Source organism: Sorex araneus, chromosome 4 (genome assembly GCF_027595985.1).
Source record: "Sorex araneus isolate mSorAra2 chromosome 4, mSorAra2.pri, whole genome shotgun sequence".
Lineage (NCBI taxonomy): Eukaryota > Metazoa > Chordata > Mammalia > Eulipotyphla > Soricidae > Sorex > Sorex araneus.
In genome coordinates, this window is record NC_073305.1 from 36,608,811 (window position 1) to 36,750,608 (window position 141,798).

General features: G+C 46.9%; 3 protein-coding genes across 3 annotated transcripts; all 3 read left to right on the forward strand.

The window, feature by feature from the left end:
- The first annotated feature begins 2,306 nt into the window (after positions 1 to 2,306).
- Positions 2,307 to 85,342, forward strand: OXSR1 (oxidative stress responsive kinase 1). Its single transcript, XM_055135531.1, has 18 exons — positions 2,307 to 2,674; positions 21,149 to 21,261; positions 26,390 to 26,498; positions 35,128 to 35,269; positions 46,246 to 46,301; positions 56,348 to 56,457; positions 57,279 to 57,380; positions 63,339 to 63,472; positions 66,252 to 66,300; positions 66,874 to 66,939; positions 68,538 to 68,660; positions 73,023 to 73,058; positions 74,125 to 74,271; positions 76,013 to 76,077; positions 79,777 to 79,829; positions 80,842 to 80,910; positions 82,215 to 82,279; positions 82,684 to 85,342. The coding sequence occupies exons 1-18, from the start codon at positions 2,605 to 2,607 to the stop codon at positions 82,756 to 82,758; spliced, it is 1,584 nt and encodes a 527-aa protein (XP_054991506.1). The 5' UTR covers positions 2,307 to 2,604; the 3' UTR covers positions 82,759 to 85,342.
- An 8,106-nt stretch (positions 85,343 to 93,448) lies between these two features.
- Positions 93,449 to 103,199, forward strand: SLC22A13 (solute carrier family 22 member 13). Its single transcript, XM_004614622.2, has 10 exons — positions 93,449 to 93,887; positions 98,671 to 98,774; positions 99,209 to 99,363; positions 99,517 to 99,685; positions 99,826 to 99,946; positions 100,031 to 100,125; positions 100,266 to 100,480; positions 100,684 to 100,792; positions 101,130 to 101,345; positions 101,518 to 103,199. The coding sequence occupies exons 1-10, from the start codon at positions 93,510 to 93,512 to the stop codon at positions 101,594 to 101,596; spliced, it is 1,641 nt and encodes a 546-aa protein (XP_004614679.2). The 5' UTR covers positions 93,449 to 93,509; the 3' UTR covers positions 101,597 to 103,199.
- Positions 103,200 to 117,904: 14,705 nt separating this feature from the next.
- Positions 117,905 to 132,905, forward strand: SLC22A14 (solute carrier family 22 member 14). Its single transcript, XM_055135125.1, has 11 exons — positions 117,905 to 117,924; positions 121,590 to 122,025; positions 123,047 to 123,150; positions 123,358 to 123,512; positions 124,540 to 124,708; positions 127,617 to 127,737; positions 128,149 to 128,246; positions 129,040 to 129,254; positions 129,648 to 129,756; positions 130,896 to 131,102; positions 132,791 to 132,905. The coding sequence occupies exons 1-11, from the start codon at positions 117,905 to 117,907 to the stop codon at positions 132,903 to 132,905; spliced, it is 1,749 nt and encodes a 582-aa protein (XP_054991100.1).
- The last annotated feature ends 8,893 nt before the right edge of the window (positions 132,906 to 141,798 follow it).

A 141,798-nucleotide genomic window follows, 5' to 3' on the forward strand; every position in this document is an offset into this window, starting at 1 on the left:
TTTTAGAGATAGGGTCTAAATTAATTTTTATTTTTGCATGTGATGAACCAGTTTTCCCATCACCATTTGTTTAAGAGGTTCTACTGTTTCACTTCATACATCTAGCACCTCTGTCAAAAATTAGCTCTTTATACATTTGAGAATTTTTATATGGGCTCTCAATTCTATCCACTGATCTGAGAGTCTGTCTTTGTCCCAGCAGTATGCAGTTTTGGTTATTATAGTTTTGTAGTGGAGATTAAAATCTGAGAATCTAATGACCCTATCTTCTTTTCTCTCAAAACTGCTTTGATGAGTCAGTGTTACAGTTCCATCTGAATTCTGGAATCACTTGTTCTAAAGAACCATCATAAGAATTTTGGTGGCATCACATGTAGTGGTCACTTATTTTGTTTTATGTGGTCACCTTAATGAAAGTGATCCTTCAAATCCGTGAGGAAGTAATATATTTCATTTTTGGTGTTCTTTTATTCCTGTCTATACTATTTGGCATATAATTTTAAGAAAGAAAACAAAACTTTGCTGAAGTCTGTCCACAGTCCATCAGGTCAGTAATCCCAGGCTGAGAACCTCTGGTGTACCTGCTCTTTCTCTTGGTACGAACCTGAGAGCTCTACTTTTTACCAGACAGCGGGTTCCCTCCCCTTTCCTTTCCCAGATATCCATGCAGCTCATGGCGTGCTCTCTTGGAACCAGCCTTGAGCTCGTATATTTTCACTCTCAGACCTCGCTTCCCTCTCTTACCTGCAAGAAGAAAGATGGCATAGAAGCGAGGGCATCACTAGTGTGCTTAATACTTTGGAAGCCTGCACCTCTGCTGGGGAGGGGCCAGGGGACCTACTCTCTGCTCCCATTTATTATTATTATCTTTTTTGGTGGTGGTGGGGGCATCCGATGACGATCAGGACTTACTTCTGGCTTTGCTCTCAGAAATTACTGCTGTTGGCGCTTGGCAGTGGGGTTGGGGGAAACCAATGGGATGCGGAGGTTCAAATCTGGGTCGTCTGCATGCAAGGTAAACGCGCTACCTACTGCACAATCTCCGCTCCCACCTTCCGCCTGCTGAAATCACGCTACCTTCGCAGTATCCTGCACCCAGGCCATTTCCACTAGGCATCCTCCAATCCCATCCGCAGCTCCTCCAACTTCAGGGCCTTTAGGGCCGGTGGCTATTCCCAGCGGCGCTAGGGCACGGGGCCTCGCGTTGGCCGCAGCAGGGCCCCACTCCCCGCCCGAACGAGGGTCACGGAAGAGCAGCTGCCCTCAGTCCTAGCCAGGTGGACTTTCTTCTTTTTTTAACCCAGTGTCCGATTTTCCCGCATTACTTTCCAAATGAACCTAGGAGGTCACAGGAAAATGTGAGGTCCAGGCCAAAGCCCTCGAAGCGACCCCAAGCCACGAGGTTCTAGGTTAAACTCTGAAGACCCACGCCGCACCCTGGGGGCACCGGCCGCGGACACACGCGGAGGCCCGTTCGCGCTCCAGCTCCCACGCCCTTCCCGGCCCCGCACCGACACCCAAAGCGCCGGGATGCTCGCGGCGGACACGACTTCCGCCCTGCGGGGAGTGTCGCCGCGCGGCGGCCTTCCGGTCGCACCGCAGCCCGGAGCCCAAGGCCTTTCGCCCCACTTGGCAGTGGACACACCCCAAGCCCTACCCAGCCGCTCCCTCCGCTTCTCCACACCCTGTCGCGCCGTCTGCACGTCTCGGAGGGGGTGACGTGTGTGTGTGTGTGTGTGTGTGTGTGTGTTGCGGGAGGAGGGTGTCACGCAGTGACGTCACCGTGAAGAAAGGGGCAAAACTGAGCAGGGTCTTGGCAATGGGGAAAGGAGCGGCGCCCCCGCGCGAGCGCTCCGAGAGCCCGAGGGCGGGCCTTATTCGTGACTGACACGCGCCTCCACCTATAGTTCCTCTAATTCCTTCTCAAACAACCCAATGAATGCGACGACAGGGGACGGCAGCGTGCTCCAGCTGGCAGCGGTGGCTCCGCCTCCTCCGCGTGGCCGCCATACTAAGTGTGGCTCTCCCCGCTCGTGAGTCTTGGAAGGTCCTGCGTCTGACTTCCCGACGGCTCTGCTCCCACCTAAGAACTGCCTCACTCTCACCGTCTACTGGCTCTCCCTTCCCTCAGACTTCTTGTCGGCTCGCGCGTCCCGCTGACCCTCTGCAGATGGCGGCTGGGGGGCGGGGTGGGGGCGGGGCGTGCCCGGCGCGGTGACGTCAGCGCGCTGCGTGCCGGCAGGTGGAGGGAGAAGGGAAAGTTTGGCCCGTGCGTGGGGCGGCTGGGGTGGAGGGCGGGACGGAGGGGCTGGGCCCAGGCGAAGCTCCCGAAGCTGCCGCGGCGGAGGTCGAGACCGGGACCCGGAGCCGACCCGGGAGTTGCCCGACCCGGAGGAACCGGAGGCGAGGTTCTGTCCGGAGCGCCGAGCCCCCGCCGTTGTGCCGCGCGGTGACCCCGTGCCCAGGCGCCGTCCGAGCCGTGTCTGTTCCGGAGGCAGTTGGTGGGGGCGCGGCGGCGGCGGCGGCGTTGGGGGTGGGGAGAGGTGCGGCGCGGAGACGAGAGGTCAGCGAGTTTGAGCTCGGGCCGAGAGCCGTGCCGCGGTCATGTCCGAGGAGCCGAGCGCCCTGCCCTGGTCCATCAACCGGGACGACTACGAGCTGCAGGAGGTGATCGGTGAGAGCGGGCTCCCGCTGGGGGATGGTGGGGGGGGGTGGCGGGCGGTGCGCGCGGGGCGCCGGGGGACCCGGGCCGGGGTGGGGGGCTTTGTGGGGCGCGTGGGTGAGGCGGGGTGGGGCGGGGCGGGGTGGGGTTTCGGGGGCTCCCGAGGGAGCTTTGAGGAGAGACGCCCGTTGGAGCCCGAGCAGCCGCCGTGTCTGCGAGAAGGCGGTCCCGGCGCGCGGGGCGGGTGGGGTGGGGGGGCGCCACGGCCTCAGGCTTTGCAGATCTGGGGGGCGGGGGTCGGTCAGGCGGCTCGTCAGTTCATTCCGGGATCCACTCGGGCGCTCCAGAGTGCGGCAGGTGAGGCCCCGGGGGAGTGGGGACACAACTTCTCGCCTCCTGCAGCAGCCCACCACCCCCTCGCCGGGCGGGGGTGGGGGGGAGGGGGTGGGGGGATCCGGACTACGGGGCCCCGCAGAGTGACGGGCTTCGGCAAGTTCTTGCAGGGCTCTGGGCAAGATGTTGCGATAGAGGATGTTGCCCGCGGGCCGAGTGAGGGACGCGCTTTTCCTGCGACGCTGGCGTCCTCTGAGCTGGCCACTCGGAGGTTGGGGATAGGGTTTAAGAGCCACCGGGGACGAGGAAAGGCAGCAGAGGCCACGAGGAGCCCCGGACCTGTCGCAGGACCAGCCGGGATAGAGAGGTGTCTGCAGGGCCGGATCCCAGAGGTGGCAGCTGCGCGACGATTTGAGCACGTTTGAGTGTGGCAGGAGGGTTTCGAGCGCCATCTGCACCACCTAGTTCGATGGAGCAGGTTTGAAGGGGGCCCAGGAATACCAATTGTCAGGGTCCAAAGCCGCCCCAAACGCGGACTCTTTAATTTTCAGATACTCCGAGGGAGGATGGGGGGTTGACGTTCAGGGGCGTATTTGACAAGGACCCAGTGACCCAGAAGGATGGAACTAGCCCAGCCTGCACTCAGCTCAGCTGATGGGTCAGAGACCCTCTTAGAAGGAGGTTGTCTGCTGTACACAGTCAGTGTGCTCACTTAAAGTTAGTTTATAACAAAAGAGTAGCTAAAGAACGCCTCTGCTCTAACTTAGACTGGAAGTGTTGATTTCACTGCTTGGTCTGTTGGAGAGAAACTTTGTTTCTATTTTTTTCCTTTCCTTCTTTTTACTTCTGTTTTAAGACACAATTGATTAGATGTAATCTGAAAGGTTGAGCATTTCCCCTTAGGCCACTTCAAAGCCTAAATCCTTCTTACTTGCCACATCCCTGAGGTGTGTCATTGGAGAACCTTTTGTAGTCCCCCAGCTAAATCTGTCTTGATTGGTTGCTTCTGGTCCCTCAATCAGGCTTTCTTAAGGAGGAAAGGTATTCCATGGAAGATTCCAGTGTGAGGTCCTTGAGGTCCCAAGAGGTCTTTTTTTTTTCTTTTTCTTTTTTTTTTTGACTTTTGGGTCACATCCACTGATGCTCAGGGTTTGCTTCTGGCTCTGCACTCAGGAATTATTCCTGGTGGTGCTCGGGGTGACCATATGGGATGCCGGGGATCCAGCCAGGGTCAGCTGCATGCAGGGCAAATGCCCTACCTGCTGTACTATCGCTCCGGCCCCAGAGGTCTGAGAAGTCTTAAGGGGCTTCCCAGTAAGATTAGAAAAGGAATTTTGCATTTCTAAATTTGCTTTCCCTCTTGTAGGGTGTGCATCTTTCTAGGGAGAAGATGATTGGGGTCATTCATAATCTCTTTGCTGTTAATGTGGCAGAGACTTTCAGAGTGACAGGGGTTTAAAGATTTATAGATTTGGTATTCAGACTTAGAGGTTATCTGTGTGTGGTTAAGAGATGCCTTAGTCTTATGGGCAGCCTTGCTCTTCATTTCATTTCCAGAGTGGTTCATGGTTCATGAAAGGCTGAGGCTGGGGAAATAGCTGGACGGCTGCAGGGCATGCTCTGCCTGACCTCTATCCCAGGCACCACCGGAGACAGTCTAAAGACCACACACTTGGCCAAGGGATTTAAAACTATAAAATTTCCTACTTAAAATATAAAATTTAGAACTGCAGAAATGGCTCAAAAGGTGGACACTTAACTTGCCTACAAATGCAATCCCAGTTCACATCCTCAAGGCCATATATGATCACCCAAGCACTGCCGGAGATCACTCCTGAGCAGAACCAGAAGCAGGAAATTGTTATACACACATACACATACATACACACATACATGTATATGTATTTAATGACTTTTGGTGAATTTACTATTACTATGCACCAATGATCATAATCCAGTTTTAGAATATTTTCATTAGTCCAGTGACATTCTTGTGTGTTTTTTTTTTGTTGTTGTTGTTGTTTTGTTTTTTGTTCTTGGGACACTCCTGGCTGTGCTCAGGGGTAACACTGAGCTCAGGGATCACTCCTGGCAGGCTCGGTGGACCATATGGGATGCCAGGGATTGAACCTGGGTTGGCCATGTGCAAGGTCGGTGGCTTTCCCACTGTACTCTGGCTCTGGCCCCTGCCTTGTGTGTTTTTGGACTACTCACAGCAGTGCTTAAGGGCCTATCCTGGTCATATGCTCTAGGGATCCTGGAAAGGGTGCTTGGGGCTTGAAGCTGGTCTCTTGTATGCAAAGCATGTGCTCCAGCCTGTTGATTCTCCTCAAGCTTCCCTGTGCTTGCTCACAGTTAATTCCTGCTCCTGGCCTCAGGCTACTATAAATCTTTTTGTTGCTATAGATTTGCCTTTTTCTTTTTTTGGATGTTTAGTGTATATGGGATCCTTTAAAGTGTTCTTTTGTGTTTGGTATTTCTTAACTTGATAAAACTGAGGTATAACTTAACTATCATTCAGTCTATTACTTTAAGTGTACAATTCTAATTTTTTGTAAATTTTCAGAGTTGTTCAATCATCACCACAATCCAATTTTAGAACATTTCCATCATTCCAAAAAGATGCCTCATATCCATTTGCAGTCACTCCCAGTTCCCTCCCCCTGCCACAGGCAACCACAAACATACTTTCTGTTTCTATAGACTTGCCTTTTCTGGATATTTTACATAATACAATCATAGAATATATGGTCCTGTATTTGATATCTTTCACTGAGCATAATGATTTTTTTTTTTCTTTTTGGGTCACACCTGGCAATGTACAGGGGTTACTCCTGACTCTGCACTCAGGAAATATCCCTGGTGGTGTTCAGGGAACCATATGAGATGCTGGGAACTGAACCTGGGTCGGCCGTGTGCAAGGCAAACACCCTACCTGCTGTGCTATCGCTCCAGCCCCATGATTTTTTTTTTTTTTTCCTTTTTGGGTCACACCTGGCGAAGCACAGGGGTTACTCCTGGCTCTGCACTCGGGAATTACCTCTGGCGGTGCTCAGGAAACCATATGGGATGCTGGGAGTCTAACCCGAGTTGGCTGTGTGCAAGGCACACGCCCTACCCGCTGTGCTATTGCTCCAGCTCCGCATAATGATTTCTTGAGATTCATCCATGTTGTAATAGCCTGTATTAATACTTTTTATTTATTTTTCAATTGGATGCCAGTTGTTGGGTGGACTGTTGGCTCTTTGGATTCATGTCATATGAGTGTTCACATAAAATCTTGGTATTTTAAAAATTTTTTAATGAGGGGCCGGAGCGATAGCACAGCGGGTAGGGCATTTGCCTTGCATGCTGCCGACCCAGGTTCAGTCCCCGGCATCCCATATGGTTCCCCAAGCACCGCCAGGAGTAACCCCTGAGCATCGCTGGGTGTGACCCAAAAAGCAAAAAAAAAAAAAAATTTTTTTTAATGAAAGACCATGAGATACAATTGCAGACTTACACACTTTCATGTAAAATCTTGGTATTAACATGTTTTTTTCATGTGAGTCCACTTAGGAGTTGAAATGTTGGATCATATGTTATTTTGACATGTTTTTGGGCCACACCCAGCAGTGCTTGGTAGCTGCAACTCCTTGCTAATGTGTTGCTCCTCAGCAGTGCTCAGGGGATCATGTGACAACTTGAGGTTCCAGCATTTGGTCCAGCCCTTTGAACCATCTCCCTGTCTCCCTGGCCCCACTGTGTTTAATATTGAAAGAAACTTGCATGTTGATTTCAAAGTAACTGCCACTTTACATTCCTACTGGCAGTGTGTGAGGGTTCCTATTTCTCCTCATTCTTCCTGTCATACCTTTTCTGTCTTTATTATAGCCATCCTACTGGGCATGAAGTGGTACTCATTAGGGTGTTTTGTTTTGGGATAACATGGGCAGTACTCAAGGCTTAGTCCTGGCTCTGTACTCAGGGATCACTCCAGGCGAGGCTTGGGGGACCATATGGGATGCTGGGAATGGAACCCAAGTCAGTTGCATGCAAGTAAGTTCTCTACTTACTGTCCTGTTGCTCTGGTTCTACATTCGAATTTTAAAATTAATTTAAGGGTCTGGAGCTATAGTGCAGCGAATTGGGCATTTGCCACCAGAGCTACATCCATTGGTGCCTGGGCTACACTGGCAATATTTGCGGGATGAGTGGGGTGGGCTGGGGGGGCAGTGTGGAGGTACAATAGAAGTGTACTAGCTCTCAGCCCTGGTTTTGTTCTGCATTTCCCTGATGACTAATATAGTGATCCCCACCTCCCCCAAGTATTCACTTACTAACATTTCAGATATTGCCTTTAGTGAAATGTCTAATTCACTCTTTTACCTACTAGGTTGTTTTCTTGGTTGTAGGTGGAATTATATGTGTATTTATTCATTCTGTATATGAGTTCATCTGATGCCTGATCCCAAATTTTTTCTCAGTCTGTAACATCCTTTAGTGGGTGGTTTTAGGGATTGAACTCTTCATATTCCTTCTCTCTCTCTCTCTCAAATTCAAATTCAAATTCAGAGGAGGTTTAACTTAAGAGACTAGAAAGAAGGGGAAGGGCAGAAAGTCTCCCCTGGTGTTAGAGGACTTTCCTGAACTGGAGTCCCCCTTTCATATTTTTATTGATGCCTTTTAAAGCATAAAAGTTTTTTTTTTAATTTATATTTTGATTTTCCAAGCAGCATGGGGGACTGTATCAGTGTACTTTTGGTTATATCTTTTGGTTCTAGGGGGTCCCGTGTGGTCCTAATCAAAATCAGGGCCTCTGTATACAAAGAATGTTCTTCAGTTCTTTGGCCTATTTCTTTGACTCCCCCTTCCCATAAAAGTTTTGACTGATAAAGTTTATAATTTTTTGTTTGTTTTTGGGCCACACCTGGTGATGCTCAGGGCTCAGGGGTGACTCTTAAGGATGATGTGCTTAAGGATCACTCCTGGTGGGCTCAGGGGACCATATGGGATGTGTGGGATCGAACCCGTGTTGGCTTCATGCAAGGCAGCTGCTCTACCTGCTGTACTCTCACTCTGGCTCATGTTATATAACTTTTTTTTTTCATTGATTGAAGTGTGTATGGTGCTAAACCTAGGACATCTTTGTTTACTCAGCTGGTATCACACGTAGTTTATCCTTATGTTCTGTAATTACTACTATATGTCTTGTTTTGTGGATATCTTATTTGTTTTGAATTTGTGCTGACTCCTGGCTCTGTGCTCAGGGTTCACTCTTGGAGGGCATGGGGGACCAACCCTGTGGGTGCTGGCCAAGCAGAGTCAGCTGTGTGAAAGGCAAATGCCCTCCCCGTTTTACTATACTCTGGCCCCGCTTGTTTTGTGTTTTTGGTTTTGGATTTCCAATGCAGGTGTTCAGGGTCACTCCCATTGATACCCAGGGGGTGTGTGTTCAAAATGAAAATAAAAAGTGTCTTTTTTTTTTTTTCTGCTTTTTGGGTCACACCCGGCGATGCTCAGGGGTTACTCCTGTCTCATGCACTCAGGAATTACTCCTGGTGCTCAGGGGACCATATGGGATGCTGGGAATTGAACCCAGGGCTCAGGCCCCCTATTCATTTATTTTTGACTAGAATTTATATTCAGTGCACAGAATAAGCTATAGTCAGAAATGAGTTGTGATTTCTTCAGGTTACATTCAGCTTTTTTAGGAAATGAAGGAGTGGGGCTTGGGTTTTCAATTTTAAAAGAATCATATTTAGGGGCTGGAGCGGTAGCACAGCTGGTAGGATGTTTGCCTTGCATGCGGCTGACCCGGGTTCAACTTTCAGCATCCCATATGGTCCACTGAGCACTGCCCGGAGTAATTCCTGAGTGGAGAGCAAGGAGTAACCCCTGTGCATTGCCGGGTGTGACGCAAAAAGCAAAAAAAAGAAAAAAGAATCATATTTAAAGGAAGTGGTGAAATGGTGTCTCCTGATCAAAGCACATTTATTTGAATTGTAATTTTTTCCCCCTTACACATGCTACTTAGCACTATAGTGATTGTGGGTTAGTTGTTTCTCACATTCTGTCTTGTTCTCTTTCTGGCAAAATACTATACAAAAAATACTTCTTTGTATAGAGCATATGAAAAGCATCTGAATTGGGATTCAGAGGAATTTTTTTAAAATAACTGGGCAATCTTTTTCTAAAAGATAAAATGTTAATATATTTATGGCTATTTTCAAACACAAAATAAGAGCAGCCAGAATAAGGATCAGATATCTAATAAGTGCAGCATTTTATTTAATGCAAGTGGTAGGTAAGATCAGTTTTTGTCTTCACAAGAAAAACATCATAACAATGTATATGGATATTTTAGGCTGCTAAAATCTCAGGGCTGGGAGGAATGGAGACGTTACTGGTGCCCACTCAACTAAACTGACGAACAATGGTATGACAGTGATACAGTGATATATGGATATTAACTAGACTCATTGTGATAATCTTTGCATTATAAGCAAATGATGGATTTGTACTTTGTACCAGAGTACCCTCTGTACTCTGTTGCACATCCCAAAACCAACATGCTTTATGTCAACTGTATCTCAAAAACAACAAAAAAGATTAGTTCCTAGTAAAGCACGCTAGCTGTTTGTGATAGCCTAGGTGCAGAAATGCTTAAGTATCATAGCAAATTTCTATCTAAAATAAACCCCCAAACAGAATTTTATCACATATTCCTTAATGTGAAGAAAAAGGCTATTAATAACCAATGGGGAATAAAGGAGTAGTGCCATCTTAAGCAGACTTGAGGAGGATCTGAAGTTTTTAAAGTATGATTACTTAGTTTTATTATCACTATGGATTCTTTATCATTTCAGTGTTTTTGAGCTCCTTCCTAACCATATCCTTGTATTCACATCACTGTCCAGATGTTCTTCTGAACTGGACCATGTTGAAGCAGTTGCAGGTGTATGGGCTTTGGGTTAGACCTAAATTGAAACTTTACTTTTCTACTAATTAATGTCAAGTTTCTGTTTTCAAAATGGGAGTGGCAATACTTATGTCACTGGGGCCTTTGTGCAGATCCAGTGTAATTGTAGAAAATGTTTAGCTTCTATTAAATGTCTTACAAAGCCTGGCAAGCTACCCGTGGAGTATTAGATATGCCAGAAACAGTAACAACAAGTCTCATAATGGAGACATTACTGTTGCCCGCTGGAGCAAATCCATGAGCAATGGGATGACAGTGATATAGTGATACAAAGTGTTACTAGTGGAGGTTATTTTGGCCTTTCCCCCCTTTATTTCTTTTTTCTTTTGGCCATACAGGGCTTAATCCTGACTCTGTGCTCAGGACTTATTTTTGACAATGCCCAAAGGACCATATGGGATTCCGGGGATTGAACCTGGGTTGGCTGAAAGCAAGTGATCTACCCTCTGTACTCATGCTCTGGTCCCTATTTTGACCTTCTTTTTCCTTTTTTTTTTTTTTTTAAATCCTCGTTCTTACAGTTTTTATTATTTGGTATTGGCATGAAATACAAAATATCATATGATTGCAATTATTGTAATAAATACTTTATTCTGCTGTGTGTGTGTGTCTGTGTGTGTCTGTGTGTGTGCCTGTGCCATTCCCAGTAGTGATGTGAGGGTCACTTGGTGTTGAGCAGACCATCTGGTGTTGGGGATATAACATAGGGCTCCCCTTTATAAAATATATGTTCCAGCCTTGTAGCAAACATTTTTTTAGGGTTTTTTGGCCACATTTAGTGGTGCTCAGGAGCTGTTGGCTCTGTACTCAGGAGTGACCCCTGGCAGAGTTTAGGGGGCGATATATGTGCCAGGGACTAGAATTGGGGCTGGTGGTGTTTGGCCACATCTGGCTGTGCTCAGGGCTTACTCCTGGCTTTGAGCTCAGGGATCACTCTGGTGCAGCTTAAGAGACCTGGTGTCGTCCTGGGGTTTGGACCCAATCTCCCGCAGACAAAGCAAGCGCCCTACCTGCTCTTCTATTGCTCAACTCTCTTTCAGAATTGTTTTTACAATTCTCTGAAAGAGAATTTACAATTAAGGCATTGTTTCACCTAGCTTTGACACTTCAGTGAAGGTGCACTTTATTCTCTACTTCCCCCACCCTTATCTTCTCATTTTCATTTATTTTTCACTAGCTACACATTTGATGTCTAAAGTAGTGAAGTATTTGTCTCCAAATACAGATCTTATCTCTAGCCACAACATAAATGTGGAAGATGTTATCTTCTACCAGTGAAGTGATGCTTAGTATAGAGGTTTGTAGGCCACAGTTGGTGATGCTCAGGGCTTACTGAGTATTGCCAAGTGTGCCCAGCATGCCAGGGGATGCCAGAGATAGAACCTGGGTTGGCTGCATGCAAGGCAAATGCTATTTCCGCTGTACTATTGCTCCAGCCCAGTTTGTTTTTTTTTTTCTTTTTGGGTCACACCTGGCGATGCACAGGGTCACGCCTGGCTCATGCACTCAGGAATCACTCCTGGCGGTGCTCGGCGGACCATATAGGATGCTGGGAATCGAACCTGGGTCAGCCGTGTGCAAGGCAAACGCCCTACCCGCTGTACTATCACTCGAGCCCCTCCAGCTCAGTTTTTAGTGTAGTTTTCCTCTAATTGGAAACTTAGCTAGGGGATATTGTCAGTTAGGCCAGCATTTGCCAACAACCTCAAAGAGTGGTATCAAATGTGGGCTTTGATAGCACAGCGGGGAAAGCGTTTGCCTTGCACTCGGCTGACCCAGGTTCGATTCCCAGCATCCCATATGGTCCCCTGAAGCACCACCAGGGGTAATTCCTGAGCATTGCCAGGTGTGACCCAAAAAGCAAAATCAAATGTGGGCTGCAGAGATAGTATGCAGGCAACTTGGGTTGGATCCCCGGCACCATTGATGGTCCCCTGAGCACTGCCGGGAGTGACTCTTAAGTACAGGGTGTGATCCAAAAACCAAAAAGGAAGAAAGAAAAAGAGTGCTAGTGAATAACACATTTGGCTGCACATGATGGAATCCAATAGTGGCTTAATAAAATACTTCCTCTTAGATATCATGAAATCTGGAGTGGCAGCCTGACACCCAGTCACCTTATTATTCACTCCAGCACACTTAGCACGTAATTCTGAGTGTAAAAATTGTTTCTTGGACTCTTGATTGTGTTCCATAAAATGATATGGTACTTGGACAAAAGCACGTGGCAGCTGAATTGGCTTCCTTTCAAAGGGCTATCTTTCCTGGAAGCTTTACTCAGTGACTTCCAATTCTGATTTATTAGCTAGGACTATGTAATTTTGGCTATTTGCATGGAAGACTGAAATGAAGTTTTTAGCTGAGCCCATTTCATTTCAACAAAATAATAAGGCCAAAGTTTCTTACAGAGTCAGGGGTAATTGTATGTTGGTTCGGCAACTAAAAATCTTGGCCTTGGTTTCTTTTTTAAATTAGCATTGCAAGTAAATAATTTAACCTGACTGTAAGCTGTTAATAAAAAATAGCTTTAATCTAAAGAGTCATTGTCTACCAATGAATAGCATGGTGTTAAAACATCATTGCGTTTCTTGGCACTTCTCTGTCTCATTCACTAGTTTATGACCTAATCTTATCTTGCTTATATTGCTTTGTAAAATCATTAGTAGCTAAATGCATGGTATTATTGTGAAGATTAAGTTAAAAAAAAAAAAAAGAATTTCAGGGCTAGAACAATCTTACAGTGGGTAGGGTGTTTGCCTTGTATGTAGTTGACTCAGTTTCGATCCCTGGCATTTCGTATGGTCCTCTAAGTCCACCAGGAGTAATTTCTAAGCATAGAACCAGGAGTAAGCCCTGAGCACCGCCAACTATAGCCCCCCAAAACAAAACAAAAAACCCCCCAAAAATCACAAGAAAGTGCTCAGGATAGGATTTTTGGTACATGTGTTGTTATTGCTAAGGTAATGCTTGTAAAGATCAGGCTATTTTTGTGTTTTTCTGCTCCAGGAGAGGATTTTTTTGTGTGTTTAGGAAAGCATATAGCACTGCATAATTGATTAACCAAGTCAACAAATACTTATTGAACAGCAAGTATTTTAATTTATTATATGAGAGACACTATTTTGGTTGCAAGAGATATAACAGTGAACCAGATAAATTCCTGTTTTTATGGAATTAATGACCTTATGATGATGAGCAAAATAAAGCAAGGATTGGTGTTGGGTACTGCTAGGGATAGAAGTAGGTTTTAGGTTATTTGTTGAGGACCAGAGAGAGAGTAGAGTGGGTCGGGCTCTAGCCTTATGTGCACTGACCTGGGTTCAATCTCTGGAATCCCAGATGGTCTCCCAGCCCTCCAGGAGTGATTCTTGAGCAAGAAACAGGACTTAGGTGTGGCTCAGAAACAAGTAAAAACCAAAAAAATGAAAAGCGACACTCGAGGAAGGATCTGAAAAGTGAAGAAATTACTGTAGATGTGATTATCTCCAAAGTTTGTTCCCAGCAGAGGAGCAGCGAGAGTAAAGAACCTGAGGTGGACGCATGTTGGGGTTTTAAGGAGTGAGTGGGTGAGAGTGACAGGGCAGATTGAAGAGGGAAGGAAGTGTGGAAACACATGTGTGGGCCTGGTGGTCAGCTCCTGGGAGCCCGCCCGATGAGTGAGGCCTGCTGCGCTTTGGCTCTGCTTTGAGTGAGTTTGAGAACCCGTGCAGGGCGGGTTCTGAGTAGAAGATGAATAAAATCTCGTCATGTATTAAAAGATAACTTGGATAGTTCTGTGGAAAACAGTTTTTCAAGAGTAGGAAGGTTTTTCTGGTAAGGAGGTGGTAGGGAAAAAGGCCGTGAGAAGCAGTCAGGCACTGGATGTAATATTTAATTTTTATTTTTAAATTTTGTTTTGTTCTACTTGTGGACCATCCAGTGATATTCAGGGCATACTCTTGGCTCTGTACTCGGGGATCACCTCTGGTGGTGCTGGAATCCAGGATCGTATGGGTTGCTGGGAATCAACCTGTGTCAGCCACTTGCAAGGCAAGAGCCCAAGCAGCTATACTATCTATCCTTGGCCCACTGGATATAATATTTTACAGACGGAAATTTGCCTTTGAATTAGAGTAGATTCCAGTCTTTTGGTTTTACTTTCGGGCGGTGGGGGGCAGACTCCATGTGCTGTACTGTTGCTCCCACCCAATTCTAAGATTTTTGACTGGGCCATCTGGAAAGACACAGCTAGCAGCCTTTCAGCTGGGGAAGCACCAGACTGAGCAGGAAGAGAGGTTTCATCGCAGAACTACCAAGACACTTGAATAACTACTGAAAGCATATGGCAGTGTGTCTTTATTTTCCTCTTCCTATGGAGAGAATAGCATGGTTTTTATAATGATGACTATTCTTAGAGTTGCCTCACCAATCCTAGGAGCTTTACTTTTCAACAGGACTCTGGAAAGAGGTCTTATTTATAAATGGGTTTATGCAGTTTTAAATTCCTGTATTTTTCCTGGTGCTGGTGACAATGTATTAGTCATTGTTCAACATGAACAGTCTCTGGTGAACTGTTTAATGCAAAATCTTAGACTATATATCTGTTATAGTGTTGGATGGGGCTGGAGAGATAGTGCAATGGGTAAGGTGTTTGCCTTGCAAACCCTGGTGCCAACACTGGCACCATAAGGTCCTTTGAGTACCACTCCAGGAGAACACCTTGAGCACTGGTGGTTGGCCCCAAAACAAACACACACACACAAACAAAAATGTAGTGATGGATTGCTAGAATTTGGGGTAAAGTATCTTTAATTGACTTGGTTCATTAATTTTTCTTTTCTTCACAGAAAGTAAAAATGTTATGTTTTTTGCTTTTTGGGTCACACCCAGCGATGCACAGGGGTTACTCCTGGCTCTGCACTCAGGAATTACTCCTGGCGGTGCTCAGGGGACCATATGGATGCTGGGAATCAAACCTGGGTCAGCTGCATGCAAGGCAAACGCCCTACCCACTGTGCTATCACTCCAGCCCCCAAAATGCCATATTTTACTTTCTGAGTTTCTCAGTCTCAATTGGAGAGAGAAAGTTTGATTTCTTCCAAGTCCCGCCATACCTTTGGGCAGTTTTCTTCCCCCTTTGCCTCAAGAATTTGAATTATTTGAGGAGAAAGCTCTTTGCAGATGAATCCATTCTGGTATGCAATGTCCACTTACTGCAGCGGAAGAACTAAGTAGGTGAGGACAGAAGAATGTAAGAAATGTGAGCCCAGGGAGTCAAGGGTGCGTAGCAGTGCGATTGGTGGACGTCTACAACGGGCTGCTTACGTCTTCCAGAATGCTGTTGGATGAGGCCTTGCTTAGAGCAGTAGCTTTCACACTTTGACCAAACTATTCCTGGGAGATACTGCTTATACATTATTTATTTATACTGAATTAGAAGTCTTATAAAAGAGCATTTACTTTCACTATGTGTGATAAATAGTTGTGTTGCCTTTTTTTTTTTTTTTTAGCTCTAAGAACAGTTCTGGTGAAACAGTCAGTTGACTTGTACCTTGAAAAATTTTGTCTGAAGGAGCCTCGTTTAAAGTGGGTATATATGGAGCCGGAGCCATAGGATGGGGCGTTTGCCTTGCACACGACCAGCCTGGGTTCAATCCCCAGCATCCCATATGGTCCCCCAAGCATTACCAGGAGTAACCCCTGAGCATCTCTGTGTGTGACCCAAAGAGAGAAAAAAAAAGAAAGATTTAAAAAAGAGGGTATTTATTTGTGTTTTTTAGGGGTGTTAGGCTACACCCTGTGGTGCTCGGGGGCTACTTTTGGTTCTGTGCTCGGTGGGCCATGCAGTGCCAGAGATCTAACTGGGACCAGCTGTGTGCAAGGCGAGCTTCTTAAACCCTGTGCTGTTTCTGGCCCCAAGCAGTAGGTTAACTTGTAAGTTTGTATTTCTAATTCTTTACTTTAAAATTCTAATTTTTGGGGCTGGAGCGATAGCACAGCGGGTAGGGCGTTTGCCTTGCACGCGGCCAACCCGGGTTCAAATCCCAGCATCCCATATGGTCCCCTGAGCACCACCAGAAAGAATTCCTGAGTGCAGAGCCAGGAGTAACCCCTGAGCATCGCCGGGTGTGACCCAAAAAGAAAAAAAAATGCTAATTTTTACTAAATATTTCCCCCTACTTCTTTGCTTATTTTTATTGTTGTTGTTTTGGTTGGGGGCCTCCCCTGGCAGTGCTTAGGGGCTACTCATGCTCAGTGCTCCTTGCGGGACTCTGTGGTTACAGGGCTGGTTTCTGGGCCCCCTGCATGTGAAGCACACACTCGGGCCTACTGGCCCATCTGTGGCTCCTTACTCAGATTATTTAATGCTGAAGAGAAAGAATTTTGGGCCACATGTGGTGGTCTGGGGCTCCTTGTGGCAGCGTATTTGGAGGTCGCTCCTAGTCGTACTTGGGGCCATGTTGTTAGGGGTGGAACCTGGGGCTCCTGCAGAGGTTTAGTCCCTGCCCACTCTCACGCCCCAACATTTTCATGAATCTGGAAAGAAACTCCATAACTTTTTCACCCCGCATCTAGTTCTTGGTCCCTCTGCTCTACTCTCTTATGCTCTCTGCCTCTGTAGATATTTGTATTCTGGATATTTCATACAGATGGACTCATACTATAAGTGGCTTTTTGTGTCTAGCATATTAGGTTGCACAATTTCAAGAGTTGTAGTACCTACCAGTAAGCGGTTGTACCTCACTTGACAGGGCTACACTCTGCATGGTTAGGGTGTTTACTGGTCACGGGCATGAGGGAGGATTACAGCAGACTACTACCCTAGGTTTCTGGGTGGAGTCCATTGGGACTGCCTTTGTGTGTGTGGTCTGTCACTGACAGGTGTTGTGAAGTGACAGCATGACCATACCCTCTGGTTTGTTCTTCAGAGCTGTGTAGCCATACCAGGCAACAGTGCTCAGAGGCATCTAGAATGAGGAGGGTACTTGGGGCAACCATATGGTGCCAGGATTAGACCCTCTCACATGCAGAGCATGTGGCATACCATTTGAACCACATCCCTGACCCTGGACATTAGTCTTTCTCTCTGCCCAATGTTCCACTGTGTGAATATAGATCGAGCACCACCTTTCTCAGTCCTTTCATCAGTTAGTGGACATGTGGATGGTTTTCTCTGAATTTGAACCTGGGGAATTTTACAAGAACTTCCAAATTATGAATGGGATTTAATAGCTATAGGAGTAGGTGCCAGAGTGATAGAACAGCGGGTAGGTTGTTTGCCTTGCATGCAGCCAACCCGGGTTCAATCCCCAGCATCCTGTATGGTCCCCCAAGCACGGCCAGGAGTAATTCCTGAGTGCAGAGCCAGGAGTAACCCCTGAGTATCGCTGAGTGTGATTCAAAGCATAGCGGGTAGGGTGTTTGCCTTGCAAGCAGCCGACTCGGGTTCAATTTCTCCGTCCCTCTCGGAGAGCCCAGCAACCTACCAAGAGTATCCTGTCCGCACGGCAGACCGTGGGCAAGCTACCTGTAGCATATTCAATATGCCAAAAACAGTAACAAGTCTCACAATGGAGACATTACTGGTGCCCGCTTGAGCAAATCAATGAACAATGGGATGACAGTGCTACAGTGCTAATAATTTATATATGTAATATATATAGTTATAGGAGTATTGGTTAGTTACTATATCGTTGTGAAAATTCAGTGAATTTTTTCAAATAATTGGTCCTTTTTTCTCACTGATGAATTATAAGCAAAAATTGTTACAGTATTCTTTTTGTTAAACTTAACGAAAAAGTCTCATACAAAAAATTTAAAGAAGTTTGCTGGGCCAGGGATATAGCTCAGAGTTAGAGTGCTAGTCTTGCATGTATGGACCCTGGTTTTGCCGTAGCACAGGCAAAACAAAGGAAAGAGGGCGATTTTGTGTGCTTTTGGTATATCCACGATGTTTTGCAACTATCGCCTAATTCCAGAGTATTTTCATCACCCCAGAAACCATATGCCTGTAAAGCAGTACCTTCTCATTCTTCTCTTCTCCCAGCCTCTGGCAACCCACTCATCTATCATCTTCCAAACTACCACGTAGTATAGTCTTAATATTGGTTTATTTAATCTCGTACAATGTGACATTCATCAACACTGCTCTTTGGGGGCTGGAACAATAGTACAGTGGGTAGGGCATTTGCCTTGCATGAGGCCAACCTGGATTCGATCACTGGCACCACATAGGGCCCCCCCACCCCCACCAGGAGTAAGCCTTGAGCACTGCCATGTTGGCTAATGGCTCTCACGCTGACCTCTAATTTAGTTATTTTTGACTCTTTTTGACAACACCTTGTGCTCGGATTATCCCCAGCTCTGTGTTCCTGGTCCTCCTGGTGGTGCTTGGAGGCCAGGCAGTGCCAGGGATTGAATTCAGCTGCTTTGAGCGACCTTCCGGGGCCTGCACTGTCTTCTTTCTTGCCCTGTAACATTCACAGGCTTCAAGGATTAGGACAGGGACATAGTGGTGAGGGACAGTAGTGGCTGTTATTCTACCTTACCAGTGGTCATAGAACTTTTTTTAGTATCCCACTGCTTGCTGAGGTTCTGTCCCTTTTTTTTTTTTTTCTATCTCTGTCTCTTCTTAGATTAGGACTCCTTCAAGTTTTTTTCCTTTTACCCCAAAAAGTTTTATATGATATGTAGGTATATAAAATAGGTCTACAAATTAAACAATGATAATAAATTATAAAGAAATAAGTGACAGAAGTTAAGAGGCTGAGCAGATAAGAAGCTTGCCTTGCATAAAGCTGTCCCAGGTTCAATCCCCAGCAATCCTGTATGGTTCCCTGAGCACTGCCAGGAGTGATACCTGAGTTTAGAGCCAGGAGTAACCCTGAGCATCGCTGAGTGTGTCCCTCCCCTAAAATAAATTAAAAATATTTTTATATGGGTTCACAACCCTCAGTTTAAGGAGGTAAGATTTAGATTGAATAAACTCTTAATTATATTTGTGGTTTCACTTTTATCATTTGTCATCTCTACTGCTGTCCAGCAAGCTTTGTAAAATTGATTTTATGTTTTAACTCTAGTATTTCCACTTGATACCTTAAAAAAAAGCCTTTTTTACTCTGGAGAAGCCGTGCCAATGTCCTCTCTTGAACATACATACTCTCTTTTTCTCTCCCATCACGTTACTGTAAGTAAATTAAAAAAAAAATAAACCTTTTGCTCCCCTACCCCACCAAAATAAAAAGACACCCCCATTCTTTGTTTTTGGATCACACAAGGCTGTACTCAGGGATCACTGCTGGTAGGTCTCAGGAGACTCCGTGGCGTGCCTGAGTTGGACCGGGTCAGCCACATGCAAGGCAAGCGCCCTGCGGTTAGTGCTGTCTTTCCAGCTCTTCTGTTATGTTGGGCTCAAACCTAGGACTCCTGCATGGGAGCCGTCTGCCCACTGCACCAAGCTATATCCCTGGCCTTTATAACTTGTGTTTTGTTGAGATGTTCTTTTTATATGTTGGTTTTGGGCCCACACCCAGCAGTGTTCAGGGTGCCACACAGTTCTGGGGATTGAATTCGGGTCCCTGCATGCACAGCATGTACAGTAACTCAGCACCTCCTGTCTGTCTGCCTTCCTCTAAAAATGTTATTAAAGAAAATTCTTAAATATTTGTTGAAGCATTTTTGCGATAGGTGCTTTAACATTTATTTATTTATTTATTTATTGCCAAATAGTTTCAGCATGTGAGGGATTTTGGTGGTCATCAGTGTAGTTATCTTTTCTTTTTTTTTTTTTTTTTTGCTTTTTTTTTGGGTCACACCCAGCAATGCTCAGGGGTTACTCCTGGTTCTGCACTCAGGAATTACTCCTGGCAGTGCTCAGGGGACCATATGGGATGCCGGGGATTGAACCCGGGTCGGCCGCGTGCAAGGCAAACGCCCTACCCGCTGTGCTATCGCTCCGGCCCCATAGTTATCTTTTCTTACTCAAGCACATCTGTCCTGATTGTTCTTGTGGCATGACTTTATTATTTGTATACTGAGCATTTACTGTAAGGAAATCCTTGATCCTCTTCATGTCTTCCAGTGTATCTGGCAGATCTTCTTCTTGGGTTTAGTATCTAGTTCTCTGCTTCCTCACTTTGTGAGCTATAATTCCGATGGTAGTTGAGTTTGCAGAGCTTTTGCAGTGTTCTCTTTATCTTTGTTCTTCTGGCAGTGAGTGCTGAAGCTTCTTGTGATGTGTACAGGTGCTGCCAGGGCCAGCTTCTGGATGTGGACTCCCGGTTCCACTGCTGCTAAGGGCAGGTGGGCTGGACAGGGCTGCCGGTGTTGATTTGCCTCTGCGGGGAATCTGGCCTGCTGCCGTGAGTGGTGTGGGTGGAGACTCAGCTGCTGCCGCCACTGGCCACTGTGAATTGGACCCCCTCTGGATTGGGAGCTTGTTCCCCTCTCAGTCTGTGCTGAGCTCCTCTTTCCCAAGGCCCTTACCAAAAAGTGGGGCTTTTCTCCTTTGTTTATCTGCTTTCCGTTGCTATTGTTGGGTGCAGAAGGGTGAACACAGACCCTTCTGGTGAGTTTTTTTTTTTTTTTTTCTTTTTGGGTCACACCTGGCGATGCACAGGGGTTACTCCTGGCTCTGCACTCAGGAATTACTCCTGGCGGTGCTCAGGGGACCATATGGGATGCTGGGAATTGAACCCGGGTCAGCCGCGTGCAAGGCAAACGCCCTACCTCTGTGCTATCGCTCCAGCCCCCCTTCTGGTGTTTAAATGCAGGCATATGGAGGTAAAGGAAAAACCCATTGAACGCACCGTGGCACTTTTCTTCTCCCTCTCCTGAGATTCCTGTCTAGCCTACCTCCTTTCTGCCATGTTCATTATTTCATGAGTGTCTTGTCTTATTTCTAGGGTATTTAACTGCATTAAGGGGAGAAGAATAGGGAAATGATAACCTTTATCATTATTTTAAAAAATGGAAACCCTAGCGATTTAGTTTTTATGTTATTTTTGTTGGCTATTGTATGTCAGGTCTTTTGCTTTTACTGATAAATCATTATTTTTTTTAGTTTTTTTCTGCGGGTTGATAATGCTAGGAATGTTTTTCTGTATCTGTTGTTGAATATGGGAATAAAATAAGGATTCTTCTTTTGCTTAATTTGTGTTGGAATTATAATTGTCATGTTTTATTTATTCACCTACTGTTTTTTGTATTTTTAGGGAGTGGAGCAACTGCTGTGGTCCAAGCAGCTTATTGTGCCCCTAAAAAGGAGAAAGTTGCGATCAAACGAATAAACCTTGAGAAATGTCAGACTAGCATGGATGAACTCCTGGTATGCAAATCTTATATTTCTTATGTCCTCTCTATTTTCCTTTCCCTTTAGAGTGAAAGTACCTGAAGATTTAGTATTATAATTTTGTGCTTTCCTTTTTATGGGCTAATTTACTATAGAATCCATTTTTGTTTACAAATACAGATTAATATAGTTTTCAATATGTATGTCATAGTTCAGTTAGACCATACATTTTTTTTTTTTTTTTTTGCTTTTTGGGTCACACCCGGCGATGCACAGGGGTCACTCCTGGCTCTGCACTCAGGAATTACCCCTGGCAGTGCTCAGGGGACCCTATGGGATGCTGGGAATCGAACCTGGGTTGGCTGCGTGCAAGGCAAACACCCTACCCGCTGTGCTATCGCTCCAGCCCGACCATACATTATTTTACCTATTCTCTGGTGTCGGACAGTTATCTAGTTTCCTCACTTTTATTGTTGTAAACAGTGGCTACTTATTTCTCTTTTTCTTTTGGACATTCTCAGTGGTGCTCAGGGGCTTCTTCGGCTCAGTGCTGGAATGCAGGAGTGCAGGCAGCGTCATATGGTATTGGAGTTGAATCTGGGATTCCCCTGGAGCTATCTTTCCAACCCTGTTCTCTTTCCTTAAATTAGTACCATGCAGTTGTCATTGGAATATCTTTGGGTCCAATGGAATACCTTTCAAAAGACTACCAGCCTCCTGGGACCGTGGGACCAATCTGCATTCTGACCATTGAACGTGATGGGTGACAGAGTAAGCCAGACTGCACTGGCATCTCCAGAGGTTGGGGGAGGGAGGAAGATTATCGACAGTGCTCTGTGGCTTTGCAGCCTAGTTATGCAAGGGTTGTTTATACATCTTTATACTCCATGACAGGTGGAGCAGTTCTAGGTATTTAGCACAGCAAGAGAAAGAATGGGGTTTCAGATCATAAATTTTTTATCTTCAGAGGCCAAAGAGCAATAGACCGAGCACATGATTTACCAGTGGGGGATCTGGGTTTGATCCCTGACACTGCATGGTCCCCTCAGCACTGCTAGAGTGGCCCTGAGTACAGAACCAGAAGTAACTTCATAGCACTCCAGGTTTTTTATTTGTGTTTGTTTGAGGGCCACACCCGGCAGTGCTCAGAGCTTACACCTAGCTGTATACTCAGGGATCACTCCTGGCAGGCTCAGGGGACCATATGGGATGTTGGTTAAGTGCAAGACAAATACCCTACCTGATGTACTATCGCCCCTCCCACCCCCCCCTATTTTTTAAATTTGGCTTTTGGGGGCACACTGGCCATGTTTAGGGGTTTCTCCTGGCTCTGCACTCAGGAATTATTCCTGGTGGTGCGTGGGGACCATATGGGAAGCAAGGGATCGAACCAGGCTCAGCTGGGTGCAGGGCAAACTCCCACTGTACTATCACTCCAGCCCATCCCCCAGTTTTTAAATCCTTAATTTCTTTGGCTTAATTGCAAAGAGTATCACCTTTGTGTCACTCATTTTTGAATATTGTTATCTGCTGTAGATATATGAACTAATGATGTTCTTTTTCTTTTTTAATTTAGTCACCATAAAATTGCAAAGTTATTCATGATTGGGTGTCAGGCGTACAATATTTCAACAGCAGTCTCTTCAGTGCCCACCTCCCTCCTCTAAGGCACCCCCAGCCCCGTTTGCCTCCCACCCACCAGTCTGCTTCTGTAAGAGGCTTTAAAATATATGTGTTTTTGCATCGTTATTTCCAGTCCTGTCACTCGTAGGGTTTCATGCACAACTCTACCATCTTTCAGTACCTTTCCCTCCTTCTCTCATGTTCTTTTGGCCCCATCGTCTTTGGGTATTTTTTTATTCCATCATTAATATTATGATTTTTTAAAAGTAATTTTCCCTAAAGTCATCTGTAACCAGTGATAGACAGCAGGAATCAGGACTGGGATAATCTGATTATCTAAAGCTTTTTTCCCCCTGGGGACTCAGAATAGATTTAATAGGAATATTGTAAAGGTAGATGAAGTTCTTATTTATTATATTTATGGCAAAAGCTTAAAAAAAGAATAACTTGTATTCATAAGATGATAGGAGCAGATGTGTTTTGGAGGTGGGGATGGCTTTCCTGGCAGAGCTCAGAGCTGATTCCTGTGCTCAGGGATAACTCCTGGGGGACCGCATGATGTGCCAGGGGTTAAACTGAGGCCAAGTACATGCAACTGAGATATATTTGTAGCCTCTAAAAATCTCTCTGGAGATAGGGATTAGCCCCACTTCATAAATGAGAGAAGTAAATCATAAGTGACAGTCTGGATTAAAGAATCACATCTTTCAGATACAAGTCTCTAGTTTTTTACTTTATATAAAATTAACAGAATGATTATAATCTTGGTTTAAAAGATTAACTCTTTGAAAGAATTACGTTGTTTAGAAAAAACAACTCTTGTCACATATCATTCGTCATTATTTATTTGCTTGTTTTGGGTCACATCTAGTTTGGTACTTGGCAGTCACTCCTGGTGATGCTTGAGAGTTAGAACCCAGACTCGGCGAGTGCAGAGCATCAGGACGCTGGGGTCGTCCCCTTTCAGTGTGGTGTGGTGGGAAAGTGCTCCCAGCGCTTGAGTCCACTGACAGCACAGCTTCCTGGGCCAGAGTGGACTCATGCTCGCAGGCTGGATGCTCGGAGCCGCTCAGTGCTCTGCCTGGGCCTCCCCTGACTTTCCCAGCTGTGGTGTTCTGAGACAGTGAGTGAGCATGGGAGAGAGAGAGCTGCAGAGGCAGGAAGGTCAGCTCCCAGGTGGTGTTCCACAACTTCTGATGGCAACACAGCCACGGTATGTTTATTAAAACTGAGAAATAAGCTGTTATTTTCCAGGCCACCATCATTTCTCTCCCAGATCTGAGAAAACCTTTTAAATAGTCTTTGCCTGTTGTCTGCTTGCTTTCATTTCTTTTCTGTGCTATAGCCAGGGAGATTTTTATGAAAATGTACAGTAACTTTCAATGTCTTCCCATTGCTCTTAGGAGAAAGCGTAAATTTTGGAACACAAGATTTTGTGTTTGGACCATGAAATTTAGAATCTTATACCCTGTAATTAAACAAACAATTGCCACACATTAAAACCCGCTTGTTTTTTCTATTTCAGAGTCAGTTAAGTAAATGTTTTATAGGAATCTCTGATTTATCACTCCAATTTTTTTTTATAATATGTCTCTTCAATGAAATCATGTAGTAGTATACTTTTTTTATATAAAACTATTCTATTTTACAAATTTGTGCTTATGTTGTTTTTGTCTATTTTTAAGGTATGTTTTGGGGTCACACTCTGTGTTGCTTAGGGGTCACTCCTGACGCTGCACTCAGGAATCACTCCTGGAGGTGCTCAGGGTATCTTACGGGATGCCGGGGTATGAACCTGGGTCCGGCTTGTGCAAGGGAAGTGCCCTACCCATTATAGTGTTGCTCCGGCCCCAGTGTTTGTATTACTTCTTCACTATTGTAGTCATGTACTGGTAAATACCTGTTTGAAAGTCTGAGCTACTAAAATTAGGTTGACTCATTGTGTCCTAAAATAATGCCTTTTGTATTTTCTCCTCTCTTCTCGACCCCCGCCCCTCTCTCTCCTTCTCTCTTCCCTCTCTTTTTGGTGATTATATGTCATGCTCTTACCTTGTACTGCTCCAGTTCCTTCACATCATGTGCAGCTAAAGCCAGTTTAGCTCCTCTGTGAAGACATCTTGCCTACATTAACTGTTCTTCCTGTGGATTCCTGTAGTATTTTTAATACCTTTGCTAAATTAGCATGTATGTGTTACCCAATATGTTCCTCTTGTACGAACAATTCTTACCTCTTTTAAATCCTATCTAGGCAGAAATTCCTTTTTTCCTTCTTCTTTTTATATTTACTTTTAGTACTGAAGACTGGTAATTGGGGGGTCTTTCACAAATGCATATGATAAGGTCTTTACCACTGAGGCATTTATATACAAGTAGAGAAGATGAGGGGAAAAATAATGTTTACTGAGCATTACTTATAAATCAAGGATCATGTGTAATTTTTACATACCTGAATACATAGCGAGGCTTAGGGCCAATACAAGAATTAAGTAAAAAGCTGTATCAGTACTATAAATTATATTTATTTATTTATTGGACATGTGTCATGTGCTGAGAATAAAGTATTAGTTCTCATTGAGTTTTAGTTTTGTGAAGGCTAGATAAAAGTAGGTTGCAGTCCCTGTATAGAATGAACAGTGTTTCAGAATCCACTTATATCCTTGCCTTCCTGGGGCTCTCAGTCTGTTCAGGGTGGACTGACAAATACACTCCTGTTTTGGTATTGGTATATTGTGGGCTGTGATGCTAAGATCTAGTGGGAGTTTGGACGCCAAAAGAAAGATACCTAATTCAGCCTGGGGAACAGGAAATAAATGATATTTCAGCCGAACTCAGAAAGAAGAACTGACATTTTTTGGCTAGGTGAAGATAAGGAGAGAGTATTTTGCTGAGGCAATAATATGACAAATGTCCAGGCATTTGAATGAGATGAAACAAGTAAGCAAGGCCCTGATGACACAGGACTTCAAAAGGCTTATGTGATCAGGGCTTATCACGTCACATCTAATTTAAATTAATAAGCAGAGTAGTTCTAGACATACGGCTCAGATATCTTTTTGGATATAGTTTACCATCTTGCCATGTTTCGGTAGATTTTTTCTTTAGATCAAGAATTGTTAATTCTTAATCCCGAAAAATGGGATTCAACAACATCTTGGAGCAGGGGAAACTAATCCACAAACAAAAACATCCCCTGTTTATTAGTAATCATCTTTTATGTCTGTAAAACCAGATTTCCCAAGATGGTTCATCAAGGGCACCTTGAAATAAAAATGTGTCCCAGTGGAGGCCTCTGTGCTGCTGTGCCAGGGTGTGGTAAATACTGCGTGTTCTAGTTTCAAAGATGGCTAATTAGTAAAAGCAGGGGAGTCAGAATGGATGGAGAGAACCTGGGGTTTTCCTTTTAACCATTCTTGAAGAGGTCAGAGCCAAAGAGGTCCCGTAATTAATTTGACTGAGACATAATTTTAGGATTCCCCAATCTGGATTTACTAACTTGTATTGTTAGGCTTACATGTAATGAATTATTGTTTTCTCTTTGCAGAAAGAAATTCAAGCCATGAGCCAGTGTCATCATCCTAATATTGTGTCTTACTACACATCTTTTGTGGTAAAAGATGAGCTGTGGCTAGTTATGAAACTGCTAAGTGGAGGTGGGTATTGTACAATGAAATGTTGGCTGCCACGGGCTGGAAAAATAAACCTGTTTTCTCTCCTGGTTCCGTTTGAGGAGATCCCGAGAATAGTGTCTGCTAAAAATGCTGGTGTATGACCTGAGATAGGTTTTAGACATTGCATGTGGTTTTCACGTGCTTTATTTTATACATTTATTTCGGAGGCTACTCCTCATGATCCTGGGCCACTCACATCAGCAGGCCTGGTAGTTCTAGGGCCTCCAGGTCTGCACCCAGCAGTGCTCAAGAGGCCAGGCCAGGCATGCACCCTGGGGCGCACTCTCCCTGTTGCTGTCATTGCTTTGAAGTCTCTGTCTAGTCTACGCTGGTTCTCTCCCACTGTTTCTCTTCCATGACATAAACTTGTTTATTTATTTATTTATTGTCTTTGGTCTCACACCCAGCAATGCTCAGAGCCTGCTCCTAGCTATGCTCAGGACTATGAGATGCTGGAAATTGCTCTTGGGCCCCTGCCTGCCCCCACTCCCCTCACCTTTTTAATTAATTGTATCACTATGAAATATCCTACATGCTTTTCATGGGCTCCAGCCCTTTGAAATTTCTTCCTAGCCTATTATTATTATTATTAGTGGTGCTAGGGTTAGAATCCAGGGCTTCACACATGCTAAGGCAAACATTCTACCACTGAGTCTCATACCCAGTGGCATAAACTGGTTGACATCTTTTGATAAACTGTTCACATTTTAGGTGCATACTATGATTTCTTTTTGGTGATGTTTAACTTGATTTATATTCTAAAGTTTCTTGCAAATTGGAAATTAGACCTGAAGAACTGATTGGATTTGTTAAAATATTTTTTGGAGAGGATTTTTTATTTTGTTTTATTTGGGTTTTGGAGCACATCTGGTGGTGCTCAGGTGCTCTTCCTGGCTCTATATTCAGAAGTCCTTGAAGGGGCCATGTGTGAGCTTAGCAATTTGGATGCCAGGCACATGTTTTATCCCATATACTATCTCACTGGTCCTGGACCAGTATAGGTGATGCTGTGTACTTCATATTGCATCATACCATGAAGTGTTTTCTCATTTTTTAATAGATAGTAAAAGATCTTACCTTTAATAGTGATGTAATGTACATTGCTTAATATGACAGTCCGGTATCTTCATGGAAAAGTGTTTTTCCTTTGCAACTAGTAGTTAATCTGTGTTATGATACTTTGGCACTGTGAATATATAATTTCCCTTAAGTTTTTCATCAAATGGTTTTAGCATTCATTAACAGCCCTTCTTTACCTTCAGGAATTTTTACCCCCAGGAATTGCAAAATTGTGATTTTTCTTGTCTGTGCTATTGCTCCAGCCCCTAAAGTAACATTCTTACAGGAACTTTGTCTTATTAACTGGGGGTCTTTGCTTAATCTATGCTGTAGTTTCTTTGGAAAAGAAACCTGGATAAACAATAAACAATTCATTCTTTTCCTAAAGGAGAATTTTCAGATCAAAGAATTGGTTAACTAACCATCTCTACTGGTAGCAAGGGAAGACGGTGCACCTCGCAGCTCCCCCGCCCCTCCTCCCAACTGGGAAAGCTTCTACTCAGACTCCGGGATTATTTTATATGCAGTGTCTTTTAGTTTGACTGTGTTCCTTTGGTGCTTTGAATAATTTTGTTAGTGGCAGTTACTTTAAGTTTCCTCTTCTGTCCTTTTTTGATGTGAATTCCTCATCAATATTTGATTACTTCCTTGCTTTTTTGTTGGAGATCTTTCTTTTTTGGCCCACTTGGTACTGCTTAGGGGCTGCTCCCAGCTTGGTGTTCTGGGCTGTGTACTGCTGATGTGATGCTCAGGAAACAGTCTTGGTGGTGCTGAGGGAACCATTAGGTGCTGGGATTGAGCCGAAGAGGCTTCCTCCTGTAGGTCACGTGGTCAGCCCATTGAGCTCTCTACCCAGGCTTGATCCCAGGTTCCACAGATTTAAAGTTATATTGCTTTTCCTAACCCAAGATGATCTAGGACTTGAAGGAGATCTGACGGGTTTATAGGAAAGGATATTTAACAGGTATAACGATGCTTGGTGCATTCATTCTCACTGTGTTGTCGGTGTTTTTAGTTGAGAGGACTTGGGAATCCAGTATATTAAAGTAAAGTGCTTGGGACCTGGAAGACCTCTCAGCCATGTCACACACATGCCAGGCATGGGGAGGCCATGGGGTGAAGCTGTGGTGCTGCCGCATGCACTGAGATGACCCGAACAGCCACCCCGCGCCCCCTCTCTGAGTTCTCCTGTGCTGGGGAAGGGATAAAAGTAAACAGTGACTCAGCGTTTGTCTTTTCAGATCTGGTTTACTATTATCACTTGCTTTAGAAATTTCTTTAAAATCATGGGGCCAGGGTGATCATACAGCGGGTAGGGTGTTTGCCTTGCATGCAGCCTTCATGGTCCAATCCCGGCATCCCATATGGTCCCCCAAGCCTGTCAGGAGTAATTCCTGAGTGCAGAGCCAGGAGTGACCCCTGAACACTGCCAGGTGTGGCCAACCACCCCCCAATATATATAGTATTATATTAGTACAGCAGGTAGGGCATTTGCCTTGCATTTGGCTGGCTTGGGTTCGATCCCTTGTATCCCATATGGTCCTCCAAGCTTGCCAGGAGTGATCCCTGAGTGCAGAGCCAGAAGTGAGCCCTGACACAGCTGGATGTGGCCTCCAAACAAAAAAAAATTAATCAGAAACTTTTTAATATAATATTCGAGCCTCTTCTCTAACACAGAAAATCTTGGTTCCTAGTATAGGGATTTAGGTGCTTTTTCCTGCAGTACATATACAATTATTTATACTTTAGTGTTTGGCATGAGGTGCATTATTGGTTGCTGATTGTGGCATGTGCAGATTGGACTACATGTTTTGGTCCTGAAGGCCCTTGACATGTAGTAAATTCACATCTTTTGCCAAGGCGTGAACTGAATCATAGGGCAGGTTGGGAGGAGAGCCCCTGACCTCTCCATCTCTGCACTGCTTGGTTTCCCTTGGTGTGCATGCTTGTTTATGAGCATGGTTTTCCGTTTTAAAATGTAAAGTTACAGGAAAGAGAATTCATGTTTGTTTACTTTGCAGTTTCAGGATTTATTATTTATTATTTATTTATTTTTTGCTTTTTTTGAGTCACACCTAGTGATGCACAGGGGTTACTCCTGGCTTTTCGCTCAGGAATTACTCCTGGCGGTGCTCAGGGGACCATATGGGATGCTGGGAATCGAACCCGGGTTGGCCGCATGCAAGGCAAACGCCCTACCCGCTGTGCTATCACTCCAGCCCCATTAGTTTTTATTTTTATTGATTTTTTTTTTTTTTGGGAGGGGAGGCATACCTAGCATTGCTCAGGGGTTACTCCTGGCTCTGTACTCATGATCACTCGGGGCAGCATCAGGGGACCATATGGGATACTGGGGATCGAACCCAGGTTGGCCACATGCAAAGCAAACACCCTACTTGTACTATTGCTGGGCCCCATTTTGCTTTTAGTTCTCACAGGGGTGCTCGCAGTGATGCTCTGTGGGTATGAAGGAGAAGGCAGGCTGTACAAGGAGTGCTGGGCTCCAGCTCATAGGCTAGGCATGTGCTCTTCAAGGTGAGCTGTCACCCGGGCCCTTGTGATGGCATCGGATAAGAGACTGTTTTAATACCTTACCTTATTGGATGCATAACTTCCCATGGGCTCTAGAATTAAATTTTGTTTTTTTAGCAGTGGTGTGTTTTTTAAAAACTATTTCAGTTCTTTAAAACTATCTGTGTGCTTCTAAATGAGGATCACAGGTCTGGAGAGCAGTCAAGACTGCAGAGCATCCAGCGCCATGCTGACATGTAGGAGGTGCACAGGATCTTCATCCTGCATGCAGCCATCCCTCGTTATTTGATGATCCCAGTGGAGCCAGAATCACCTTTTTGTTCCAGCTCCATTTGTGACGGGCTGGAGACACTGGTTGCTTGGTTGAAGGCCCTATTTATGTGATGGTTGGAAGCCTTGCTGACACCATCCACTGTTCACGAGGGTGGTCAGGCCTAGTCTTCCAGATGGACAGTCATGGGAGCACTGTGTAACACTGTATATTTTGTTATTCATCATCTATGGCATCACCTTTGGCATAATACTTGTAATTCACAAATAACTATGCAGGAAAGAGTTTTCATGCTTTGCTAACATACTCTGTAATTTTTAGGGAAAAATGACTTAGTTCCCTAATCCATACCTATATTTCCATATATTTCCATAGGAAAATGACTTTATTTTACTTAATTATTTATTTGGTTTTGGAGCCACACCTGGCAGTGCTCAGGGGTTACTTCTGGCTCTACACTCCTAGAGGTGCTCTGAGGACCATATGGGATGCCGGGGATTGAACTTAGGTTGGTTGTGTGCAACCAACCCACTGAACTATTGCTCTGATCCCCCAGAATGACTTTAAAAAAGAGTCATGGGGCTGGAGTGATAGCATAGCAGATAGGACATTTGCCTTGCATGTGGCCGACCTGGGTTTGAGTCCCAGTATCCCATATTGGCTTTGTAACCAAGAAGGAAAAGTTGCAATTAAATAATTAGATGTGTGCGGCGGGCTGTGAAGAGAAGTATCAGGTGCCATGGGAACAGGCACCAGGGGATCCTCGCCTTATTGAAGGAGGCTGGGTGCAGTGGGGTACCAGCCTCCCTCAGGAGGGACGCTCAGCTGAGACCTGAGGAGTTAGGTGTTAACTGATTCCGTGAAACAGGCTGTGGGAGTTGGTTCATCAAGCCTGGGAGAGGCGATCCAGATACTGTGCAGGCGACATGATGTGGAGGCAGGATGGAAGAGTGTGATATGGCTCAGGGAATCAGAGGAACTGAGAAGACAGAACAGAAGATGGGCAAGGCTCCCTTTAAGGAACGAAAAATGATAAGAATTAGAAATACCTATATGAAAATACACAGATACATTATAGTCTTTCACATCAACATTTTTTGAGTCAAAATACTTAAAAGCATATTTTTATTTAAAAAAATTACACTGATGTAGAATTTAATAAGCTAATTATTAATGAATTGTAGCTGTCACTCTTGAACCCATCAACTAGCTAAATATCACAGTTAAATTTTTAAGCTTGGGGGTTGGGGCGAGGGTTCAAAGGACTGGAGCCCAGGCATTGCGTGTGGGAGCCCTGGGTTTGACCCCAGCAGTGTGTGGTATTCCAAACCCCACGAGGAGCCACCCCTGAGCGGCAAGCCAGGCGTAGCCTCCTAGTCCCATTGGAGGTGACCTCCAAACTAAACAGGATCTGTCACTGTTAGCATTTAAAGGTGCTTCCTTATATTGTAATTTTTCTTTTAAATTTTTTTTTCTTTTTTTGGTGAGTTTTCTTTGGCTAATTAAAAAGTGTGACTGAATGTTGGAGTTTACTTGGAAGGAAACTCCAAGTAAATTTGAAGGAAGCTAATTTTTAAAAATTAAAAACACCTTTTTTGGGGCTTGGGGATGGGGAACTATACCTGGCAGTGCTTAGAACTTAGTCCTGGTTCTGTACTCAGGAATCACTCCTGGCAGTGCTCAAGGGACCATGTGGGGTGCAGGAGATAAAACCCTGGTCAGCAGTGTGCACGGCAAGCACTCTACCCACTGTACTGTCACTGTCCCCGCCCTCCATTAGAAACACTTCTGGTTTAAATAGCTATTTCTTGATTTATTAGCGTTAAGCTACAGTGTAAGGTTTTTAGAAAACAAGATATTGAAGAAAGTTCTGAGGTGCCGGGGAGATAGCTCAGAGAAGTTTATTTCCTTTGGAGTGTGTGCTGTATTTGGGGACCCTTGGTTCAGTCTCCAGCATGCATGATCCATGGCCCTTCTGAATGGAAAAGTGAAATCCCTGTCGTGCTTTAAGGGTCGCTGTAGCATGCACAAGTCTAAGCTCACTGTCTTAGTGAATAGCTTGGTTGTTCAGGGATGCTTTCAGTTTTGTATGTGTGAGGCAATTGGTATGGGACTCCCTTGATCTAAGTAAGCAGGACACAGATGAAATACCTGGTTCTACTAGCAACCAACTTAGATGTTTAAGCAATAGTGAAGGGTGTTTGTTGGTCTGAAATGGGATACTCAGAATCCTCCTGTGTTTTCAGGAGTCAGAATGAGCACCAGTGGCTACAGATTGATTTAATCTTGGTAAAAATACTCAAAACCAAAATGAATGACTTACTTTTGGACTCTTCTATTGTCATTTTTAAATAAAAGTAAATCAGAAATGTGTGGACTAATTACCCTGATTAAGCTATAATGATCAGATTTAACATGTATCTTTTTTTCTTTTATGGCTTTTTGAGTCACAACCTGGCGATGCTCAAGGGTTTCTCTTGGCTTTGCCCCATAAATTACTCCTGGCAATGCTCGGGAGACCATATGGTATGCTGGGGGTCAAACCCAGGTCGGACATGTGCAAGGCAAATGCCCTACACGCTGTACTATCCCTCTGGCATCTTAACAAATGTCTTATACCAGCTCCTTCACTATTCCTTCAATATATTTTTAATATTCAGTGATAACTTTGTGGACAGTAATAATTTTGCATTTCTTTCTGAATGTACTGCTCTGTGTTATGTGAAGGGGCTTAGAACATGACTCTGAGGAACAGATCTGTTTACATTTTAACTGTTGGCTTTGTCAACAAAAATTATGTGAAATCCCTCCTTGTTTTTCATTAAGTGTTTTACGTCATTTGCGTTCACTTTAAGAGATGCTTGAATTTCACTGGACAGCCTTTATCGCAGAAAGCTAGTGGAAAAAATGCTTTTGAAAATGAAGTTGCTTAGCCCCATCCCATATCTTGAATGGTAGTCTATGAAGTCTGGCAACTGCATTTTTTTGTTGATTGGCTGAATGACAGTCTTCATGTGTTGAAGATTATCCGTGTAGGACTGGAGTGATGGTACAGTGGGCAGGGTTCTCGGCTTGCACACGGTCAGTCTGGGTTTGATTCCCAGCACTCCTCATGGGCCCTGACCGCTGCCGGCTGATGCCTGGTGTGGCCCAAAAGACGGAAATGACCCTCAGTTTTATATCTTGAATATTATTTGGAATGATTACTAAAATAATAAAAAGTGCTAAAAACTTAATTCCCAGTAGTAATTTTTTTCTATTTTAGATATTCTTTAAATTATAGACATGTAACTTAATTGGCATTTGAAGAGATGCCGTCTTCTTACTAAGCAGTTCCCTGCAAGAGTTGGATTTCTCAGAAGAACAAAGCATTTGGCGTGGCTGTATAATTGCTTTTCTTTGGGGATTATTATGTGATTGATTCAAGTAAGCTGAACAGAACTTTTCCCTGAGGTCTCCCCCTTTGTGGATCACAGTCTTGTAAATCCCAGTAATTAGAGAGGGGAAATGTGATAGTGTTTAGGAAAATCAAGTTTGTAGATTTTAAGTGGGAGCTAAATTAAATGTGTGTTCAGTTTTTCTGTTTTTATGATTACATCTAGACCACTTCTTCCTATTTGGAAGTACATAGTTTTTCTTTTTACATTTGTGAAATAAAAGCATCCCCAAGGGCAACTTTTCAGCAGGAGTGTATGAGTGGTTGTTAAATTTAGTTACAGTCATTGAGACTTCCCCCAAGAATTGGACAGCCAGTCTTTTCGGTGTAGTCATGTTTCAGATTTCTTGAAACAGTTCTAATACAGGAGAGTGTCCTGCTTTGGTTTTATGATCTATGGGACTTAGACCACCAGAAATCTTAGAAATCTCTCACATATATTTTTTATTTTGTTTTGTTTGGGGGCCATGCTTGGTGGTGCTCAGGGCTTACTCCAGGCTCTTTACTCAGGGCCATGCTGGGATGGAACCTGAGCTGGCTGTGTGCCTGGCAAGCCCCGTACCTGTTATGCTATTTCTCTGGTTCCTCTCCCAGGCATTTTCTTACCATAATCATCAGTTATGGGAATCAGCATTCTCTAATTTTCAATTACTTTATGTCTTTTCCCTTCCACTTCTGAATCTTTAATGGTAATCTTTCCCATCTGGGAAACAATGGAATTGATATGTCTAAGCTATTGCTTAAAGAGAGGCTTTTTAAAATTCTCTTTTATTATAGCTTTCTTTGCCTTACCTATTAATCATTGTTATTGGTTTGGGGGTGACATCCAGTGGTGCTTCGTGGCTACTCCTGGCCATGTGCTCTGTGCTTGGGGTCCCTTTTGCTGGTACTCAGACACCAGTAGATGTTGAGTAGAAGTTTGGGATCTATCCCCTGCCTCCCATGGGCAAAAGCCAGCATTCAACCCTTTAAACCATCTTGCGGGCTCTGTTTTTATTGCTTAAGCCCCCCAAATAATTTTGTTTTGTTTTAGGGGTCACACCTGGTTGTGTTCAGGGCTTAATACTGGTAGGGTTTGGGGGACCTTATGGGGTGCCAGGGATGGAACCCAGGTCGGCCATGTGCAAAGCAAGTGCCTGCTGTACTATCACTCCAGACCCATTGAAATGTTTTCTTACACAACCAATTTGTTCTTTCCCCTACCATCAAATTCATAAAAAGTTTTATTTATAACATTTTTATTTCAAAATGATTGTGAATTATATAGAATGCATTAAAAATACTGACAGGAAAAGTGTCTTTTCTGTTTTCAGGTTCTGTTCTGGATATAATTAAGTACATTGTGGCAAAGGGAGAACACAAAAGTGGAGTCCTAGATGAGCCTACCATTGCTACGATACTCAAAGAAGTGCTGGAAGGGTTGGAATACCTGCACAAAAATGGACAGATTCACAGGTGTGTAAGCATCAAAGCACTCTCTCTTGAATATGAAGGACCAGGAAGAAAACCTCAGTGAGGCACATTATTTCTCCAGTATCATGAGTCTAGTAGAGCACTGGACTTCCTTTTTGGTGGGGATGGCAGGGGTTGTCTGAGGAAAGTCAAAGAGAAGAATATTTCCTGAACTTCTTGATAATTTGGAGGGAAGAACATTGTCAGGATGCCCACGTAGTCCTCTTGGATTTTGTTGGGTCTGCCCCTTCCTGCTGTTAAGAGTTCGGCTAATAGTGCAGGGAGGAGGCAGTGACTTCCTCATCAGAGGACATCATCAGAGGACATCATCATATAGTGACGGCTTTGGATGTCTGACAGTAGTGTACTGTGAAATGTAGGCTAAGATGTAGTCTTACCTCGTTGGCATGTCAGAGCTTCGGAAGCCTCATTTCTGTCTTCACAACAGTTATAAAGCTGAACAGGCTGAAAGTCAGCAATTATTCTTATATCTGTCAGGAATGGAGGTCATAGGATAGATTGATACCTTCACAACTAAGACAGGTCAGTAGAGAATTATAGCCCACTGGAGCAAAAGCTCAGGGGCAGAACCAGTCCTGGGGCTGAGAAATCTAAACTAACTGATGTGCTGGGGGTGTGACTTAGCAGAAGAGCAAAGGACACCTGGCATGCCTGTGTCCCTGATTTTGATCTTGGCACCACAAAAGAAAAGAATTTCTCAAGTATCTTAAGCTGTAATTCACACATTACTAAGGGGTCATTGTGAGTGAGTTTGAGAATTGAAAGTCCTAAAGGGCCTGAAATTGAGAGAAGGGGGGGCGAGGGATGTGGAGAAGAGGGGAAAACAGGAGAGAGGAGGAGCGGGGAGTGAGAGAAAGCTTTGGGGGCCACACCTGACAGTGCTCAGGGGCTACTCCCACCTGATGCTTGGCAGTCACTCCCAGGAGCGTTTCAAGGACCACGCAGTGCTTGGGATCAAACCCGGACCCCCTGCATGCAGGGCATCTGTACTGGTCTTTTGAGCTATTTGCCCGACCCAGGACTGGCAGGTTTTTATGTTTCATGTCTAGCTTCTTGACTAGGTTCTCAGAGTGAAGATCAGAAATATTCCCCTCTCACTCTTGAGATAGGCCCAGAGCGTTCTGTTCTTCTTACTCAGAACCTGCTCTTTAACTTGCTTGTGCCTAATAATCATGGCTTCAGAGAAACTTCCTCACTTGGAGAAAATCAAATACTTAAACCTAGCCCCTTCAAGCCTTTTTGTCTCACTGCAGCAGGAACTGGAAAGCATTTGTTGAGGTGACAGCCAAGAAATTCAGGTTCAATGTATGGTCATACTTAATCATAGGACTTCCTTCCGCCCCCTTCACCGTCATGTCAGTAGGACTTCTGTATAACATTAGGGTTAAAAAACCTTAAGAAAGAAATTATTTAGGGTCTGGAGATAGAGTTCTTGAGTGAAGGTGCTTGCCTTGCATGCAAGTGGCCTGGTTTAATCCCTGGGAACACATGGTTCCCTGAACGTCACCAGGTCCAGCTCTGGAGAATCCTAGCACCCCTGATGTACTCCTGGGATCACCTGAGCAATCTCCAGCACTGCAGGCCCACGCAGTGCCACATCCTAGGCATGGACATTGAACTGCCACTTCATTCGGCCAAGAATCGCCAGTCGTTATCGCTGGACTCTTGAGATCTCTTTTGAGTCTTTTGAGGTATCCCTGCACCCCCCCCCCCCCCGGCATAAGATAAAAAAGAAAATGTATTTAGGGCGGAGTTGAACTTGGTGGAGTTGAGCACAGGTTCTGCATGCAGGAAACTACTTGGGTTTGATCACCAACACTGCATAATCCCTGGAGTTCTGCCAGGAGCAACCCAGGGTACAGATGTAGGAGCGGCAAAACCAAAACCAAACCAATACACAAGGAAAGAAGAAAAAGACTTTCTCAGAAAAATAGTAGTTGAGGGATTTTGTCATTGGTAGACCTGTTTCGTAAGAAATGTTAAAGCAGGGTGCTGGGGGTGATGGCGCACTCACCTTATGTGTGTGGGGTCAGTTCCCAGGGACTGAGCTGTAACTACTGAGTGTGGGTCAAAACTCACGACACATAAAGCAACAGATACCACAGTGTTTGAAAAAGGGAAGAAATGTCAAAATCTTGAGAGAATAAAAATTATCAACATATGACTGAGTTTTAAAGAACTATATGGTAGTAAAATGGCATGCTTTTCTTACTAAGAATGGACTTAGGGGCCAGGAGGTAGTATAGTGACCTGCCCAAGTTCCGTTCCTGGCAGGACACGGTTCCCTGCGACTTGCTGGGGGTACCCCTGGAGATCCCAGAGCCCACGGGGTGGCCAGGCATGCTCGACACTGTGCAGCCTTGGGCCCTGCTGCTGACCCAATGCAGTGGTGGGCTGGACACTGGTTGGGAGGCTTGTCCTTCATCCCCCATAATTGATTTAATGAACAATTTCCTTAATAAGATAAGGAAAGTGAAAATAACTTATGGGTAATGGATAATACGGTTTAGGAAATTGGCAGGTCAGGGACCTTCGCAGACTGGAGCGTTCCCACGGCTGCACTATCACCAGCCTCTCAGCCCTGCTTCCTGCACTCCTCAGGCCGTTTGTGTTCTTTCCCGGGACTTTCTCACGAATCCCCCATCTCCTGCCTCCTCGCCTGACCTTCCCCAGGTCATCTGTCCAGGCCTTTAACTGTGCATAAATTTCAGAGAGAACAGTCCCTTGAGTATGTCTTGTTAGTCAAGTAGAAGTTCCTGCTGTGCAGTTGCTCTGTCCCCAGTCTGTTAGCTGTCTCAGGATGAGTCCTGTCCTGAAGCTTTGTGAGTGAGTGTTTCACTCTTCTCAGTCCAAACGATTGGGCCAGAATCCCACAAATGCACAGTGGAAATCCCTTCAGGAAGGAATTGGAAGTATACCTTTTTAAAGTTACTGCTCTGGTTGCCTAGTGGTATGGCACTATGTGAAAATGAACTTGGATTAGTTATAAATGTGTATATCTAGTCTAGGGCTACTAACTGAAAAAAAAATAAAAAGAATTGAGATAGAGTAAAATTAAGTCATAAATAGTTAAAATCAAAGAAGGCATGGAAAAAAAAAGTGGAAGATAAAACTGGATAAAATCCTGGACATCACTTGCATTTAAAGTCCCAAGAAGAAGCAAATCCTGTTCCCTGGTGAGTTCTGTGACTGGCTGTGTGAGCACTGCCACCAAATGTGCCTCCCGGGAAGCCCCTCAACGAAGTGACTGAAACTAAAAGTTAGCCAGAAGGAGTATAAACAAGGATCAGGGCAGAAATATATGGAATAGAGACTAAGGAGATAATAAGAAAATATGAATAAAACTAACAGCTGCTTTTTAAAAAAATAACAAATGGTTAGCTAGATTAATCAGGAAAAAAAGGGGACTTAAGGTAAAAAAATGCAGCGAAGAGGCATATCTCAAATGCATTACCCCAAAATACAAAAGAGCCCAAGAGGTAGTATAAGAGTTAGAGCTCATGCCTTGCATGTGCCTTATCGTGGTCCAGTACCTGGTATGACATGTTTCCTAGTACTACCATATACCTTTCTAGGGCCCCTGACCCTCACCAGGTGTGGCCCAGGTAGTCCCTGGCACCACAGAGTGGAATTCTTTTTTTTTGGCTTTTCGGTGATGCTCAGGTGTTACTCCTGCCTCTGCACTCAGGAATTAATCCTGGAGGTGCTTTAGGGGGCCATTTGGGGCGCTAGGGATCGAGGGACTGAATTCTTTTTTTTTTTTTTTTTTGGCTTTTTGGGTCACACCCGGCAATGCACAGGGGTTACTCCTGGCTCATGCACTCAGGAATTACTCCTGGTGGTGCTGGGGGGACCATATGGGATGCTGGGAATCGAACCTGGGTCAGCCACGTGCAAGGCAAACGCCCTCCCTACTGTGCTATCGCTCCAGCCCCAAGGGACTGAATTTTTTTTTAAATTTATTTTATTGAATCACCACGTGGAAAGTTACAAAGTTCTCAGGCTTGCAATGCTCAAACACCCATCCTTTCACCAGTGCCTATATTCTACCACCAAAAAAAAAACAGGTATACCTCCCACCCCCCACCCCCCCACCCCCACCTGCATAACTGATAAATTTCACTTCATTTTCTCTTTACCTTGATTACATTCCATATTTAAACACAAAACACACTATTGTTGTTGGAGTTTCAACACACAACTTGTTGTTGGAGTTTACCCCCCAAAAATACGGCCCTGCTGACAAGGAACCATTTGATAATTAGTTTTCCACTGATGAGAATGAAGAGATATGAAGTTGCGTGGCTGCAGTAGCGGCCACACGGTTTAGGATTTTTGCATTTTAGTATAAATAAAGAACATCTCGCCCAGGGAGATTTATGTTGGAAATTGCATCATTTCCCTTCCTGGGGCAGCATGCGGCAAGGGCTTAGTTCACAGTCTGGAGACATGGCTGCAAGTACTTGCTGGGACCAGAAGTAGTGTAACTGGTTCTAGACCTTGGTCGTTCAGCAGCAAAGCGGCCTTGCAAACGCATGGCCACCCAGGTCGAATCTTGGTGGAGCACGAGCCGGTATCGGCCCTGGCCCGAGACTGCCCAAGCGTCCCGCGAAAGTTCAAAACACATTTTTTTTCTTGTTCCCACGCCACCAAGTTCATGCCTGCTTAAAAGTTCCATAATATGGTGGACGCCACGCCACTTCTTCCCACAAAGGGAAGAAAAACCGAGGAAGAAGGATATTTCCCCTTCTCGGCCGGCAGCCAAGGGACTGAATTCTTAAGCTCTCACATTGAACCAAACCCACCCCTCACAAAGTCAAAACAAAAAAACCCCAAAGGTATTACGAGACTAGTATTTTTTTGTTTGCTTGGTTGGTTTTGGGGCCATACCCAGCAGTGTAACCCATAGTGGGAACCCAGAGCAGAAAAGCAAAATAGGAGCCCTGGATTCTGACTCAGTGAGTCACCATAGTGGACTGATGTTCTTATTCCCAGATGACTGTGTAAGATGATAAAATAAATTCTACTGTGAGGATCATCACGGTTTGACAAATGTAGTTTGGACTGAATTTAGCGTGAGGCCTCATAAAAGTAAGCATCCACATCCATGCATTTATAAAGACTGTTGATGACCGCTTTGGCTCTACGTAGACAAAGCAGTGCTGGCAGTGCATTGGGCCACACTGCCTAAAGGATTGACTGTCCAATCTCTTGAGAGCATGTTTGTGGACCTCTGGTGTATTTGAATTCACTGGAATATATGTGCCAAGTACTGTTACAAATAAAATGCCATTACCGTATTTACTTCACAACTACTTTAGTTAGTGCTTTTATCATCTCCATTTTTTAGGTGATGAACCAAGGCAAAGACAGAGAAGCAATTTGCCAAGGGTCACCTAGGTGGTGACAGATCTGGGATCTGACTCGTGAATCTGCTTTCAAAACCCGCTAGGAAAGATTGTGCTCATCAATTGGGTAGATACTGATTCAATGTCAGTTTTATACATATATATATAAATGTAGGAGTACTGCTATTTATTCAACCACTGATTAAGCTGACTGCAGCAGGCCTGGACTCCACATTACTTTTTTGTTTTTAATCTTTTATTGAAAATCCGTGAGATAGACTGTTACAAAGCTGCTCGTGATTGGGTTTCGGTCATACAGTGATCCAACACCCATCCCTCCACCAGTGTACATTTCCCAGCACTAATGTCCCCCTTTCCCTCACACCATTCTCCAGCACCCAACCCCTCATCCCCAGCCTGCCTCTGTGGCAGGCACTTTTCTTTTTTCTCTCTCCTTTTCCGTTTGTGCATTAGGGTTTGCAATATAGGTACTAAGAGGTCATCGTGTTTGTTTAGGGCACTCAGTATTTTTATTATGAAGGTCAGGCTGGAGTAGCTTGTTAACTGGGTGGCAGTTTTGGGGTGTGGATAGAACTGCTGAGGCTTCCGGAAGTATGGGGAAGTGGGGGAAAGTATCCCATCCTGACTCTGTGAAAGCCTGGAGATTTCAGTCACAAGACCTGCATACCCAAATTTGTAGCAGATTATATCTCAGTGAGGTGTGTCCTGAGACGGTGGAGTCTAACCGGGGACATGATGACAATTTTGGGTTGTGGGAACAAGCAGGTGCCTGTGGCTCTGCTTGGGCTGTACCAGGCTGACCTGCCCCCTCTCCCCTCACCCTTCCGATTTACCCTGGTCTGTTCAGCCTTGTGTGGGTCCAAGATAAACTGGAGCTTTTGATCTCTTTCGAGATTTATTTATTAGTCTCTGAGGCAAGGCTGATAAATGAGCTTGTATAGCTGAGCCAGGGGTGGTTTGTGGGCGCAGCTCCCACATACCTAATTTCTGACTGTTTAATTTCTTGGGAGACTTGGTTCTGAGTTGTTAGGGTCTGAACAGAGGCACAGTGGCAATTTGGGGGTATCAGGAAGCCTAAAGATATCATCAGACTGCTGATGCACTCGCCCTGCCAGTACAGGTTGACCTGTTGGCAGCACTGGACCCCCTGTCAGTTATCTTGTTTAGTCACCGACTCCATAAAATTTAGATCTGACATGGGGATGATTATACTTGAATAATGCCGTGTTGGGAGTCGGAGAGACTGTACAGTAAGTAGTGTGCTTGATAAGGTGCTTGCCTTGCACATGGCCCACCCAAGTTTGATCCTAGAACCACTGTCTCCTGAGTCCTACCAGGAGTGATCCCTGAGTGCAGAGTCAGGAATAGTCCCTGAGCACAACTGGGTGTGGCCCCCCAAACCAGTAAATAAACATTTTAAAAATGTGGCTATATATTGAAATCTGGGAAATTTTAGTAAGTACTGATTCCTGGATCAGCCACCATTCACTTAATTGGTCTTGGGTAAGGTCCTGGCATGGGAGGTTTTTTCTTGAAAGGCTTCCAAGTTCATTCTGATATACTGCCGTGATTGAGATATGCCACTTCCACTGTAGCAGTAACCTCTCTGAAGTAGAGAGCACAGCAGATTGAGGATAGAGTTGTTTTTAGAGGAAAAATGAATTTTGTCATTAGGTTTTGCTGCTTCTTTCATCTTCAAGGTCCAGTTGTAATTTCGGGTTGATTTGTGTGTTAGCCTGGAAGATTGGTAGAGCTGGTCTAATAATTATCTCCACCTCTAGCATGTTTTCCATTTAAAATTTTTTTATTTTAAAAATTCAGGCCACACCCTTTGTGCTCAGTAGTAACTCCTAGCTCTGCACCCAGGAATTACTCCTGACAGGGATCTGGGGACCAAATGGGATGCTGGGGATTGAACCAGGGTTGGCTATGTGCAGGGCCTCTGCAATTTACTTATGTAAATAAAATAATATGCTGTGTAATAGATAAACTTAGTTTCAGAAGGGAAGCATGAATTGATTATCTGAAGGATTCATCAGGAAAAGTTGTCATTCAAAGTGCAGGCCCTCCTGGAAGTGGAATACTTTATCTTCACTTATGAAAGGATGAAATTTGCAGAGCAGTGAATAGGTAACCCATGATTTTAAAAATTCAAACACAAAATTGGGTTTGGTAAGAAAAAACAAATCTTAGATCAATTGTACTAAATCATATTACTATTATGTATCCTGTTGCATAATGAAGTGTGCGGGCCCAGGAAGCCCAGGGAGGTGACTCGGTGGTAGAGCGCAGGGCTCTTGTGAGGCTTTGGTTCTTATCCCAGCACCCCTCCCCCCCACACACACCTTTAAACACCAGGGCTGGAGCAGTAGCACTGCGGGTAGGGCGTTTGCCTTGCATGTGGCCGGCCTGGGTTCGATTTCTCCACCCCTCTCGGAGAGCCTGGCAAGCTACTGAGAGTATCCCACCTGCATGGCAGAGCCCAGCAAGCTACCGAGAGTATCTCGCTGCACGGCAGAGCCTGGCAAGCTACCCTGGCATATTCAACAATGCCAAACACAGTAACAACAAGCCTCACAATGAAGATATTATTGGTGCCCGATCCAACAAATTGATGAGCAATGGGATAACAGTGACAGTGACAGTGAAAGTGCTTATGTTGTATACTATGTAATTTTGTAATTCTGGAATCAGAAGTAGGTTGTTAGATGAAAACTTTAAAAGTCACAATGAATTGTCACTGTTAGTTGATAACTGTGCAGTTATACCTGTTCATTAATTGTGGCAAAATGTTAATTAGGGGGAAAAATTAAGGAAATTTGGTGTGAGATAACTGCACCAACTTTTACATTTTCATAAAAGTATAAAATGGTTCTTAATAAGAACCTCAAAGCAAAACCAAACAAAAAACCTGTTTGGGGCTGGAGAAGAACTCACAGACTGGGTACATACTTTGTGTGCAGGAGGCCTATATTTGACCCCTGGCACCACTGGGGGTAATCCCTGAGCACAGAGCCAGGAGTAGTTGCCAACCATTGCTCAGTGACTGTCTTGCTCCAAATAAAGCAAAACATTGCTTTTCTCAAAACTCTTAGTATCCTGGTCCAGGGGAGACTGTTCTACTATTTGCTTGTGACACTTTTGAGATAGGTTGTTTGTGTGTGTGTACTCGCGCATGTGTATGAGTCTGCATGTGTGTGCGGGGATAGGGGCAATAGAAACTGCATTCTTTGTGTCTTGATTTTGAAAGAAACAAATGTAACTTTTTCTCTCACTTTCTCTACATGCACACACACACATATATATATACATACATATATATATTTATGTATAGATATTGGCTGCATATATATAAAGAGAGAGAGAGAGGAAGAGAGAGAGGAGAAGGAGAAAAATAGACTACTTGGAGACCAGATGATAGCTCAATAGGCTGGAGCTTATGCTTTACCTACAGGAGCCCCAGGTTTGATCCCAAGTACTATATAGGTTACCCAGTCCTTCCAGGAATGGAAGCATTATTGAGTGTGGCCCATGAACCAAAATAAAACCAAAATTATTTAGGTGGAGATTGTTACATATTAATATTCACTAGTGTTAATATTAAATAAGCAATGCCACAATTCAGCTGGTCTTTTTGAGGGTGGGAATTGAACGGTGAGATAATGAGGAAGGTGAAACAAAGATTTAAGTCACGTATTGGATTGATGAAATGAGTATTCTGTTCTTCAAAAGGACTTGAGAAGGGTGTCTTCTCTTCAGTGACATAAGATTGGCAGATGAATCTCTGATAGAGCTCCTAATCCTAAATTATGTGATTGCAGATAATATAAAAATGTAATAAGATAAAGCCTAGATATAACACAGTAAAATGAGAGTGATGGGACCAGAGTTATAGTACAGCATATAGGGCACTTGCCTTGCATATGGCTGACCCGGGTTCAATCCTTGGAACCCTTTATAGTCCCCCCAAGAGCACCCCACCAGGAGTGATCCCTGAGGACAGCCAGGAGCAAGCCCTGAGAACTGCTGGCTGCAGCACCAAACCCATCCTTTCCAAAAAGAAAAAGAATGATCTGTACTAACTCACAGCCAATTGCAAAAAAACAGGAGGAAGTGGCTAAACAATATGAATATTTTTATTTTGCGGATATTACTCCAGATGAGCTCACTAGAGGGAATTGAGAACTACTGTTTGACTCAGCTGAATGGTCTTTGTCAGAGACGGAAGAGATTGTCCTCAGTTTTCTCCTGCCTGTAGTGTCCTGAGTCAGACACGTTACACGTTAGGTTTGTTGGGTGGATCATGCAGTCTTCATTCTAGGTCAGTCTCCGATAAAAGATCCTGCGAATTGCTTGGATATAAATAAAGTAGAGAATAATCGCACAATTTCTACTTCAGTGTCTGTTCAGGGTTGTGTTGTTCCCTACGTAAGCGGTGCTGCTCGTCAGTTAGGAGACTGGTGCTCATTGTTCACCAGGGAATGATTTTCTGTGTCCACGTGGAAGACCTGAGGCTGGGCCCATGCAGGCATGGGGGGTTAGGCTCTGTGCTGCAGACAAGGCTCTCGGGAGCTAGCCAGGGTTTTCTTTCTTGGCTATTTTCGAGAACTGGATCTTTATTTAATAGGCTATATTTATTTTTAATCATAAAACTTGGTTTGGCGGGGCGACTACAGCAGCATTCAGGGTTCACTCTTGGCAGTTCCTAGTGGACCATATGTGAAGCTGGAGATCAAACTGGGATTGGCCACGTGTAAGGCAAATTCTGTATCCCGTTACTATCCTGCCTCATTTTATTTATTTGTTTATTTATTTTGCTTTTTGGGTCATACCCAGCAGTGCTCAGGGGTTACTCCTGGCTCTGCACTCAGGAATTACTGCTGGTGGTGCTCAGGGGACCATATGGGATGCTGGGAATCGAACCCAGGTCGGTCGCATGCAAGGCAAACGCCCTACCTGCTGTGCTATTGCTTTAGCCCCTATCCTGCCTCATTTTAAAATGCTGATTATGTATTATGGCTTAGAGAACATATATATATATGTATGTATGTATATATGTATGTATGTGTGTATCTATATATATATACATAAATACACACATTATATGTATGTGTGTATACACACACATACATATATATATATATATATATATATAGTTTTTCAGGGCTTATTCCTGGCTATGTACTCAGGGATCACTCCTGTCAGGGCTTAGGGGTCCATATTGGGTTTTGGGGATCGAACTTGGGTTGACTGTTTTGCACGGTGAGCACTTTACCCATTGTACTATTTCTCTGATCTAAAGAAATGTAATTTATGAAAGTTAGAGGGTTTTCTAGATTCTTCAATACAGTAGTCTTCTAGATAGGGTAAGATGCTATATTTCATAGTAGCTTTTTATTTACGATGTTTGGATTTTAGTACAGAGTACTAATAATTTGAATTTGTTCTGTTGGCCTTAGTGCCCTTTCATGCAACATGAAGCATAGAAATATTGCCATTGTGATGAATGTAGTAAATAATTGCTATTAATTGTGTGACTCAAAAAAATTGATTCTTTTTAAAATATGTAACTTTTTTTTTAATTGACAGAGATGTGAAAGCTGGAAATATTCTTCTTGGAGAAGATGGCTCGGTGCAGATTGCAGGTAACAGTTGGTATTTCTTTTGATTCCTGTGTGCTTGTCAGTGAAATCACACGGCTTTTATGTTTTCTTAGTCTTGCTCCTGTTCCCTGGACCAGCTCTAAGCACTTTGTCGCCACATCCCTGCTGCCCCCAGGAGTCCTCTAGTCCTTTCTCCTCATTTTCACCTGAGATGTTTCTCTAACCATTGATCATTCCCTTCCAGTGATCTGTCACTCATCCTCATTAGGGCCTTCTGCTTTGGATTCTCAGAGCATTTAGTCTTTTACTTTGAAGGAAAGCAGTCAAGAAATCGCATTGTGTTTCAGAGTAAATATATGATAGAGAGGTAATACAGAACTGTTTCTGTCCTAGAGAAATGGGAGGTTTGTCATTTGGATGAGGCCTCTCTGCAAGGTGGAGGACACTGTGGGCATATTCAGTGCTGAAGACTTGGAATCCGGTGCCTGCCAAATGTGGCTATCCCGACGGGGCACCCCCTCCTCCAGGCTGTGGTCCTGGAATGCCTGCGCTTAGGTTGGTCTCACACTGCTGTGGGTCCACGAACGGTCAGGTGTCTCATAGGAAGAAGACGATCACCCCAAATTAAATAATTTTATCACCTTTTAGAAGTTCATTGAGGTCCATATCATCATGCCCTGAGGTAAGGAATTATTTTGGTGGTACCTCGTAAAGCTCTGACATAAAGGAGAAGATATTTGGCTGCTTTCAAAGTAGCAGCATGTATTCATATAATGAGGAACAAATGGCTTCTCATCAGTAAAATGGCAAGCCATAGACTAGAGAAGATATCTGCTGCTTGAATAACTAACAAAGGGCTCAAGTTTAGAATCTATAAGAAGCTCAATAAGGAAAACTCAGAATAAAATGGACAAGAGAGGGCTCAGTCATGGAGCCTGTGCTTTGTATGTTTGTGGCCCTGGGTTTGATCCTCCCAGCACACGAGACCAAAAAAAGAAAAAAAAAGAAAGGGAGGAGGCAGGAGATTGGTATAGGAGCATCCAATGACACATTACATATAAATATAATGAAAGGTGTTCAGAGTCACCGGAAATCCATTCAAAGTAATTGTGTGATTCTACTTTAGACTGACTGACAGGTCATACGTCTGATGGTACTACTTGTCAGTGTGGGTGTGGAACAAGGACTTCTCTGATACTCGTAATCATTGGCATAACCATTAATTTGTTTATATATTTTTGGGGCCACACCTGTCAGTTCTCAGGGGCTATTCCTGACACTGTGCCCAGGGGACCATGCGATGCTGGGGATTGAACCCAGGAGTTCTGCATGCAAAGCATGCACTCCAGCCCTTTGGGCTGTCTCTCAGGTGCCATTTTACTGACAGTGCACATGTGCATACATACTCTAAAACTTTGCTAGACATATAGCTAGAGGAGCTCTGCTTATTTGTGTATTAGTGCTCATAACCCTTAAATATTTGATATAATCCTTTATTCTAATATCCTTCATCAATAAATGGATCATAATTTCTATGTTTGAATACTCTTAAGTTATATAAATGAATAGAATCACAGCTATTTATGAAGTCATTAAAAGAACAGGGTGAAAGACACATAAACAGAATATATAAGGTGATAAAAGTATATTTTAAATATAATATATATTTTATATATACTTTATATATATAAGATATATAAAGTGAACTCATTCAGATGAGTTCAAAACCAGGCATGATTGTATGATATTATTTAGGGAGACAAACTTGGGTGAATCCTTAATGAAGAAAGGATTCTTTAAAGATACCAGATAGGAATCTGCCTTCGAACCTAGACAGAAATCGGACTGGCAGAGTCTGATAATGACCTCTTTAGAGCTCAGCAGTCTGTGGAAGATGTACCAACACCAGGGAAAGGTTAGGTTGGTAAATTGTGGTTGATTTTTGAGTCAGTTCCAGCTTTTATCAGTACCTGCTGCCCACCCTCTTCTTCTCAGTCAGGTGGCAGGTATCTGGTTTTGGAGCAGCTGACAACGTCTGGCAGGAGTCGTGGTAGTCAAATAAGACTTTGTCCTCCAAATATCAGTAATCTGTGCTATGACCACTGATTGTTGCTTTTGATGACAGAGGTGCAGATGAAGAAGCCACAGCCTTGGTTGTTTTGTCTCCTTCCCCTCTTCAAAGTGACTTCCAGGGGACCTAATAAAAGGCCTGCACTTTTTTCTTTGTCTTCATTTTCCTCCTCTTCCCTTTTTGGAACCAGATGTTAAAGACTAGCACTCTAAAAAAATAACTTCAGATACAGGGATAAGATGGAAAGTGACTACCCATGACCATAAAAAAGGAACAGAAAAGACCTGAGAAGACCTTAAGTTTACACTCAGGTAATGCCTGGTACAGAGACAATGTTCAGAAATAAGCTTCAAATCCAAAACAACCTTTAACAAAACCCAGCAGACTCTGAAGAAATAATAGAATCTCAGAGTTACCACCTTATTAATTTCTAATGTCCAATTAAAAAAAAAAGACACAACATACAATGAAACAGGAAAGTATAGGCTATTGGAAAGAAATAATATGCCTTTAAAAAGACCTGGTGACCGGTCTCCTAAACAAAGAATTTAAAACTGGTCTCAAAGATGATACTTAAAGAACTAAAGGAAGACAAGGAGAAAATTAAGGAAACTGTGAACAAAATGAAATCAACAGTAAAGGGAGAAAATCTAAAAGAGAGTTCTGGAGCTTGAAATCATAATTACTTGTGTTGTGAAATGCAAGCTTCACTCAAAGGGATTGAAATGTCGATTCGAGCTGGTAGAAGACAGAATCCGAGAACTTGAAGAAAGAATGATAGAGATCATCAAGTCTGAGTGATCAAAAGGAAAAAGATTGAAGTGAGCAACAGCCAAAGAAACTGAACCCACAGACTCTGTCGAGCAGAACAACATACAAACTTCATGAGTTGGAAAGGAAAAGTCGAGGGGGTGGGGCTAGAAAGAATATGTGAAAGCTTAATTTTGTCTTTAATGTCAGAATTTGATGGTTTGGTGCAACAGTTCTGAACACTCAGAAAGATCAAGATGAACTCAGAAGAGACCCACATTGTAGTGACTTTTATTTTCTCATATGCTTATTACTGAATTAGCCTGCTAGCGCGAGAAGCATGCAAAGAGAAAAACAATTTCCTAATAAAAATATGCCCAAATGTAAGTGGTGTTTTCTGCACAGTATGGCAAGATGGTTGTCATTCTGATACGACATTGCTATGTGTGTCATCTCACATGACTCCTTCTAAACCCCGCCTCGTTCTTCTCCAGTGTCTTCTCTTGGAGTTGTACTTGATTTAATTTCCACTTTTCACACAAATGTACTGGGGAATGGGACGATTCTGCTTTGGTTTCTTGTCCAGGAATCACTCGATCTAAAATGTTTGTGAAAAAACATGGTGAGAATAAGAGCCAGTTGCACAGAACATAATGGATAGCAGAGAATAAGAGTGAGGTATAATTAAAATAAATAAATAAATAAATAAATAAATAAATGAAACACAAAGAGAAAAACTCTAAAGGAGCAGGAGAAGAGCAACTCCTCCATTCAAGGAATCCTCAATATTGTTAGCAGCGTATTTCTCATCAGATGCTTCGGAGGCCTAGAGGCAGTGGACTGGTGTGTTCAAAGTGCTAAAAAGAAAAAAATTGTTAATCAAGAATCCTATGTTCAGCATAACTGACTTCAGAAATGAGGGAGATGCCAAAGACATTTACAGCTAAAAGCTGAGGGAGTTTGTTGCCACTAGACCTGCCCTGCAAGAAATACCAAGGGATTCCTGCAAGTGAAATGAAAGGATACTAGACACTAACCTGAAGCAGTTTGAAGAAGTAAAGATCTCAATAAAGGTAAATGTATGGGCAAGTATAAAAGCTAGTGTTACTGCAGCAGTGATTTGTAACTGCTCTCTTGTTACCTATCTGTCTAAGGGGTCTAAGACATTAAAACAATTATTGGACTAGAAATTCAATTTCTAGTTATAACCCTTGGTTTATAACCCCTTATTTTTTCTGCATACTTTTAGAGCCTAATGTATTTCAAAGAATTATTGTTGGCTTCAGGGCACATGCTGTATTTATTGATATGTAATTCTCCAACCTCCTCCTCCCCCACCCTCCATCCCCAGTATCCAAATAGGGTAGGAAGAGAGTTAAAGAAACAGTTGTTGTCTGGTATTGGAGTTAAGCTGGTATAAATTCAAAATAGCATCAGTGCCAGAGAGAGAGCTCGGTGGACTGGAGTGAATGCTTTGCGTGCTGGAGGCCTGGGCTTGATCCCCAGCACCATATGGCCTCCCAAGCACCACTTGCAGCCTCTCCAGAACACCGAGCCAGGAGATGTCCAGAGCACTGCCAGTTAAGACACAAAAACCAAACAAAATGGATAATTAGTTTATAACTTTATAATGGTGTCATCCTCGTGATAATCACAAAGAAAATTGCTGTACAAAGGGAAGTGTGAAAATCAACAAAACACAAAATACGGTAAGTGAATCACAAAGAAGCTGTAAGGCATATAGAGGGGGAAAAAGCAAAGGGAGGAGCCAGATAAATAGTACAGCAGATGGGGTGCCTGCCTTGCATGGGGCCAACTTGGGTTCAGTCCCCGGTATGCCAAATGGTCCCTGAGCCCACCAGGAATAAGCCCTGGGCACCACTGGATATAGCCCAAAAGCATGAAAACAAGACCAAATTGAGCACTCACAAAGTGAAGGAAGACCCTCCTTCTCAGAAATGACTTTAATGGGTTAAACTCACCAATCAAAACTCATAGTGGATAAAAACACATGACCCAGTGCCAGAGAGCACGAGAGTGCATAACAGGTGTTAATGCACTTACCTAGCACATGGCTGACCCCTGTTCAATCCTGGGACTGCATATGGTTCCTAAGAACCCTGTGGTGATCCCTGAGTGTGGAACCAGATTTAAGCCTTGAGCACCGCCAGGTATGGCCCCCAAATCAAACCAAGCCAACCCCGACATCATCCAATATATAGCTATAAGAAAATTATGTAAAATTCCCGAGACAGGAAAGAAGGGAAAGGAGATACTGGATGTAAATAGTGAAAGAGAGCAGGAATGGCTATACTGCTATTAAATGTAACAGACTTATAAACATGTTATAAGTTACAAAGAAGCACATTACATTTTTAAATTTTGAATGCTCAGGTTGGGAACCCAGAACTCACACTTGTGAGGCATGCACCCTTCCCCTAACCACATCCTGGGTTCAAGTGTTAAGTGTTAGTGAAAGGCTCAGTGCAGCAAGATGATATGCTGATAAAATACATAAAGTAAAACCTAACAACTAAAAGGAGAAACAAACTCCGCTGTAGTAGGTGGAAATGTCAGTATCTCACACTTAATGATGGATTGAATAACCAAACAGAAGAAAAAGAAATTGAAGATTTCAATAACTGATACCAACTAGATCTAAGGGATACATACAGAATGCTTTATCCCACAGCAATACACATTTTCTAAGTGTGTATGGCAGATACACTTTTCCAGGATAGACCATATGTTAGTCCACAAACCAAATCAGTATACTTAAAAAATAGGTATTATACAAATTATAATCACAGTGGACTAATATTAGAAATCAATAATATAAGTAAACCTAGAAACTTTACAAAATTTTGGAGCCATTTAACCACTGGCTCACAGAGGACTTCACAAGGAAAATTAGAATATACTTCTAAACAACTGAAAGTGGAAATAGCAACCAAAACTTAAGGGACACAGGAGCAAATGAATAGCTATAAACACATTAAAATACAATAAAGAGGGGGAACAGAAAATTAGTTGAGTGGGTAGGTGCTTGTCTTGCATGTAGTGGACCCAGGTTCATTCCCTTACATCCCTTATGGTCCCCTGAGCCCTGCCAGGAGTGATTCCTGAACACACAGCCAAGAGTAAGCCCTCAGTGCTGCCAGGTTGCCGGGCCCCCAGAGAAAAAGAGGACCCTGGGATGTGAGTCCGTGGTAGAATACCTGCATTACCATGTGTAAGGCCACAAGTTTGATCCATGACACCTCACCACACGGTCAACCTCTGGCACTCTCTAGCAAAATGTGTGACTCAGGGCTTCCTCTAGTCAAGTGCATGAGCATTGCAAAGAGTGTGTGTAACTCCTGAGCTCCTCACCTAGTGTGCACCTAGTGGGCAGTATCTAATATCACCTAGATATTACCCTACATCTCAGTAGTAGTAACAAGGGAAGGGGGGAAGGGGAGGAAAGAAAGAAAATACGTTAAAGGATGAAACTAAACTACTAAACATAGGAAGAAAGAAATAGAGATTAGAGCTGACATAAAATAAGTCAGAGATGAAAGAAATGAAAAAGTAGAAATCATTGAAATCAAAAGTTGGTTCTTTCATGGGGCTGGAGTGATAGCACAGCGGGTAGGGTGTTTGCCTTGCACGAAGCCGACCCGGGTTCGATTCCCAGCATCCCATATGGTCCCCTGAGCACCGCCAGGAGCAATTCCTGAGTGCAGAGCCAGGAGTAACCCCTGTGTATTGCCGGGTGTGACCAAAGAAATTTAAAAAAAATGTTGGTTCTTTCAAAACTTGGACAAATTTTTAAGTATATTGAAAGCTAAAATTAGGATGGAAGATAGGGATATTAGTACTGATTATACAGAAATTAAAAGCACAGTAGGAGCAGTGGTACTCCAACAAATTGAATGATGTAGACACAATGTACAAATTCCTTGAACCACAAAGCCTACCAAGACTGAATCACAAGGAAATAGCACTACAACTAGTAAGGAGATTGAATCAGTAATCCAAATCACTTGACAGAAGAAAAGTCCTGCGTCTGAGGACTTTGTTGATGAATTCTGCCGAACATTTTACAACTAATAACCTCCTCAGATTCTTCAGAAATTTGAAGAAGGAGGGAATGCTTCCTAGCACTTGGTAAAAGACTCGTGTGACCACGATACCAAAGAAAGATACAGACATCCAGGGAAACTTCAGAACAATCTCTTGTGTGGACTTTTTATGCAAAAGTTCTTAGCAAAATAGTAGTGAATAAAAGCCAGGAGATATGAAGTGGCTTATACACTATGATCTAGTAGGCTCCCCCGCCCCCTTTGTAGTGAGAACATGAAAACTGACATGATAGTAGAGTGAATGGGGGAAAAATCCACATGATCATCTATCTCAGTAAATGTTGAAAAGCATTTGAGAAAATTCACACCTTTTCCTGACAAAAATACACAGCAAACTAGGAAGAGAAGGAAGCATCCTCAAGGATATTCCTTGAGCAACTTCCTTGAATAACTAGAAACCATATTTAAGCCCACAGTGAATATCATTGTCTTTCATCAAAGGGAAAACTTTCCTCTAAGACCAGGAACAGAGCAAAAAGCTTTATTTATTTGTGTTCCTTATGCTCATTCAGCACAATACTGGATATTCTAATTAGGAAGAAGTACAATTATATTTTATCTTCAGGTGGCATGATGTTATTTTATGTAGAAAACTCAAAACATTTCACACACTCAACAAAATGATTTGTGCTAAGAAATTGTTTAATAAAGCAGGTTACAAAGGTACTACACAGAAGTCATTTTTATTTCCTTAAACTAACAACAAACTATCTGGAAGGAAATTATAAAAACAATTACATTTACAAATAATAGCCCCCAAGAAAAATCAATAGTTAAGAATCAGCTTAATCAAGAGGGTAAAATGACATGTACAATGAAAAGTAGAAAACATTGCTCATAAAAAATGAAGGAAAACACATTCCATGTTCGTGAACTGGAAAACTTAATGTTAAAATGTCAATACTACCCAGTGTACTCTGTATAAATTTGGTGCAATCCTTTTCAAAATCCCACTTTTTTTTTTTTATGTTGTATTTTTTGAAGGGGGGCACCACACCTGCTGGTTCCCAGAGCTTACTCCTGGCAGGCTCTGGGACCTATATGTGGTGCTAGAGGTCAAGCCCAGGTTCTCCATGTGCAAACATGTAGTCCCTTTCTGACCCATACAATGTTTAATTTTTTTATTATTTGGGGGCTCAGAGGTGGTGGTGCCTCAGGCCATTCCTAGCAGTACTGAAGCCCAGTTGGGTCCCACCAGGACTGCATCAGGTGGTGTTGGCGATCGTGCTCTACCACTGGAACTGCAGCAGTTGTTTTAACAAAGAGTTTTGGTAATAACTAGGTATTTTCTTGGAAAAATAATGAGGTTGCATGGACTGCCATCTAATACTATCTCTAACTGGATGTATAAACGCAAAATCTGAAATAGAACTCCAGAAGGGGACTGGAGAGATAGCTCACCAGGCTGGAGCACATGCGTTGCATACAGAGCCCCAGGTCTGATCCCTAGCACTGCATGGTCTTCCTGAGCACTGCTTGGAGCAGACTCTGAGCACAGAGCCGAGCACTGCTGGGTATGGCCCCAAAATGAGTGACTGAATGAAGGAAGTCTGGCTCTTTCTTAGAAGGAAATAAGAGGTCAAGAGATTAGTATTTGGGGCCGGAGTGATAGCACAGCGGGTAGGGCGTTTGCCTTGCACGTGGCCGACCCGGGTTCAAATCCCAGCACCCCATATGGTCCCCTGAGCACCGCCAGGGGTGATTCCTGAGTGCATGAGCCAGGAGTAGCCCCTGTGCATTGTTGGGTGTGACCCAAAAAGCAAAAAAAAAAAAAAAAAAAGAGATTAGTATTTAATTTGGCAATGGATTCTTGTCAAAGGCACAGGGAGAAAAATAAAAATAGAGAAAATGGATCTTAAAACAATAAAAACATTTGTGCATCAAAATACTTTGCTATTGAATCAAAAGGCAACCCACAGAGTGGGAGAAAAAAATGACAGATCTTTACTAATAGGGGACATACCCAGAATTCATAAAGAACTTCTGAAACTCAGTCTGAGAAATAATGCATTAAAAAGTGACTTAACATTTCTCCAGGGGCTGGAGTGGCAGTACAGCAGGCAGAACATTTGTCTTGCATGTGGCCAACCCGGGTTTGTTCCCCAGCATCCCATATGGTCACCCTAGCACTGCCAGGAGTAATTCCTGAGTGCAGAGCTAAGGAGTAATGCCCGAGTATTGCTGGGTATGGCCCCCAGAGCCCCCCCTAATACATTTTTCCAATGAGGAAATAAAAATTATCAGAAAGTACATGAAAAGAGATTCAAGATCAAAAATCACCATGGAAATGCACATCAAAATTACAATGAGGTGTATCCGAATGATAAAATTAATAAGTGGCCCGTTTTGGTGAGGATATGGCAAAATCAGAATCTTTGTGTCTTGTTGGTTGAAAGTTAAAGTGGGATAGTAACTGTGGAAAACAGTCTGATGTTCTCCCAAACAGTTAAAACTAAGATTACCACACGATCCAGCAGTTCTGAAAATTAAGGGCAGGGCCTGGAAGAGCTGTTTACACATGCCCACTGTCATAGCACCGTTGGTCCTAATGGCTAAAGCATGGGATGTACATTTTCAGTTGATTGTAGAAGCAAAATGTGGCATCGATATAAACATAGAATATTTTCAGCCCTGCAAAAGAGATTCTGATAATATATAATAATAATATATAATAAAATAATAATATATTTATTATTAATTGGGTAAACCCTGAGGATATGCTAATGAAATAAGCCAGTGACAATAAGACAAATCCTCTAAAATGCATTTTATCTGTAGTATTTTATACAGTCAAAATCACAGAAACAAAATAGGATGTTTATCAGACCCTGGGGAGTGTAGGCAAGATGGAATTATTGTTTAATAATACAGCATTTCCGGAAAGACTAAAAGAATTGATTGAAACTGGAGGAAAACTGGAGGTTCTCTTGGGGGTAAAAAAAAAATGAAATATGATACTGGCAACAGATACTGGCAACAAATAAGATACTGGTATCTTAATTTAGTCAAGATACTCAACAGAAAGAAGAGGAAGTGCCATGTTGTTTGGAATTAGGACCATTAATAGCTAATTATATTATTTTCCTGTCCATTTTGTCTTAGTTACTCTACTTCTAATGCCTTGTTGTCCTGCTCTATTGCAGACTTTGGGGTTAGTGCCTTTTTAGCAACCGGTGGCGATATTACCCGAAATAAAGTCCGGAAGACTTTTGTGGGCACACCTTGCTGGATGGCACCTGAAGTCATGGAACAGGTACTGTTTTCATCTTTTTCAAGTAATTTAGTTTTTTGTTACAAAAATTTAAAAGAATAGTCACTGTCATTGTCACTGTCATCCCGTTGCTCATCGATTTGTTCGAGCGGGCATCAGTAACGTCTCTCATTGAGAGACTTATTGTTACTCTTTTTGGCATATCCAATACGCACGGGTAGCTTGCCAGGCTCTGCCGCGCGGGTTCAATACTCTCGGTAGCTTGCCGGGCTGAACTTACATCAGAGACTACCTAAAGAGTAGAATAAGATCATTTAAGCAGCCAGGGAATAACGCAGAGTGTTGCAGTACACTGTATTATTTAGCTTTTGGCTGCTCTGCCTCCCTCCCCTTTTTTTGGTAGGGCATACAGGGACACTTGTGGTGTTCAGGGATCACAGGGGTCATATGGTGCTGGGGATAAAAGCCAGGGCCGTGCATGTGTATGATGTACTCTACCATTCGAGCCACGCCCCAGTCCTTGACTACTTTGTTTTGGGGCTACACTGGCAGTGGTCAGGGCTTACTCCTGGCTCTGTGCTCGGGAATCACTCCCACTGAGCCTGGGGGACCCTGTGGTGCTGGGGATTGAACCTGGGTCAGCTGCTTGCAAAGCAAATGCCCTACCTTCTGTACTATTGCTCTAGCCCAGCCCTTGGCTACTTTTAAAAGTGCTCTTAGGGACCCAAACAGCTTAGGGTAGAAACCCTGCTTCACCTGTGAGTTTCCAGGTTTTATCCCTGCCACCATTGCCTCCCCTCCCCTGCCCAAAAAAGTACTGTGGTATGATAAAAGTAGTCACATATGTCTCTTTGTTTTTATAGGTTCGAGGTTACGATTTCAAAGCTGACATCTGGAGTTTTGGGATCACGGCAATTGAACTGGCCACAGGGGCAGCTCCTTACCACAAATATCCGCCAATGAAGGTGAGGCTCTGGTCCTCTGTGGAGCCCTTTTTATTGGACAGGCTTTTTGTTGCTGCTGCTGCTGCTGCTGCTGCTGCTGCAAGGGTCACAATCGTGGGTCTTGGGGAGCTGTGTGGTTCTAGGTATCAAGCCCAGGGCTCACACATGCAAGGCATGTACTCTGCCACTTGATCTTCAGCCTCTCACTTTTTGTTCTTTTTGGGGGTAGAGGAAAGTGAGGGTATATCTGGAGGTACTGGTGGACTACTCCTAGCTCAGTGCTCCAGGTTTGCTAATGAAGGTGCTTGAGGTCTGTGTGGTACTGGGTATTGAACCCATGTCTCATGGCATGCAAAACATGTACTCCAGCCTACTGAGCTATTCCCAGCCCCATTTATCATTCTTAATCATAATGTCCTTTATCTTTTCTAACTCCTGTAGCAATTAAAAATCCACATACCAGATATTTAGCATTGAATGACTGTGGTGTGGTTGGCCTTTTCTATAATGGCCACCGTCTACTGGTTCCATTCCTTATTGGTGATCAGGGTCTGGTGTTTAATGTGTGTTCATCACAGTAGCCTGTGTCGGGAAGCCTCTATAGGAACTGTGATCTTTCCCATTAAATTGGGCTCTTGGAAGTGGTACATGTCCATAGTTTACTGTAGCTAAATGCATTTATTACTTAACTGTGCCAGGCACTGTTTTAAGTGTTGTCACTTATTAAATAATCTGTAAAGAGAAGTATTTTCTGTCATACATATGTGTATTCTTTTTTTTTTTTTTTTTTTTTTTTTTAATTTTATTGAATCACCATGTGGAGGGTTACATAGTTCTCAGGATTATGTCGGTTATACAGTTCTCAAACACCCTTCCCTTCACTAGTGCCCATTTTCCATCACCAACCCCCCCAGTATACCTGCTGCCCCCTCCCACCTCCCCAGTCCCAACCCTTGCACATGATATGTTTCACTTCGTTTACGCCTTATTTCGATTACATTCCATGTTTCAACACACAACTCACTACCGTTGTTGGGGTTTCCCCCAAAAAAGAAAAGCAGTCCTATTGCCAAGGAGGCATTTGATAGTTCTCCATTGCTAAGAATATAGAGATATTAAGTCCCGCTGTTTGTTACATAGTTTTTCTTTTTCCCCCTTGCCCCGCGCCACCGAGTTCACGCCTGTCTTAGTAATCTCCACGCTGCCTGACAAGGGAAAAAAAAACCGAAAAGGATGGTTATTTCCCGTCATCAGCAGGCGTGGGGCTCTGGCTTAGTTGATAGACTTGTAGAGTATCTGCAAGCAGTCTCTGGAACCGAGGGTCTTGCGCTGGTATCGGCTCCGGCTCGAGATTCCACCAGCGTCCCGCTGTTCCTTGTACATAATTTTTCTCCTTATATCCCATTCCCACGCCACCAGGTCTGTTTGCTTAATGGACATCACACTGTAGTTGATGACACACCGCGTTTCTTCCCGAGAAAGAAGAAAATTTCTTCTCAGCCGGCGTGGGGATATAGCTTAGTTCAGTCTAGTGAGATGGCTACCACTTTGATTGCCTTCAATATTTCAGCAACAGACTTACTATTAGGATCTCCCACAAAAGTCCGCCCCATTAGAAAGGAACCATTACATATTGCTCATACTAAGATGACATTAAGTCGCGCGGCCGCGGCAGCGCGGTTTTGGGTTTCTGTATAAAGTCCAGGGAAAGTACAACCAGAAATAACATCACTACAAACTTTTACCCTTTTATGGTGCTCATAAGATGGAGAAACCTAGAGAGAGGCTCGGCGTCTCCGTTTTGCGCTCAGGAAAACCGCGGCCCCTGCGCTGTGCTCAGGAGGGAGGAGTTGAGAGAGAGACAGGTTAAAAGAATTGGGGGATGCCCGGGTCCCACAGCTTCGGCACGCCGTAGGGTCTCTGGTCCCATGCCGGAATTAGTTCAGTGGGCTGCTTGGGGTCCGAGGGCGCTCCCTCGGGCCCCTCCATCATGCTCCTTCCACAGCCGGGTCCAAAAGGAAGCACACGTGGGGGAGGTGGGTTTAAGTATCTAACTGCGGTGGGCGGGGGTCGCTGCCCCCGCCCCCTGGGGACTCCCGCAAGCGCGCTCACGTCCTGTTTTGGCTGGATCGGCGTCTCCGTTTTGCGCTCAGGAAAACCGCGGCCCCTGCGCTGTGCTCAGGAGGGAGGAGTTGAGAGAGAGACAGGTTAAAAGAATTGGGGGATGCCCGGGTCCCACAGCTTCGGCACGCCGTAGGGTCTCTGGTCCCATGCCGGAATTAGTTCAGTGGGCTGCTTGGGGTCCGAGGGCGCTCCCTCGGGCCCCTCCATCATGCTCCTTCCACAGCCGGGTCCAAAAGCCATATGTGTATTCTTATTATTACTGACTAAATGTGCAAATGGGCTGGAGCAATAGCACAGCAGTTGGGCATTCGCCTTTCACGCGGCCGACCCGTGTTTGATTCCTTCGCCCCTCTCGGAGAGCCCGGCAAGCTACCAAGAGTATAGAGCCCACACGGCAGAGCCTGGCAAGCTACCCGTGCATATTGGATATGCCAAAAACAGTAACAATAAGTCTCACAATGAGAGACGTTACTGGTGCCCGCTCGAGCAAATCGATGAGCAACGGATGAGCAAGCAAGCAAATGTGCAAATAAAATTGTGTGGTTAGATACTTACAGCTTTATTAAAAAGCTATTGATTCTATCCTGATTTAGTTTTTGCCTGAAATGCAGTTGCTAATCCAGTTGTCAACATTAATAACAGAAAGAGATTTAAAAGAAAAGTGAATCACCGTGTTCTGCAATCCATTAGTGCACTCAGCATGGTAACACCGCTCCCTCCGCCAGTGTTCTCTTCTCTCACCATGTCTCAGGGTCTGTCCTCCAGCCTCCCCCGTAAGTTTAGTTCTGTGCAGAATGATAATTTTATGTTTTAAGATGGTACTGCCAGTACTATTGGTGATCATTTGTATCTGTGTGACCCCCTTTGTATCGATGAGATAGACCAATTAAAAGCTGTTAATGATTGCTTGTCACTCATACAATGATACAACATCCATCCCTCCACCAGTGTACATTTCCCACCACCAATGTCCCCCCATTTCCTTTCCACCATCCCACCATCACCCTCCATCTCCCATCCCCCAGGCACTTTTCTTTTTCCTCTCCTTTTTTTAAAAAAAAAAAATTATTATTTTTTATTGAATCACAGTGAGCTACACTTACAAAGCTTTCATGTTTGAGTTTTAGTCATACAATGATAGAACACTCATCCCTCCACTAGTGTACATTTTCCACCACCAATGTCCCCAGTATCCCACCCCACGTTCACCCCGTCCCACCCCTCTCCCTGCCTCTGTGGCAGACAGTTTTCCTCTTTCTCTTTCTCTACTTATGGACATTATGGTTTGCAATACAGATAATGAGAGGCCATCATGTTGGATCCTTTATCTACTTTCAGCACACATCTCCCATCCCAAAGCAATCCCTCCCTCATTGACTTAGTGATCCCTTCTCTTTCCTAGCTGTCTTCTCCCCAGCCTATAAGGCAGGATTCCAACCCTGGAGCAATCTTCCTGGCCCTGTTTCTACTGTCCTTGGGTGGTGTTTGTCTCATAATATAATTTATAGTCCACAATGAGTGCAGTCATTCTATATCTGTCTCTCTCTTTCTCACTCACTTCACTTAGCATGATCTCTCCATGACCACCCACTTATAAGCAAATTTCATAACTTCATCTTTTTTAATAGCTGCATAATATTCCACCGTGTAGAACAGTCATCTGTTCTTGGATACTCGGGTTGTTTCCAGATTCTGGCTATTGTGAACAGTGCTGCAATGAACATACAAGTGCAGATGTCATTTCTACTGTGCCTTTTTGCACCCTCAGGATATATATCACTTCACTATCCCAGAAGTGATAGTGCTGGGTCAGATGGAAGCTAATTTCTAGTTTTTTAAGGAACGTCCATATTGTTTTTCAAAAAGGGTGACCCAGTTGGCATTCCCACCAACAAGGAAAGAGAGTTTCTTTCTCCCCACATCCGTGTCAGCACTGATTGTTCTTGTTCTTTTTGATGTGTGCCAGTCTCTGTGGTGTGAGATGATAATCTCATTGTTGTTTTGATTTGCATCTCCCTGATGATTAGTGATGTATAGCATTTTTTTATGTGCCTTTTGGCCATTTGTATTTCTTTCTTGTTTCTCCTTTTATGCATTATGACTTGCAATACTAAGAGGTCATCGTGTTTGTTCAGGGCATTCAGTATTTTGATCAGGAAGATAAGGCTGGAGTAGTTTTTTTAACTGGGGGCAACTTTGAGGTGTGCAAGTGACTGCCAAGGCTTCTGGAATTACAGGGAGGTGGGGGAAGGTAGCTCATCCCAACCCTGAGAAAGCCTGGAGATTTCAGTCACAAAATGCACATGCCCGAATTTTCTCCTCTGGGCCAGGAGAAGATGATACAGCAGGTGGAATTTTGCATGTGACTGACCCAGGTTTGACCCCCAGCACCTAATATGGTCCCTTGAGCTCTGCCAATTCCTTAAGCAGGAGTAAGGCCTGAGCACCACTAGTGTTGCACCAAAACAGACAAAGAAACAAAGAAAAAAGAATATGAACAACGTAAGGGGTCTGGAAGAGCACCTGCCTTGCAGATATGAACCTATAGGTTCAGTCCTGAGTACCACCTCACATGCCAAGTGTGATACCAGTGGCACAGCAAAATGTGTGATTTCCAGTACATGACAACCAAATGTATGGAGGCACCACATCTAAAGTATGGTAACACCTGGTGAGCACTGCAACTCTCCTATGAGCACCACAACCAAGAAGTTGCACATTGCTAGCAAGTTTGTACAAACCCCAATCATCACTAGCTAAGGGAAGGAGAAGGGTCAGAAGAATCTACAGTATAGTGAGAGATAAAGCCCATGGTTTATTATAATACACCTTTTTGTATTTTCAAATTCAAAATATGTGTATATTGTTAGTGTATGTTTGATTATGTAAAAGGCAAGTTTATTTTAGGATCATGCTTTTTTTCTAGGAGAAAGTAGATATTCACAAAATTTGGAAGGACTTTTCTATTCTTTCCCCCCCCCCCCTTTTTATAACTTGAGGTGGGAGGCTATTTTGTAACCTGAAGAAATGCATTTTGTGAGGGGCAGGGGAATTTGGGACATATCCAACAGTCCTCGGGGGCTCCTCCTGGCTCTGCCTTGGGATTTGTGCAGTCGGTGCTGGGCATTCAAACTGGGGTTGGTATGATGCAGGGCAAGCACCTTAGCCCCCGTATGATCTCTCTGGCTTCAGAAACAAACTCGTTTTTAAACTAGTATAGGGGAGAAGTGAGGTTTAGTTGGTGATTCTTGCAATTGCAGTTACATGCAGACTAATCTGTTAGCTCACAAAGAAATACTGCTCACATTCTGATTCCATTTCAGTAAGTACAAATGCAGCAAAATTGAATCTGAGACAGTTTTTCATAACAGCACATTTTCGTTTTGTTTCATTTGGACTTGTGTTTAGAAAAAAACATGCTTTTATTTTATATTTTTTAAAAGTAAACAAAAATAGAAAAAAAACCCAAAAACACAGAATTTCAGATGCAATATTGTGACTTCATTTTCTAGGAGACCTGTGCACCAAGCCGGCAGACTGTGGTGAAAGTCAAAACAGAGATAGTTGATGGACAAGTAAGGACTGGATTGTCCTTTACTGCAGAAGTAGAGAGAATGAGAACTTAAAAGGCAGGCCAGGATTGGTGATTTCTTTTTAAATTTTTTGTGCCTGTGAGGCACCCCTGAGTGCAGAACCAGACATAGTCCCAAAGTTTCACTGGTGTGGCTGCAAAACCAAAAGAAAAGAAAAAATGTGATTATATGCTGGGAGATTATCTGTACTGCATGTATTAGTTATGATATTTAATTTTACTGAATCTTTGGAAATTCAATATTTCTTGTTTTATTCTCCTAGGTTTTAATGCTGACACTGCAGAATGATCCTCCTTCTTTGGAAACTGGTATTCAAGATAAGGAAATGCTGAAAAAATATGGAAAATCATTTAGAAAAATGATTTCATTGTGCCTTCAAAAGGATCCAGAAAAAAGGTAAAAGTATGAGATAAAGCTTTCTTGTCTCTTAATCTGATGTGTAAATCATTACATCAAGATTTTTGGGTTTTGGGGGTTTTTTTGTTTGTTTGTTTTTTACTTTTTGGGTCTTGCCTACTAGGTGGTGCTCAGGGGTTACTCCTGGCTCTGCACTCAAAAATTACTCCTGATGGTGCTCAGGGGAGCAAATGGGATCCCGGGGATTGAACCTGGGTCAGCCACGTGCAAGGCAAATGACCTACCCCTGTAATATTGCTCCAGCCCCTGCGTCAAGCCTTAAGAATCATATGACTAAAATCCAATCATGAACAGCTTTGTAAGGGTGTACCTCACAGTGATTCAATAAAAAAGTTATAAATTAAGAAAATAAAATAAATGTATTTTATTGAGACCTTTGAAAAGAGAAAAACCATGAGAAACTCATCCATGACCAAAAACTTTGATGCAAAAACAACTTATCACATCTCCTATAGATCACAGCTATTAAAATATTGCATATTTGGGGCTGGAGCGATAGCACAGAAGGTAGGGTGTTTGCCTTGCACGTGGCCAACCTGGATTTGGTTCCCAGCATGCCATATGAGCACCACCTGAGCACCACCAGGGCTAATTCCTGAGTGCAGAGCCAGGAGTGACCCCTGTGCATTGCAGGTGTGATCAAAAAAGCAAAAATAAATAAAGTATTGCATATTTCCCATTATCATCTGTGGAGAAGATATAAACATTTAGTTTTGAAAATTGAAAAAAAAATCACATGCATGCTTTTTTGGAGGATAAATATTCAAAACTTCAGAAAAATAATGGAAATTATTACACTAGATTGAGAACAAATAAATTTGTTCAGATTGCTATTTTTTTGTTTTGTTTTTGGGGTCACACCCAGTGGTGCTCAGGGGTTATGCCTGGCTCTGTGTTCAGGAATTAAATGGGTTACCAGGGATTGAACCTGGTTCGGGTACATGCAAGGCAAGGATTGCCTTGCTGTACTTAACTGCTGTGCTTTCTAGCCCCAATAATTGCTTTAAATGTTTATTATTTAAATATTGTAACAGATACAGTGGTATAGCTTGTTTAACTGTATCCTTGCTAATTTCTTATGATTATGAAACTATGCTTTAAATTCTTTATTGATAAAATGCCAGGTTTTGGGGCAGAGATCATTCCAACAGGCTGGAGCACACACTTTGCTTGGGTTCCTTGCCCTCTACATCATTGTCCCCCAGGCACTGGTTGGAGTACTCCGTGAGTACTGAACTAGGAGTATCTCCCCTAAACACCAGTGGTGGGACCCCAAAACAAATAAAAAGAAGCCAAACTAGTTTAATTTTGGGCAGAAGCCATTGCCAAACTTCAAAATCCAGGCCCAGGAGATTCCTGCACGTAATGTCCACTGAGGAAGGGGACATATCTCAAGATTACAGAGCTCAGTGGAATGTGACACCATGAATTAGAATCAACAGATAGCGCTATAGGAAGATAATGATCCATGAATGTTTGATCAGACAAAAAAGTGATGTGATTAGGATCATAAAAGAAAACGTCAAAGCCACAGGTATAGGACTATGGCCCCAAAACTAAGTACCAACTAGGAATTTTAAATTAGTAATTAAAAACATAATCATTTGCCTTCTTGAGTAGTTCATTTAGGCTAGATTTAGTAACTTTTGATGAATGGAGTATGAGAAAGGAAAAATAGCAACTGTGGAGTGAGAAAATCTGGCAGAGACCTCCCTTAGCAACTGTTCTGTTATCCCCATTAGTGAGACGGACTGGCTTAGGCACTCTTGACAGTGTACTGAGAAGGGCACTCGCTTCTCCCTCCCATCACTCACTCCTGTGTGTGGTGAGAAAGCATCAGATAAACCCCAGTGTGGGTAGGCAGTGAACTTTCTGACCGGAGCTCCTTAAAGGGCCAAGGAAAAGGAAAAGGAAAGACTGGCAAAGGGTCACAGGTGAGAGGAGAGGACTCTGAGGGAACATGAAAGAACACAGCACGGTGTTCTCGGCTAGACCCTGGAACTACAAGACGAGAAATCATAAAGGGTGTTCGTGGGGGAACGGTGTGTATGTGTGTATGTGTGTGCAAGGAGTAGGGGTAGGGGCCAGTAGTCTGAGTTAATTCTGTGGTTTAGTTGGTGGTAGTGTACTGAGTTAATATTTTTAGTTATTTCTTTTGTATTATATTAGGACTAATTAAGGGAAACTGGTGGCAGTTATATAGGAATTCTATATGATCTCGTCTCTCTTGTTGACCTGAAAACCATTTAAAATAAGAACTTTTTGAAAAAGAAAATAATTTGGAGCTATTCCAAAATGTAAAATTAAAATTCTGTCCTGTTTAGAACATTTTAATAAAATTTTGAGGGGCTGGAGTGATAGTACAGGGGTAGGGCATTTGTGTTGTATGCGGCTGACCCGGGTTTGATCCCAGCATGCCATATGGTCCCCTGAGCACGGCCAGGAGTAATTCCGGAGTGCAGAGCCAGGAGTATCCCCTAAGCATCATCGAGTGTGACCCAAAAAGCTAAAAAGAAGAAATGAAAATTTTGAGTGGGCAATTCAAATAGCCAATAAAATTGAGATTTTTTTTCCTTTTCTACTCAGTGACGTATACCGAATTTATGTAACTTTTTGCTTTTGAAAAGCAGGATAAGAACAGAGGAATATATTGAGTTTTTGCATTTTGCTATACAAGAAACCATGTCCATTTTTGCAGATGGAAAAATCCATAGTATAGTTGAATTAACTTTATTAATTTTTCTTTTCTGGTTTTTAGACCAACAGCAGCAGAATTATTAAGGCACAAATTTTTTCAAAAAGCAAAGGTAAGATTTGATTTATGTATTCTTATTCTTATTCTTATGTTTACCTAGATTAGGTTCAGTACTCAAAAGTTTCATTTTCTGAAGGAGATACTATTTAGAAAAATAATAGTAGATGAAATAATTGCCAAGAGCACTATGTAATCTTAGTAATTAAGGTATGCTTTAGAATCAGTAAATGTGATTCTTTTGGACAATTTACTTTCAGGTTAGACGTATAATCTGTGAAAAAGACTGAACTCTCATTTCAAGCTTTATGACTGAGTTTGTAAACATCTCATTTTCTGGTGATATCAAATAAGTGGGATTTTACTGTAGTTGGAAATGTAGGGCGATGATAGTAAGGCCAACTGTCACAGATGATGGTTCATCTGCTGCCTTCCTTTCCTGTCACATCTGTACGGCCATGGGCACTTGTTCTAAAGGTGCATTCGGAATTGAAGATGGACACTTTCCTGAGCATCATTGTAAAACAGCTACTATATCACCTTTTAATTGTGGATATTTCTGAGGTCTTTTTTTTTTCTCTCTTAATAAAAGCTTCTTATGAAGAGAAAATCTTGTTTTCTTCTCTAGAACAAAGAATTTCTTCAAGAAAAAATACTGCAGAGAGCGCCAACCATTTCTGAAAGAGCTAAAAAGGTAAATGGAGATTTAACTTAGAATTTTTGGAAACTAGAAATTTACTTTTGCATCTTGCAAGTACATGGTACACAGTGCTTATTAACAGGATGAGCTGTTTATTAACTTTATTTTTTTCCCCAGTCATTGTCTTTATTTTTATTTATTTATTTAAAACATTTATTTATTGAATCATCATGAGAACAATTACAAAGCTTTCAGATTTAAGTCTCTGTCATATAGTGATGAAACACGTGTCCCTTCACCAGTGCACTCTCTCCACCACCAAAGGACCCCAGTAAAACCCCATCCCACACCCTCCCTCTACCTGTGTGGCAGATGATTTCCGCATTACTCTCTCTCTACTTTGATTACGTTCAATATTTTGACACCAGACCCACCATTATTGAATGTTCTCCCAACACTCGAAAAGGCAACATTAGACAATTTGTTTCCTGTTGCTGATGATGAATTATGATGCTGCAGTTTCGGAATTCCAAAATTTTAATTATTAAATCTGGAGGGATTTCTGCCAAAAGCTGCTGGGTTCCAAAATTCCTTCTTGTGTCTCTGCAATCATGGCCATTAAGCAGCTTAATCAGTAGCCAGAGGGGGCCGTTCCGTGGGTGATGACTCGGGGTCTCGCTGGGGTGGTGGAGGACAAGGGCCGGCTCCACCCCCATCCCGTGAGGCCCCGCGTATCGTCACTGCAGGCCGTACCTGACTGTCTAATGGCTCGGGAATAGGCGGTTTATTAACTTTATTTATTTACTTATTATTTATTTATTTTTTGCTTTTTGGGTCACACCTGGCGATGCACAGGGGTAACACCTGGCTCTGCGTTTAGGAATTACCTCTGGTGGTGCTCAGGGGACCATATGGGATGCTGGGACTCGAACCCGGCCGAGTGCACAGTCCTACCCGCTGTGCTATTGCTCCAGCTCCTATTAACTTTATTAACTCCTTTTCTTTCAGTTCTTTCATTAGCATCCTTTGGTATATTCGTTCAGCATATATCCTGTATCTGTATTATATTCCTGTATACCTAATGTTATTCACTGGGATACAAAAATATGCTGTACAGCTAATGAATTGCGAGTTTAAAAATTAAAAAGAGCCAGGATATGACTATATGTGAAACCCTGAGTTTGGTCCTTGCCCCCATATGCACCCTCCCTGCACCCCACACTGCTCCCTGCTGGGTCCCTTTAGAGCAACAAACCACCAAAAACAAAACAAAATAAAACAACATACATTGAAAATCTAGAAGAGCACAGTTTTCTTTATCTTGGGATTATTTTATGTAATCCTTTTCTATTTTTTCAATGTCTTGAGGCATAAAACCATGGGTGAAATCTTTGAACTATCACTTCATCTGAGAAGAATTTTTGTGATGTTTGAACTTAGAGTACAAAGTAGAAGAAAAGTTAATGGTTGTGAGTAGACATAATGGGGATCGTGAAGCGAGCAAGTGAAGACTGAAAAATAGGAATTTGTGTGAAAAATTTTAGTGGGAAAATATGATTATCTCTTATTATTCTGAAATACGAGAGGATTGGTTTTCTCTCTAGTAAGTACCAATCATGACTATGATCCACATTTCTGTTTTTACTGGGCAGGTTCGGAGAGTCCCGGGTTCCAGTGGCCGTCTTCATAAGACAGAGGACGGAGGCTGGGAGTGGAGTGACGATGAGTTTGATGAGGAAAGTGAGGAAGGGAAGGCAGCAATCTCACAGCTCAGGGTAAGTCTTGTTGATCTGCGCTTTTAACTAGAGCTCTTTTTGTCTCGGAGCCTTTGAAGAATGCTATGTTCTCTGATTTTGTTTATTGAACTAGTTAAGATAGAACACAGGCATGGATGACAAATTTTCTTGAATAACTTAATAGGAACCTAATTAAAAATTTTCAAAGTTTTTAAAATCTATTTTTCATTGAATTACTGAGATATACAAATACAAAGTTATTCATGATTGATTGAGTCTCAGTTATACAATGTTCCAACACCCATCCTTATACCAGTGCACATTCCCCATTTTCTCTCCCACTCTTCTCCCCACCCAGCCCAATTAATTTAAAGTGGAAAAGTAGATAGGAACATGTTGATTGTGGTAATATTTTTTAAATTTTTATTATTTATTTATTTATTTATTTTCTTTTTGGGTCACACCCAGCGATGCTCAGGGATTACTCTTGGCTTTGCACTCAGGAATTACTCCTGGCTGTGCTTGGGGGACCATATGGGATGCCGGGGATCAAACCCGGGTTGGCCTCGTGAAAGGTAAACGCCCTACCCTATCGCTCCAGCCCCAGATTGTAGTAATATTTATTTATTTCTTTTTTCTATTTTTCTTTTTGGGTCACACCCGGCGATGCTCAGGGGTTACTCCTGGCTTTATGCTCAGGAATAACTCCTGGCAGTGCTCGGGGGACCATATGGGATGCTGGGAATCGAACCCGGGTTGGCCTCGTGCAAGGCAAATGCCCTACCCGCTGTGCTATCACTCCAGCCGATTGTGGTAATATTTAGGCTGTATAAAAATGACCCAGATCCAGAGATGAAAATTTCTATGTTTGAGATGAAAATATATCGAATAGGATTAATGACTGATTAGGTAATGCAAAAGGAAAGATAAGTGTACTTGCAGGCCTCTTAGCAATAGAAACTTTTATCCTGAAGTCTGCTAATCTACCCACAACTAGAGTGGAATAGGGGAGGGAGATATGGATCCTAACCTTCACAGATCATGACCTTTTCTTGTGGGATGAGTTGTAGTATATATATTCGCTTTCAAAATAAAAATCTTTGGATTCTGCATCTAAGCTATATTCCCAGCCCTTCTGCCTGCTTTTAGGTGCCACTATGCAATAACACTTGTAAATCTTAACAATCAGTATTAAACATTGATGTTGTTTATGAAATGTGCTTTTTTTGGCAGGGGGGGAGCAAAAAAGTTTTTATTCAATTGAAACTTCCTTGGAAAGATGTGAGGGGACTGAAAGGGAGGGTTCATGGGGTTCTCCAGAATGGAAAAGCAAAGAGTCATAGACAAGCAAGCAAGATACGTGTTCCTGGGAGAACTTGAGCTTAAAGAGCAAGCTTGGAATGGGAGTTTTGCGTGTACTTTTTTTTCTTTTCTTTTTTTTTTGCTTTTGGGTCATACCCGGTGATGCTCAGGGGTTACTCCTGGCCATGCTTGGGGGACCATACGGGATGCTGGGAATCGAACCTGGGTCGGCCTTGTGCAAGGCAAATGCCCTACCCGCTGTACTGTCCCTCCAGCCTTGAGTGTGCTTCTTTTGAATAACTAAATTTTGCCAGAAAAACCTGGCAAAAATTTATGAAGTTCTAGGCTGGAGGAGACAGAACAAATAAGACATTTTCCTTGAATGGGGTCACTTTGACCACGGCTTTCTGTTCCTGGCACCATCTGTGGGGTCACTTTTAAGCACAGAGCCAGAAATAGCCCCTGAGAACTGCCAGGTGTGGCCCCCCCCCAAGCCCAAAATACAGTATAAAGGCCAAAATCTGTTTATTAAGCTCTGACCTTGGACAGCTCTGCAGCTAATGTGCACATTTGTTTGTTCATGATTATAATTTTCTTTGGTGCTCAGGCCTCGTGTCAGAGTATGCGGGGCACTGTGCACACCGGGAGTCTGACCTGGCCTCAGGCCCTCTGCCCTCTGCCCTCCCTCACCCGCCCGGAGCGCGCTGCCTTACAAATAGGAGACAGGTTTCTTCTTTTGCTTTTTCATGGTTCCTCTGAATTAATGATCTCTTGTAATGTTACATTCAAGTGACCAGGGGGAGCTAGAGTTACATTGACTTTGTAATCTGTTGTATCTTAAAGATGATGTTAATTCTTCCACTGCTCAACAAAGTAATATTCAAAACAATAAATATGTTCTATCAGTGTCTGTTTATTATTAACTCTGCATGAGAAGTATATAAAGTGACAATTCTGAATACTTAGTAGCTTTGTAGTACCCTACAAAGTACAAAGTACAAATACACAGGTACAACATATAAACTTAGAGACTTTATTCAGAGTCTCTTTCTATATTTATCATGTCATCCATGTTTCCCTTGTCCTTTTAACCATCTTTGGTAACATAAATAAGAATTTTTTAAGTTAGGAGCGGGTCAGAGCGAAGCAGCAGGCAGGGCATTTGTATTGTTTGTGACCAACCCTGGTTCAACCCCTGGCATCCCACATGGTCCCCAAGTACTGCCAGGAGTGATTCCTGAGTGCAGAGCCAGCCCCAGACCATCACAGGGTGTGGCCCCAAAACAAGGAAAATCTTTTCTCTCTCCCTCTATTTTTGTTGTTGTTGTTGTTGTTGTTGTAAGGTTCACCAGTCTTTTCTTCTGTAATATATAACATGTATTTATGTGTATTGATCCCTGAGCAGATAGCCAAGAGTAAGCCCTGATTACCACTGATGTGGTCCAAAAATAAAAAAAAATCAACAAACAAAACAAACCCATAAGTAGATACATGGATACATAAATAGATAGTACATAATAGATAATAAATAAGTGCTGACTTGGCAGATGTGGAGGAGTGTTAAAGGTAGAACATCATTTTATAATCATCATAAAGCAGTTATAAAAATTAAATTAGGTATGGAGTGATAGTACAGTGGGTAGGGTGCTTTCTGACCTGAAGAAACATTAGGTAAACTGAAGATGAGAAGCATGAAAGTGGGAGAGGGAACACTAGTTTTCAAAAATGTTACAGTTCTTGGAGCTGAAGGGATAGTACAGAGGGCAGGGCATTTGCCTTACACGTTGGCAGACGCAGGTTCGATTCCCAGCATCCCATATGGTCCCCTGAAAACCACCAGGAGTAATTCCTGAGTGCATGAGCCAGGAGTAACCCCTGTGCAATGCCAGGTGTGACTCCCCCCCCCCAAAAAAAAGGGGGAAAAAATATTATAGTTCCGAGAAGTCGAAACTAAAAAAAAAAATAAAAGTCGAAGTGTCATGACAACTAACTGTAATTCATGGTTGCAGACTGCATTCTATATTAGAAGAAAGTAAGCAGAAAAACTGAACTATGGACAATAAGTTAAAGTTTTGCATCATTTTTAAACTTACTGAAGTTGTTAATTACAGATTGAAGCTTTGAAAGAATATCCCTGTTCTTTAATAAATTAAAGTTAAATTTTTACAGGTCACATTACAGTTAATTTTTTAATTTTAGTTTTGGTATTTTCTCAATCAAAAAGCACATAGTCAAGTACAAAATAAGGGGCTGGATCGATAGCACAGCGGGTAGGGCATTTGCCTTGCATGTGGCCAACCCAGATTTGATTCCTAGCATCCTGTATGGTCCCCCAAGCATGGCAGGAGTAATTCCTGAATGCAGAGCCAGGAGTAAGCCATGAGTATCACTGGGTATGACCCAAAAAGCAAAATAATAATAATAATAGTAATAATAAAAATAAAATTAATGCAATATATTTTAGATGCAGAGTTGAAAACTTACTTATGTAAATGAGAATATGCATATATTTAGTGACATGAATTTATTTACATAGATTAAAATATAGCAACCAGTCATTACAAATTGACACTGGTTTATTTTCTGATAATTCCATTTGCCATTTCTTTAACTTTCATTGGAGCAAGCATGAAGTAAGATTTTTATGTGCCTGCTCAGTAGGCAACTAAGGGATAGAAGAAAAACTGGGGCAAAATGGTGGGAGGAAGGTCACACTGGTGGTGGGATTTGTGTTGGAGCATTGTAGGCCTGGAACAACTGGACTATGAACAACTTTGTAAATCATCATGTTTTAATAAAAATAAATTTAAAAAATTTCAAAGCATGTATCAGTATTATAATGCTCAAAAAGGTGATGGATAATTAGCTTGAAGGTGTTGGATATATCCTTTGTTCTGGAATCTGCTATTCCACGACACATGATACCATGAACATGTCATGTAGACAGAATTGTACTTTGTGAAATGTGACTTTCCAGTGAAAATGAATGAAATGAATGAAGTAGAGTTAACCAGCATTTCAACATTCCATGCAGCATGGGACTGACTATAAGCAATTTGAATTTCGAATTAACACCTCTTCTTTTGGTATTTCTTTCAGTCTCCCCGAGTGAAAGAGTCATTATCAAATTCTGAGGTAAGTAGTTGCAATTAGAGAATCTTTAAAGTATATGTGACTTGGCCTCTTCCTGCCCCCACTCCCACCTCCCACATTCTCCTTCGAACTAGTATTGGGGGCCAAAGTGTATAGTAGCAGGTAGGGCATTTGCCTTGCTCTTAGCCCAGGTTTGATCCGCAGGCACTGCAGGTGGTCCCCTGAGTACCACCAGGAGTGATTCTTTAGAGCAGAGCCAGGAGTATCCTCTGAGCATCTCTGGGTGTGACCCAAAGACCAAAAAATAAAAAAGGACTAATATCTTCCCTCAGTAAAATTATTTCACTTCAGAACAAAGGAAAGCGTCAGCTGAGCACTTTTCTTTTTTACTAGCTAAAGACTCCCAGACATAGAAAACTGTCGCTCCAGACTTTTATATTAGCACTGAAATCTAAGCAGTGTATTTGGCGATGCCATTTTGATGGACAGAGGGATAGAGTAGAAATAGTTAGCAATAAATGCCATAGGGGCTGGATGGAGAGGACAGCCAGATGCTTGCCTTGCACACGGCTGACCTGGGTTCAGTTCCCAGTACTACATATGGTCCCCTGAGCTCTGCCAAGAAAAAGTTCTGAGCCTTGCTGGGTGTAACCCCCTGAAAACAAAGCTGGGTGAAGAAAAAAAAAAAAGATGGCTATTCTGGAGAAGAAAATTAGTTACTACTATATTACATGAGTGAAACTCTAAGAATTAGGCTTTTTGTTTTGTGTTATTTTGTTTTTGGGCATTTGTGTGTTTTTATTTTTTTGTTGGGGGGTGGGGGTGTCAGGCGATGCTCAGGGGTTACTCCTGTTCTGCACTCAGAAATTACTCCTGGCAGTGTGTGGGGGACCACATAGGATGCCGGGGATTGAACCGAGGTAGGCCGTGTGCAAGGCAAATGCCCTACCCACTGTACTACCGCTCTGGACCGGTATTTGTGTTTTCTTGCTGTTTTTATGTGTTTTTGTTTGGGGGTCACACCCAGCTGTGTTTAGGGTTTACTCTTGGGTTTCTTGTGTCCCTTTACACTCAATTAGCACTGTGTTTGTCTGTGTTTTTGTTAAAGCTCTTTTCTACAACTGAACCAGTGGGTACCTTACTTAAAGTTCCAGAACAAATTCCTGCTCGTCTACCTCAACCAGCTGGGCAGATTCCTGCACAGCCAACTCAAGTCTCTGTCCCACCCCCTGCGGAGCCAGCAAAAACAACTCAGGTAAGGCAGGGGTGTGCATTTTGGTAGATAGGGGAAAAATGGAGATTATGTGGAATACAACCTAGTGTAGTATGGTTGATGTCATGGTAGACTTTGAGATTCTCTTTTATTGGAATTACTTGGAGTTTTGAAAAACAAGATAGCTGGAGCTGGAGTGATAGCACAGTGGAGAGGGTATTTGCTTTGCATGCAGCCAACCTGGGTTCGATCCCTGGCATCCCATATGGTCCCCTGAGCACCACCAGGAGTCATCATTCCTGAGTGCAGAGCCAGGAGTAACCCCTAAGCATCACTGAGTGTGACCCAAAAAGCCAAAAACAATACAAACAAAAATAAAGCAAGATGACCATGAAAAATATTTGAAGCATCAGAAAATTTTGGGCTGGTCTCCACTGGCTCTTTATGAGATGGTTAGACTTTAACTTCAGATGCAGCTGGTAGAGCCCACCCAGAGAATAGAATTGTCAGGTATTCTCTTCACTAATGTTGGTCTGACTGTCTAATGTATGTTTACATGTGTTCTCTGCCTAGAACACAGTGCCTCTTGGATCTGTGCAAACAGCACTTCTACCCCTTAGCTAGAGCCCTGGCCCCAGCTGGTGGTCAGTAATGCTGATGTAATAATAATCTGGTTGGGCCGGAGTGACAGCACGGCGGGTAGGCCGTTTGCCTTGCATGCGGCCAACCCGGGTTTGATTCCCATCATTCCATGTGATCTCCTGAGCACTGCCAGGAATAATTCCTGAGTGCAAAGCCAGGAGTAACCCCTGTGCATCGCCAGGTGTGACCCAAAACTGCAAAAAATACAACAACAACAACAACAACAACAATAATAATAATGATGATGCTCTGGTCAGCCCATATTCTATGATTCCGGAGGGTTGATTTAGTTAAAATGAGGCAGTAATCTGCAGGCCTGCTTTCTCAGGCACAGACGTGCTTGGGCTAAGCCAGAGCCCACTGGAGGCGGCAGTGGGGGGCGAGCGGGGTCCCATTGTGATCCCCCTTAGGCCTCCCTACTACATGCAGCTTGTGACTCTACCCAGGGTTAGAGCAAGAGTCGCACGTCTGTTCGTTGAACTGTAGATACTGAGGTTCTCTCTTTTCCCGTGACACTGTGGATGGAAAGCAGAGGAATGGGGGTGTGAGCCAGGCTTCGCCCTGGCCTCTGCCTCTAGAGGCCGTTGCTTACTCTGCTTCCCTTGGTCCTCCCTTACACTTTATCATTTCTAGCAGTGTGCGAGAAGATGTCATTGTCTTAGGAAAGCTGGTGGAAAGGTTGGATCTGTTTCCCAAACATATTTCCAGCTTAAATATTAATGCCCTCGATTAGCAAATGACGGCTGTAGTTTTCAAGAAGTGTGAGTTTAGCCATCCAAAGACCCAGAGCCTCCAGCTTGTGTGGATTCAGTGGGATAGCTGGCAGATTTGTGTCCGACTTTGTGTGTTTCGCCGTGGGAGAGAACAGGGGTCTAAAAAATACAAAAGTTAAATGTGACTGTGTGGAATTTATATGGGTTTGAGAATGATCTTTCTAATTGTGTTTGACTCAGGCTGATATTCAGCTCCTGTTGCTGCCTGGGGGTGCGTGCACCCCCATAGCAGGGACTGTCCTAGGGGCCAGGATGGCCTAACAGAGACGAAGAAACTTGCTGGCCCGTGGATGATTCCGAGGCAGATCGCTGTCTCCACCACACTTAAGATTCCAGGCAATGACTTTATACCTTTCGATACTTTTTAGGCTCCGTCTTTAGGAGCAAGCTCACAAGAAACCAAGATCCCCATTAGTCTAGTACTAAGATTAAGGTAAGTGAGCTCTTCCCTTCATTATTTGAGTACTTTGAGTGTGCTGTGTTCTCTTTGGCAGTCACCTTTTCTATCAGTGCCCCAGGGCATCTTCATAGCACCCAGTACTGTGTGCTTGCCTCAGAGGAAAAGTAACTGTGAGTCCCTGGGTGGGGATAGGTTCTGTGACTATGCACGTGCTCTTCCTTGTCTCCTAGCAGTGATGAAAGTGTGTAAGTGTGTTTGTGTCTGTGTGTGTGTGTGTGTCTGTGTGTGTGTGTATCTGTGTGAAGTAACGGAGGAACAGACTATCAAGGAATCAGCAGTAGGGGTGTGGGAGAGATGAGTCTTGTCACTGGGACCATCTCAGTGGTGTGTGTGTGTGTGTGTGTGTGTGTGTGTGTGTGTGTGTGTGTGTGTGTGTGTGTGTGTGTGTGTGTGTGTGTAGTTTGCCAACTAACAGAGGAACAGCCTATCAAGGAATCAGCAGTAGGGGTGTGGGAGAGTGTGTGTGTGTGTGTGTGTGTGTGTGTGTGTGTGTGTAGTACGGGATCAGCAGTAGGAGTGTGGGAGAGATGAGTCTTGCCACTGGGACCATCTCAGTATTGAGTGCTGTTAAGGTCCAGACTGAAGTGCTTTCTGATGGGGAGGTGTCAGGTTAAGGACCTTACTATTTCAACAGAGAAAGGAGAAACTTCCAAGTGTAGTTTTGATTTCTTTTTTTCTTTTACAGCAAGTCTTATGCATGGTGATGGTTCTGGGGGGGCCATGGAAAGGCCTTCGCAGATGGCTTGCTGGAAGTGCTCTCTGAGCCATCTGTCATTTTCTTCCTTTCCCTTTGTAGCTTGTTAGATTGGGATTCCAGAGCTTTCTTGCCAGAGCAGCTATAAGTGTAGTTATGATCTAAATAACTATTTTGATCCCTTTGTACTTATAAATGTGTTTGGTAAAAGTAAAGTCTTAACTGGACTCAAGGCGCTTAAGCACATGCTTTGCATGCAGGGCACCTGGGATCAGTCCCCAGTGCTGCATTCGGCCCCTGAGCACTGCCAGGAGTGACCCCGGGCACAGAGTTAGGAGTTACGCTCTTATACCATCAAGTCTGGCCCCCACTCCACCCCCCCACAGTGTGCACACACGTGTGAGCACACACACATACAGACACTTTTCTGAAAAAATTATTCATCTGGGAGGCCAAGGGAAGGGTTTTGTTTTGAGTTGGTCTGTTTTTTGCTGACTGTGCACACAGGAATTACTCCTCAAAGGGCTCAGAAGGCTATATAGGGTACAGGGGATAGAATCTGAGCAAACAAGGCAAATGCACTTACCACTCTACTATCACTCTGGCCAGGTTTCTTTTCTTTTTTTTTTTTTTAACTACTACTGATCTTTGATTTTTGTTTGTGTTTTGGGCTACTCCTGGTGGTCTTAGGCAGACCACGTAGCCAGAGATGGCATGAACCCAGGGCTCGCATATTCAAGGATTGCATCCAGCCCTTTGAACCATCACCCTGGCCACTGTTGCTAACATTTTTAAAAGAGTACTCAGTTTTTAATTAATTCTTCATTCCACGTATGAATTCCTACTTATTTTCTTAGTAAGACCATAATTAGAGATAGATACAACAAGAGCTCTTTTTAGAATGTTTTGGCTTTATCAGTGGGAGCAATTCAAATTATATCCTTAAATATGAAGAAATAAGTTTTGGCTACTTTTCCTTTCCTTTTACCTGGTCTTAGGTAGTTCTGACTGACTAGATAGAATATGTTGTGGCTGTATTTTATTTTAATATTACATAAAGAGTACCACTTGATTGTGAAGCAAGCAAACTTCTGGGTGGCATAGAAGAAAAGAATACCACTTGGAATCAGGAATGTAGCTTCATAATAAAAGTCTTTCCCCCACCCTTCTCTTATGTATTTATTTAGTTAGTTAGTTAGTTAGTTATTTTGCTCTTGGGGCCATGCCCAGTGATGCTTAGGGACTACTCCTAGCTCTGCACTCAGTAGTCACTCCTGGTGATGCTGGGAATTGTTCCCAGGTCAGCCACTTGCAAGGCAAATGCCCTACCTGCTCTACTATTGTTCTGGCCCCTCTTTTTTTTCTTTTTTTTTTTTCTCCATGCTTGCTTTGAGGCCACATTCAGTGGTACTCAGTGGCCCCAAAGCAAGCAGGCTACTCTCTGATCTCCGTATGGGCATCAGTTGTTTCAGTGTTTGGGGGACTATGTAGTGCTTGGGATTGAACCCAGGCCTTCTGTATTGAAAGTGTGAACTCCATCTTTTAAAACTTTGTTTTGCATCTCCATGGTAGAAGCTTAGTTTGCATGTATAAGGCTTTAGGTTCAGTCTCTGGCACCTACTCCTTACCTGCACATCCCCAGACCCAACACCTCCACCCCTGGCTCTCAAATTTTTTGTTTTGAAATATTAGAGTAGTTAATAGTATAAAAATTCTGTGTAATGTGTGCTTTAGGGAAGGGAAGAAGATACTTATGCTAGCCTTTTAAAATAATAATGTTTTAATGGACTGTGTCCCCAGCTCTTTGGGAAGAGGAGACTAGAGTCTTAGTTCTCACAAATGAAGACTCTGAAATTTGAAATTAAATTACTGGAAGCAGTGATAACACCATTTAATTCAGTGATAAGAATAATTTCGTTATAAATGACATTAGTGCCATATGTTGTCTTTGAAGGCATTGTGGTTGGCATGCCACTCAATCACTAAAATGATGCTGAATATTCAGTGCTAATTTTATTCAGTGGATTAAATAACTAGTAAACAGTGCATAGTACACTCTAGGCTGTTGGGAAGAATACAGAGAAATGAGGGAATAAACATTTCCTTGGGTAATCAGGTCTTTGTTGGAAGTTGTTTGCATCGTGTCTCTAACATAGCTAGGAACCAATTTGGGGTAATAGACAATGCAGAAGAGGAGGGTAATGTACTGGTGCAATGAGCAATTAGTGCAGATAGTTTTGGGGCAGTTTGTATTGGAGTTGGTTAAGTACATTTAAGCATAATTTCGGTAACCTCCTCAGTGTAATCTTCAAGTAAATCAATGGATTTGGGTCTCAGGGGATGGTCCAGGCTTCTTTGGACATAGTGTTCTGATTTCTTCACCTTCAGCAGAAACTCCAGGCAGCTTGTTTATCTCAGTCCCTAAGGTGGAGAGCATTGTAATGTCCTTGCCAATCAGCATATTTGACTCTCAGGAGCCATGCCCCCATAGTTCAGCCAGTTCCTTTAACCCCTAGTGAAAAAGTACTTCTAAAGTTTTGACTTATTGTGCCACTCTGTGTATTCTTGACTCTCAGCCCCTGAGCTTTGGGATCTGGGAGAGCACTGTGCCTTTTATTCTCTTGAGTCCACGAGGCTGACCCAGAGGTAGGCCAGAGGTGCCTTGGTAAAAGTAGGGATGAAACTGCAGAAGATATCTCATGCCACCTTCCTGTCTTCGTGCAGATTTTCCTTGGTTTTATTATAATCTTTTTAGTGATAATATGGGAATGGGCATATTATCTAAGAGTCATCTTAAAGGTATAATTTTTTATATTGATCAGTTGATGGTGTTGATCTGATGACCATTCAAGGTCTGTGTTGTCGACTCATTTGGGCAGATCTGAGCAGTGGGGATAGAAGTGTGGTTTTGTGAATGTACATTGGTGGAATGTTTATGTATATATTCAGAACCTTATTTTTTACGTTTTCTTTCATAGGAATTCGAAAAAAGAACTAAATGATATTCGATTTGACTTTACTCCTGGGAGAGGTGAGACACTGCATACAAAATAACTTTTCACTTGTAGTCAAAGAAATGTTTTATTATGTTTTAAAAAATGTTACAGTTCAAAGCTTTATGGTTTTGAGGGGGGTGGGGATCTTACTTTAAGAAAAATGCAGTTTATTGCACTAGGGAGATAACTCAAAAGGCTGAAGGATGTGCTTTGCATGTGGGACACTGGATTCAGTCTCCTGAGCACTATTGGTGTGGCCCCCAAAAGGCAATTTATATACTGCTAACTATTTAGAAAACCTCTCCAGTGCAGAAAGATGGTAATGAATCTTTCTCTGATGCACAGCTTGTGAAGACATTTCATAAGCATTATCTTGTTAAATTTTCAAAGTACCTCCTTGAGTAAAGATGATTTATCCCCCTGTTCAGCAGTAAAGTAACTTGTTACATTTGCAAAGCTGGAAAGACGTGTAAGCCAGAATTCACTTCCAGTTTTGTGAGACAGCGGTTCTCACTCCTCACCAAACACACAGAAGAAACAAGACTGGGAGTCTGGTACCCCCAGACTGCAACCAAGCACCATCCCTCATGGACTCTGGGCGCAAACTGGGCATGCATGAAAAGATTGCGATTTGTTCCTAGGCTGAGACTAAAGCTCTGTTCTAGAGGTCTTTGTTATATCATGTCTTGGATTTCATAAGTCTCCACCAGAGTAGGATTGCCTCAACAGGAGATTTCTCTGCACCTGCGTGTTGGCTCTCTGCCAGCTAGCTCCTGGCACCTGTCTGAGTAACACCGTTATTTGGGACGTTCTTTACCTTGAGCTGGTGTTTGCCATCAGACTGATAAGGGACTCTGCCCTCTAGCTAGTCCTGTGAGTTTCTTACATGAGATAACTCCATTGGTAAGAAGAACCTGTCATGTTGGGGGGAGAGCCATCTGCCTTCTTTGGTCTGTGAATTTGCATCTAGCTGGGGTCTGTGCTGGCTCGGAAAAGTCACAGGGACATGTGTGACAAGAAACAGCACCTTTCTCTTTGTCCTTGCAGATACAGCGGAGGGTGTCTCTCAGGAACTCATTTCTGCTGGCCTGGTTGATGGAAGGGATTTAGTAATAGGTAACTACTCTCTGCCCTGGCCCTGCCCTTAGGCCCTAGAACTAAGTCTGGTGGTTCTCAGGATGTGTCTTGACTTTGCTAAAGTAACATTTCCGTACCAAAACAGAAATCTCACTTCTGAGTTTGCATGTGACCGCTGAGAATAGTACATGAAGCATACCTAGTCGCTGGGAATCCTTGGTAGAAGTGACAGTCAGAGGTTACAGCGAGGTTGGTCATGTTAGAGCTGTTTTGGAGGATGAACTCTGCCAACATCATATTCGGATTTAAGTCCTAGGAAAAGCAGGAGGCAAAGGGGCAGGAAGACCAGAGGCACATGTCCCCTGCAGGGCAAGGCCTTGGGCTCAGGCTTCACTTCCCAGAGTAGGGGGCACCACCCCCAGGAGGGCACAGCACCCATGGGATGAAGGAGGGGTGCTTTTTGTTCACGTAAAGAAGGTAGGTTTCCAGGGAGATACTGAGTGATAGATGATTAATTTTTCTGAAAGGGGCCAGTAGACCAGAGAGCTTGAGAGCCTCAGGGCTAAGGCAGTCAGCACAGTCGTCTGTAAAAGGTCAGAAAGTAATGGTGCTTTGTGTACCTTGTTCTGCTCTGGTGTCAAAAAACCATCCTCGGGGCTGGAGCGATAGCACAGCGAGTAGGGCGTTTGCCTTGCACGCGGCCAACCCGGGTTCGATTCCCAGCATCCCATATGGTCCCCTGGGCACCAACAGGAGTAATTCCTGAGTGCAGAGCCAGGAGTAACCCCTGTGCATCGCCGGGTGTGACCCAAAAAGCAAATAAATAAATAAGTAAATTAATTAATTAATTTAAAAAAAAAAAAACATCCTCTGCCCACAAACAGAAGGGAGACAGCACAGACCCTCGTTTGCTGATTCGCAGGCGAGGGCCACCCACGCATGGGCAAATGATTCCTCTTCTACTTGTGAGTCTGCCCAAGGTCAATACAGCATCTTACACTAGTTTGTCTGGACAGTGATTCAGGGTTTATTTGCGCTACTTGGAGAAAAGTTTAAAAATGACTTTCAGGGCTAGGGTATGGCTCAGAAGCAGAGGGCCCGACTTTCTTCTCTGAGAGGCTCGGTTTGAACCTGGGCACCGCGGCACACATAGCTACTCACTCACCCCAAGCCTTAGGCTGTTGTCTTTGAAAGACATTTCCACTGGGAGAATGATTGATTATCGTCCTGCTTCCAGTTTGATTGTACGTGGAAGATCCTAAACTACCTTTAAAGTTTTAAAAATTTGGTTGAAAGTGGATTAACTTAGCTTCTCATTACTCTTTCTATTTCTGTGATTACAGTGGCAGCTAATTTGCAGAAAATTGTGGAAGAACCTCAGTCAAATCGATCTGTCACTTTCAAACTGGTATTCATCCCATCCCCCCGTTAAACCATCTCACTTTTCGTACACCAGCAGCCTCTGTAGACCATATTCCTTGAGTGATAAGAGTGTTAAAACATTGTGGTCGTTTACTGAGCCCCCCTCAAGCTCCTGGGCTGACATTTTCTTGGAATGGGCTCCCTTTCTTGGCTCCCTTCAAGGAAACCACCTATCCCGGGCTCTTGACGATTCTCACAGACTGTGTTAGCCATTCGTTTGACTCGACTTTATACTGAGCCCTGTTTTTTGGGAAGAGACACATCTGTCTTCTGTTTGTAAACCAAGACCCTGTTGCCCAGCACCCTCCTTCCCACAGTCCCGCTAATAGTTCTAATCGCTATACTTTTGTCAGTAGGTACCTACAACTTCTCATTTTGTTTGCTTCTTAGGCATCTGGTGTGGAAGGGTCAGATATTCCTGATGATGGTAAACTAATAGGATTTGCCCAGCTCAGCATCAGCTAAACCGGCCCTGAAAGAGGCGGCTCTCGGAGACTCCACACATGCGTCTCTCTTTTGCTTCTGTTGGCTTCAACCCACTACTGCCAAAGAACCCAGCAACACGCCTCCCAGCAAAGAGCTTTAGAGGTCTTTCTTTACGTCCCTCCTGCCATCACCCCTGTTTTTCCCCACAGGGAAAGGAAAGTTGGATCCCCGGTGGCCAGCACCCCGAGAATTCCGTTAGTAAGCTGCCTGTGTCCCCCGCCTTCCTCTATCCACGCCATGGCCCTGTGCGTGGCCCTAGGAGGCAGCGCTGTCCTCTCACTGCAGTGACAGCTGGCACGGGGGGCGAAGGAGCAGCTCCGTGGACTCTCGCCTCCTGCCCCTTCTCCCATCCTGGCCAGTGGGGGCCTCTGGGCATGTCTCCACTGCTGAAGTAGCCGTTAGAATCCGGAACACAGGGAGTTTGAATTTAGTGTTTTTTTTTTTTTTCTTTTAATGAGGAAGATGATTTGCTTTAGGTTTTTTTTGGTGGGTTGGTTTGATTATTTTGCCTCTGATGTGAATTCTAGCAACATTTGTTAGGAAAAAAGCACAACCTCAGATAGAGGCAACCAAAACTATGTTCTTGTTTTGTTTGTGATATTTCTAAGCATTTTGCTGGAGCTGCTCTCAGGCACCCCTCATCTTTGCTCCCTCTCAGAAGGGGCGCTAGCCTTAACTTCAGCTGGTGCGAAACATCTGACTGTGGTCACACTTCAGCCACTGGATCCTTCACAGGGGTACTTTGGACTGTTTTTAGAAAAAAAACATCAAGTTTTAAAATGTTAATTTTCCCAGGGGTGGTTCTTGAACAACAAAAAAAATCATATCTCATATTGTGCAAGTATTTATTTTCAAATCTAAAGCAAATTTAATTGGAGAAAAAGTGCTCCTTGATCCTCCCGTGAAAATCAGTTTGCCTGGCCTCCACATCATGAGGAGAAATGCAAGGTCGAGATTCTACAGCAATAAAGGAGACTCACGCTGGCCCAGAGGCCCGCCTTCTGCCCCTCTCTGCACTGACCCTTCGGAGGGGCCGCACTTCTGCGCTGCACCGGACCCAGGATGGAAAGTGAAACCACATGTGCCGTGACCTTTCGGACTTATGAATGGACAGTGTTCATTTGATTTTCTACAGAAATAATATAAACGATTCTTTTGGTTTTAAAAAAAAAGTGCACTCATAATGCAATATGTGAATAATCAGTGGGGTTGATTTTTTTCTCTTCCTACTGTTTCACAATCAAAACTTTGTTTAACAGGCTTTGTATATGAAAGGGATACTCAATTTGGCCTTAAAACAACACTTGGAGGTGGACCCTGTCCCCATGAAGAAAGGAGAGTTGCCTCTTAGAGAAATATTCCAGCTTTTTCCATCATGGTTGGTTGGGGAATGAATTACTGTACCCATTTCTTAAAATCTCTGAGTGAGTATCTCTGGAAACTTTCCCCACACTGACTTGCCGTTTTTTTGTTTTGTTTTGTTCTGTTGTTGTTATTGTTGTTGTTTCTTCTGAGTAGTATCAGATGTGGGTTTTCTTTACCCGCCCTGTCTGCAAAGGCTTGTAGGGAACAAGAGTGGATGCTAGCAAGGACGGGGGCTGAGTCCGGGATGGAGTGGGGAGGAATGTGGACTAGAGGGTCTGAGCCTGGTGAGGTTGAGGTGCCTGCTGGAAAGATCTTAACTTTTTTTTTTTAGGGGTTGGGAGGGGTAAGGACAGGGAGATGGGAATAAGGTGTGAAAAAGAGATAGGTATTTTTTTCTTTTGGGGGGCTCCACATTTTACTGGTTTACCTTAGAGTCAGACAAGCCAATCCTAATCTCACTTAGGAATCCAAGGGGTGGTGTCACTGTGTTCTAGCTTTCCTCTGGTGGGGTGGTCTGGCACCCCGACTGGGAGAAGCAGCGGCCCGTCCCCTGCTGAGAGTGTCCCCCTGGCCGTCACCCTGGGGTTGCAGTGGGGCGGTGGACGGGCACAACGTTGGCCGTGAGCTGGGACTTTTCTCTGTCTTGTCCGTTAATTTTTTTTTTTTTTTTTTTTTTTTTTTACTCTGCTGGGAGTCAGACACCAAGCCCAGGACAGTGTTAATTCTTCTGTGTGACATGTGGTGGACTCTCTCTGCTGGCCTGTGTAGTGGTCTAAGAAATAAGAGAAACTGCCCACGTGGCAGCGTGTGAGCTGGCGAGAAGCTCCTGCCTCTCCCAGAGTTAGGGTTCAGGACGGACATCTGTCCCAAGGTGCCCAGCACCCCTGGTGCTGGGAGAGGGGCTGGTTTAGCACAAGGTAACGTGCCAATGCTATTTATGAAACGTACAGTCTTTCTACATGACTAATAGGTTTGTTGGTTTTTTGCTTAAGTTTTGACCCAAATCCTAGAGCCAGCTGATACTGTTGGATAATCTGGACAATAGAATAATGGTATATCAATAAAGGGAGGTTCCTCCTCATGACTTACGCTAGATATGGAAGATGTAAAATATTTGACTTTTTTCTCCTTTTTTTTTTTGAACTTTGTATTTTCCTGCATGTTTCCCTCATTTTTAACCAATAAAGAGTAAATTGTCCGTGATGGTGTAAAGATTCTTTAATGGCTGTTGATGGGAAACAATGGGAAATGGGTCAGGGAGTCACTCGTAAGTTAAGATTTTTATAAAAATAGAGAAAAACCAGAGAGAGAGTTCAACAGGCCAGGTTCGTGCTTTGCATGTGACCCAGGTCCCATCAGTTCCTGGAAACAAGTTTTTAAAAGTTTCTCTCCACATCACACGGTGTGACCTCCAAGCTCGGAGCTGAGAATAGCCCCTGAGTGCCATGGATGTCACTCAAAAACAAGCAGTACCCCTCCCCACAAAAAACCTAAAAAAAATACAAGGCACACATAAACTTTAAAAAGTTTATACTGTACTCTAGCAAGGATACAAAATTACTTGCATTCAAAGCAAATGAGGAAACAGTATTCTGAATTCTTTTGCAGAATTCAGTGTAGCACTTTCTATTTGCTGATATATATGCCAAGACATTTATAAGGAGATCCTTTTTAATTTTAATCCTCTGTTATTGCTTCCATAGACATTATGATCATATTCTTCAAGTGTGCTGAAATAAAAACATAACTAGTAACCAACCAATTTAAGGAAAATTGAATTTCAAGTCTTGTGGACTGGAAATTATATTTCCAGCAATATTTTAATAACAGACTTTTGTTGTAATAAAAACAACTTGGAAATCCTGAAGAGGTTATGTATCTTTCATTGTATTTTAAAACTGACTTAAGGTTATATATCATTTGCCTTGCCAGCAAAATAAAATTTGTTTTAGCATCAAAAAAAAAAGGTGGGGCTGGAGTGATAGCATAGCGGGTAGGGCGTTTGCCTTGCACTCGGCTGACCCAGGTTCGATTCCCAGCATCCCGTATGGTCCCTGAGCACCACCAGGGGTGATTCCTGAGTGCAGAGCCAGGAGTAACCCCTGTGCATCGCCAGGTGTGACCCAAAAAGCAAAAACAAACAAACAAAAAAACATTCTTTTATAATGATCTGCAAATTTTCTAGACTAGCATTTAATCTCTTTAATTGTATTAAGGGATCTGGAGTCAAGGCCAGATTTGAGCCCTTGCTAGTCCCTTCTGGAAAGTTTAGAGCAAGGCTGGACTCAGTGCAGGGTTTGACATTAGATTCTGGGTCCTTTCTCTGGGTCCACATATCTGGATGGATAATCTCCCTGGCCATAATTCCTGCCCTCTAAAAGATGGCCTTTGAGCCAGGAGAGGAGGGCTTGTAGATTCTGGTATTTCATGGTGCAATTCTTAGAGCCTTGGAATTGATAAGAAGGTTACATAAGTGGACTCTGACTCCTGCAGGAACAGATAGGAAGTACTCAAAACTTAAAGGCAACACTCGTGCCAGGGAAAGCAAGCCTGTGTGAGGAGAACAGCAATCTCAGATGTCCTCAGTGTGCCTGACTCCTCAGCTCTGTCTCTTCACAGGAGAGTGCTCAGTGCACCAGTTCTTAAATTCCTCCTGTGCATCTGTTTAGCTGTATACCCAAAATCGACAGAAAGCATAGAGAATTGCCGATACCCGCTGACTCAGACCTGCGTGGCCGTCTTGCTTGCCAACACGTTGTACCAGAGTGGTTCAGTTTGTTACAATCTCTGCATCACATCATCATAACCCAAAGTCCATAGTTTACATTTGGTTCACTATTGTGGCATATTCTGTATGGACAAATGTCTAATGATACCTCTGCCAACACAATACACAGTAATTTCTATGCCCTAAAATTCTCACTATTATGCTTGTTAATACTACCCTCCCTTGACTCCCTGTCACTTGGTGAACATTTTAGAGTTTTCACAGTTGCCTTTCCCAGAAAGTCATATATTTTTCCCCCAGATATATTTAGAAATTTAGTGTGCATCATTTCATGACAATTTCCTTCACTCGGTAATAGGCACTTAAAGTCTCTGTATTTGTTATGGGTTGATAGCTTTTATTTTTTATCATGAATCCAACTTTGGGATGGAGCTATTTATCCATTCACCTGCTAGTTACTTCCAATTTTGGAAAGTTATATCATTGTGTGAACATGAGTGCAGCTCCTTTGGGTCAGTAACAGAAACCTAGTTGGAAATGGTAGGGGAAAAGTATTTCTAGAATAGTCATGACAAGAGTGTGCTGCCTCCAAAGAAAGCCCAACTGCTGGTCGGAGAAAGTAGTATAGGGGTTGAGGCAGTTGCCTTGCATTCGCCCAAGGTAAGCCCCACCAGGCATGACCCGAGAGCACAGAACTGGAAGTAAACCCTTGGCACTTGCAACAACTAAAAACAAAGTGCCCATCCCATTTTCCTTTTCACCCCTGGATGAGTGGGGAAACACCTGTCACCCTAATCTTTGCCAGCATTTGGTGTTAACAGCGAGTTGTATTTGGGCCACACCCAGCAGTACTCAGGGCTTAGTCCTGGCTCTGCTCAGGGACCACTCACTCCTGGCGGGGGTCGGGGGTCCATATGTAGTGCCAGGGACGGAACCTGGGTCAGCTGCATGCAAGCAAATCAACTGCTCTACCTGCTGTACTATCTCTCCACCCTCTCAGGAATGTATTTACTGCTGTAAATTCTCACCATTTTTACTGCTTCCCACAAATTTCAGAAGTTATGCTTTCATTTCCACTGTGTTTCAAATACTTTCAAATTTCCCTTGAGATATCTTTTGGCTCCAACTGTTAGTAAGCTGTGTGTGTTTGTAATTGGTAAGTATTTTGAGATTTTTCCATCTCCACAGTGGTCCAGGAACAGATATTTTAATATTTTGTTCTTTCAAGTTTTTGTTAAGTGTGAGCTTGTGATAAGTGCTTGAGACTATGCTACCACTGGGTGAAGTACTCTATAGATGTCAGTTTTATCTGGTTAATAGACATGGTTTGGTTCAATTTTGTATTTAAGATTTCTGCTCAGTTATGATCGAGTCAGGGATGTTGGGGTGTGTGTGTGTGTGTGTGTGTGTGTGTGTGTGTGTGTGTGTGTAGCACAGTGGGCAGGGTGTTTGCCTTGCATGCGCTGACCCGGGTTTGATTCCTCCGTCTCTTGGAGAGCCACCGAGAGTATCCTGCCTGCACTGCAGATCCTGGCAAGCTACTCGTGGCATATTTGGTATGCCAAAAATCGTGACAAGAAGTCTCACAATGGAGACGTTACTGGTGCCCACGCAAGCAAATCAATGAACAAAAGGACAACAGTGTGACAGTGCTATATTCACCTAATGTGTACATGACCATTCATGTATATATATATATATGTATATATATATATATTACAATTCATGGTCATGTACACATTAGGTGAATGCACATTAAGAATTGTTGTTTGGGGCTGGAGTGATAGTACAGCCTTACACATTTGCCTTACACATGGCTGACCTGAGTTCAATCCCCGGCATCCCATATGGTCCCCCAAGCACTGCCAGGAGTAATTCCTGAGTGCAGAATCAGGAGTAATCCCTGAGCATCTCTGGGTGTGACCCAAAAAGAAAAAAATAAGAAGGTGTGTTTTCCTGAGAATTGACCTCTTTATGATTAATGTAAAGCCCTTCTTTATTTCTGTTTTCTTGCTCTCTCTGAAGGTAATGTAATTACTCTTGCTTTCTTCTGATTAGAGCTAGCTTTTTTTTAGATGACTTTTTATTTTTTATTTTTTGCATTTTATTTTTTAATTGAATCACCATGAGAACAGTTACAAAGCTTTCAGGATCAAGTCTCAGTCATACAATGATCAAACACCCATCCCTTCACCAGTGCATATGTTCCACCACCAAGAACCCCAGCATACCCCCTCCCTCTCCGCCCCCCCCCAGCCTGTGTGGCAGATGATTTTCACTTTATCTCCCTTTACTTTGATTACATTCAATTTTCGGCAGAAAGCCCACTATTATTATTTGGAGTTTTCCCCCCAACAATCAGACCTGTCGAAATGGCATCGTTAGATCATAATGTTTTCTATGGCTGTAACAAAGAGCATATGATGTTGCACAGTCTCAAAAGTGGCTGCCCAGATTTGGGATTCTGTTATTTTAGTAATTAAGTCCAGAGGTATTTCTGCCAGCAGCCGCTGGATTCTGAGATTGGTTTGTGTGCCTCTGGGATCATGGCCGTTCAGGAGTGGAGGAGCTGTTCATGGGCAGCCACTTGGGGTCTCGTTTTGGGCGTAGAGCTAGCTTTAATTGTAGAGTGAGCTTCTGATTAGGTTTATCTCCATCCATGTACTTTAAACCTGTGTGTCTTTATATTTAAGTGGGCTTCTAGTAAACAATTTACAGGGTTTTTTTGTTTGTTTTTTTTGGGGGGGTTGTTGTACAGATACAGCCTAGCAACCTCTCATCATTCCCCCAACACCCCCACCCCTACCCCCCATCCTCCCTCTAAGCCAGGCATTTCTTTCTCTCCTTTTCCTTTTGTGCATTATTGTTTGTAGTACAGGTACTAAGAGGTCATCATGTTTGTTTAGGGCGTTTACTATTTTTATCGGGAAGGTAAGACGAGTAGCTTTTTAATTGGGTGGCAGCTTTGGGGTGTGGATGTGACTGCTGAGGCACAGCAGGTAGGGCGTTTGCCTTGCATGCGGCCGACCCGGGTTCGATTCCCAGCATCCCATATAATCCCCTGAGCACTGCCAGGAGTCATTCCTGAGTGCAGAACCAGGAGTGATCCCTGTGCATCACCAGGTGTGACCCAAAAACGGAAAGAAAAAAAAAATCTTACTTGATTTCTCCTATTTCTTTGTGTTCTCTGGACTCATACCCCAAGCATGGAAGGGGTCCTTAGAGACCAGCTCATTTAAGCTTGTCCCTCACACTGGCGTAGAAAAGTGGGGCCCAAGGAGGTCGCAGGGACGGATTCAAGGCAAAGCGGCAGAGCTGAAGTTTTCTACCTCTTTGCTTCCACTGCCTGGGCTACTTGGGGCTGAAGGAAGCAAAACGTCTTCCCCTGACCGAGGGGCCAGTGAGGGCTGAGCAGAGGCTGGTGGCCATCCCAGACAGGACAGTCCAGGGGCCCCTTCTCTTGGCAGTCTGATCAAGTGACGCTGAGAACGAGAACTTGCCAGGAGACAGGCGAGGAAGGAGGGCGCCTGGCCTAGTGCTGAGGGGAGGGGAGCTGGGCAGAGAACAAAGTGTTCATGCCACCCCCCACCTCTCATTCCGGCCAATGTGACTGTCCAACCCACAGACATGAGCAGCTCCCCAGTGGCTGTGTCCATCAGTGGGCCAGATACGGACACGTTCCCTCACCGCCCTGTACCAGCCCGTATATACTAAAGGGCAGCAGTGCTGTCTCTCTCGCCGCCCGTGTTCAGTGGTCTCTGCTTCCCCCACCCCGGGGAGGCCAATGGCGATGGGCAGGATGAGGGCCAGGCTGGTCTGTATTATCACTTGTATCACTTGTCACCCCGTTGCTCATCGGTTGCTCATCGATTTGCTCAAGTGGGCGCCAGTAACGTCTCCATTCGTCCCCGTTGCATGCTCTTGTAGTATTAATTGCAGTTTAGTGCTGGTCTGTTGATTGCAGTTTATTCCAACCTCCTCTCCATTCTCCTCTGATTCTCCTCCTGCTTCTCTCTCTCTGGATCCCCCACAACCCACTCTTACAGCCTAGTTTATATAGAAATCGTGTAGGGTGGGTTACAAAGGTGGGGTTGAACATTAACCAGTCACCCAAAAGAGGTAAGGCCACTCCTCCAGGAGATTAACTCAAGGACAAAAATTTCATCTAAGGAGATTACTCCAGACTGCTAGGAGATCTGCTCAGAGCGGGATTTCCACTCAGGGTGTGTTGCTTTTGTCTTCCCCCAGCTAGTAATCCACTTAAATGGTTATAGAAAAGTTACTTCTAATATTTCTAGCAATGTCATTCTGTATGAGCACGGTAAGAGATATATCAAGCTTAAAGTTTGGTTCTTCCTGGGGCCATCTCACTATATATTCCAGACACAGTCTTCAGGCCAGGTTAGTCTTCCTAACACCATCAGGGTCCTTATCCGGTTACCTCTTTTGGGTCATGACAGAGTTTGTCCATGACCATGCTCTTGACTTATAGTTAAGTATTGTGGCACTTTGGCCTGGCCTGTTTTGATGCCAGGGTAGCTCACAGCTTGCCCTGGGTCCATTCTGTCCCTCATCAGGACCCTGCTTTTTTGGTGCTAGGAACTAAGGGCAACTGAGGCCTATGTTGAGAAAGCAGATGTCCAGGAGTGAATATTATTCAGAGTCAATTAACTCCCTAGTTACAAAAGCATAATAGTAACTGTCTTCCTGTGTCCATACAAAAAGGACTGCTTTAAAGTAAACTATGCAAAAGATGGGGGAAAGCAATATTTAACTTACAGTACAAGTTCAGTGTCCTTAGAAGGATCTGACCTTACAAGTTAACAGAATTTGATAAGGGGAAAAGGTGATTAACTGGGGGGGAGGGCACAGAGAAGAAGTTACAGATAAACAAAGGAATGGGAGTGGCTCGGGAGCACTGTGATGGGTGTAACCGATAAACCTAAGCTCCCTGTGGCAAGGGAGAAAGGACAAACCAATGTTATCCTACAAGCAGCTTCCCGGCAGCTGTGCACATCAGTGGGCCAGACACAGACACGTTCCCTGATCGCCCTGCATCAGTCCCTCTTGCATTCCCTTCATCTGGGCCGATCTCGAGAATGGCTCCAAATCCCAAACTGGTTGGGCCAGAGAGTGTTAGGAGGTAAGCTGCTTGCCTTGCTTGCAGCTAGCCTGGGTTTGATCCTCATACTGCGTAGGGTCCCCGAGCCCCGCTAGGAGACAAGGCCTGAGCTCTGCCGGGGGTAACCCCCAAAACAAGCATCAACAACAAATGGTGCTGGTGCCCACACCCATGTGGCCTGGCCTCCCGAGCGGGTCCAGGCTTGTGAGTCTGTCTGCAGACCACCCCAGCTGCTCTCCAGTCTGTCGTTCCCCCATCTGCCTTGACCCTTCAGGAGCTGGGTCTCCCTCCAGGAAGCCTCCCGTGCTTTCTCCTTGGAAGAGTCCTCCCCAGGGATGTCACCAGTCCTGTCAGAAACTTGTCGTGCCCGCCACCATGCGTGCGTCCCACCAAAACCTGGGCCCCTGCTGGGTTGGGAGGGACCCCAAGGGCGCCCTCAGCTGTGGCTGTGGATGGGGGAGACGGGGGTCCTGAGCCTGTTTGTCGCAGATGGCTGAAGGCCCGGGCTGCTCCACAGCGGCGTTTGGACCTCAGGGATCTCGCTGGCCCAGAATTGCAGTGCATTGTTGCACGAAGAAGAAAGGTCTTCGTGCCCTTGCCGCACAACCCGATGGCGTCCCTTGGCATGTTCGCCACAGTGGCAGGACTGCCGCTAGCACCACAACCTGGAGGAAGACAGTGGGGATCCTGAGCAAAACGGGGGGACGGGAGGAGCTGGATGTGCAGCTGCAGGGGCAGGGGAGAGCACTGGCCTGGCGGGCATGAGCCCACCCGCGCTGTCCCTGGAGCACTGCCCATGGGCTGAGGGTGATCCCCGCAGCATCACCATCATTGGGACCCCCAGCACAGCAGCACGTGGGGCCAAGGGGCACACCGGGCACCATGACAGTATCGACAGCAGGGGTGAGGTGCTTGCCTGGCACACTGCCACCCCCGGCACCCGTGTGGTCCCCTGAACAGTGCCCAGAGTGATTCCCGAGTGCAGAGAGAGGAGTAACCCCTGAGCACCAAAAAATAAAAACAACCAGCAGAGGGAAGGGAAGGGGTGAAAGCAGGAGGCCAGCCCGGGCTGCTGGGGGGCCAGGCAGGCTCTCCTGACCTGTCCCCCACTGCCCAGGGCACCGTCCCTGCATGAGGCTGCTGTGTCCCTAGTATGCCATTGCTGCTGCTGCTGCTTTCAGATGGTGGGTTCTGGCTTTTGGGAGGAGCAGGGCCTGGGGTATGAGTTGTTTGGGGTTGCACATCGGAGGGGGGCTGCCCTGAGAGTGGAGAAGGCTGGAGCAGCCGCTCTTGGCTGCCCTGGCAACGCTTGTGCCTATGACCCCATCCGGAGACGTCCCCAGCGGAGTCTGCCCCGTTCTGCTGTCCTTCCCAGCAAGCGAGCTGGGGAATGACAAGCGGGCTGGGAACGACCGGATTAAACATTAATACAACTGTCATCGCTCCCTGGAGGAGAAGTGCCACAGGCCACACAGCCTAGGTGGCCTCCAGCAGAGAGGAACGTGCCAGGCCGCGATGGCTGAGTTTGGCCAGGTCCTGGCGGAAATCGGCGACTTTGGTCGCTTCCAGATCCGGCTGCTGGTTCTGCTGAGTATCCCCAACTTGCTGACGGCCTTCTACATGTTCGGCCAGGTCTTCATGGTCCTGGACGAGGCCCACCACTGCTCGGTGTCCTGGGTCAAGAACCAGACCCTCAACCTGAGTGCCACGGAGCAACTGGCCTTGAGCATCCCCCTCGGTGCCGACGGCCGCCCCGAGTCCTGCCTCATGTTCCAGCCACCCCCCGACAATGCCAGCCTGGACGACATCCTCGGCCACCGCTACAATGAGACCCAACCCTGTGAAGCAGGCTGGGACTACCCTGAAGCCAAGCCCCCCTCCCTGCTGAATGAGGTACGGCTGCCCTCGGCTGTGAGCCAGACCAGGAACACATTTGACTTGTTGCCGATCACTGTTTGTCCTTCCCTTGTCTTCTGCCTGTTGGCCCTTCTGCTTCCCTATGCACTTCTGGTCTGTTTCCAGGTATCTTTTGTGGTTGTTTTGGGCTCATGCCTGGCAGTGCTCAGGGCTTACTCCTGGCTCTGCACGCAGAGGTGCAGAGGTCACTCCTGGAGAGGCTCCAGGGACCCTGTGGGGTGCCGAGGATCAAACTGGTCGGCCACAACTCACTGTTCTATTTCTCCAACCCTGTCCATTCGCCTTGACCTTCCAATCTCCTGTTCCTGGTGTTCTGCCTCTCCTCTTCTCCCGGGCAGTCACTGGTCATCTGCTTGCCTTGCACGTCTGCATCCGTCTCCCAAGGTCGCCTGTTAGATTTTCCCCCATCTCTTCTCCCAGGGGCTTCGCAGGGTCTTCCTGCACGCTGGCTTCTCTCTCGAGTTTTCTGCCCACCTGCCTGTCTCAGGGAGGCTGGAGGATAACCCAATGCCTGCACTTGCCCTAAAGGGGATGTGGAGCATTTGAGCAAAATCTGTTATCTTAGGCACAACCCGGGCAGATGATCAGGGATCCCTCTGGACCTCCCTCTCCAAGAAAGGCCTTCGGAGAGCAGTGAGGCCACTTGGCGACTTCGGAGCAGGCATGGGGGGACAGTGTGGTTGGAACAAAAATTTTTTGAACCTCACGCAGCTGTGCTGAAGCAAAGTTGGCAAAAATTGGGGACACACACACACAAACGCGCGCGCGCACGCACACACACACACACACACACGTGGCATCGGGGCTGGACCTAGGCCTTCCTCATACGAGAGGGAGTGTTCAAGCCCTTTGAGTCACTTCCCTGGCCCCGGGCACCAGAATGGACTCATCATGGAGCTGACCTCAGCTGACCCTTCACCAGGAGCAGGAGAGAACATGGGCCCGGGGACAGGTGCTCTTTATTCAGAGGACCCACAGAATGTCCACCTTTGAAGGGGCAAACCCTGAGTCTTCGTGGGAAGCCCTAAGATTAAAAATTCATTTTGGAGGATGTTTTTTCCTGGGGGTGGAGGGGAGGCCTCTCCTCCTAAGTGGCACCCAGGTGGCCTGAGCCGCCTCTTGGCAATTCTCAGCCATTCAGGCCAGTGGTCCAAGGCGAGGAGCCAAGGATGCGAAACTGCTCGGCCCTGCAGTGCCCCCGTTGTGCGAGCGTGAGGGCCCCCAGGGCTGCACCACCTGGTGGGTGGTGCCAGGGCTGGCGCCCGGGAGGGAGCCCGGGTGGCTGAGGGCAGGGCGGATGCCTTACCCGCTGGACTCTCCGGCCCCGCTCACTGCTTCTCCCCTGTGGGCGGCAAAGTACATGCATACTTTGAGGCCTTCAAAAGACAGTCTTGAGCCAAAAGCAAATATTTGCATTCTTTACATTGCAGCTCACCTCTCCCCTTGCCCCGCCCCCAGGTGCTCAGGAGGCCGTTCTGGTGACGCTGGGCCACTCGGGCCAGCAGTGCGGGCTGAGGGCTGAGGACAAGGTGCTCTTCGGGGCTCACAGTGCCGTGAACCACCAGGACCACCCCAGCAGTCCTGGGGGCCTCTAGAGCGACCCTCACTGTTGTCCAAAGAGTGGGGGACAATGCCATAGTGCTGGGGACCCAGTCAGGTGCAAGCACCTTAACTCCAGTCCCCAACATGCACTTTCTGATGTGACAGCAACTTGCCCCGCCCTGGTCACCTGAGTGTGTGTCCTGCAGTCTCCTGGCCCTCTGTCCGATGCTGCTCCAGAGGGGGAGGCGACCCTGAGCTCCCCGCTCAGCCGAGCGCAAGCACCCCCACCCTGACCCACACACACACACACACACACACACACACACACACACACACACACACACACACACTCACACACACACTGGCTTCTGCATCCTCCCCCAAGCACCTGCAGACCTCCTCCCTCCCGTGCCCAAGCTCTCCTCCTGGCCCAGTAGTGCTCCCTGCCTGAAAGCGGGGGAGATTCCTCATCTCTCACAGCCAACTCAGCTTGACTGCACTCACCCTGTGGGTGTGAGCTCAGCCAGACTCTCGTGGAGAGCCACACAGTGGATGGCGGGGCAGGGGTGGGGGGGGGGGCGCCCTGCTCTCTTCCTCTCTGATGCTCAGCCAAGGTGTGGTCTCCTGGTGGGGAATGAGTGGGGGCTCTGACGCTGCATCTGGAGGAGTTGGGGTGGGAGATGGGGGCCCCGGGCAGCATCAGAGGGTGGGTGAGGGCAGAGAAGAGGCCAGGAAAGGCAGGCAGTGTCCGGGGCAGCCGCGGGCAACTGTGCGCTTACAATCAGGGCCAGGCCGGGGTTTGGGCAGGGAAGAGAAGGTGCCCAGATTGCATGGGCGCTGGCACTGGGCCTTGGAACTCCCGCCCTTCAGTGTCCAGCTCCCTCCCACCTCACCCTCTGGAGGACTGTGTCCCTAAGGGAAGGTCCACTTTGGGCACTTTGTGCCCTGAGCTAATGATCTCCCATGCCAGGCTGCTTTCCGAGGGGAGCTCTGCCTGTGTCCTGTCTGGGGGCCTGTGGGGCTAGCAGGGGCCCGGCCACGCCTGTTCCAGGGAGCCGACACCTCGAGTTTCCTTACAGTACCCTGCAGCTTGCTCTTGAAACAGACAGTCCCCGTGTGAGAGGAAAAGAGTGTGCCCGCCCGTTAGACTACCCTGACAGGACGATGGACATTTCTTCCTCGTGTCCAGCATTTCCGGAGGAGCCATTCTTGGTGGCGGGGCAGTTCCTTAGGTTTGTAGGAGAGAAGCCCACCTTCTCCAGCCCCGTGTCTCAGAGCCCTTGCAGATCGGGGCTATCTCCGATAGCCTATCTCCCAGCCTCTCTCAATCGTCCGCCCTCTCAGACGGGCCGGACGTGCCCCACTCCTCCAGACCCTGGAAGGGCTACCCCTCTCTCCCCTTCCGTTTCAGTCCACGATGTTGGCTGGTTGTTGCTGTTCACCACCGAGTTCCCTCCCCATTCAGAGGCTCTGTGGGGGCTGGAGAGAGCGCATGGGGGCTCAGACACTTTGCCATACACGCACTGCTGACCAGGGCCCAACTCCCAACACCAAATAGCACCGCCAGCAGTGATCCCTGAGCACAGAGCTAGGAGTAAGTCCTGAGCACCGCTGGGTGTGGCCCCCAAATAGAGAAACATATAGAGGCGTGTGTCTGTGTGTGTGTGTGTGTGTGTGTGCGCGCGCGCGCGCGCACGCGCGCATACACTTCGAAAAATAGGCTCGCCCTCAGCAGACCCCAGACAGTGCTGTCCACTGTGGGCCTGAGTGTGGGGGCGCTTCCTTCATCTCTGTGCCATCTGCAGCATGATGCCACTGCGCTAGCTCGGGAACACCCCTGCTGCCTCGGGGACCCAGGCTCAGAGAAGAGTGAAAAATAAGCGAAAAATAAGCTTTCCTGCGTCTCGAGCCAGGATTTGATGGAGAAGGGGCACACGGGAGGGACAGGGAGGTAGAATGGGTCCCCCAGGGCTGCACGTGTGTGGCTCAGTGTGTGTGTGTCACAGCCCTGGTCTCAGCCTCTGTCCCTGTCACCACTCTGCACTTCCCTAGCACAGGGGCCCGCATACCCTCAGCCGAGCTCACGTGGGCTGCCCCTGTGGCCGCCTCACTCCTGCTCAGGCCACATGTTAACGGGACTGGGCCATGCTTCGTCATGTCTGGAAAACTGAGCTGTGGCAGATGGGCTCAGTGTCACACCAAACCACTCACTCCTAGAGAACAAAAGGGAATGCCCTGCCACAGAGGCAGGGTGGAGTGGTGGGGGGTGGGGTGGGGGTGGTGAGAGGGATACTGGGATCGTTGGTGGAGGAGAATGGGCACTGGTGGAGGGATGGGTAAACGATCACTGTATGAGTGAAATGCAAACACAAAAGTTTATAAGTTTTTATTAACTTTTATAAATCACAGTGATTCTCTAAAATTAAAAAAAAAAAACCCAAAACACTCACTCCTGTCTCCAGAGGCTGGTGGCAGGGAACCTTCACTTACTATTATTCCAGTTAAATTGTGTCTAACTGCCCAGACAACCCACATTTGCTAGACAAAGACAAAACAGGATAGAGCCGGGTTCAAGTGCCAGCTCAGGCCTCTCCAGTTCTCCTCCCCTCGGCCCCAGGGCAAGCAGCTAATCATTTGCCATACACTCAAATACTTAGAAAGCAGGGGAAGGGTGGGAAGCAAGGGGGGGCGGATTGTATACTGGAGACATTGGTGGTGGAGAATGTGCACTGGTGGAGGGATGGGTTTTCGATCATTGCATGACTGAAACTCAAACATGAAAGTTTTGTAACTGTATCACAGTAATTCAATAAAAAAAAATAGAAATCAACTCAAAGCTCCCAGGAGCCTTACAGAGAGCACAACAGGTAAGGCACTTGCTTTGCACACCGTCAGCCAGGTGTGCACCACATATGGTCCCCTTGAGCCCTGCCAGGAGTGAGCCCTGAGCACAGAGCCAGGAGTAAGCCTTGAGTATTGCCAGATATGGCACTACCACCACCACACTCCCACCTGAAAAAAAAAAACACCATTGTGCTGGACCTGCACCCCCTCCCCAGACTCCACACTGGTGCCCTGGGGCTGCCTGGGCACGGGAGTCAGGCCCCAGTTAGTGTGATGACTTATGGGTGGGCCGGGTGATGTCCACCAGAGCCGACCAGCAGGAGTTCTGCCCCCTGCCGTGCGGGCGCCTCACTGCCCCCTGTGTCTGCCTCAGTTCGACCTTGTGTGTCACCGGAAGATCCTGAAGGAGACCTCGCAGTCTGTGTTCATGGCTGGCCTTCTCTTCGGAGCCCTCATCTTTGGGCCTCTCTGCGACTGGTGAGAACCTTGATCAGCTCATCCCTGGCCTGCCGAGTGCTTGGGCTTCGGGGTCCCCCATCTGGCGCCTCACCCCTGGTGTCCTAGGAGGAGGCCCTGTTCCCCCACAACCTTGCTAGGGGCATCCCGCTCATCTGCTCACCCCCTATGGCTAAGGTCCAGAAGAGAAACCCTCCTTCCTTCCCTCCCTCCCTCCCTCCCTGCCCCACACACCTGCCCTCTTTTATTTTATTTTTTCCCGTTTTCTTTTTGGTCACACCCAGCGATGCTCAGTGCTCAGGGTCCCTCCTGGCTCTGCGCTCAGGAATTACTTCTGGCAGTGCTGGGGGCACCCAATGGGATGCCGGGAATCAAACCCGGGTTGGTCCCATGCAAGGCAAGCACCCTGCGGGCGTACTATCTGTCCGGCCCCAGCCTGCCCTTTTTCATGCTAGGATCGGCCGCAAGGCCGCAATCCTGCTGCAGCTGCTCCTCTTTGCCCTCGTGGGCCTGTCCACGGCCTTTGTGCCCAACTTTGAGATCTACATGGCCATGCGCTTTGCTGTGGCCACTGCCGTCTCGGGCTACACCTTCAGCAACGTGGCCCTACGTGAGTGAGTACCTGGGCCCGGGAGCCCAGGCCCCGGGTGACGCACTGTGGCTTGGAGGGGGCAGGCCATCCTGTGGGCGCCCCTGTGCGGGGAGTCAGAGGCCTGGCGGGGGGTGGGGGGCGGGGATGCATCTGGCCAGCCTCTGTGGGCAGTTTCAGAGTGGGTGGGGCCCCAGAGGAGGACGCAGGCCGTGGTCCTGGCCCAGTGCGCCTTCTCCGTGGGACAGATGATTCTGGCGGGACTGGCCTACGGCGTCCGCAACTGGAGGATCTTCCAGATGGCCGGCACGGCGCCCGTCCTGCTGCTCTGCTTCTACTTCTGGTGAGGAGACAGGCCCCAGGCCCCTCTCACCCCCAGCCCAATGCTGAGGAGGAGGCGGCACTTCCGGGAGCAGCCTCCTCCCCCTCCCCCCGCCCCCCCCCGCCCCCAGGCTTACAGCACCCCCCTCCCCGTCCACTCAGGGCTCTTCCTGAATCTGCCCGCTGGCTCCTCACCCGGGGGAGGGTGGAGGAGGCCAAACGCGTGATCCAGAAGGCCGCCGCCGTCAACAGGCGCAAAATCTCCCCTGAGCTCCTGGACCAGGTTGGCGTGCGTGACCGCGTTGGCACTACCCCTGGGTCCCACACCCTGCCCATGGTTGGCCCTCACTCTGCGTCTTCCTCCCAGCTGGTCCCGGAGAAGACAGGCCCCCGGGGGAATGCCCTGGATCTGTTCCGACACCCCCAGCTCCGCAAGATCACCCTGATTCTCTTCTGCGTCTGGTGAGTGCTTTGGGGCCCATCTCTCTCTCTTTCTCTCCCTCCCCCACACCCCTCCCAGCTGGGCTGCGGGCTGGGGGTGGGGGCATCTGGGAGCCGCTGGGTTTTCCCCGAAAGTGACGGGGCCGCTTGGGTCCTTGTAGGTTTGTGGACAGTCTGGGGTACTTTGGGCTGGGTCTCCAAGTGGGGGACTTTGGCCTGGACATCTACCTGACACAGCTCATCTTCGGGACGGTGGAGGTGCCGGCCCGTTATTCCAGCATCTTCTTGATGCAGTGGCTGGGCCGCAGGTGGAGCCAGCTGGGGACTCTGGTCCTAGGGGGCCTCATGTCCATTATCATCATCTTCATCCCAACAGGTAATAGACCAGCTCTCCCGGACCCCCCGCCCTCATTCACCCACCGAGGGCGGCTGGGCCTGTATCTGGTGGCCTCCCTTTCAGGAATGAGAGTTTTGTCGGGAGGGAGGTGTCAGGTGCAAAGGGGTGAGGACTCGGAGGGGACAGGCCCCAGGGGCTGGGCTGTCTGTATGCCACGTGGCTGACTGGCGCCTCTGCCCCAGATCTGCCCGTGGTGATCACTGTGCTGGCCGTGGTGGGGAAGTTCGCCACGGCCTCTGGCTTCACCATCTCCTACGTGTACTCTGCAGAGCTCTTCCCCACCGTGCTCAGGTAACGCCGAGTCTCACCCTCAGAGCCCACGGGGTCCTGGGCGATGGGAAATGCAGGCCCAGCAGCCTGGTTGTGTCTGAACTGACCAGCCCACCCCTTGTCACAGGGCGCCCGAGGGGGAGTGGCCAGGTGTGGGTTGGGGGGATCAGAGGTGCCACAGGGAAGAAGCAGGTGCCTGGCAGGAAGCGATGATTTTCCTGCACAGGAGCGGCCAGCAGGGAGGCTGGTCTGAGAGAGCTGCCAGCCTCGGTGGGCCGCTGTCCAAGGCTCGGGGGTCTTCCCTGGCTTGGCAGGGGTGGACACTAAATGACCTCTCCTCCTGCTGCCCTTCCCTCAGGCAGACCGGCATGGGGCTGGTGGGGGTCTTCTCGAGGATCGGGGGCATCATCACCCCACTCGTGATCCTGCTGGCTGACGTGCACGTGGCCCTCCCGAAGCTGCTCTACGGCGGCCTCCCCATCGGGGCGGGCTTGCTGTGCATCCTGCTGCCCGAGACGCGCGGCCAGGCCCTGAAGGACACCATTGCCGACCTGGAGGAGCGCCCCCCAGCAGGGTGAGCACCCTGCCTCCTCAGACGACGCCCGGAGTCCGGGCCTTTCATCTCACTGCCAGTGGGGGCCCCTCTCGAGGGCCACAGGCCTCGCCGATGGGTCGCTGCCCTTCGGAGGGTTGGTGCTGGGCCGCCAGGTCCAGGTGGGCCAGTGACGGCCTTCTGTCCCCTCCAGGTCTGCAACCTCAGAAAAGGAGGCATCGAGCGGCACCCCCAGCCCCGGGGGGGACTTCGTGAGCAGCATGTATTTCTGAGCGGGACTCTGCAGCCAGAGCGGCCCGGAGGTTTGCCAGGACATGGCTGGGCCCAGGGGCAGGACACCATGGCCTGCAGGGACAGTGCTCAGTGGACCTACCCTGGTCCCACGGCCAAGCCTGCCTAGAAGCTTCTGGGACAGAAGCTCCGTCTTCCCACCCTGTCTCAGTCCCTGCCCCCCAGCCCCACTCAGGGCCTGGCGTGCCTTGGACCTCTTCTCCTGAGAGCTCGGGCACGTAAGGCCCCGGGTCTCCTCCTGCCAGGATCACCTGACCTCCAAATACGGCCGCGTTCAGAGCAGTGCGTCTAAGCGGGGCCTTTCCGAGTCCGTGGCCAGAGGAGGAAAAGCACCTGTGGCCCCTGTCCAGGCTGGTGGGGGGAAAGTGACTGAGTGGACATGTTCCCTCCACGCCTGGGCCAGGCCCCTCTGGCTACGGCGGCGCCAGGGTGCATCAGAAACTGCACCTGGGAGAGCGAACCTGCAGCCTGGTGCTCCTCACAGGCCCAGCCCCGTCCCGCACACGCTCAGGGGGGCGGGGCAGGGAAGGGGGCATTGGGATGCTGCTCCTCCTGTGCTCTCTACCCCTCTGTGCTCCGTGGCTCGGATTCCCTGGGGCCCTCTCAGAGGCAGGGGGAGGGTGACCCTGGCCAGCCCCTCACACTCCAGGGACTCAGCGGCAGGGAACTGGCTCCATGGCTGAGTGCGTGCCGTGCTTGCTTGAGTCCCGGGGCTTGACTCCTGGAACCACCACACACACACACACACACACACACACACACACACATACACACACACACACACAGAGTCACACATGCTCTCACATTCAGTCACATATACACCACACACACAGTCACATAACCATAGTCACATACAGTTACACTCTCACACAGTCACACAGACCAGTCATATACACCATGCACAGTGACACAGTCACACACACAGTCACATATACACTCAGACAGTCACACTCATGCAGTAACACACCACACACACAATCATATACACAGAACACCTAGTCACATTCACACAGTCACACACATTCAGTCACATACACCACACACACACACACACACACACACACACACACACACACACTCTCATAAGATAAATAGGGTCGAGTGATAGTGTAGCAGATATAGCTTATCTTGCACGTGGCCAACCTGGGTTTGATCTCTTTCACCTCATATGGTCTCCTGAGCACCACCAGGAGTGATCCCTGAGTGCAGAGCCAGGAGTCACGACCCCTGAGTGGTGCTGGATGTAACCCAAAAACCAAAAAGTAAAGACAAAATAAAAGTGAACTCTTCTGCCTGGGCACATTTGTGGGTTTTCAGAGATCTTCGTGGGACCTCTGCTTTGTCGCTCCATGAGTAACTTCAGGGAGTCCTTCTTCACTCAGCCAGTGTGGTCCCCTGCTTGTCACTGCCGGCACCCCTCAGACTCCGCCCCAGCCATGTACTGGCTCCTCCTTGCCCGGCCTTCAAGGTGGCCTCCCAAGGCTGAGGGTCGGGTCTGCCCTCACAGATACCCCCAGTCCCAAAGCAGGGACCTTCTTGAAGCTCTGTTCCTCACACCCCCTTCTCTGAGGCAGCCTGAGATGTGGGTGTGGACCAAGTTCTTGCCTTTGTCCGCTGGGGGCACCAGCCTCTTTCCTCTCAGGGCTATTATTGGTGACATGGCTGCCACTTGTCCTAGTCAGCCTCTTGCTGCCCCTCCAGTCATGAAATCACATGAGCCTCAGCACCCCGTGGACAAAGCCTTTGGCCCCGTGTGGCACCGAGGCGTCAGCTGCCCAGGAGCGAGGGGAAAGCTGGTAGCAGAGGGGACGCAATGGCCCTTTTGGAACTGAAGGCAGAGTCTGGCCGAGTCTGGCCCTTCGTGCCCTTCGCAGGCGGAAGGGTCTCATCTCTGGAGTGACGCTTCACCAGGCCCTTTCTACCTGGGACGGGCTCTGGGCCTGGTCTTTGGAGACTCGTTTTAGGGGACTGTACACAGATGATAAGAAAGTTTGTTATTTTTTCCCTCTGTATTTTAATTTTTAAATTTTTTAAATTAAAAATTTTTATTTTTATATATTTGGTTTTGGGGACACACCTGCTGTGCTCAGGACTTACTCCTTAGGCTCAGGAATCACTCCTGGAAATGCTTGGTTTTTTTTTTTCTTTTTTGGGTCATACCTGGCGATGCTCAGGGGTTACTCCTGGCTCTGCACTCAGGAATTACTCCTGGCAGTGCTCAGGGGACCATATGGGATGCTGGGAATCGAACCCAGGTCGGCCGAGTGCAAGGCAAACGCCCTACCCGCTGTGCTATTACTCCAGCCCCACTTCTGAAAGTGCTTGAGAGACCATCCGGGGTGCCGAGTATCGAATTCAAGTCAGCCGTGTGCAAGGCAAGCGCCCTACCCACTGTGCTGTCACTCCAGCCCCTTCTCTGTATGTATTTAAAAGCTGCCAGGAGCAGCTCTGGCTTTGCATTCAGGGGACCCAGGTTTAACCCCCCATACCGAGTGGTCCTGAACACCACGAGGAGCATGGTTGGCTGTAACCCCCCCCACCACCACCACCCCCACCAGACCAGGATAATCCAAATGCCCTGCGGGGGCCTGAGTGAGAGCTCACCCTCAGGAGGCCCAGGGCTGATCTCCAGCACTGCTAGGAGTGATCCCAAACTCAGAGCCAGAAGTGTGATGGGCCTTCTGTCCCCCCCAATGACATTAATAATAAAAGTGCCCTGTGCCCTGCTCTGTTTAACGGGCCCGTGTTTGTCTATTTGCAGTGCCGAGTCTGGAGTCTTGCTCTGCTCTTGCTGCAAGGGACCCCTTGGGTCTGCAGGGGGCGCTGTGGATTCGGGGAAGACAGGCCACGGGGAGCATAGCTCGGCGTTCCACAAAGCCGGCCCAGGCTCAGGTGGACTCACGTGAGCACAGGCTTACGCTGCAGAAGGCCTGATCCTTGGCCTCCCTTCGATCCTAATCAGGGCTCCTAATCAGGGCTGCCTGGCTGGGAGCCGCACAGGGCTTCTAACTACCTGCTAGGTTCGGGGGAAGAGAGAGCAGCCTGGCCCCTAGTTGCTGCCTCGCCCCCCACCCCCACGCCTGGACTCCTGACTCAGTCACTCAGGCTGCGCCTCCTGCTGCGACTTGCCCTGCGTGCTGGGCCCACACTTGCCTCATCACAGATAGGAGTGTCCTGCCCTGCCGGGAGGCAGAGGACACCAGGACACAGAGCCCACGGGAAGAGGGGTCCCTGGGAATAGGCCTTCTGCATGCAGGGAGACCAGGAGGCACCGGTGCAGAGCTCTTTGCACTGGACATTAGCAGCTGATTCTGGGACACCAGGAACCAGACACGGGTGGGTCTGTGAGGTCTTGCTCTTCATTTGAGCTTCGTTTTCAGGATGGCAAAGGTCCCGACTTGCCTTCCCACACCTCTCGAACATCTCTCTCTCTCTCCTCTCTCTCTCTCTCTCTCTCTCTCTCTCTCTCTCTCTCTCTCTCTCTCTCTCTCTCTCTATCTCTCTCGGCAAAGAGGTGACCTGGCCTGATAGGATTTGTAATTTAAAAATCACCCTATGGACCTGAAGCAGTAGGAGAGCAAAGAAGGTATTTGCCTTGCACACAGCCAACCTACATTAGATCTGCAGCATCCTATATGGTCCCCCAAGCACCGACAGGAGTAATTCCTGAGTGCAGGGCCAGGAGTAACCCCTGAGCATTGCTGGGTGTGATGTAAAAAGAAAAAAAAAAAAGAAAAATCACCCTTATGGGCTGGAGAGACAATACATGGGGTAAGGCACAGGTCATTGAATAAAAAATAAAATGAAAGCAAAATTAGAATGTCCCGTTGTTATGGCTCATTTACTTCACATCTACACTGACCTTAGCTTATCCAGGCCACAATAATGAAGTCTGAGGGCCAGAAACAGCTTTTATTGTCTGTTTACTTATCATTTTGGGGACACGCCTGGCCAGTGCTGGGGTTACTCCTGGCTCTATGATCTCTGGACTCTGGGGACCATCTGGGGAACCAGGGAACGAGCCAGGATCAGCTCTGTGCAAGATGAGCACTTTAACCCCTGTCTATCTCTCTGGTCCCCGACCAGCTTTTCTGAGCTGGCTTATTTTCCAGTTCTCACTCTACACCACAAAACCTCCTTCCTCCTTGTAACATGGCACAAGGGCCGGTGTGAAGTTGGTCTACAGCCTGTTTAGACAGAGCAGAAAGAAGAAAAGTTTGCCTTACTGTAGAATACCCGTTTATGCAGATATGTCAAACCTTGACCATTGCAACATTCTGTTATTCCCTTACACAGATATTTTTGTGCTTATCCAAGGACTAGAAATTATGGTACCCTCTCTTTAATACATCAACCTCAAACTTCATATGCGTCTTCCATCTTTGACCTGTTTCTGCCTTTGATCATGTCTCCCTCACATATCCCTATACTCTGTTTGGGAGTTTAGTATGTTTTTTTCTTTTGCGGGGGGAATCACACCCAGTTGTGGTTAGGGCCTACTCCTGGCTCTGTGCTCAGGGATCACTCCAGGTGGGGCTCAGAGACCATGTGGGGCACTGGAGAATATGGGTTGGACATCTGCAAGGCAAACACCCTCCCTGCTATACAATCGCTCTGGTCCAGAGTGTAATATGTTCTGCCATAGGAGTTCTTATACTACCAGGACAGGACACCACAGTGAGAACAATGAGGTCTGAGACCCTTTGGAGCCCAAGATCAGTTGGAGCCAAGAAAATACTAAAGGGAGGGGTTAGTGATATATGGCTGACTTCCAGCATCATTCTCTGTTCATCATGTATATCTGTAGCACTGTAGCACTGTCGTCCCATTGTTCATTGATTTGCTTGAGGGTCACCAGTAACGTCTCCATTGTGAGACTTGTTGTTACTGTTTTTGGCATATTGAATACACCACAAGTAGCTTGCCAGGCTCTGCCGTGTGGGACGGAATAATCTCAGTAGTTTGCCAGGCTCTCCGAGAGGGACGGAGGAATCGAACCTGGACTGGCTGCGTGCAAGGCAGATGCCCCACCCGCTGTGCTATCACTCCACCTACATAGTAAAATCCCATCCAGTGGCCCCATGACAGTTTACAATGGCCAGAGCAAGGCCTGGAAAGGACCTGGTACTGTTAAAATCTGGAGGGTACCCTGACTCTGGGAAATCGCCACCCCAAAGTGGTGATTTCTCTCTTCTTCGAAAATTCCACAAATATTCTCATTTACCCACCCAGTTCCTCTACCCATACCCTCTAGAAGTCTGTGTAGAAATGGGACTGCTCTCCTGAGGGCTGCCCACGTGCCGTCCAGGTGGGAGACTCTGGCTGGTAAGCTCCTGGTCCCGCCCGGCCAGGCTTCTCTCTCCTGTGTGTCCGAGCTCTCTGGTGGGTGGCACTCCCCGAGAGCCTCTTCTCTCCTTTGTCTCTCTGACCTGTGCTTGAGTTCTTTCCTGGGTGAGAATCGAGCAGACCTGGCCCTCTGCTCAGGCTGACGGCAGGAAAGTTCCCCGAGAGGGAGGACGCTCTTCCGGGAGGCCGGAGCTCCAGGAACTGTCTGGGCAGAGAACTCTCTTGGGGAGAGTCCACCCCGTGGTCTAGATGCAGCCAGATGAGCCCTGGGGTAGAAGGTTCTTCCTCGTCATTCCTAGCCCACTCGAGGCCCTTGCTGTCCCATTGTGACACACTTCCTGACCAACAGAACACATGGATTCGCTTCCAAGGTTCTGGCTGGGCCTGGACTGAGGTCAGGTGGGCTGTGGGACTGGGTTTAGGGTAGCCTAAACATAGGAGGGACCGGAAGGGTGTGACGGGATGGCAGGAGACGAACATGGAGCCCTGTGGGGCTGCATTCACTGCACAGATGCGGACACGGGGCTGCCAGGGCTCCGTGGGCTCGGGGCATCTGTGGAAGAAGCAGGCCGCTCTCTGGGGAAGTGGGGGTTCTCAGGCGTGGCGTCTGGCCGCTCCTGCCCTGGCTCTACCTCCTTTCCTGGGCCTCAGTTTCCTCTTCTGTGCTTTGAAAACCCACGGCCCAAGGAACAAGAGCTTATATATTGTCAGTTCCCTACCAGTTTCCAGGGGCTGGGGAGGAGACTGTGAAGGGGGGTGGGGAGGCAGGTGCAGCTGGCCGCAGGCCTGAAAGCAAAATCTCTGATAGAGAGCAAAGATGACGTCCCTGCCTGGAAAGCCTGCTCTGTCCACCCTCACACACACATGACTGCACACTCAGTCCACACATGCACACAACCTACACATACCTGCATGCCACACACACACATGCACACACATCCACACATATGCACACCTATACATATATGCCACACATGCACACACAGTCCCTACATGTACACATGCCACATGCACGTATGCACACACATGTATGCACACCTACCATGCACACGTGTATACATTCCCATACACATCTGAACATGTATACATGCCACACATTTGTATGCACATTCATGACCACACATGCGTGCATACCCTCACAGGCCCACACATGGATGCACACATTCATGCCCATCCTTAAGCATACTTATTCATAAATATGTACACACATTTGGGCTTTTTTTTTATAATTTGAAGTGTGTTTTCAGGAGCATTTTGCTATTATTTCCTGGATAATATATGTAAACCGTTTCCTAGAGAGGATTCAGGGGAGTAGAAATCCTGGAATTGTGTTTATAAGTCAGTGACAAATTATTTCCCAAATTGGAAAGATGAGAAATAATCCTGTCAGACATGTTTGAATGCCAAGAGGCAGGAGAGAGAGTGCAGGAGCTGAGGGGCCTACCTTGAATGCAGCTGACTCTGGTTCAATTCCTGGTACCACATGGTCTCCCCAGCACCAAAGTATGGCCCCAACCCTCTCTCCCTACACCAAAATGAAAGAAAGAAATATAAGAGAGTTCATTTCCACCATTTGGTATTGTCCAACTCCTTAAGTTCTGTCATGAAAATGAGTATAAATGATCTCTTTATGTCTTGACTTTCATATACTTTATTAAAGAGATAAAGAGTTCGAATATCTATGTTTGTGGGTCACAGGAACCTCCTCTTGAAATTCCATTCATATTTTATGTCCATTTTAATTTTATCATATATTTTTAAATAAATGTGATATATTTAATTTGGGCTGGAGCAATAGCACAGCAGTAGGGCATTTGCCTTGCACACGGCTGACCCAGGTTTGATTCCTCCGCGCCTCTCGGGAGAGCCTGGCAAGCTACCGAGAGTATCTCGCCCGCACGACAGAGCCTGGCAAGCTACCCGTGGCATATTCAATATGCCAAAAACAGTAACAACAATGGAGACGTTACTGGTGCCTGCTCGAGCAAATCGATGAGCAATGGGATGACAGTGACAGTGATATTTAATTTATTATAACACAGTGATTCAGCAAGTTCAGTTGTTTCTGGCCTTAAATGATTCAACACCAGCCCCACCACCAGTGTGACCTTACCTTTCACAAATGCCCCCAGTTTCCCACCAGCTTCCCCCAGTAGCCCGCCTGCCCCTTTGCAGGCACAACCAGATTTACTACATATTGTTTGCTGCAACAGAAGGGCAACTGGATTATTGAATTTTAGATAGATAGATAGTAGTCAGTTTGTGATAATACTTTGCAGCATTGCTACCAGAGTCACTGAGGATCTCCTGTGCTGGTTGATGCCCGTTGAGCTTTCTGCATTACTGATTTGGCTCACTGAGCTTGGTGGACTTCCATGCAACTTTCCCATCGGATTTGCTGTGATCCCACTGGGCTGACAGTTCTACGGAATTTTGAATTGTAGCATGGTCATACAGTTCAGGAGCTGTAGATCAGGAGCAATTTGGTGGCTTGGCAGTTTGGTGAGGTTCAGTTGTGCAGCTGGGCTGTTTCTAAGTTGGAGGGTGTTGGGCACAGCTGTGGGCTCTTGTGTCTTCAGGCTGAAAAGGGGAATCTTCCTGTCTCCATTCCTACAAGGTCCAGAGTTTTCAGCCTGGACCCATCTACCTGGGAAGATTGGGCGGTATCATATTCATTTGGAGACATTGAATATTGTCTATTGCTCTGCTGGCCAGATAGAAAGATAAATACATTTTTTCATTTGAGCTGGGGGAGAGGGCCAAAGCGATAGTACCGTGGGTAGGGTACCTGCCTTGCAACATGACCAGCCCGGCTTTGATCCCTGGCACCCTATATGGTTCCCCGAGCTCACCAGGAGTGATCCCTGAGTACAGATCCAGGAGTCACCCCTGAGCACTGCCATGCATGACCACTCCTTAAAAAAATAAATATTGGGCTGGGGCAAGTGTTCAGGTGGCAGAGCCTAGGCCTGTGTGCCGTTCTGAGTCGTCTCCCTAGCCCCACAGAGCTTGCCCCCCACCCCAACCCACTGTCGAGAGTGGCCCCTTCAAGGAACTTTGTATCAAAGTAACATTCCATTGTGATAGTCTACAATCCTCAGGTAGAATCAATGAACATGAGTTGGGGGGGGGGTCAGTAAAGTTAGTCCAGTTTCCTTGTGTGTGACCAATCTAGCTTTGCTGTGCGAAACATCACTGGGTTCAGCCCTGCAGGTCCCCGAGCACTGTCTGGGTGGCCAGGGAACCCCCAGCACCCCCAGCCCGCACAGCACCCCTTCCTCGGGCCTGAGTGGTGAATTGCTGGGCCTGGTTGGCAAAGAATCTCTGGGAAGGGCCTCCTGGCCTTCTGAGCAACACTTAGGATGCACGTCCCACTGGCCCCCCAATAAAATCCCCAGCACTGCTAAATAAATGCAAATTATAGAAGACGGCCTAGAGATATACCGTCTCCCTGTTAGTATCTTATGTTCGTGGGGTATATTCATGACGGGGAATGAGCTAATGATATTGCGTTATTAGTAAGTAAAGACAAAGTTCTATTTAATACTCCCTGTCTTTCCTTAATGAGGTCTCCCCCCTCTCCCCCCCTGCTCTAGGGTCCTGCCTCTTCTGGGTTGTGACAGTTTCCCAGTCGCCTTGTTCTTCTGACTTTGGCAACTTTGCAGATGACCAGTTAAGTATTCTGTAGATCGGCTCTCCTTCAGGATTGTGTCTGTTTTCCGTATCATTTGTGGGGAGTAAAGGTGGTGGCGGGATGTATTTGGGGAAGGAAGCCATTCATCCCCACCCACCCCAGTTCCATGTGACTGATAGGACATCACTGTTTGTTTTTAAATCTGTGTCACCCGAGAACCAGGGAGCTGGCTTAGTGTACAGTTCAGATCTTGTGAGTTTGTCTCTGGCAAAGCGAAAAAAGAAAGAAAAAAAAAGAAACAAGCAAAATTTGATCACCTGGCTTGAATGACTTTTCATAATTTTTTGTTCACACTGGATGGTCTGGGCGATCCCTGGTTGGGCAAAAGTTTATTTAGGACCATAGGTATATGCTACCTGGGTTGGCAGAGAATCATCCCAGACCTTCTGAGCAACATTTGGGAGGACCTCCCTCCAACAAACAAAACAAACAAAACAAACAAGAAACCCAGTGAGCTATTTTTGCGGATATCAAAAAGTCATTCTAAAGTTGGAAGGCAAAAGACTTAAGACAGTTAACACAATCGTGAAGAATGACAAAATTGAAGAATCACATCCCTTGATTTCAATGCTTACTATAAAGTTATCATCATCAAGACAGCACGGTGTTAGCAAAAGAATAGGCAGGTAGGGGCTAGAGCTATAGTACAGCAGGTAGGGTGTTTGCCTTGCACACAGCCAACCTTGGTTCGATCCCCAGCATCCCATATGATCGCCCAAGCACCACCAGGAGTAATTCCTGAGTGCAGAGCGAGGAGCAACCCTTGAGCACCGCCGGATGTGACCCCCCCCCAAAAAAAAAGAATATGAAAACCAGGATGGAGAGTTCTCAGTAAACTTAAAAGTTGAGCTGCCATACAGCCCCACAATTCCATTTTTGAGTATCTACCCCCAGAATAGAAAAATGTTCATTCAAACACACGTATGCACACCATTATTCATTGCAGCGCTCAGTTCAATAGCTAAGATTTGAAATCAACCTAGATATTTAACAAATTAGTGAATCATAAGAATGTGGTATATACATACATATATATGTATGTATATGTATACATATATATAATGGAATACTACATAGCAGTAAAGAATGATAAAATTATGCAACATTTGCTGCAACATGGATGGAACTGGAAGATTTTTTTTTTTTGCTTTTTGGGTCACACCCAGCAATGCACAGGGGTTACTCCTGGTTCTGGACTCAAGAATTATTCCTGGCAGTGCTCAAGGGACCATATGGGATGCTGGGATTCGAACCCGGTTTGGCCTCGAAGGAACTGAAAGATATTATGTTAAATAAAGTAAGCCAGAAGGAGAATAAACACAAGATGGTATCACTTATATGTGGTATTTAGAATTATTGGATAGGGAAATGCACTGGTTTAAAGAGGGGATGTTTAAGTCACTCTTGGTCATAGAGTATAGGGAAGAGAAGAAAAAAGGCAATGAGTGGAGTGTCGGGAGACAAGAGATAGATGAGAAACAACAGGAGGCAAGATCAAGGGAATTCAGGTACATTAGTGATGTTAAGGAATGACAGAGCTAAATATTCAGACCACAAAGTCAAAGAAATCATGAGACCCAGGCTTTAATATCTAAAATTAAAAAGGTGCCTGTCAAAATGGCAGGCTGGGGACCAGGGGGAAGGTAGGAGAGTGAACCTGGGAATACTGAAGGAGGGAAATGAATGCTGGAGGTAGGATTAGTGATGGAACATTGTGTGTCAAAACCCATCTATGAATAACTTGGTAAGTCATGGCACTTTAATAAAATAAAATTTAGGGGAAAATTTTATTGAATTACCATGAATTACAGAGTTACAAAGTTATTCATGATTGAATTTCAGGTACGTAATGTTCCAATACCAATCTCTTCATTTCCCTCACCAGTGTCCATTTCCCTCACCAGTGTCCCCATTTTCCCTCCTGTCCCCCCAGCCTGTCTGGATGACAGGCACTATTTTCTTTTTCTATTCCCACTCTCTCTCTCTCTCTTTATTGAATCACTGTAAGATACAGTTACAAATGTTCATGATTGTTTTAGTCATACAATGATCAAGTACCTGAGATACAGTTACAAACTTTCATGATTGTTTTAGTCATACAATGATCGAGTACCCAGCCCTCCACCAGTGCTCACTTTCCAGCACTAATGTTCCCAGTATCCTTCCTGCCACCTCCATCCCATCCCACCCCCTGCCTCTGCAGCAGGCAACTTGCTTCTTACTCTCTCTCTACTTTGGGGCATTGTGGTTTGCAATACAGATGCTGAGAAGCCATCATGTTTGGTCCTGAGTCTACTTTCGTCATGCATCTCCCATCCCAAGTGATCCCTCCAACCATCATTCACTTAGTAGTTCCTTTTCCATCCCAATTGCCTTTCCCCCCCCAGCACATGAGGCTGGCTTCCAAACCGTGGAGTGACCCTTCTGGCCCTTATCTCTATTGTCCTTAGTGTTAGTCTCATCTTATGTCATTTTATATTACACAGATGGTCCTCCCTCTCTTTAGGCATTGTGATTTACCATACTGTTGCTTATAAGGTATCATGTGTGTCACTCTACCTTATCACGGCACCTAGTCCTCGTCCAGAGTGACCACTTCCCTCTTTCATCAAACACAATTCTTAGACTTTTTTGTGGGGGGGTGGAGGTGGGTATGGGAGGGGGCATATTCTGCTGTGCTCAAGGTTTGTTCCTGTCACTGAACTCAGGGATCACTCCTAACAGTGCTCAGGGGACCATATGGAGATGGGAGGAATAGGACTCAGGTTTGCCATGTGCAGGGCAAGCACCCTACCCATTGCACTATCCCCTTAGACAACAATTTTTGTTTCCTTTACAATTTTTTACTTCAAATGGGTCATAGACCTAATAAAATGCAAAACTAAAAAAAAATTGAACGTAGGAGAAAATCTAGGTGACAGGGTTTGGCAATGAATTTGCTGAAAGCAAAATCTGTGCGATTAAAAAAAAAGGTAAGTTGGATTTTATTAAAAATAAAACCTGCTGGGGTTGGAGCAATAGCACAGTGGCTAGGGCATTTGCCTTGCACGCAGCTGATTCGGATTCAAATCTCAGCATCCCATATGGTCCCCTGAGCACCTCCAGGAGTAATTCCTGAGTGTAGATCCAGGAGTAATCCCTGTGGATCGCCGGGTGTGACCCAAAAAGAAAAAAAAAGAGAGAGAGAGAGAGACCCAGAGGTCTATGTTTCCAAGTAAATAAATAAATACAGAGGCCGGAACAATAGTACAGTGGGTAGGGCATCTGTCTGATTTGTTTGGCACACAATTAACCTGGGTTCAATCCCTGGCATCCCATATGGTTCTCTGAGCACTGTCAGGAGTGGTTCCTGAGTGCAGAGCCAGGAGTAACACCTGAACACTGCTGAAGGTGGTGAAAAATTAAAATTTAAAAAACTAAAAATTAAAATAAACAAAACAGAATTTTGGAGATTCTGTCCCTTGTACCACATGGTCCCGAGTACCACAGAAGCAAACCCTTGGCACAGAACCTGGAAGTATCTCCTGGGCATGCCAGCTATGGACCCCAAAAACAAACAAGCAAAAATATAGTTTAAGCCTTAACACCAAAATATACAAATAACTGCAAACTCAACAATTAAAAAAAAGGCAATTTAAAAATGGATAAAGGATCTGAAGAGATAACTCACCAAATAAAAGATCCAGATGGTAAATAAGCATATGAAAAGATGTCCAACATTGTCATCAGGGAATTGCAATTTGAAAGAACAGAGAAATAGATAGCATCTGTTAGAATGGCTGAAATCTAATAAACTGATGAGACCAATTGCTGGCAAGAATGCAGAACAAAAATTCATATTCCATGCTGATAGGAGTGCAAAAATGATGGAGCCACTTTGGAAGACAGTCTGGCAATTTCTTCAAAGCTAAACATTGACTTACCATATGACAGCCTTCATACTCTGAGGTATTTACCCAGATGATAAATAACTAAAAGAAAATAAAAGAAAATAAAAAAGAAACCTCACCATGTCTACACCAAAACCTGCACAGAAATCTGTAGAGCAGCTTTGAGTACAATGGTCAAGCAACCAACATGTCCATAAATAGGTGGATAGACAAACAAATGGTGGTATGTGGATACAGTGAAATATGCAATAATGATTCTAAAATTGACTTCCAAAGGCATTGAAAGATATGACTGACTCCTAGTGAAGGAAGCCATTCTGAAAAGATTGTAGAGTGCATTAGTCCAAAAAATTGGTATTCTGGGGCTGAGAGTGAGATCTACATTAAGAAAATGAATGGGGTGGCCAGGGTGAGTACAGTGAGTACACTTGCCTTGCATGCAGCCAACCTGGGTTCTATTCCCAGAACCCCATTTTAGTCCCCCAAGTCCTGCCAGAAATGATTCCTGAGAACATAGTGAGGTAGTAAGTACTGAGAATCATGGGTGTGGCACAAAAAGGAAAAAAAGAAATTTAATGGGACCTGGGAAGATATGGACTGAGTGCAGGCAAAATATGCCTGGATTGCAGGCCTGGGACTGCATGGACCCCAATCACTGACAAGAGTGACTCCTGAGCACCATGCTGGAAGTAGACCCTGAGCATCATCAGATATGACCCTTCCATTTGAAAAAAAAGCTATCAATGGATGCTAGGGCTTTGAGATGAGAGAATAGGGCTTTCTAGGTGGCAGACAGGGAATTTTAAGAGCAATGAAACTTTTACATGATACTCTAATGATAGATGCATGACTGTATTTTTTGAAACATACCGGCCCAGACTAGGGGCGTGGCTTGTAGGTAGAGCAAATGGCCTTGCATGAATGAGACCCTGGATTCTATTTCCAGCACCACGGCTAAGAGCAACCCCCAGCACTGAGCACGTAAGCACTGCTGGGCAGGGCCCAAGAAACAAACAAACAAACAAAAACAAAACCCCAAAACTCAGGAGAAGGAGAGGGAGGGAAGGAGGGAGGGAGAGGAGAGAGAGGGAAGAGAGAGAGGAGAGAAAAAAAAGAGAGAAAGAAAGAAAAGAGAGAGAGAAAGAAAAGAAGAAAGAGAAAAAGAAAAAGATCAAGGAAAAGTACCTGTCATAGAGGCAGGCTGGGAAGGGGAAGTGATGGGAGGGAAACTGGGGACACTGGTGCTGGGAAATGTACAGTGTGGAGGGATGGTGTATGGTTGAAACCTAATCATGAACAGCAATGTAAGGATCTATCTTACAGTAGTTTTATAATAAAATATTTAAAAAAAAGCCAGCAACAACAAAAAAACCTCACAAGCCTTTACGGAACAGAGTGAATCCCACTATACATATTTATATGTATATAAATATACATATATTTGCATATGGATAAATATATAATATCTATCATCATCATCATCATCATCATCATCAGACCGTTGAGCGTTGAGTTTCTCGAGCGGTCTCAGTAACGTCTCCATTCATCCTAGCTCTGAGATTTTAGAAGCCTCTCTCTACTCATCCTTCCCAATGATGCCACATTGGAGGCTCTTTCAGGGTCAGGGGAATGAGACCCAGCTTGTTACTGTTTTTTGCCTATGAATACACCATGGGGAGTTTGCAAGGCTCTCCCATGAGGGCAGAAAACTCTCGGTAGCTTGCTGGTTTCTCCCAGAGGGAGAAGTAGGCTGCAAGATATTGTGAGGCCGCTTTGTGGCCGCGCACTTCCGGGAGCTTGCTTTTAAGTCTGGATGCTGGCCGTTGATGGGATTCCACGGTGCTGGGGGAAGTCCCTGGATGTGACCACCTAGCTACTGGAAAATGGAAAATCTGGGTGGAAGAGGCCCAGTCCTGATCCGAGCAGGCTTGGAGGTCTCAGCCCCAAGTCCCACACACCTGGCTTTCTCTGCCAGTACCTTCATTCGTGAGGCTCGTCCGAACGTGTGGAGAGAGGCCTTGAGCAAGGCTGTGGCTAGGCTCCGGAGGTCTTCAGCTACTGGGATTGCTGCTCGAGGTGGGGAGGAAAGCTGGAGCCTATCCCCTCCGAGGGGCCCAGGGGAAGACAGCCAGGTGCACGGGCAAGAGATAATATCTATAATATAATATCTATAGATAATATCTATATTACTATTTAAGAGATGGAGCGATGCCTGGCAGAATGCAGACTCTGACAATGTAACCATATAACAAATGTATCAAAGATGCATAATTTAAAATTAAGTTATTAGGTTGCTAGTTTGATTTAATTGTATGATAATCAGAAAAGAGGGCTCTTCAATGCCTCCATAGACTTGACTGCCTTCCAAAATACAACAATACACAGGTGTTCCTCCTGGCTCTGCACTCAGGAATTACTAATGGCGGTGCTTGGGATGCCAGGGATCAAACCCGGGTTGGCTGTGTGCAAGGCAAATGCCCTCCCGCTGTACTATTGTTCCAGCCCCATGAAGGAAACTATCTTTACTCATTTCATATACCAAGTTCCTTTGTCAGAAATTAATTGACCATAGATCTGGGGATTTATCTTTGGGTACTAACCTACTGGTCACAGCCCACTGTTATTCCAGTATCATGCTGTTTTAATTCCTTTCTTATTTATCATGTATAGGGTATGGTGTCTCCTAGTCTAACCATGTCTTTGAAGATTTAGGAAATGTATTTTTTTAAATCTCTTTCAATATCACTTCTTGGGAGCCAGGCCAATAAGTAGGACAAGGGTTAAACTGCTTACCTTTCATGTGGCCAAACCTGAGCGCCACTGAGTGTGGCCCAACCCCCACCCCCAAAATAAATAAATAAAAACAAATATCCCATTTGTTCTTCAGGGCTTCCAAGTACATGCATATTAAATCTCTTGACATGGGGCTGGAGCGATAGCACAGCGGGTAGAGTGTTTGCCTTGCACGCGGCTGACCCAGGTTCGATTCCCAGCATCCCATATTGGTCCCCTGAGCACCACCAGGGGTGATTCCTGAGTGCAGAGCCAAGAGTAAACCCTGTGCATCACCAGGTGTGACCCAAAAAAAAAAAAAAAACAAACAAACAATAAATCTCTTGACATGTCTTTCACATTTCAGCAGTATATTCTGGTTCACTAGTCCTTTGTGTCAAATCTATTTAACCTTCTTTTTGGTGTTTTTACTTCAACAAGAGCCTGTTATACAAAAGGCTTTTATTTTTGGCTCAGTGTCTTCCCCCAATGGTGCCTCTTTCTTATTTATTGGGTTTATCTATTTGTTCTTTTATCCTGGCATCACATTTGGCAGTGTTTGAGGGTTACTTCTGGCTTGGTGTACGATGGTTCTTGTGGAATCCAGGTATCCTATATACAAAGCATGCACCCCAGCCCTTGGAGTCAGTTCATTGGTGCCCCCGCTTCTTGTTTATGTCAATTTTGGGTTTTAGACACTCCCCCAGTGGTGCTCAGCAACTACTACTGGGAGGTTGTTCCTGAAGTGCATAGGTGGTGTCAGAAAATGAATCCAGCATACAAAGCCCCTGCATACAAACTATAAGCTCCACCCCACTGAGCAGTCTCCCCATCCCATTTAATTCTTACTGTAAGTTTATCTCCATAATTATAACTTTGGTTTCTTTCAAACATTTGTATGAAATTAGAGAGATAGTCCAAAGACTTGCTTTGTTTGCAGCTGGCCTAGCTTCAATCGCCAGCATCCCAAGTGGTCCCCTGAGCACTGCCAGGAGTAATTCCTGAATGCAGAGCCAGGAGTTATCCCTGTGTATTGTTGGGTGTGGCCAAAATTAAAACCAAAGAAACATGTTTTGCATGTGTGATAGCTGTTTTCTCCTCTGACATGTTCAACATTAGCTGTTTAAAACTATGATTTCCTTTTTTGTTTTGTTTTGTTTTATTTATTCATTTATTTATTTATTTATTTATTGCTTTTTGGGTCACACTCGGCAATGCACAGGGGTTACTCCTGGCTTTACACTCAGGGATTACTCCTAGTGGTGCTCGGGGGACCGTATGGGATGCTGGGAATCAAAGCCCGGTCTGCCGCGTGCCAGGCAAATGCCCTCCCCGCTGTGCTATCACTCCAGCCCCTATGATTTCCATTTTTTCTGTGGATACTGGAGCGATAGCACAGCGGGTAGGGCGTTTGCCTTGCATGTGGCTGACCCAGGTTCGATTCCTCCATCCCTCTCTGGACAGCCTGGCAAGCTACCAAGAGTATCCTGCCCACATGGCAGAGCCTAGCAAGCTACCCATGGTGTATTTGATAAGCCAAAAACAGTAACAACAAGTCTCACAATGGAGACGTTGCTGGTACTTGCTCGAGCAAATCGATAAACAACGGGATGACAGTGATATAGTGATACAGTGTGGATACTCAGCAGCGCTTGCCTTCTTACTGTTGGGTCATCTCTGATTTTTTGTTTTGTTTTGTTTGTGGCTTTTTTGGGACACACCCGGCGATGCTCAGGGGTTACTCCGGGCTCTCCACTTAGGAATTACTCCTACTGGTGCCTGGGATGCTGGGATCAAACCCAGGTTCTGCGGTGTGCAAGGCTAATGCCTTACCTGCTGTACTATCACTGCACTGGCCCCAGTTTTTGTTTTGATTAAGAAGGAACATATAATTTATTTGGATTTTGTTTATTTATTTATTTATCCATGTTGGATGAGGGGGCCCCGCCCAGCGGTGCTCAGGGCTCACTTCTGGCTCTGCATTCACGAATCACGCCTGGTGGTGCTCGGGAATCATAAGCAGTGCCAGGAATCAAACCTGGTCTGCCTCCTGCAAGGCAAATGCTTTACCTACTGTATTATTGCTCTGGCCCTGCTAGTTGATGTTGTCATCGATGTTGTTTAAGAAGGAGCACATTTATTCATCTGTTGGTTTTGAGGACATACTCAGCCATGCTCTGTGCTGGGGCACCCCAATCAGCTGCATCAAGGCAAAAACTTACCTTGTGTACCATCTCGCCAGCCCAGTGTCTTTATTTTGACTTCCGCTTATCTCTCTCTGAGAGAGTCTTGTAGGCTTTTCTTGGAGATATTTTCCTTTGGAGAAGGCTTGTCTCTTGCTTCTGCTTCCAGTGGTAGCCAAAGGGTCCCCAAGCCTGCACCTCTTCATGCCCCTCAGAGGTCTGTTGCTGTTATTATTGTTGCTGTTTGGTTTGGGGGCCACACTGAGCGGTTCTCAGGGGTTACTCCTGGCTCTGCACTCAGGAATTACTCCTGGCAGGGTATGTGGACCATGTAGGATGCCGGAGATTGAACCCGGGAAGCACCCTACCCTCTGTACTATGGCTCCATTCCCTCAAAACTGAGTTTTATGCTTAGTTTCCCTTTGTTGCTGCTATTGCAAGGTAATATCCTTTGGGTCACTTGTGTTCCCTTGACCCTAACCCCCACCCCATCTACTTGCCGGCTTGGCTCTGTGCTGCTGTACATCACCTCACAATGTCAGGGTCCCTCGGTTCCGCACCCCAGCTCTAAGACTTCCCACCATCCACTTTGATCTTTGCTCCTGGTCACCCCTGATCCTGATTTTCCCCCAAAAATTACAAGATATTTATGACTGGGTTTCAGTCATACATTGTCCCAACACCAGTCCCTGTTCTGGTGTCCACTATCCTCTACCAATGTCCCCAGTTTCTCTCCCACTCCGCAGCCTGCCTCTGTGGCAGGCACATTTCCCTGCGACTGTCCAGGGTTCCCTTTCCTCACTTATCTCCCCACCCCACCCCGCCCCAGGGATAAGATTTTTCACCCCCCAAGGAGTAATCTCTAGAGACACTTCCTACTTTTTGCAAGACAGAGTCCTGTGGTGAAATCAACTGTGAGAAATGTACAGAAATGCTATCATTCCTAACAACAGAAGCAGAGCATTTCCTCAAGAACTGAAAAACAAAGACAGTTTTTCTTTGGGTGGGGACACATGGAGGTACTGGGGGAGGTGTGGGGAGGGAACCCCAGCAGTCGAGGATTAAACTAGGCTCGAACCCAGCGAGTTATCTCCCCAGTTTCAAACATCTTAAGTGCATAAAAATCCAGGAGTGGATAGGCTGGCTAACCCAATGCAAGGGAACAAATTATTTGAACTAAGAAACTTTTTAGTTTCTTGCCCCCTTGCCTGGCTGTCTTCACTGGGGCCCCTCGGAGGGGGTGTGTTGAGTTTCCCTCCCCGCCTCGAGCAGAGCCCCGGCACCCGAAGACCTCCAGAACCCAGCCACAGCCATGTTCAAGGGCCCTCTCCACACATTTGGACAAGCCTTATACATGAAGGAACCGGCAGAGGAACCCAGGTGTGTGGGACCCGGGGCTGAGATCTCCAAGCCTGCTTGGATTGGGACTGGGCCTCTTTTGCCCAGATCCCCCATTTTCCAGTAGCTAGGTGGTCACACCCAGAAACTGCCCCTGGCACCATGTAATCCCACCAACGGCCAACATCGAGAGACCAAGCTCCCGGAAGTACACGGTTGCGACATCTTATAGCCTAGTTCTCCCTCTGGGAGAACCTGGCAAGCTACCGAGAGCTTCCTGCCCACATGGGAGAGCCTCGCAAACTCCCCATGGTGTACTCATATGCAAAACCAGTAACAATGCTGGGTCTCATTCCCCTGACCCTGAAAGAACCTCCAATGCGGCACCGTTGGGAAGGACGAGTAAAGAGAAGCTGCTAAAATCTCAGGGCTAGGACGAATGGAGACGTTACTGAGACCACTCGAGAAAATCGGCACTCAACGGGGTGATGATGATGAAGAAGAAACTTCTGAAGCCAAAGGAGTGTCAGAGAATAGCATGGTTGGAATCTGTGTTGTTCCAAGCCAGGGAAGCCCAAGCCTGATCAGTGCTGCCCCTGATGGGCGCTGACCTCTGGAGAGTGACGGGACTGTGTTGCAATCTTTTCTTTTTTCTTCTTCCTTTTGAACAGATGGGAAGCAAGCGCAGCTCTCAGGATGTTGTTGGGTCCCGGACTACTCTCAGGGACTCAGTGCATCCTGCCATCCCAAGACGCACTCGTTCCCATTCCCTTGACAAGCTGATTCATAAATTGAATGCCGGGATCAGCAAGCCCGATGACAAGCTGACCGACATCCTGAGCACCATGGGGGAGTTTGGCCCCTTCCAGCGGAGGCTGGTGGCTTTGTCCTTCATCCCCAGCATCCTGTCGGCCTTCTTCTTTCACGCTGACAATTTTGTGTTCACGACCCAGCAGCCCTATTGCAATACTAGCTGGTTTCTGACTCTCTACCCCAACCTGACCGTGAGTCAACTGATGCATCTGACCTTGCCCAGAGATGATAATGGTGATTTCCTTACCTGCCTCATGTTCATTCCTGACTTCATCAGTACAGAAGCCATATCCCAATCTAACATCAACAACACCCAGCCGTGTCAAGATGGATGGATCTATCCTAAGGCCAAGAGGCGATCGCTAGTCAACGAGGTAAGGGCAATAAGATGTGTTTGATGCTGAGTTGTGTTTAATTACCTCCATGGGCCCAGAGATGTGCCCTCCCTAAGCGGGTGGGGGAAAAACAGACAAGGGAAGGAAAATGATTGCCTTCAACCCCATCACTGCAGAGAGACAGGCCCAGCCCTGGCTGTACCTGTCTCAGTCAGGAAGCTGGAGTGGACTCGGGGATAAGCACAGGCATCAATGGTGCGGGCTGCTCTCTGCCTAGGGCATTTTTCCTGTGGCTGTGTGTCTGTCCTCTACATTCAGAGAAGGAGCCAGAGAGAGCATGTCTAGGGATGAAGTGTTGGATTTGCATTTGTCAGAACCTGGCGCAACATATGATGAACATAACACCGCTAGGAGGGATCCCTGAGAACAGTCAGAAGTAGCCCCTGGGTGCTGCCGAGTGTGGCTCCAAACTGCTCCTTGGTGCCTCTCCCCACCAAAAAACTTTTTTCAAAGAAAATAAGAATTGGAGGGACCAGAGTCAGAGTACAGCAGGTAGGACATTTGCCTTGCACGTGGCTAACCCGGGTTCGAATCCCGGCATCCCATACAGTCCCCCAGCACCACCAGGAGTGATTCTTGAGTGCAGAGCCAGGAGTAAGCCCTGAGCACTGCTGAGTATGGACCAAAAAAACAAAAAACAAAAAAACAAAAATAGAATTGGAGGCAGAAGCAGCTCTGAAAGGGTGTCTGGAGTGGGTGTCTCAGCTTTCACTCTACAGCCCTGCCCTGTCTGAAGCTTTGGGGGGGGGCCCACTTGGTGTTTGGGGTGTCTCTTGAAAAAGCCTTGAATGAGTTTCTACTCTGCCTCCACCCGTATTGGCCTGCATCCCTCAGCTCTCTGTCCCAGAGAGTGCAGAGCCAGGCCCCCTGCCCATGGGCTGCCCGCCCCAGGCCCCTTTGATAGTCAGGCCCAGCTGTGGGGCAGCAGTGGGTGTCCAGTGCCAGGGGACAACTCGACTCTGCGTGGAGGCTCATGGCCTATCCCCATGCCCCACCTCAGTTTGACTTGGTGTGCGGCAAGGAGTCACACACGGACAGCGTGGACACCGTGCTCTTGGCAGGGGTGCTCATCGGGTCCATCATCTTCGGGATCTCCAGCGACAAGTGAGTTCCCTGGGGTCCCCCAGGGCCCTGCTCCTCCCTCCTGGACCTGCAGGACTCACGTGTCTCCCGCTGGGGGGAGGCGAGGTTTAGGGATCCTTGGGGGGTGGGGAGTGCCTGTGAGAGGGCTCGGGACCTGGCCAGAGGGTTCCAGCTGAGGATGGCCACGGAGGCCCACGTGCTTGGGGCAGGCCCGATCATTACCTGCAGGCTGGGCCGCTACATCACGTGCCTGATGTCGCTCCTGGGGCTGATGGTCTTCGGCTTCGGAACAGCTTTTGTCAGCAGTTTCCATCAGTATCTCTTCTTCCGCTTCTGTGTGTGCCAAGCCGTGGTGGGCTACATCATCACCAGTTTGTCTCTAGGTAGGGCTCCAAGGTGGGGACTGGCATGAAGGCTGCGGGCACCTCTCCTCCGCAGCCTGAAGGAGCCAGAAAACCTGGGCTCAGACTGTCCGTCCACCCTCCTTTCCCAAACCCCCTCACACCCTGCGTCCCGCTCCACATCAGGACTCGGAGCAGGCGCCCGTGGTGGTGGTGGTGGTGGTGGTGGTGGGGAATGGTTGCTTCACCCGTCCCCTGGGCACCCTCCTAGCAGGCACTATTGGTCTTACTGCCCTCAAAGAGGGGCTGCTCAAGCCTCAGGAAGTGACTTGCTCAGGGTTGCACAGCAGTTATGTGAGAGCTGGGAGTTCCTACACACTTGCGAGCACATACATATACACACACACGTGCACATGCACACACATGCACACACACATGCACACCCAGAGCACATGTGCACACACACGCACATACCACATGCACACACATGTACACACGTGCACATACACCACATCTGCACACCCATACACGCATGCACACACATGCACATGTATACATATGCACATGCACACACGCACACCGCATCCCACATGTATGAGTGCCGTCACCCTTCCTGGGACACCAGACTCAGCTTTCCAGCAGCCTCCACCTGGGGGCTCAGGTCCCTGGCAGGACACTCCCCTGGTGGGCAGGATCCAGAGTCCAGCCTGAAGAAATGGGGTCCCCTACGAAGCCCTGGGTCTATCATGGTCACCTGTTCCCAAACACAGGGACAGTGGCCCAGGGCAGGGCCTGGGCTGCCCAGAAGGTGTCATGCCCTGAACCACGTGGGGGGAGCACAGAGACGGAGGTGGGTCATGAGCAATGGCAGGAGGAAAGGGGTGGGGGGTTTCCTAGGCACTGGGAAGCTCCCCAGGCGTCCCAGGTGTGTGGGGGGTGGGGGGCGCAGACAGGCACAGACCTCCAGGGCTGTGTCTGAACGTAGCCCCTCAGGCGGGCCCAAGGATGGGATGGGACAGAGACACCCAAAGACCGGGTGCCGGGGCTGCTGTCTCTCGTCCCCGAGCAGCCTCTGAGTGGCTGGTGAGCCATCGCCTGATCCACGCCATCGTCCTGGAGTTCTGCTTCATGTCCGTGGGGCGCATCTACCTGGTGGGGCTCGCCTACATGCTGCCGCACTGGCGGCTTCTGTTCCTGATCGGGAGCACGCCCGTGTTCCTGCTCCTCTTCTACATCTGGTGAGCCGGCGAGTGGGATGGGATGGGAGTGGGGGGCCACCCCCACCCTTGATGGGATGAGAAAGAGCCCCCCGAAGACATGGCTGAGTGGTGGGCAGGCAGCCGGAGGAATGCTCGGAGAGGCAGGAGATGAGCATGGCACGGAATGGGGAGTGGGCAGGGGCTATCGCAGGGCGGTCTCGGCCCCGCCTAGCAGTGCTCAGGACTGACTCCTGATTCTGTGCTCAGGGATCACTCCTGGTGCTGCGGTGCCAGGGGTGGAACCAGGGTTGGCAAACTTCTTCCCTGCTGCCTTATCCCTCAGCCCTGGGGAGTGTCTTGGCCTCGGTGGCCCTGAGGTAGAGAGGAGGCTGGGGTTGGCGTTGGCTCTCGGGCAGGGGAGGGCTGAGGTGGGAAGGAAAGCAAGAAATTCTCGGAGCAGCTTAGACAGTCAGGAAAGAGGGACTGAGGGTTCTGACACAGCTGGAGGGGGGGAGGTGAGGGAGGGTGGAGAGCCCAAAATGTTGGTGCTATGAAGAAGCAATGGTGGTGGGGGGGGCCACCCCTGGAGGTGTTCTGGGAGTCACAGGACAGAGCAGGTGGCCCTGGGAGCCAGGCAGGTGGCCCAAGAGAGAAGCGGAAGAGAAGGCAGACAGGGCCAGGGCGTTAGTCCATCGCTGAGGGCATTTGCATGCAGCAGAGCTGGTTTTGATCCCTGACATCCCATATGGCTCCCCCCACCCCACCCTGAGCCCCAGCAGGAGTCAGCCCCGAGCACAGAGTCGGGAGTCAGGCCTGAGCACAGAGTCGGGAGTCAGGCCTGAGCGTAGCCGGATGTGGGTCAAAAAAACAAGAAGCAGGTAGTTAGAGGGAGTGGGAGGGAGCAGAGCTGCCCAGCTCCTGCCCTCGGCAGCTCAGCCTCTCTCTGAGGCCTCTTCCCCAGGAGCAGCTTCAAGACAGCAGGAGGCCAGACTCCCCTTGGCAGGGGGGATCTCTCTCCAGGCACCAAGCCCTGAGGTTATGAGTTGGGGCTGGGGGGCAGTCCAAGACTGAGGAGAGGCTGGAGACCCCTCACAGCGCTGGAGCACGTGCCCGGCCTGCACAGGGCCTGGCTTCAATCCCTGGCACCACACGCCCACCTCCAGGAGCCCAGGTGGTGCCCCCGTAGCCCCCAGCACCCCTAGGGGGTGACTGCCAGGAAAGCCAGCCCACTCTTCCTTCCCCTTCGTCCTCTCTCCCACTCTCCTGGCCTCGGGCTGGCATCTTTCCCCCTCCTCCGCTTGGCCGTGGGCTTGGGTTGGCCCCCTCATCTGTTCTCTTTCCATCCCCCTTCCCTTTGTCTCGTGGAGCTTGTTGCTTGCCAGGGGATTGCAGGCTTAACTGTGGTGTGTGGAAGGTCGCACGCTGAGCCGGTGGTGCTGGCGATGCCCAGCAGGTCTCCCTGGGTCGGGGGACGCTGAGGGGTTCTACTCAAGGCCTCCTGCCTCCACTAAGACTGCACTTACCCTTGACCCAGCCATCTTTTCTTGGGGTGCCAGAGAGCAAAGCCAGGGCCTCACACGTGCTCTGAGCTACGTCCCCAGCCCCCTCCCATCTTTTTGTTTTGGGGCCACACCCAGCAGAGCTGCTGGCTCTGTGCTCAGGGGTTTCTCTGGTGGTACTTGGGGAAACATGTCCTGTAGGGGCTTGAACCAGGGGCTTTACCCCTGTATTAGCCCCGTACTCCCTCTCTGACCTCCCACCCATCTGTCTGAATAAAGTTTTATGATATTTTTTCCCTATTCAATGACCTCTCTCTCTCTCTCTCTCTCTCTGCCAGAGATTGAGTCTAGGGCCTCACACATGCACGCACGTGTGAGCAAGGTGTCGCTCTGCCACTGAGTGACATCCTAAACCCTTTGATGATTTTCTTTTTTGTTTTGTCTTGTTTTATTTTGTTTTGGGGCCACACCAGTAGTTCTCAGGGCTGACTCCTGGTCACTCTTTTTTGTTTGTTTGTTTGTTTGTTTTTTCCTTTTTGGTTTTTTGAGTTACACCCAGTGTTGCTAAGGGCCTAGTCTTCACTATGCACTCAGGGATCTCTCCTGGCGGTGCTGGAGTACCATATGGGTGCTGGGGATAGAACCTGGGTTGGCCCTGTGCAAGACAAACACCCTACCCGCTGTTCTATTGCTCCGGCCCCATGGAGCACAGTTTTCAAGCAAGTGTGCTGGGTTTGATTCCTGGCATCACCTGGTCCCCCAAGCACCCTCAGGAGCAACCCCTAAGAATGAGCTAGAAGTCATTGAGTACCACCGGCTGTGGCTCAAAATAAAAAGAAATGTTTGAGTTTGAGAGAGAGGGAGAGAGGGAGGGAGAGAGAGGCTCTGCTCTGCCTTGGTGGCTGTGGCCAAGTCTTCACTGCCCAAGGCTGGGAGTACAGTGAGACGATTATAGTAGGGACTAAGTTCGGTGGTCCATATTGGGGCTTGCTGTGCACAGTGCCCCTCAGTGATGCTTTCCATGGGCTTCTGTGGGTTCCGACGGCCTCAGGGGATTCTGAGCTAAGGGTCCAGAGTAGGTCTGGGTTCAGGCAGGAGGGACATGGCAAGGGAGACGTGGGGTTGAGACGGGTCAGCATAGCCTCTGTTCAGTAGGGAGGGTTAAGCTTAGGGTTTCACTCAGACACCAGCTCAGGGAGAAGTTTGGCCCCACAGAGGCCATGGGGGACAACCCCTGAGAGCAGCTGAGCATTTCCAGAGGTGGGGGGAGCCGTGGCAAAGGCAGCCAGTGTTAGGGTGACCATGAGTGGATTGGGCAGGGGCACCTCAGTGCCCATAACCAGCCTATACGGTCTCTTCAGCTTCATCCCCTACTACTGGGGCAGCTGCAGTGGGGAGGGGGTCTCTTGGGCCTCCTAAGAGGATGGCTGACCAAGCGGGACTCAAAGGTTTCTCCCCGAGTCTGCCCGATGGCTGATGGTGAAAGGAAAAGTGGACGAGGCGAAGAAGGTGCTGTGTCAGGCTGCCCTGGCCAATGACACAGTCATTCCAGAAACATTGATGATGAAGGTGAGTGGGCTGAGGGGCTGAGGGTTTGACAGGCTGAGGGAGCTGAGGGGGCTGAGGGACTGGGAGGCTAGGGGTGCTGAGGGGTTGAGGGGACTGAGGGGTCGAGGGGACTGAGGGGCTGAGGGGGCTGAGGGGCTGAGGGGGCTGAGGGGTTGGGGGGGCTGAGGGGTTGAGGGGGCTGAGGGGTTGAGGGGGCTGAGGGGCTGAGGGGAGCTGAGGAACTGAGGAGACTGGAGGGCTGAGGGGCTGAGAGGCTGAGGGGGCTGAGAAGACTCTCCCGCCGCTCTTGCACATGGGAACTTGGTCTGCAGGATATTCCCAGTCTAACACTTGAGAATTGGACAAGTGAGAGCCCTGGGGGGAGTAACTGGGTCTCAGTCCTGCCTCTGAATGCTCCTCCCTGTCCCATAGCTTCAACTGCCCAGAAGGACTGTGGCCAAGGGCTCTGTCCTGGACTTCTACAACTGCTATTACCTTCGTAAGGTGATCCTGATGCTCCTCTGCACCTGGTGAGCCCCCAAAGTGGGCTGTGGGGTACAGGCCTGTGGCACCAGGCTCAACCCACAGACCCAAAGGCTCCGCTTGCCTCTGTCCTCCAGCCCTGCCTGTTACCCTCTCACCTCTGCCCGTTATCCTCACTCGCTCACTTTGGATCTGTGTGTGCATGTGTACATGCACGTGACTGTGGGTGTGGACAGGTGTGTGAGTGTATAGGTTATATGCTTGTATATACTGCATGTGTGTGAGTGTATTGTGCACATGTGAGTTTGAGCATGTGTGTGGGTATGTACCATGTGTGTGCACATTTATGCACATACATGCAAATATGCATATGTATATGTGTTTAAGCATTGTGCATGCATCTGACTGTGCATACACATATGTGAGTGTGTGGGTATGTATAGATTGTGTGCATGTATATATGTTCATGTGTTTAAGTGTACACATGTGTATAAGTGTGTATAGGTATATGTAGATATGTGAGCATTTGTACATATGTCTGGGTATGTGTATCAGTGCATATGTGCATATGTGGATAGGTATGTGAGTGTGTAGGTATGTGTAGGTATGTGTGTGTGCATGTATGTATGTGTGTATAGGTATGTATTTATATATATGTATGTGTGTGATAGGTACATGTGTGTATGTATCTGTGGGTGTTTATTGCTATGGGTTTGGTTCTTTGAGTGTGTGTGTAGGTAGGTGAATGTGTTTGTGTACAGATGTGTATAGGTGTGCTTGTATGTGTGTGCACATGTGTGCCTGTGTCCATGGCTGATTCCTCTCCTGCCTGCATGCTAGGTTTTCGATCAGCTTCAACTACCTCACACTGATACTGAAGACGAATGAGCTGACCACGAACAAGTACCTCATCTTTCTGGTCAGTGGGATCATGAGGGTGCCCATGCATCTGAGCTGCATCACCCTCCTGGAGAAGATAGGGAAAAGACTCAGCCTGAGCATCATATACGTGCAAGTCTGTCTCCTGAGCGTAATCGTCCTTGTCATCCCATCAGGTGAAGCCCCTTCTCCTTTCTCCCCGCCCCCACCCCCAGCCAGCCAGCGAGGCCCCCACGGTGGGAGTCAGTGCGCGTCCACTCTGTACAGGCTTCGGCGCCTCTGGAGCACTGCCCTCTGCCAGCAGGGGCTGCCTTGTGGGGGATTCCCAAGACTGAACAGGGGCTGCTGCCCGCCCAGGCGACCGGAGACTAGGGCTTGGGGTGGTGCGTCATGCCTGTGCTGGGTGCCCTTCTCCGTGGCTCCTGACACCACTGGTTGCCCAGCCCCTGCTCTCTCACCTGGATGTGCCTGGTGGGATGCGGGCAGGTGGACCCCTTAGAACCGAGTGCCTGAGTGTGCCGAGCTGACCTGGGAGGCCACAGACTCAGGGACGCCGTGTCTGGCTGCAGAGTTGAAAACCACGCTACTCTTGCTGTTCAACGTCGGACAGCTCCTCCAGGCCACCACCGTCCCCGTGTTCTTCGTCTACTCCTCTGAGCTGCTCCCCACTGTCCTCAGGTACAGGCCTGCGGTGGGCAAGTGCTGCAGAGGCTGTGGGGGAGCAGGCCGGGGCCAGGAGGAACCCTGGCGGCTCTGGTGGGGCCTTCTGATGACCAGCACTGTGCTAAATGGTTGTCATGTGTCACCCTGTTGGGCCCTCACCAGACCCAAGTCTTCCCAGTGCCTGCCTTTTGCCTGGTTCTGATGAGGAAATGAGATGAGCTGGCGCTGCCATGCTCAGGGTCGAAATGCGGCTCAGGGCCTTGGTGAGGGCAGCGCATCCTTCCTGCCCAGCCAGTGTCTGCCCGGCAACCCCCACCTCCATACACAGACACTCACTCGGCGCTAGGTGAGGCCAACTCCTCCCTCCTCTAGCCAGGTTGTAGGCCCCAGAGACATAACTGTCTGCAGACCCAAGAGATTGTCCAGGGGGTAAAGTGCTTGCCTTGCATGCCATGGGTCCCTGGCACCACATATGGCCCCCTGAGCACCACCACAGTCTCTCCTTAGCACAAAGCCAGGCATAGACCCCAAGTACTGCTGGGTTTGGCCCCAGAAGAAAAAAGTGACTACCTGCTAGGGATCTAGGGAGATTGTGCAAAGAGCTGGGAGCATTCTTTGTTTATATTTGGGGAGGGGCACATCTGGCTGTGCTCAAGGATCACTCCTTGTTCTATGCTTAGGGATCACTTCTGGCTCTGTGCTCAGGGAATCACACCTGGCTCCGTGCTCAGGGCTTACTCCTGGCTCTGTGCTCAGGGCTCACCCCTGGCTCCGTGCTCAGGGCTCACTCCTGGCAGGTGGTGCCAGAGATCAAACCTGGGCTGGCTGCGTGCAGGGCAGTGTCTTAACTCCTTTCCCGTGTATCTAGGACCTGAACCCCACAGGTTCCATTCCCCAACTCCACATGGTCCTCCACAAGCAAACCCCAAGCACCGAGCTGAGCACTGTCAAGCCTAAAATCAAGGGTGGGAAGAGGGAAGGTGGAAAAGGCAGGAACAATTAACTGTGGCTGGCTGGGACAGTGAGTGGGACGGGGCGACTCTGGGGAAGCTGAGGCTGAGGGGAGCTGTGTCTTCCCTGCAACCAGCCTCCGGGCCCACAAGTCCCCCTCCCACTCCCCTACCCCCCACCATGGGCTCTTCCTTCCCCTTCAGGGCCACAGGGCTGGGGCTGGTGATACTGGCCTTCGTGACAGGAGCCATCACAGCCATCATGCTCATCAGCCTGCTGAAGAGCAGCTTCATGCCCGTCTTCCTGTGCTGCTGCTTCTCCTTCCTGAGCTTGACCCTCACCTGCATGCTGCCAGATGTGCAAAACCAGCCTTTCTATGACTTCCTGGAGCATTTGCCAGAGTACGGAAGGTAGACGTGTGGGCCCCTGAGCCCTGGCCGCCCCGGGGTCTGGTTCTTAAGCCCTCGGCCAGCCAGTCATCCTCTGTCTGGGCCCCTTGGCCAGAAAGGCCTGGGATGCTACCTCGGTCAGTGTCTGCCCGTCCCTCTGCGAGCTCCTGCCCTGCCTGTGCTGCCCTTGGAGGTGCTCCGAGCCCTGTGCCTAACCCTGGCCTCCCCTGCTGCGGGGCTCCGCAGCTCTCCAAAAGCCTCTTCCTTCCTCCCTGAGCTCACCGTTCCTCACCCAGCGCACATCCTCCATCCTGTCTGGGGACTCCTAACCCTGCATCCCAGGGTCCCCCCAGGGGCAGCTCCTGGTCTCTGGTCTCCTCAGTGTCCCCTGGACAGAGCATCTCCTGATGGGCAGAAACATCCCTTCTGGGAGTCAGGCCCTCAGAGCCTGTTCCCTGGACAGGAGGAGGACGCGGGCAGCAGTGCTGGGCAGCGGCTACCTGGCATCTCTCACTGCCCTCAGCTCATACCACGGCTTGTTGCCTCGGATCTTCCTCTGGCCTCTCCCCGCTGTCCCACGGTCACTCCCTTCCCCGAGTCCCCACTGGCATGACTTATTCTAGGCATTGTGCTCGGACTGCACTGCCAGAGGTAGGAGATCACTGCGTTGAAGCAAGTCACAGTTTGTAAGGAGACAGATGCGCAGTTATCTGCTGGGAGCAGCCTCTCACCATCACAGGAGCAGCCCCGAAGCACCACCGAACGTCATCCCCCTACAACAACCCCACAAAAGCAAAAACAAACACATCCAGGTGTCCAGAGATCACGAGTGGGCCGGGACAGAAATAAAGGATCTAAGAGGAGGAATTTTAGCTTGGGATGTTGGAGCAGATTTCACAGAGGAAGTGACATTCGAGTGGGGCTTTGAAGGCTGAAGAGATTTGTCTGTTGCAGTAATGCGGGTGTCACAGGATAGTAAAGAACCCCAAAGGCCCTGAATTTCTCTCTCGCCTGTCACTTCCTAGCATGTGTTTGGGGGAGTTCCCTGATCCTCTGCTGCTCCTCCTCCATTGATGCAATGGAAGAGTAAGTGTTGGGCTGGAGCAATAGTCCGGCTGGTAGGGCGTTTGCCTTGCACGCGGCCGACCTGGGTTCCCAGCATCCCATATGGTCTCCCGCCAGGAGTAATTCCTGAGTGCAAAGCCAGGAGTAACCCCTGAGGATTGCCGGGTGTGACACGAAAAGAAAAGAAAATGAGAGTAAGTGTTATGACAATGGCAAACATGTATGGAGTATTTGCCACAAGTCACAGCCAGTTCCACATGTGCCTTTCACCGCAGGTGAGCTGTCTTCTCACCATCTCCCATTGCACAGGTGAGAGAAGCCCAGGCTGAGGGCAGCAGAGCCGTGGGGCCGTGCCTTCCTCCAGGGCTGAGGGTGCTCAGTGAAGGGAGTGATGAAAGCAAGGGCCGGAACTGCAGAGCTCCGAGCTGCAAGCGAGGGAAGAGAGGCCAGAGTCTGGGGATGCAACGCGCCTGATTCTGGCCCACCTGGGAGGACCCTGGTAGAACTTCGTGGGGTCCTGCAGGGGGTGGGAAAGCCCTACATCTCAAGGATGCAGGACGCACCTGGCAAGACTAGAAACATTTCGCAGCAACCCCTGCCCCCAAAGATGTAGCTAACCCCCTCTTCTCTGCCAACTTCCACAGGTCCTCGTCTTTTGACTCTGATGACACCGCCATTGATGACATGTCTGAGGAAGTGGTGAAGAACACCTTCCTCAATGCCACCATGTGGAGCTTCAGCAGGGAGGACTCGGATTGACCCCGATCTCCAGTCCAGGAAATAAAAAATCTAATCCCAGGGCCTGGCTCCCGCCCGTGCCTGCTTTCGGGGTGGCTTGCAGTGTCTGGGGATGAGACCTGCTTTCTAGTCCGTGAATTCCAGCTCAGGGACAGAGCCAATTCTGCCAAGCCCAGCCCGTGAGATCCAGAATGGCTCCTTCCAGGCCAGGCTATGGCTGACCCCTGGAAAGGTACAGTAAGGATGGCTAGATCAACATCGGCTGTGTCTGGAGAAGCCAGGGGGCGGGGAGGACTGGAGGAGGTGGGTGACTCTCTCCTGTCCTTGGCTGACCCTTAGAAATGCGGAAGGTTGGCCTCACTCTGGATGGGGTTTGGGTGCCCTGGGCTGGGGTGGGAGTGGGGGGTGCTCTGTGAGGACCTGGAGTGGACCTCTCCTGTGGGCCCATCATCTGCCAGTGTGGGTGGGTTTCTAGCTGCAGTGCGGAACACCCCAGTCAAGATGGGGTGAGGGTCCCAGAGAGAGAGAGAGAGAGAGAAGAAGAAAGGAGAGGGAGAGAGGGAGGAGGAGTGAGAGGAAGGGAGGGAAGGAGGGAGAGAGGGAGGAGGAGGGAGAGGAAGGGAGGGAAGGAGGGAGAGAGGGGGAATGAGGGAGAGAGGGAGGAGGAGGGAGAGAGGGAGGGGGAGGGAGAGAGGGAGAGAGGAAGGGAGGGGGAAGGAGGGGGAAGGGCGGAGGGAGGAGAGCACTCTGCAGGCTGAGTGCATGCCAGCTTTGACCCTTGTCACCTCTTAGTCCCCCCAAAACTGCAGGAGCGACCCCGCCAATGACATAGCCTGGAGTATTCCCTGAGTATCCCTGGTGTGGCTCAAACACAAACTAACGGGGTGGGGGAGATAGTACAGCATGGAAGATACTGTGTTCCAGAAGACCCTGGTTTGATTTCCAACCCCCCATATGGACCCCTGAGCACAGAGGCAGAAGTAAGTCCTGATCACTGCTGGGCGTGGCCCAGAAACAAAGACCAGAAACAAAAAGACAAAAAGAAAAAATTCAGTTACTTGCCCATTGTCCGTGGCACCTGGTATCCTCATTGGGGTTTTCCTCAGTGATTACTTGGTTTAGCCTAATCTTTCTGTCTTTGCTTTTTGTTTGTTTCTGGGCCTCACCTGAGGATATTCAGGGCTTACTTCTACTTTTGCACTTAGGACCATATGGAATGCTGGGGATTGAACCTGGGTCTTCTGTTCAAGGCAACGGCCCTCCCCCGATGTTCTATCTCTGCAGCTCTTCAGCCCTTCTTGCTGAGTGAACCTGACTGACCTCTCACTATCCCAATGACCCTCCCATTATTCAATATTTTTGTTGTTGTTGTTTATTTTGGTTTGGTTTGGGGGCATTTCAGGTGGTCTTTAGGGCTTACTCCTGGCTCTGTCCTCAGGGATCACTCCTGGAAGGGCGTGGGGGACCGACCATATGGGATTGGGCCCGGGTCAGGGACGGGACCTGAGTCAGCCACGTGCAGGGTAAGCGCCCTACCTAGCACAGGTCTTTGTGGCAGGACCCAAGCTCCACCCTGTCTGCCTCTGTGGGAGGTAAAGTTCCCTCAGGCTGTGCCCATTCTGGCTCAGTTTGCTGGACCATCAGCTCGCAGGGAGGAGCCCAGGGCTAGCTCGTGTTTAGAGTCCGATCTAACTGAGCCAGGCCAGCAGGGCCCCAGACTCCCTAGCCAGGCCTGGGAGCACTGGAGCCAGGTGGCCTCTGTACCCTGGCCCCAGCACCGACTTCAAGCGCGTGCTCCAAGATTCAGGGAAGCAAACCAGCAGGTGCCCACAGCTTTCTCCCTCCCAGTATCATCTTGCATCGCTTCATTTCCTTTTGATCTGGGGGCCATATCCTTCAGTGCTCGGGGCCTGTTCCCGGCTCAGGGGACACTGTGGTGGGGCTTAGGGAACTGTATGTGGTGCCTAGGGAGTGAACCCATTGTTCTATCTCTCCCGCCTGATGGCTTCACTCTGTCGACCAAGTTCCCAGGATGGCCTGCAAAGTGGGATTTGAGAGCCACTTCACCTCAACCCCAACCCACCCCCACTAAAAGAAAGGATTCAGGGCTGCCGGAGACATACAGAGCGGGGAGGACGTTTGCCTTGCATGCAGCCGACCCTGGTTTGATCCCCAGCATCCCATCTGGTTCCCCAAACACGGACAGGCGTAATTCCTGGGTGCAGAGCCAGGAGTAACCAACCCCTCAGCATCGCCAGGTGTGACCCAAAAGCCAAGCAATGGAAAAAATAAAAAAAGAGAGGGTTCTGCTCACGGCATGGCAGAGCACCTGTCTGTGATCACCGTGGCAGCCATGAAGCACGCCACAAAGTGCTCTGTTGGAGGGATGGGTGGCTGTGGGGAGAGGGAGCTGATGGGCAATGAAGGGCCCCTGGGGGTGGGAGGCTCGGGGTGGTGGGAAGAGCACAAGGTGCAGGCCAGTCAGCATTTGCCAGCTGGGTCCAGCCAGGGCCCACCTAGTTGGTGTGTCCAATCAGTTACCAAGAGGTGGATGTCGCCTGCTTAGTCTATTTACTTTTTCAATTTCCTGAGGCCACTCCAGCATGGCTTGCTGGCCAGGGTGCTGAGGGGACCATGTGGCGCTAAAAATGGACTCAGGCATTGCATATGCCAGACATGTCCTGGTCCCAACCTTGCCTATTTTAACAGACCTACCTGTAGGGAAGATGCAGACCAGAAGAGCTGTGTAGACCCTTTAAGATGGAGATAGTGGGGGAGAGCGGGGGTGAGGGGGAAGAGGGGGGAGATGGAGCTAGATGGACCAAAGAGATAGGGTACTGGGCAGGGCGCTTGCCTTGAATCTGGGTTGGGTCCCTGGCAGCCCGTATGGTCCCCTGAACCTAGCAGGAGTGATCATTGAGCACAGAGGCAGGAGTGAGCCCTGCTACACCACCAGGTATGGTCCAAAATCCAAAAAATAAAAATAAAACCTGGAGATATCTGGGCCTGAGCTAAGCTGCCAGCATAAAGCTCATAAAGGTTTCAAAGACAAGAACGAGGGCTGGGAGGTGGCTCAGTGGTAGAGCACATGTGTCACATACATGAGGCCCTGAGTTCCGTTCCTGCACTCAAGAGAAAAAGCAAAGTAGATGCCCTCACAGCCTCTCTGTTATTGCTCTAATACATCTGACATGTTTTCCCTTTGAGACTCAGTCTAGTGACTATCTAGAGAAAGCTTTTTTGTTTGTTTGTTTTTTGCTTTTTGGGTCACACCCAGCGATGCTCAGGGGTCACTCCTGGCTCTGCACTCAGGAATTACTCCTGGCGGTGTTGGGGGACCATATGGGATGCGGGGAATTGAACTTGGGTCTGCCGCGTGCAAGGCAAACGCCCTACCCGCTGTGCTGTGGCTCCGGCCCCAAAGCTATTTGGTTTAAACATACATTTCAGGGCCAGAGAGTCAGTACAGAGGTTAAGGCACTTGCTGTGCATACAGCTGACCTGGTTAGATCCCTGGCACCACAGATGGCCCCCAGCACTGCCAGGAGTGAACCCTGAGCACAGAACCAGAAGTAAGCCCTGAGCACCACTGGGTGTAGCCCAAAAGCCCAACCATAACCCCCCCAAAGCAGAAGAGGTATGATAAATACAGAGTCTAAATGAAGGAAGCCCAAGGAAAGAGTGTGGCGGTACCCCTCAGCTCTTCCAGGTGGACTGACTTCTAAAATAACAGCGGAAAAATGAACACCCCACATCATAAAAAAAAAAATGTGTTCCAGGTGCTGGAGCAATAGCATAGCGGGTAGAGCATTTGCCTTTCATGAAGCCGACCCGGGTTCGATTCCCAGTATCCCATATGGTCCCCCAAGCAGTAATTCCTGAGTGCAGAGCCAGGAGTAACCCCTGTGCATTGCCGGGTGTGACCCCAAAAGGGAAAAAAAAAGTGTCCTAAAGCAGAAGTAATCTTTGAACACCTCTGATTTAGTGAAAACAGTTATTAAAGTAGGCTTTACCTTTTTTTGTTTGTTTGATTTTGGAGGCTTCTCCGGCTCAGTGTTAGAGGAATATGCGGTGCCAGGCCAAACAGGACTTCCCACCCCTGGAGCCTCGACACCAGCCTTCACGCTGTCCCCCCAGCCCAGGTTATTCTTTCCTAAACTGAGCTTGAACTTTTAAGGAGCAGGGACTATTGCTGCTCCTTGTCCTGGCTGTAACTAGACAGACTAGTTCTTCTAGAACGACATGGAGAAGAAGTGGTCTGAGCAGGTATCCTGTCTGCATCCTGGCTGTAGAGAAAGCACTGCCCATTTTCACCATACAGGGTTGTAAATGTTTCTGCTCTCAGCACATAGAGAAAGGGCCTGACTCTTTCCACTTCTCTAGGGATTCTCTCTTTTGAATCCAAAATTGTGTCAAATACTGAACTTTTGGGCTCCCTGCATGTCAGGAGCTGTTCAGAGCCTCTGGAAGTCAGTGGTGTCACTCCAGGATCTGACCCCCCGATTGGTGGCCTGACCAGCCTAGCCTCTGCTTAGCTGGCTTGCTCCTTCCTTCAGACTGGGCTCCCCCACACCCCCTGAACCCCTCCCACCCCCCTCTAGTCTGCACCTCTGGTCTTGCTAGGCCCCACAGGGGTTAATCAAATAGAAAACAAAGATGTAAAGAAAGAGAGAACGCCAAAAGTTATTTATTTGAGCTGATTCATTATATAGACAAATAGAAAAACACCTGCCAATATGAACTCTGAAAAAAAGAGAGAAGGCTAGGGTAAACAGTTGGAATCAAAACGGAAAGCGGTTCTTCCAAAGGTCAAGCAGAGCCAGCAGATAGAGTCCCCCCCACCCCCACCCCGCCTCCACACTGGGCATACTCCCAAGAGAAATGAAAACATTCCCTCAGCACGTGCACATGCGTGCTCATCCTTCGTGATACCCTCCTGGCCCTGCAGCAGCCCGTGCCCCTCGGCTGACAGTGCCTTAATAAACTGTGCCTTATCCATAATCTAGGGTAGCGTAGGGGCTCAAGGATGGAGGCCTGGAGACAGCACAGGGCACATGTCTAGCAGGCACCAGAACTAGCTTTGATTCCTGCCACCACATGGTCCCTGAACCCATTTAGTGAAAGGACCTGGGGACGTGCTGCTGGGGATACTCAGGTCACCAGTGCTGCACTTGAAGGGGCTCCAGACCCCTCCTGAACCCTGCGCCGGAGGCCCTGCCCGCCCCCCAAAGGGAACGGAGAGCTCAGACATGCCGCAGCACAGGTGTATCTGGGATATGCCAGGGAAAATTAACCCGTTATGGAAAAGGTCTCAAGTCATACAGTTCCACTCATTTGAAATGGTCAAATGGGCAAATCTATGGTGACAACACTCAGTGGCCGTCTAGGGGAGAACAGAAAACAGTGGAAGAGGGTATTTCTTCTGGAGGGGATGAGACTGAGTTGGAGGAGGGGGGTGGGGACCCATCTCTGCTCTCCCTGTGGGGCTCCTCTCTCCTCACTCTTTAGCAAAATGCTCCAAAACCTGCACTTACCTCTGAGTTTGTCCTAATCGGGGTGTTTCTCTTTTCCTGCTATGTGGCACTGTACTCTGATTGCCTCTTTAATCCACTAATCAATCGTTAAGAGAATTGTTTTAAAATGCTGGAGCTGGGAGATGACTCAGATGTTGAGCACAGGGTGATCCCCTACCCACGTGTACCCCGACTCCAGCACTACTGCCAAGTGTGGCTTTGGCAGTTCCCAACTACCACCTGGTACCCCAGTAGTACTTGGGGTCTGCCAGAACCACTGCCGGGCCCCAGCATTAGACCCTCTGGCCTGCACGACCAAGCTGTCAATGGGAGTGGCCCCCCAGGCCCCCTAATCACTGTTTGGGAACCCCCCCACCAAAGTTCCAAGTAGCTTAAAACCACCCCCTACGAAAAAGGACTACTGCCACTTTTTTCTTTATTCTATTAATGATGAAATTGAAAGTTTAACCGCTACAGACATCGGATCAAGAAACATTGGCACAGCGAGTTTGTTTACACAGGTGGACTCTATCTGGTGATGGCCAAAAAGGGCTGAGCCCCAAACACAGTTCACACAGAGCTTTTGTAGGCCAGTTACAAGCTGTCTATTTCTGAAGGAAACATTTTTTTTCATTCAACATATACAATGATTCCTAACATGCTTGCTAACAGATGTGAAACTTGGCATAACCCGCGATTAATACAATTTAAGTTCCACACCGACTTTTCCTAATTGTTTCTGTGGTCCCGTTTCTGTTCAAGCTCCCTCACGCTGTTCTTGTTCTAACTGTGATTTACAGCCTGTTCACCTTTGCCCAGCTCCGAGAATGGGTCACTCAGAAGTCCTGTGTCTAGTTTCCTGCTACAGAGTGGCTTAAACTGTCAGCCCTCCATCCCCACTTCCACTGCTCTGAACTAACACTCACAGGTGATGGATGGCACAGTGTGATGGATGCAGATGATGGAGGCAGCCTTCCAGAGCTTTCTCTCCTGGATACAGGTCTAGAGGGTTTAAAGGCCAGCCTGATGATGCATGTGAGGGGTGGGGGAAGGCTGTTGTGTGTGTGTGTGTGTATGTGTGTGAGAGAGAGAGAGAGAGAGAGAGAGAGAGGAGTGGCTTTGGGGGGAGACAAGCAGTGTTGGATAACATTGGGTTGTCCTTGCTCCTCTCACAGGGAGCTTAGGTTTATTGAACCACTCCCACAACAGTGCCCCTGAGGCACACCCAATTCCATCAGTCACTAATAATCCTTTATTACTTTTCTCTTTCCTTTATGTCATTTGCATGGTTTATTTAGCAATGTGCTTTTTGTATAGACACAGGCAGACAATTGATACTATGCTATGTAACATGGTAATGTTACATAGTTAATTGACTATGTAACATGATGTTACATAGTTAATTGACTATGTAACATTTAGAGTTAATTGACTCCAAAATAATATTTACTCCTGGGCATCCATATTTATTTGACTTAAGCCTCAGTTGCCCTTAGTTCCTAGCACTCCAAGAACAGTCCCAACGAAGGGACTGGATGGACCCAGGGCAAACTGGAGCTACCCTGGCAAAGAAATGGGCCAGGCCAAGCACCATAATGCTTAACTATAAGTTAAGAGCACGGTCATGGACAAACTCTGTCATGACCCAAAAAGAAGCAATTGAATAAGGACCTTGCTGGGGTTAGAAAAGGCTAACCTGGCCTGAGGACTATGGTTTGGAATATATAGCGAGATGTCCCCAGGAAGATCCAATCTTTAAACTTAATATATCTCTTCCTGTGTTCATACAAAATGACATTGCTAGAAATATTATGAATATTATAAGAAGTGGCAGAGAGTCTCTTGCCCGCACGCCTGGCTGTCTTCCCCGGGGCCCCTCAGAGGGGATGGGCTCCAGCTTCCCTCCCCACCCCGAGCAGAGCTCCCGGTGGCCGAAGACCACCGGGAACTTAGCTACAGCCATGCTGGAGGCCCCTCTCCACATGTTCGGACAGTCCTCATGCATGAAGGTACCAGCAGAGGAACCCAGGTGTGTGTAATCCCATCAACAGCCAACATCCAGAGATTTAAAAGCAACCTCCCAGAAGCTTGCTTTTTGCAAAGCGGCCGCGAGATATCCTGTAGCCTACTTCTCCCTCTGGGAGAAACTGGCAAGCTTCTGAGAGTTTCCTGCCCACATGGGACAGCCTTGCAAGCTTCCCATGGTGTATTCATATGCTAAATCCAGTAAGAAGCTGGATCTCATTCCCCTGACCCTGGAAAGAGCCTCCAGTGCGACATCATTGGGAGGGCCAAGTTGAGAGAGACTTCTAAGATCTCAGGGAAAGGACGAATTGAGAGGTTACTGAGCCCATTCGAGAAATCGACAATTAACAGGATTTCGTGATCATGATTGTGATTATAAGAAGTAAATTTACTATGACTGTTTAAATGGATTACTAGCTGAGGGAAGGAGAAAGCAATACACCCTGGATGGAATCCTGCCCTTGAGCGGATCTCCTAGTAATCTGGAGTGCTGAATCCCCAGTTGAGATTTCTCCTTTAGTCAATCCCCTGCTTTACATCTCTTTGTTGTTATGACAGTGTTCAACCCCACCTCTGTATCCCCACCCTTCCTTCATGATTTCTACGTAACTATGCCGGAAGCGGCAAGAGGAAACTAGATGTTGAAGACACTGGGGACTAGATGTTGGGGACGAAAAAGTCAGGACGAGATGTTGGGGACTAGATGCTGAAGACGAGACGCTGGGACTAGACAAGGATGAGAAGGTCGAGGACGAGAAGGTCGACGACTAGACAGACGTTGAAGACTAGAGGAGAATTGAAACTTTGGGACTTTGAGGTCTGTGTGGACTAGAAGGAAAAGCAGATGATGACGATGACTGGAAGTAGAGGATGATGAGACTACATCGAGATGATGAAGCAGAAGAATGAACGATAGGACTTTGAGGTCTACGAGGAGACTAAGACGATGGAACTCTGATGGCTGGGACTAAGGTCAAAACGACGACGACCTGCACTTTGAAGGGAGAGATCGGACGATGCCAGGGAGGAGAGAGAAATAAGCGGACTACCAACCAGCCCTGGGCCTGGTTCCTGTTCCTCCATCCCCTGGTCCTTCTCCCGTCATCCACCGCTGCCACCTCCGCCATACTCCAGCCTGGGGAGGCGGCTCTCAGCCACCTAACAGCGCTAGCCCACGAAAACATTCTTTTTTGAAAACTTACAAAGCAGATCCCAGGGAACAAATAAAGTAAAACTGAAAATAATGGAGGAAGATCGCTCATAACCACAGTCGGGTCTGTTTGAGATGGGCTTCCAGAAATAGTAGACACAAGCCCCCCGCCCTCCCATCCCCGAGGCTGGAAACAAGCGTTTTCTCCTCAAAGTGCTCTGAATTT

What these genes read in the sequence shown, in the direction of transcription:
- SLC22A13 (XM_004614622.2), top strand. Translation starts at nt 93,510, where the DNA reads ATGGCTGAGTTTGGCCAGGTCCTGGCGGAAATCGGCGACTTTGGTCGC. An exon ending in CCCCCTCCCTGCTGAATGAG is followed by an intron (nt 93,888 to 98,670) that starts GTACGGCTGCCC and finishes TGTCTGCCTCAG; the next exon opens with TTCGACCTTGTGTGTCACCG. An exon ending in TTTGGGCCTCTCTGCGACTG is followed by an intron (nt 98,775 to 99,208) that starts GTGAGAACCTTG and finishes TTTTCATGCTAG; the next exon opens with GATCGGCCGCAAGGCCGCAA.
- OXSR1 (XM_055135531.1), top strand. Translation starts at nt 2,605, where the DNA reads ATGTCCGAGGAGCCGAGCGCCCTGCCCTGGTCCATCAACCGGGACGAC. An exon ending in CACCTGAAGTCATGGAACAG is followed by an intron (nt 56,458 to 57,278) that starts GTACTGTTTTCA and finishes TTGTTTTTATAG; the next exon opens with GTTCGAGGTTACGATTTCAA. An exon ending in TTTCTGAAAGAGCTAAAAAG is followed by an intron (nt 66,940 to 68,537) that starts GTAAATGGAGAT and finishes TTTACTGGGCAG; the next exon opens with GTTCGGAGAGTCCCGGGTTC.
- SLC22A14 (XM_055135125.1), top strand. Translation starts at nt 117,905, where the DNA reads ATGGTTCTTGTGGAATCCAG. An exon ending in CAGAAACATTGATGATGAAG is followed by an intron (nt 127,738 to 128,148) that starts GTGAGTGGGCTG and finishes CCTGTCCCATAG; the next exon opens with CTTCAACTGCCCAGAAGGAC. An exon ending in CATTTGCCAGAGTACGGAAG is followed by an intron (nt 131,103 to 132,790) that starts GTAGACGTGTGG and finishes CAACTTCCACAG; the next exon opens with GTCCTCGTCTTTTGACTCTG.